General features: G+C 45.6%; 5 protein-coding genes and 1 pseudogene across 11 annotated transcripts; 5 read left to right on the forward strand and 1 right to left on the reverse strand.

The window, feature by feature from the left end:
- The first annotated feature begins 648 nt into the window (after nt 1-648).
- On the forward strand, nt 649-5,699 carry Atp6v0c (ATPase H+ transporting V0 subunit c). The gene is made up of 3 exons (XM_051181252.1): nt 649-890; nt 4,879-5,062; nt 5,153-5,699. Exons 1-3 carry the CDS (start codon nt 812-814, stop codon nt 5,355-5,357), a joined length of 468 nt encoding a protein of 155 aa, XP_051037209.1. The 5' UTR covers nt 649-811; the 3' UTR covers nt 5,358-5,699.
- A 343-nt stretch (nt 5,700-6,042) lies between these two features.
- On the forward strand, nt 6,043-15,215 carry Amdhd2 (amidohydrolase domain containing 2). Of its 3 annotated transcripts, XM_051181253.1 has the most exons (12): nt 6,043-6,162; nt 6,439-6,575; nt 6,654-6,793; nt 7,492-7,542; nt 12,108-12,162; nt 12,279-12,491; nt 12,569-12,657; nt 12,739-12,883; nt 12,954-13,061; nt 13,206-13,274; nt 14,125-14,226; nt 14,961-15,215. In XM_051181253.1, exons 1-12 carry the CDS (start codon nt 6,080-6,082, stop codon nt 15,047-15,049), a joined length of 1,281 nt encoding a protein of 426 aa, XP_051037210.1. In that variant the 5' UTR covers nt 6,043-6,079; the 3' UTR covers nt 15,050-15,215. The 3 variants fall into 3 exon arrangements, with proteins under 3 accessions (XP_051037210.1, XP_051037211.1, XP_051037212.1); XM_051181254.1 differs by lacking the exon at nt 7,492-7,542; XM_051181255.1 differs by lacking the exons at nt 6,043-6,162; nt 6,439-6,575; nt 6,654-6,793; nt 7,492-7,542 and adding an exon at nt 11,670-11,883.
- Nucleotides 15,216-20,143: 4,928 nt separating this feature from the next.
- Nucleotides 20,144-82,482, forward strand: Pdpk1 (3-phosphoinositide dependent protein kinase 1). 5 transcript variants are annotated; one of them, XM_051181258.1, is made up of 14 exons: nt 20,144-20,246; nt 55,395-55,664; nt 59,072-59,114; nt 59,337-59,474; nt 64,429-64,573; nt 65,204-65,301; nt 67,435-67,510; nt 71,097-71,165; nt 71,433-71,529; nt 73,049-73,222; nt 76,482-76,699; nt 80,532-80,589; nt 81,467-81,619; nt 81,950-82,482. In XM_051181258.1, the coding sequence occupies exons 2-14, from the start codon at nt 55,452-55,454 to the stop codon at nt 82,064-82,066; spliced, it is 1,599 nt and encodes a 532-aa protein (XP_051037215.1). In that variant the 5' UTR covers nt 20,144-20,246; nt 55,395-55,451; the 3' UTR covers nt 82,067-82,482. The 5 variants fall into 5 exon arrangements, with proteins under 5 accessions (XP_051037215.1, XP_051037213.1, XP_051037216.1 ...); XM_051181256.1 differs by lacking the exon at nt 20,144-20,246 and adding an exon at nt 28,191-28,350; XM_051181259.1 differs by lacking the exon at nt 20,144-20,246 and adding an exon at nt 28,705-28,853.
- A 5,016-nt stretch (nt 82,483-87,498) lies between these two features.
- Kctd5 (potassium channel tetramerization domain containing 5) lies at nt 87,499-113,300 on the forward strand. The gene is made up of 6 exons (XM_051181275.1): nt 87,499-87,879; nt 100,287-100,395; nt 101,860-101,951; nt 103,593-103,688; nt 105,488-105,613; nt 111,518-113,300. The coding sequence occupies exons 1-6, from the start codon at nt 87,514-87,516 to the stop codon at nt 111,545-111,547; spliced, it is 819 nt and encodes a 272-aa protein (XP_051037232.1). The 5' UTR covers nt 87,499-87,513; the 3' UTR covers nt 111,548-113,300.
- Nucleotides 113,301-113,785: 485 nt separating this feature from the next.
- Nucleotides 113,786-116,887, reverse strand: Prss27 (serine protease 27). Its single transcript, XM_051181267.1, has 4 exons — nt 116,729-116,887; nt 115,117-115,388; nt 114,645-114,814; nt 113,786-114,106 (listed from the first exon to the last, which is right to left on the reverse strand). Exons 1-4 carry the CDS (start codon nt 116,872-116,874, stop codon nt 113,813-113,815), a joined length of 882 nt encoding a protein of 293 aa, XP_051037224.1. The 5' UTR covers nt 116,875-116,887; the 3' UTR covers nt 113,786-113,812.
- A 9,085-nt stretch (nt 116,888-125,972) lies between these two features.
- On the forward strand, nt 125,973-126,771 carry LOC127219587 (60S ribosomal protein L7-like; annotated as a pseudogene).
- The last annotated feature ends 13,902 nt before the right edge of the window (nt 126,772-140,673 follow it).

Here is a 140,673-nt window from a genome sequence, read left to right on the forward strand (position 1 = left end):
GATTCCTTTTTTTTTTTTTTTTTTTTTTTTCAGGAATCAAAAGGAAGACAGTTGGCCTGGATCTGTAGGAGCCTGAGTGTGGAATGGAGGGAGGTGACAAGAGAACACCTAGGGTTGTTGCACTTTAAACCCGGCGGGGTGGGGCGTGGCATTTCTGGGGACTGGAAGGGAGAGCGAAGCCCCACACTAGGGATTTCTTCTGTTATGGGATTCTGTAGTGCCACTACTTTAACCTAGCTCTCCAGGCACAAGTGAAAACCTGAGCCCTATGCAGCAGAAGTGCCTAGGGTTCTTGAGCAGAAAACGCAAGAAATGTGTACCCGGGTCCTCGAACACCAGCGAGCGCCGCGCAGCCGCAGAAAAGGCGGACTAGCATAAGCTCCACCCTGTATGCTAATATGGCGAGCTACGGCCCCGCCCCGAGGACCGAAGGGCCCAACACGGTAGGGTCCAGGGAAATGTTGGCGCGGAGCAGCGAGCCAGAAAAGTCCTAGGCAAGGCCAAGCGTTGGATCCCGAGCCCACCGAGTTGGTGGCAAGTCCCAGACACTGTTCAAGGGCTGCCGGCGAGGCTGCAGCCTCGCTTCCCCACCAGCGCAAAGTGGTACAGCCCATAGGGGCGGAGCCCAGATCATGTGACGCGAGCGCGGCCGCCATCTTGCTCTGCGGTGCTGGTATTTAGAGCGCAGCGGCTGACTGGCGGGGTCGCCTTCGCATCAGCCGCCTCGGGGATTTTCGCTCGCTTGCCCGCTCGCTCTCTCGCCGTCCTACCCCCGCCGCCGGCTGAGCTTGCCCTATTCCCGCCTGCAGACATGGCTGACATCAAGAACAGCCCCGAATATGCTGCGTTTTTCGCTGTCGTAGGCGCTTCGTCCGCCATGATCTTCAGCGGTGAGCATCGCAGCAGGAGGAGCAGGAGGTGCCGAAGTGGTGCGGGGACTCGAGCCCGCTGCTCACTGGGGGCCGAACGTGACGTCACTCTGACGTCATCCCCAGCTATGTGGGTGTCGGATCTTGCGGGTGGGGGTCAGCCCCTTGGCGGCGGGGACAGTGGAATGTGTGGAGCACAGGGCTTGAGGACTTAATCTGGGTGCGGGTTCTATCAGCCTGCCAGCCGATCCTGGTTTGTGCGGGGGTGGGGAGGTGGTGTGGCTGCCATTTTAGCCCCGGGAAGTAGGAATGAGGGTGGGGTGGGGGCGCGGGGGGCGGTGCGCTATCCTGTGCCCTCTCCTGCGCCTGCTCCGCATCCCGCATCCTGCGGACAGGTGTGACATCACATCTTGAAAGGCGCCAGTCCGTAGGCTGCGGCGGGCCCAGTACCGGAGTCTCTGTCCCCACTAAGGTCCATAAGCCCCGCATTCATGGCGGCCCAGCAGCTGGGGGTCAGGTGGGTCTGTACCCTGGGTGAGGCAGGTGTTTCCGGTTGAGACTTGTCTCGGTTTCCCAATAGTTCTGTCATCGGTGTGGGTTGGTTGGGAAAACTGGGCTGAGGGGTTGGTCCTGGGAACCTGCAAGGACTCGGGTTAGAGACTATGAATTGGGATTGGTTTAGGAAGGAGCATTGGAGTGGATGCGTGCTGAAAATCTGTGCTTTGAGGTGGATGAGATGGTGGCCTTAGAGTGTTAGCATTTACGTGATTAGGTCTTTGATCTTCAGTCCTGGCCCCAATGAATGGATGAGTGAACAAATGACCTTCCTCTTTTAAGGGGGTGAGGGGCTGGAACTGGGAGATGCTTCCTTGCTCAGAAAGAAAAACCTGGCAAGGTTCTTGACGGCACCTTGCTTTTGAAGTTGGGCCTTGACAGTTCTACGGTGTCAAATTTAGTGAAAATTGGCCTTCCTGGGAGAAAAGGCTTTGGGCCAGACCCAAGAATGTGGGATTGAGGGAGGTAAGTCACAGCCCCAGGGACTGGTCTGGCCTGGTCTGGACCTCCTCTGGAAGGTCTGGCTTAAGTGACCTCACCCTGCCCCACCCTATCTGGCACATGGAGAGGCTGGCCCTCTGTGCAGGTACATGGAGAGTTTGAACTCCAAACAGTGTCTGTTGACTGTAAACGCCTACCTATAAAGTGCAGATTGGTGTGGGGGTTTGTCTGTTTTAGTGACCTCCCCTGCCCAGGCCTGTCAGGTGCTGCTAAGAGAGCCCTGCTCTCCCCACATCATTAGCTTAAGGGATCATTTGTGGTGGGAGATGTGGTCTAGACTTCTTTCCTCCTCTAAGACCATGCCTGTTCTTCCCACACTTTAGGGCTCCTTAGACAAGGTTACCAAGCATTCCTTCTGTTTTTTGCCCCAGAATATGTCCATAGGCTCCCCTATTTTGGTCACCTGTGGTTGCTTTTTGTGGTTGTCACTCATTCATACATTAATTCAGAAAATCTTCTTTGAGTTCTTACAGATATTGGGGGAACATCAGTGAACAAAACAATATCCCTGACCATATGGAGCTCATATTCTGACTATCCCGATGGCTTCTGCAACTCTGAATTTGTCCAGATTTCTTTTTCTGCACCCATTTTCTTAAACCTGTTCTATCAAGACCTTGCATGTGCCAAATCTGGCCAACAGGTGTCTCTGCACTATTGAAAACTGGGTATTGCTGGTCTAGGCTTTTCCTTCCTGACCCTAGCTTCTGGGGACTGAAACCTACATGCTGACAGTTGCATTCCTTCACACAAGCTTCTCACAGTCCTCTGGGAGTGAGCCTCTCACTTGGTCAGATGAATCACCTTTTAATTTTATTTTTTCTTCCCAAACTGGCTATTTTATAGCATGTCTTTGTCTTGACACTACCTAAAGAAATCTCTCCGGTCTCTGGTGTTGCTGCTAGGAAGACTCGAAGCTTACTTAGTCTCTTACGTAGAGACTGGCCCATGGGCCTCTCTTAGACATAACGAACCAAGTTTAAAGATCATTGTGTTTTAACTAAATTAGATCTGTACACATTTTGAGGCCTCTGTTCCCTGCTCACATTTTTTAGCTTCCCTTTTTTTCTTGTGACAAATATCCTGTTGGTTCTTTCTTCATCATGTTCTCCATGAAACTGCCAGTTGCTTCTTCTCTGTGACTTCCCCCTGTATGTCCTGGAAGTGCCTCCAGACACTGCTCTCTCTGCCCCATTGCATTGGTATTTGTCAGAAGGTCTCCCTTATGCAGCCTATCAAGCTTGACCTTCTAGATACCTGCTACCGTCTGGGCCTGGGCTAATTTTTATGTCCTGTTACCTTAGTCCCTGGTGGCGTCCCTGTTTCTCATCATCTCTCTTCTTACCACCCATCCTTCAGCCCCATGATCTACTTACTGTACTCTGGGAAGAACCAACTCAACTCCTTGCCTTTTTCAAAGACCCACCTCTAGGGGAGCAGAATGTATTGTGTTCAGTCCCTACCTTCACAGTACCACATGGCAACCTGTGTTCTCAACGTTTAGTGCCATGTCCTCAGGAGTGGGAGCCCTCGGGCCACTCACCTGCACTGTGATGAAGCTGAGCATGGACTTCGGCTTGCAATAGGGTCCTAGAAAATAATCTTGAAATGGATCCAGGACTTGAAACCTAAGGTGATGCAAGTCTTTGTCAGGTAGTGTCTGGGCATCCAAGGGTGCTAAAGAGGATACAAGTTGTGTGTCTAGTCCCTGACTCTTCCGGGTAATCTCATCTAAAACTATCTTGCTTCGTGCCTGAATGTGCTGGCAAGAATCTTGTTCTTAGCCTGGTTTTCCTTTGCTCTGCTGCTTACCTTGTCATCTCTCTATTCCATGATCCTTTTTCAGACCCTTCTCCCCTTGGTGTATGTAGCTTCCCTACTCCCTGTTCTCTTTCCTTATTGGATGTGTTAATGTGTTGAGTCACTGTCTTCTTTTTTTGGAGGTTGTCCTACAGCTAACTCTTGTACACCAGTCTGGTCTCGAACTCACAGAGATCCACCTGCCTCTGTTTCCCTAGTGCTGGGATTAAAGTCGTGCGCCACCACCACCCTGGCTGAGTCACTGTCCTGTCTTCTTGCTGTTCCCTGAGCTCTGAGGAGGCAGAGATCCCTTCTAACCTTTGCCCTACTCAGCACTGGGCACACAGGAGTATTTGTGGTCCAGTGAGATCAATGAATTATGTAGAGTGGCTGGGGTTGTTTGTGTCCTCTTTACCTCTGGCCTGTGTTTTCTGTGCATCAGGTTGTAGACTACTGTTTCCAGACTAGCCATGTCATGGGTGCCCTGGGCAGAGGCAGTTTGGAGGCTGCCTATGTCACCTGTATAAGTAGCTCAATAGTTCTTATAGGGTCTGGGAAACAAGAGGCAGAAATGAGAAAAAATAGAGTTCAAGACCTGGGCATAGGACGGGAAAAAGGAAGGCAGCATCTCCTGGGGGGGGGGGGGTTGGAGTCGGGGAACAGCTTCAGAAGGGACAGGTGACCCTACTGTTCTGTTTTGGAAGGCTTGAAGGCCCCACCGCAGGCAGAGACTGACTGACCCTGGGACTGGCCTCTAAGGCAGCTGAGAGAGAGTTCTGTGCTGGAAGTGCCTGGGATCCAGGGTGTGTGACAGATGCCCAGAGTCTCAAGCAAGGGTTTCTGTGGCCCATCTGTGTCTTTTCCATGTGACTGTTTTGCCAGAGGTCACAAGCTAGAGGAGTGCTGTGGAACAAAGGCTGGTTTCACAGCAAACCAGGAGCTCCCAATAACCACGAGAACTACTGCAGGCAGAAGTGGGGTGGGAGGCAAGGAGAAGTGTCTGCAGTGATGCTTAGTCTCTTGGGGGCTCTGCCTGGCCGCTGCCTTCAGTTCCTCTAGGGGGTGGCAACTTGGGGATCCTTTCCAGTGTGCAGAAAAACTCCCCGGGCAGCTTCCATGCTGTCCTGGACTCACTTCATCTCTCCCTCCACAGCCATGGGAGCTGCCTATGGCACAGCCAAGAGTGGCACGGGCATCGCTGCTATGTCGGTCATGAGGCCAGAGCTGATCATGAAGTCCATCATCCCAGTGGTGATGGCTGGGATCATCGCCATCTATGGCCTGGTGGTGGCAGTACTCATCGCTAACTCCCTGACTGATGGCATCACCCTCTACAGGTGAGCACAAGGCCTGTCCTGTCAGGTGAAGTATATCATTTTCCTGTGGATAAGCAGATTGCTGACAGCCTGTATATCTTCTCTTCCCAGGAGTTTTCTTCAGCTGGGTGCTGGCCTGAGTGTGGGGCTGAGTGGCCTGGCTGCTGGCTTTGCCATTGGCATCGTCGGGGATGCTGGTGTTCGGGGCACTGCCCAGCAGCCACGACTGTTCGTGGGCATGATCCTGATCCTCATCTTCGCGGAGGTGCTTGGCCTCTACGGTCTCATCGTAGCCCTAATTCTCTCCACAAAGTAGACCTTTTCCACCATCAATTCACAGGATAGGATGTAAAGGCCACCCCTCCTCATTCCAGAACGAACAGCCTGACACACATGCACGGGCAGCTGTCCCCTCAGTAGTTGGTCTTGTAAATGCGCAGTGTCCTAGTGCCCATTGTCTGTTGCCCCCGCCTGGCCCCTGCTGCCCCGTGCTGTGGACATCTGGGCCCACTCATCTCCCATCCAGGCCCCTGACCACTGAGGATGTCAGCCTCTGGCTACCCCACCCATCGCCCTAGAGTGCTCTGTGTATAAGGATGAATTAGAGTTGTCATTTTTCTCTTCACTGGATGTTTATTTATAAAAGATTTGAGCTATTCATGCGTCTATGGAGCAGCTCTGTCTCCCAACTATATAGTAATCATTAGTAAAGTGTTGCCTTGTGGGGTTCCTGTTGCTGAGACTCCTTGGATGGAGCCACCCTCCCCCAGCCCTGGACAGCCAGGGTAAAGGGTGGAGTGTGTGCTGGCTCCCAGCTGTGTCCAATAAAAGTTTTCAGACGTGACAAGCTTGTGTTCTGGCGGTTCTGTGGGAGGGCTGACTGTGTCACGTGGCCCTTGGTCACGTGTGATTGGTGGCCACGTGATAGCACAATCTGTTAAGAGTCACATGGTATGGCCCTTCCCTGCCTTCCGGTTACCGTTGGACTAGACGCTGGCCGTTTGTCCCCAAAGCTTGTTGGGTTCAGCACGACTCACGATGCGTAGAGGGCAGCGTGCGGCGGGGGCTCCAGTGCGCCAGTTCACCAACTGCCGCATCCTGCGCGGCGGCACGCTGCTCAGGTCTGGGCTGCGTGGTGAGGGGTTTGGCTTGGTGTAGGACTGGTGATACTGCAGTGTGGGGTGTAGGGATCGGGCGAATGTAAGGCCTAAGCATTAACATTGGCGGGGCTGGGTCGGGTGTGGAAACTCAAGAATGTGGAGGGCAGGACTATCCGGGTGTGTGGCTGGCGACCAAGTAGAATAGTGGGGGTGCAGGGACAAGCCGGGAGTGAGATAGAACTAGGGGTTGGTTCCAGGACCCGATGGTGACCCAAGTGCCGACTGCTCTGCCCTCAGGGAGGATCTATGGGTGCGCGGGGGCCGCATCCTGGACCCAGAGAAGCTGTTTTTTGAGGAGAGGCGCATGGCTGATGAGCAGCGGGACTGCGGAGGCTGCATCCTGGCGCCGGGCTTTATCGATGTGCAGATGAACGGTGCGGCCTGGCTTGGGCCAGGGAACCCAGGGGAGGAGCTCTGAGCATTGTGCTACCCCTTGTTTTCTGTGGCCACAGGTGGATTTGGTGTTGACTTCTCCAAGGCCACGAAGGACGTGGGTTCTGGGATTGCCCTAGTGGCCCAGAGGATCCTGGCCCACGGTGTCACCTCCTTCTGTCCCACCCTGGTCACTTCCCCACCAGAGATTTATCACAAGGTGAGATGAGGCTGCCCTGCCCCTGAGCAAAGGGACCCCTTTCCGCAGAGGTAGTAGCATTTCCTTCATCTGAATTGAGGCCTCACCTCTAGCCTCCCTCCACTTTGTTGTGAGGGAATCTTCCTCTCTGTTGTTCAGTTGTGCCCTGCCTGATCTCTGCAGCTGCCAGTGCAGTTGCCACTTTTTCTGTCACAATTCTCATCTGCCACACCCTCCCAATGCCCTGTTGGCAGCCTCTGGACCTCCTGAATTAAGGTTGCCTGGAATTCTGCCACAGCCATTGTCTCTAGTCAGGCTCTTCCTCCCTAACCTGCCTGTATTATGTGACTCACATGAAGAAGCAGTTCAGAAAGAGCTGCTCTTCCAATGTACCGGCAACAGCCCTGCTTCCCACCCCTTCCCCTTCTGTCTAGAAGCTATGTTGTCTTTGATCCGATTTTCATGTGAAGGCTTTCCCACAGGTTTCCCAGTTTTAACTCAGCTAGTTTAGGTTGTTGTCTTCAGCACCGGTTAAGAGCAGTTTGTGTGTATTCTACCCATTTATCCCTTAGTCCTGAACTTTTGCTTTAAATTGTGGTATTCTCTTATGCAATGTAATGCAATTGATGAGTTTAGTAAATTAACTCTGTTAACCACACTTGAATGGATTCTTTCTGTTCTGCTGTCAGTTGCCTCAGCCAATATTTCTTCCAGTACAGGATCCATTATGGGATCAGGAAGTGTGTGATTGCCTGTGGTTCTCTTTCTGGGTATGTAAACACATGTAGGATGTATGTAGGAAGCCATGGGTATTGATTGTGGGCTATGCCCTTGCTTCCATAGGCTTCGCTTTGGCCTCTTGACTTGCAACCCTTGGAAGACTTGGGACAACTTTACTCACTTCTGAGCCTCAATTCCTTTAAGCCTAGAGTGAGAACAATCAGTGGGTGCTTGACACATTTTAAGCATTCTTTGAATGTTAACTAGATATATCTTTCTGGAAGTTTCCCACAGCTTCCCCACCTCACCGTCAAATGGGCAACCTATTGTCCATAGGTACTTGGTTCTCTGTGCTGATCTCACAGACTCTGGGTATTGCCAGGGTAACCTTTCTAGGTGACAGGTATCAGGATGTACCCCCTTCACTACCACATTCCCCTCCCAGCAGTTGAGCTGCTTCTCTTCCCCCCAGGCACATTGCAGCAGCTCCAGGTATCCCCTCTCCCAAGCTCTTCCAGGAAGACCTTGTTCTGTTAGCACTGCCCCATGCTCCTTCACACCACTGAGCTTCCCCTCTTGCAACAAGTTTGACAGACATGGTGCAAGGCCATGGCTTTCCCTCAGTAGGAGTAGTGGCTGATATTCCTAAAGTTTTCTTTCTGGCACCTTACTGTGTCCATGGACCTTGGAAAACACTTAGAATGAAGGCCTTGGGAGGCAGGTAGGAAGTGATGGCAGAGCACAGTGGGCAGCTCTGAGTATAAAAACGTAACATCCCATTGTATTAGAAACCAGGAGACTCTACCATCAAACCTTTCCCCCTACTGTGTTCTCTGATTTCCTCCAGGGTCCCTTCTCAATGAGGGGCTTATCCACTTGTCCAGGTACTGCTCAGGATCCTGCATGAAGGTTCAGTTCATCAGAACTGCCCACTTTTTTCCTAAGGTTTTCTCTTCTAGCTGTGTTTCAAGACAGATCTGATGGCATTGTTTTTTGCTTCAAATCTGTTGGCTGCTGAAGGTCAGGCAACTGAGGGTCAGCAGTGTCTGCTGCCCTGCCCATGCCTTCACTCCCTTCCCCTCCAGCCTGGTTTATCCCGTCCTCTTTGCTGTGCACTCTTCACTTTGTCGTTCAAAGTGTCGTTCCTCTTCTAGGAAATAGTGACTGTGTGTACATCCACGTGCATTTATGCACTCCATGGAATGCAAGTGGCACTCTGTGCTCTCCTTCCGTCATGTGGACCCTGGGAACTGAACTCAGGTCATCAGGTGGCTTGGCAGCGAGTGCCTTTGCCCACTGAGCCATTTCACCCTTCCTTTTTTTGAGTCGAAGACTTAATATATCCTGATCAATTCACTTCATAGCTGAGACTGGGCCCACTATCCTGCCTAGCTTGCTTGTTCTTGAAGCTGCTGAGGCACCTGTGGGCGGCAGTGCTGCTGCTCTGATGGTTCATCACTTTCCATTATGTGTAGGTATGTGTGTCTGCACACAAGTACAGACGTGTGAGTGCAGGTGCCCTCAGAGCCTAAGGGCATCAGATTCCCCTGGAGCCGGAGTTACAGATGGTGTGAACCACCCCATGTAGGTACTGAGAACTGAACCCAGCCCTCTGCTGCAAAACAGTACATGCTCTTAATCACTGAGCCATCTCTCTAACCCTGCCTTTATTCTCTTTTGTTTGTTTTTGAGACAGAGTCTCTCTGGGTAGTCCTTGCTGTCCTGGAACCCACTATGTAGATCACAATAGCCTGGAACCCAGAAATCAGCTTGCTTCTGTCTCCTAGTGCTGGGATTAAAGGCATGCACCACTTGTAGCTATACCTTTATTCTCTTTATCCATGGTTTTGGTTAGAGGTGTTGTTAGAAAATTTGTGTTTGGGGCTGGCACAGGTTAACTACCTGTAATTCGAGTTCCAGGGGATTTGTTACTCCTTCTTGGTCTCTACAGGCACAGGGGTCATGCATGTAGCTTACAAACACATATGCAGGCACTCATAAAGGTATTTGTGGTGCTAAGGATTGGACCCGGGACATTGTACATGCTAAGCCAAGTGCTCTGCCAGTGTGCTACATCTCCCAGCCCAAAACTACTTGGATGTACACAGCTGCACATTTCCTGAGGGGTCTTGCTATATTATATACTGGTCTCAAACCCTTGGTCTCTGTTCTTGGACTCTCCATGTAGACCAGGTTGGCCTTGAACTCACAGAGATCCTGCCTTTCTCTGGCTGGGACTGAAGGAGTGTGACACCATGCCTGGCCTGTGTCTACTGTCTTTAGCCTCCTCATGTTGTAGCTAAGAAGTGATCTCCTGAGTATGGGACAACAGATAGACACTACTGCACATAGCTTCCCTTGAATGATAAGAGCAGTGCTGTGTCTCTGGTCCTGGCTGTTCTTGAACTCTCCATGTAGACCAGGTTGGCATTGAACTCACAGAGATCCTTCCTTTCTCTGGTTGGGACTGAAGGAGTGTGACACCATGCCTGGCCTGTGTCTACTGTCTTTAGACTCCTCATGTTGTAGCTAAGAAGTAGGAAGCCACCGACTTTATTCCTTGATCCTTTGTGGGGACTATTTTCCCTCTCTAGAGGCTCATAAGATGTCACCTGGATCTGACATCTCATGCTGTCATGCCTTGTCTATCCATTTTGCTGCCTACTAGACATAATGGGAAGTTCAGCTCAAAACTTTTTTTTTTAAAAGATTTATTTATTATGTACACAATGTTTGTGTGCCTGCATGCCTAAAGAGGGTGCCAGGTCTCATTTCAGATGATTGTAAGCCACCATATGGTTGCTGGGTATTGAACTCAGAACTTCTGGAAGAATAACCAGTGAGTGCTCTTAACCGCTGAGCCATGCTCCAGCTTAAGGCTTTCTAAACTTCTATTGAATTGTTTCCTTGGTGACTGTTTTCCCATTTCACTGTCACTCTATGGGAGGTCCACTTGTCTACTATTAGACTTTCCAGGTCTATTCTCATTTTTTCTCATCTTTCTTCTTGGCATGACTTTCTAGACGTTTCCTCAACTTCTATCTTGGAGTTCATTCCATGGGATTCTTGCATTCCTTTGAGTTTGGAAGAGCGAATGTTGCCCTCTGACATGCTGTTCTGGCTTCATTGGTATAAGGCCTCATTGTCCAAGGGTATCAATGCTGACTTTTTCCTGTGTCCTATATTGGCATCTTCTCTCTGCTGGCTTGGTCATCTTATTAGTGTTCCTTCCTCTGCTCCTTGAGGAACTCAGTGTGGGCTGTTAGTGGATGGCACTAGCAGGCCACAAGGAACACCTGCCCTTCGAGGGGAGCTTTGTGGGGTACCCCTGGGTGTGCAGTCCTCTAGGAAGAGTCTTGTTTTGTTTAGAGGGAACTATTATGAGAACCTTTAGGACATAAACTTCTCAATATTTGTATTCCAGCTTGCTTGCTCTACTGAAGCCCTGCACCAGTCCTGTCCTCAGCCCATTTCTCACAGCACCAGTGTCTGTGAGGTCTGAGGTTCCTGAGTCCTCTCCAACCGAGATATGTCCAGAGTCTACCTATTTGTTTCTCAGAATCTGCCCTTCTCTCATTCTTTGTCCTCAGATTTAAGTGTGGGTTTGGTTTGGTTAATTTGAGGCAGTGCATTATGTATTCTAGGTTAGCCTTGAACTTATGTAGCTGAGCCTGGCCTGCTTTCCTGCCTCTGCCTGCCAAGTCCTTGGGATTGTAGGTGTGTCCCATACCTAGTTTAATGGTCTCTTTTGGTTTTTTGTTTTGTTTTGTTTTTTCAAGACAGGGTTTCTCTGTAGCTTTGGAGCCTGTCCTGGAACTCCATCTGTAGACCAGGCTGGCCTCAAACTCACAGAGATCCTCCTGTTCCTGCCTCGCAAGTGCTGGAATTAAAGGTGTGAACTACCACCTCCTGGCAGTTTAAGGGTCTTTAATGTCCTTTATATGTATTGGGAAGGAGTAATTCTGAGGGAGGGTATCACTGTTTTGTCCAGGGACTTTTCATAGCTGAAGGGTCTGGAAAGAGGGTTATGGCTATACTTGGTTATCTCCAAGACCAAGTTAGTGCTGGTCACTCTTTCCTGAGGCTGTGAACTTCCTGATCAGAATGGGCTGGGCTGTGGTGCTGAGCCCTGTCCCCATGTGCACCAAGCTCCCCAACCTCCAGCCCTCTGCTTCTGCCCTGCCTTCCTCCTGCCACCCCCATCCCTGCTTCATTGTCCTACAGCTTAGGGAGCCTGCAGTCATTTTTTCAGGGCTTTGACCACTATGTCCTGGCTGTTTGGCAGAAGGCACTTTGAAGGCCAGAGCAGGTTGGAGCAGCCCTTGGTGCCTCCACCCCCACTCATGCTTCTGTGGCCTGGGGATGCTTTCATTCACCTCCTGGTCCTCAGGGTAGGTTATCAAGTATTCCTGTTGCCATTTCTTCCTGTTCCTGACCACTGGGGGGCCTTCATCCATCTCCCAGCACCAGTGGGAAGGACAGTGGGGCTGGGCTGGGCTGGGCTGGTGGGCCAGAGTCTCAAACCCTGACCTGAAGATCTGACCTTGGTTGAGCTGTGTGCTCTGGGTGCTGAGCTGGGGGCGGGGGCAGGATTTTAACAGCTGGTTCCCTTTAGGTCCTTCCTCAGATCCCTGTGAAGAGTGGAGGTCCCCATGGGGCGGGGGTCCTTGGTGAGTGGTTAACTTGTTTGAAAATGCCCAGTTGGGAAGGGGTCCAGGTTTGATGGACTGGGGTGGGACTGCTAGGTGGAAATGTCTACTAGAACCGCCCTTGTCCCTTCCCTCAGGGGTGCACTTGGAGGGCCCGTTCATCAGCAGGGAGAAGCGGGGTGCACACCCTGAGGCTTACCTCCGCTCCTTTGAAGACAATGCTTTTCATGATGTGCTGGCCACATATGGGGCCCTGGACAACGTCCGAATTGTGACACTTGCCCCTGAGTTAAACCGGAGCCATGAAGTGATCCAGGCGTTGACAGCCCAAGGCATCTGTGTGTCTCTAGGTGAGAGGCCACCTGTTGGGGTTGCCTGCTCAAGGCTCTCAGCTGCTGCAGAAGCTGATCTTAAGTCCCTCATGCAGGGCATTCAGTGGCTGACCTGGGGACTGCAGAAGTAGCAGTGCAAAATGGGGCCACCTTCATCACCCACCTCTTCAATGCCATGTTGCCTGTGAGTGTCACCCCTACTCCTGGGTGGAAGGGAACTCAGCGGATACTACTGTCACTCAGTTATTCCTTCTACCCTGCTTAGTTCCACCACCGTGACCCAGGCATAGTAGGGCTTCTCACCAGTGACCAGCTGCCCCCAGGCCACTGCATCTTCTATGGGATGATTGCTGATGGCATACACACTAACCCTGCAGCTCTACGAATTGCTCACCGGGCCCATCCCCAGGGTGAGTAGCTGAACAGAGTAGGACAAGTAGGATAATAGCTGGCCAGGTCCTGAACCACCTCCTTCCCTAGGGCTGGTGCTGGTCACTGATGCTGTCCCTGCTCTGGGCTTGGGCAATGGCCGCCATACTCTGGGACAGCAGGAGGTGGAGGTGAATGGGCTAATAGCCTGCATTGCAGGTGAGTGACTCCTGTACCAACATATGTATAGTCTCTTGGCTCCTTCCTTGAGTGGGGTGGAACTTGGGTATGCCCTTTTTGTCCATGGGGCCTTCTAGGCCCACAGAAACTCCCTCCTCCAATCCTGGCCTTTCTGATCTCAAGGCACCAAGACACTGTGTGGCAGCATAGCCCCCATGGATGTCTGCATCCGGCATTTCCTGCAAGCCACAGGTCAGTGGGCTGGTGTTCTTAGGTGTCTGAAGGCAGCGGCTATATCTGGGGAAAGCTAAAATGGAGGTAGGGAAATTGGAGTCTGTGCTGACAGCCTCTAACTACCTGTAAGCTGGGAGATGGAAAAATGTGACTTCTAGCAGATGGAAATGACCATGGTCACTCCCAAATAGAGTTCAGACTATGGAATGATAGTGAACAGTCAGTCACTAGAGCCAGGATGTGTGAAGCTGTGACCTCATGGAGGATCAGGGTCACATTGCTCACAGAAGGGCCTAGGCTTAGACCCATGGAATAATGGGAATCTGCAGGGGCATTATTCATGGGATGGAGTGAAAGTGACATTCTGGGGCTTGGGGCAGGTTCTGCTCCCAAATATCTGTCAGCATCTCAAGATTGTCATTCTGAATGTGTGCAATGTTAGAGCAAATAGGCTAGGGATGGCCTAGGACATAGGAGATAACTGTATCCTGGCAAGAAGTGATACAATAAAGTGAATGTAGTCACTGGGCCTCAGGTTAGGGTCCCTTTTGGCAGCTGGATCAGTGGGAGCCAGATTGGTGACATGGTGGGCTCAGGTATGACTTCTTTGCTCGAAGTAGGCAGGAGGGTCTATGACCATAAACAGTGAACACACTCTAATGCCCATGTCTAGTTGTTGAGAGGATAGGTTTCCTGTAGAGCTGGGATGATGAGTGGGCTGGGGAAGAGAGTTATGAGCAGTATCTCTCAAAGCTAGGGAAAATGAGGGTCCTTCCTAAGCTGTTGCAGAGTCCAAGGCCTTTCCTGAGGCTTTGGAGCTGCTTGTAGGAAGGACTGTGGATGCTCACCACAGTGTGTTCCTGAACAGGCTGTAGTGTGGAGTCGGCTCTGGAAGCTGCATCCCTCCACCCTGCCCAGTTGCTAGGGCTCGAGAAGACCAAGGGGAGCCTGGACTTTGGTGCTGATGCAGGTGAGGTCTCAAGGGGGTGGGGGTGGGGGTTCTTTGTTTTTTGTTTTCTTGGGGCAGGATTTCTCTGTGGCTTTGGAGGCTACTTTCAAACTCACAGAGATCCACCTGTTTTCTGCCTCCCGAGTGCTGGGATTAAAGGCGTGCACCACCAATCCACCAATGCCTGGCTTCAAGGGGTGGGTGGGGGGGTTCTTATCTGTCCCTGCTCCTTGGGGTCCATTCCCACCGTAGACTCTTTTTGTTCTTTTTTTTCTTTTTTACTGTAGACTTTTATTTTTTGTGTGTACCATAACTCACCTGTAGAGGTCAGAGGACAACTTGCAAGTGGCAAGCACTTTTCCCCACTCTGCTATCTCCTGGTTGGCCCTTTTGTATGCTTTTGTTTTAAGACAGGGTCTTATGTAGCCCTGGCTGGCCTGCAACCCACTGTGTAGATCAGGCTATCTTCAAATTCATGGTAATCTTCCTGACTCCGCCTCCTGAGTTCTAGGATTGTTGGCGTGTGCTGTCTATCACATTGGTTTCTGGCACCTGAGATCAGGCCAGGTCAGGGTTACAGGGATTATTTGTGCCCAGCTGATGAGTTGATGCTCTTGCTTCCAGCTCTTCCACCAGTCCCAATCATGTTTTTGGGCCTCAGTATTGCCACTGAGCTCAGTTGTGAAGGATGACTCCACACTAGGGGATATGGGTGGCCCTACTATGTTTCCTCTCATCTTTTGGTTCTGCCGCAGACTTTGTGGTGCTCGATGACACCCTCCATGTCCAGGCCACTTACATCTCGGGTGAACTGGTGTGGAAGGCAGAGGAAGCTGGGCCGTGACTTGAGGATCTTGGCTGGAGAGGACACTTGGCTCCAGCTGGACACTGACAGGCCAGGCAGTCCAGGGAGCTGGTCTCCAAGGGGCAAGCTGGAAGTCTTGTCCAAGGTCTCATATGGATCCTCATCACTGCACTGAAGAGGCATAAATACAGACACCAGGACTTGCCTTGTCTGAGTTGTGCTTTGAGCTATCTTACGTTCAGCAGGGCTGCTGGTGTCCATTGTTTCCCTGGGGCCTTCTGGGTTAGCTTGGGGCCAGGAAGGGTTGGGTATACCACATGAGACCTTCTCTGTAGGCCAGATCTGTTTTGAGGCCTGCAGATCTCCAGGAAGATGTTAGGGTTGGAAGTGAGTAGAATCATTTTGGGGGAAGTCACTGGGAGAGGCTGGACACAGTATGTGGATGGCTGACTCCAAGCTAGATGGGCAAAATGGAAGCCATAGCCCCAGGCTCTCTGCACAACATTCAGGAGAGTGTCCACATGTTGGTGTTGGGGCCTAGGGTTACTTAGCAATGAATGGAGGAATGGTTGCCTTAAGGGCCTCCGGTTTGAGCCTGGAACTCCACCTATTGCTCCCTGACCTGCTAGACCTGCCTAGCACCTTCTTGGATAATCAGAAATTCCATTCCCTGTGGTGTCTTCTTTCAAAGACCCCAAGGGCTGGCAGATATTCCTTCATTCCCATGTTTGGTGCCTGTGGCATACCCTGCCTGGTGCTGGTGGGCAGTTCTAGGCCTTATGGCTCTGTTTGCTCTGTTAGTCTTGGACAGGGCATACAAGAGTACCCTAGCCTGACTTCCTCCCACTTGGGGAATGTGGTTCATCAGGCTCCCTGGAAACATCACTGCACAGGCTTTGGGGATTCCTTTGACTTTAAGGATGGCTGTAATGTAGGAGTTAGTATATACCAGAGGTTGAAGGTCAAGTCTTAGAATGCCTCCACTTTGCATTGGGTCCTGGGGTAGGTGACTTCCCCTGTCATGTGATACATTATACCTTGGGATAGAGGGTTGCAAACATGTCACAGATCACTTGTATATAGGTCCCAAACAGTATATGGGAACTGTTTTCAGGCCAAGGTTTGAAAAATATTTAAAGAAAGAGAAAAAGAAAACTAGGCAAACAGAATAAAACACTCTTAGACCTTCTACTGTTTGAGAGCAAGAGCCTGGAGAGAACAGTTGGTAGGCAGGGGCATTGTCAACCCAAGAAAGCTATCATGAGGTTTCCCAGCCTCAGCTGAGGGAAAGGCAAGCAAGAGAGCCTGGATCTGCCCCATTGCCACACCCCTCCACTTAACAAAAGATAGGGAGAGCATGAGTCACATCAGGACGCACCAGCCCTTGGAAGCCTCCCTCTGATGGTGGAAGGTCTCACTCCCAAACTCTTCGTGAATGTTGACTCATTCCACCCATCTACCAGAAACCTCCTTTTTCAGATGAGGGAATCAGGTACTTGCTTACTGCTGCTGGACAGTCCTGAGGACCAGGACTCAGTGTGGAGGCTAAAGGTAATAGTAAAGAGCTAGTTTAACATGCATATAAGGTCCTGGGTTCCATTTCAGTACAGAACTTGCCCTGATCTGCCCAGATCAGCTTCACTGGATTGGTGCTGCTGCTCTGGGTAGACATCAAGGGGAACTCAGGAGTTAGCTGTTTGGGGCTACCCAGAAATATGATGGGAACTAGCACTGGGAAGGTTTTGAGGTGGAAGGAACATCCTCAACAGAAGACAGAGGCAAGCAGGCTTACATGTTATAGTATTCCTGGGAGCAGAGTCAGTGGCTCTGAAGCTGCTCTAGGGATTTGGATTATTAGACTTTTTTTTTTTTTTTTTTTTTTTTTTTTTTTAGGGGGGTGGTTTCAAGACAGGGTTTCTGTGTCCTGGAATTTGCTCTTTAGATGAGGCTGGCCTTGAACTCAGAGATCCTCCTGCTTTTGCTTGATTAAAGGGATACACACTACCACCTGCCTGGATTATTATTTTTATTAAAAAAACAGCTGGAGAGATAGATGGCTCAGTTTTTAAGAGCACTTACTATTTTTGCTGGAACCTGTGTTCAAGTCCAGCATCCACATCAGGTGGCTTGCAACTAAGTGACTAGCTTCAGGGGGAGACCGTGAGGGCACCTGCATATCCTCCACACAGACATGCACGTGTACATGTAATTAAAAATAGTAAAAACAAATCGTAAACTGGGTGGCAGTGGCACACCCCTTTAGTCCTAGCACTTGGGAAGCAGAGGCAAGAGGATCTCTGAGTTCAAGGCCTGACTGGTCTACAAAGCAAATTCCAGGATAGCTAGGACTGTTACACAGAGAAACCCTGTTTTGAAAAACTAAGTAAATAATAAAGGACAAAACAAATCTTACAAAATTATAAAATTGCTCAGCTTACATAGTTGTGCATGCTTGTAGTTTCCTGGAAGGTAGAGGCGGGAGGACCGGGAGGTCAAGGTTCTCCTCAACCATATATCAAGTTGGAGGCCAGCCTAGGTTGCAGAGGCAGAGGCAGGCAGATGGATCTCTGTGAGTTAGAGGCCAGCTTGGTCTACAAAGTGAGTTCCAGGATAGCCAGGGCTGTGTAGAGGGACCTTGTCTTAATATTTATTTATTTATTTATTTATTTATTTTGAGACAGGGTTTCTCTGTGTAGCTTTGGAGCTTGTCCTGGAACTCACTCTGTCCTGCCTCTGTCCCCGGCATGCTGGGATTAAAGGCATGTGCTACCACTGTCCAGCATTTTTAAAAATTCTATGTATGTTCACTCATGTGCATCCATGTGTCCAAGGCGGCCAGAAGAGAATGTCAGACCTCCTGGAGCACGGGATGGGTGCTGAAAACAGCACTCAGGTTCTTGAATACTCAGCCATCTCTCTGGTCCCTTAACTATTTAAAAGATTTATCTTTATGTATACATGTGTATGTATGTACGTTGTATGTAAGTATGTGCACATGAGTGCATGTGCCAGTGGAGGCTGGAAGCCTGGACCCTCCTGGGAGCTGTAGCTAGTGGTTGTGAGCTGCCTGGTATAGACGCTGGGAACTGAACTCTGGTCCTTTATTAAGAGCAGTGCTTTTAACCTCTGAGCCAGTTCTCCAGCCAACTTTACCAACCATTCTTTTATTTACTTAAGATTTTATTTGGTGGGTATGGGTGTTTCGCCTGCATTCATGTCTGTGCACCACCACATAAGTGCAGTACCCAGGAAGGAATTGGATCCCTTGGGGGGCTATTAGGTGCCATGTAGGTGATGGGAATTGAACCAGTACCCTCTGGGAGAATGGCCAGTGCTCTTAACCAACTGCAGCCCCACTTTAACCACTCTTGCGTGTGCAGTTCAGTAACTAAGTACCCTCATGTTGTTGCGCAGTCATCACCCCCATCATCTCAGGAACTATTACTTTCCAGACATAATCTGTTATTGCCATTAGTCTCCTACCACAACCACACTCTGCCCTGTCAATGGCTCCGAGCTGGAGGGCTAGTCACAGAGAGGTGTGCCGGTTACTTCAGTCTGGGACTTCTGGGGCACCGATGCCGCCCAGCTGTTAACAGTTGGTGCCGCATCAGGCATGCCTGTGGTATGGGTGTGGGCTGGGGGACAGCCACTCCCTGAGGTCAGCTGAGTCACGGTAGTGGTAAGGTGCTAAACAGGTTGGGAGCCAGTGCTCCTGAGACAGCTGGCTGGCGGAGGCGGACGCTTTTATCCAGTTTACCCGGGAGGCAAATGCTTGAGTACTGAGAAGCGCACGGGTGCCATCTGGCGGCTGGCGCTAGTCAGCAGCTTGAGGGACTCAGAGGATCTCGGTTTCGAGTCCCGAGCCTGACGATCCTTTTACCTCCGGTGTCGCGGCAAGAGCTAGTTTCAGAACTTCCTCCAAAGCCACAGAGAAACCCTGTCTCGAAACAAATGATCTCAAGGCCGATCTCAAGGCCGGCTGGTAATTCGTGGAGAGGGGTCGTCTGTGACAGAGATTACCCGCAGGTGTGGCATGTGACGGTAACCACCTGGGCAGGAACTAGGAGGTTGCAGAAAGTGGTTCAGCTCAGCCGGTGTGTGCTGCAGGGTGCTGCGGAGGCCACGCCCACGGCTGGGCCAATCGTAATGTTCTTCGCAGTCCAAGGCACCCAGCTGTAGGACGCTTGAAACCCTTGGACCCAGCTAAAGGAGCAAAAGTGGGCAGAATCCACACGTAGGCTCAGTCAGCACGCGTGCAGCATCGAGCACAACGTTCGGAACCACTGAATCCTTTCCTCTCCTTCAGTGTGTGTGTGTGTGTGGGGGGGGTGTCCCTTGGCTCGCCCTCTGAAGTGCCCCGGTGGCTTTTGTAAGGAGTACAGTGAAGGGCTTCAGCCCGACCAGTCTTTCCTCTATACCCGCTGCCAGGGTGGCACGCTTGTTTTACTGAGCCAGATTGCACTTTTCTTTTAGTAGTTCGGCAACTCTTTTGTCAAATTGAACACTCTAAGTGTAGTTTTCCATGGGACCCCTTGTCTGAGGAGAGGCAGCTAGCCTGGCCGGCAGACAGGTGCGTGGAGTTGCCCACGAGAGGTCTGCAGTCCACTATGGTAGCAGTAATTCAGCCCTACACAAGCTTTCAGACCTCTCAACTATGACTGTGGGGTCTGGTTTTGTTTTGTTTTGGGGGAGTGATGGTCAGGCACTCTTATATAGCACAGCCTATTCTCAAGCTTGCCATGTATGGGAGGCTGGCCTTGGACTCTTATCCTCCTGCTTCTGCCTCACAGAGTGTTAGGATTAAAGACATAGGCTGTCATGCTCAATCAGTTCCAGCAGCATCTTTGTGCAGGCTGGAGAAACCTGAGCCTAACCATTCATCCAGGACACTCCTGGGCTTCTAACTCCAAAACATCATGAGGTCATGTTTTGGGGGCAATATGTTACACAGTAGAAAGTACTTAACAGTCCAGATAGGATATGTTGATTGGTTTCTTGCCTGTGAACCCGTTTTCTTACACCATGAGGGCTAGTTGAAGAGAGACACCTACCAGCCCCTTCGAAGGTGATTCCCATTATCCTCTTGCCCTTCCATGACCTCATAATGTCACCCCAAGCCACAACATATCCAATTGGCTCAGGGATACTCTGCTTACACAAGAGAGTCAGGGCACAGAAGGGACAGTCAGCTCCTCTCCTTTACCTCGGGAACCAATGAATTGTATTAGAGCAGGTAAGACCACCTCCCTTCCTGTCCATTGTGTTGGGGTGGGCAGCCAGACTCTACCTACACAAATGTCTTGTCTTTGCAGAGGTAAGAGGAGCTACCTGGACAAGGGTGGCTTGGGTCTTGCCTGTTAGCTTCCAGGAACTGTCACCTGCTCAGTTGCCTTTAAAAGGTGTGTGTGTGTGTGTGTGTGTGTGTGTGTGTGTGTGTACCCTCACAGGCCAAAGGTATCAGACTTCCCTGGAGCTAGTTATAGGCAGTTGTGAGCAGCCTGGTGGGGGTACTTGTAGCAGGCTTTCTTTCACTGCCAGCCCCCCCCCATGATGACAAGGAGACTTACTGTAAATTTTAAATACTTGGCCTTAGCTTATACTTATAGCAGGAGGAAAAAATCCACTATTTCCTTCCTTGTGACAGGTGTTCACGCTGTGACCAAAGCTGGCCTTGAACTTGAGATCCTCCTTCTTTAGCCATCAGAATGCTAAATTAAAGGCGTGTGTCTCCACATCTTATTTTTGCCTCTATGAGAACAAACCTTGGACCTCATGCACTTTAGTCACTCTGCCACTGTCCTGCATCTCCCAGCAGCACACCTCACTTTAAATGGAGATTTAAACATTTTACATATACGTATGTGATGTGTATGCTGAAGCCTGTATGTGGTAGTTAGAGGACAACTTTTAGAAGTTCTTTTATCATATGGGTCCCAGGGATTGAACTGGTTATAAGGCTTTGTAGTATGTGTCTTTACCTGCTGAGCCATTGTTGGATTTTAAATTTTGTAATTTTTTTTCACTTTTATCAAGACAGGGTTTCTCTGTGTAACAGCCCTGCCTGTCCTGGAATTCATTCTGTAGACCAGGCTGACCTCAGACTAAGAGACCTGCCAGTCTCTGTCTTCTGAGTGCTGGGATTAAAAGTGTGCACCACCACTGCCTGGCAACTTTTTTATTCTTTAACTTGCTTCTTTCTTATTATTTTTTTTAAAAAAAATTGGTTGACTTTTTCAAAGACCAGGCTGCTCTGAACTCAACAATGATGCTTGCCTCTGCTTCCCTAGTGCTGGGGATTAAAAGCCTGCACCACCACACCTGGTTTAGCTTGCTTCTTGAACTTTACTTTTTTTCTGTTAGGACTTTGCTCTGTTCCTTGTAGTCAGTGCACACGATCTCCAGGATCAATAGAAGGTTGTTAGTATGTGTATGCATATGGAGGCCTGAAGTTGACATTGGGTGTCTTCCTTGGTGGCTCCCAAGTTTTATTGATGCAGGATCTCTCAAACAATAGGCTAGGCTAGCTAGCTGCTTGCCTCAAGAATCTCCAGTTGCTACCTGAGTGTTGAGTACTTGCCTCACTATTAAGTGGGTTCACAAGATCCAAATTCTAGTCCTCAGGCTTGTGTGACAAGGGCTGTATCCACTGAGTCATTTCATCCTCCCTGTTTTAGCTCTTTTTTATTTTTGTGGTACTGGGGATTAAACAGAGCCTCATACATAGTAGGCAAGCACTCAACCTTTGAACTACATTCCGAGCCCTCATCATTAATTCTCTAAAATTTATTTTTATGAACATTGGTTGGTGTTTCGCTTACACATATGTCTGTGTGAGGGTGTCAAATCCTTTGGAATTGAAGTTAAAGACAGTTGTGAGCTGCCATGTGGGTACTGGGAATTGAACCTGGGTCCTCCAGAAGTATAGCCAATGTTCTTAACTACTGAGCCATCTCTCCAGTCCCTCTCATTGTTATTTCACAATCCCCCAGCCAGGCATTGGTGGCACAGGCCTTTAATCACAGCACTTGGAAGGCAGAGGCAGGCAGATCTCTGGGAGTTTGAGGCCAGCCAAATCTACAGATCTAGTTCCAGAACAGACTCCAAAGCAATACAGAGAAATACTGTCTTGAAAAAACCAAACCACGAGGGCTGGAGAGATGGCTCAGAGGTTAAGAACACTGACTGCCCTTTCAGAGGACCTGAATTCAATTCCCAGCAACCATATGGTGGCTCACAACCATCTATCATGAGATCTGGTGTCCTCTTCTGGTGTGTAGGCAAATATGCAGACAGAACACTGTATATGTAATAAAAATAAGTAAAATAAAATTAAAAAAAGTGGTGATTGTGTTTAAGACTGCAGGTTATATTTAAAAAAAAAAAACCAAACCAAATGAAAAAACAAAACAAAAAAAAAAACAAAACAAAAACTAAAACAAAACAAACAAAAAACCAATCCCTTGTAACAAACAAGACATTGCTTTTTTAAAAAAATATGTTTTGATTTGTCTTTCTTTCCTTTCTTTTTTTCAAGACAGTATTTTCCCTTGTAGCCCTGGCTATCCTGGAACTAATTCTGAAGACCAGGCTGGCCTTGAACTCAGGGTTGGTGATTCTCCTGCCTCAGCCTCCTGAGTACTGGAATTACAGAAGTTAGTCACCATACCCAGCTCCATTTCATCAATTTTGATTTGTGTCAGTAGATATAAGATCAAACAGTGGGTCTGGAGAGATGGCTCAGCAATTTAAATTTAAAGCATTGTCTGCTCTTCTTCAGGACCAGGTTCAATTCCCAGCAGCCAATGACAACTTAAACCATCTTTAACTCTAGTTCCAGGGGATCTGATACTCTCTTCTGACCTTCTTGGGCACTCACACAAATAGTGCTCAGACACACATGCAGGCAAATTACCCATACACATAGATTTTAAAATGAAAAAAAAAAAAAAAAGATCAAATAGTTCTAAAAAGGCTGTGATAAAATCAGTAACCTCTCCATCTTCCTGCTTTTTATGTCCATCTTTCTTAATAGTATCTTTATATCCTGAGTCATCATTTGTGGTTATATATTGCTTTTGTGCTGAATACCCTACCACAGCTCCAGCCACATGTCAAGAGAGTCTGATGATTCAGGGTTGAGTCAGTATCTGTTCATGTCTGTAAATATCACACACAGCAGAAGAGGCACAAAAAAAAAAAAAAAAAAAAAAAAAAAAAAGCTTAACTGTGGTTCTGCTGTCTGCTGTCTTTCTTGTCTTTCTAGGAGAGTCTTTGGTTGTTCTGTACCTGTCTGTCTCCCCCCCCACCCAGCCACCCCCACCCCCGTAGTTTTTCACCTCTATGTCAGCTTCTCAATTCAACTTTCTATGTGTTGAGAACCTACCTTTGTAAGTATTTTTCTGGAGTATTCAGGAAGCCTGTGTACCATGGTCTGGGTGCTTCCTGCCCACAGCTCTGACCTTGGCTTTTCTCCATTTAAACTTTTACCTCCTCCTGATGCACTTCTGCAACTCCATTGACCTGATTTTCTTCCTTCCCCACAAGACTTACTATCCCCCCCTTTTTTGTATGTTTGTTTTCGAGATAGGATTTTTCCTCCTTTTAACAGCCCTGGCTGTCTTGGAACTTTCTTTGTAGACAGGCTGGCCTCCAACTCACAGAGATCTGCCTGTCTCTGCCTCCCAAGTGCTGGGATTAAAGGCGTTGTGTCATCACTGCCCGGCCACTTATTATCTCCTATTATGCTATAAAATTTGCTTATTGGGCTTGCTGTCTCTCTTCCTCCACTCCTGTATTAGTACCAGAAATCCACAGGAAAACTTTTTGTGTTTTGTTCACTGGTGGTAAAATTACCAAGCACAGTGCTTGGCACATGGGAGGCTCAATGATTGTTGAAAGGACAAATAGGACCTGGGACCTCCCTACACTCTATCCCTGTGTATCCTTTGTCTCTTCCATGCCTCTCATATATTCTTTCTTGGTTTGTCCCTTTATTTGCTTTTGGTGGAACACATTCTTCAGTAACTTTCTGAATGGAGTATGATCTCTCTCTCTCTCCCTCTCCCCCATGAGTCTATGTATATATCAATATTCAGTGGTTACTGTAGAGTCTGGTGAATTGTTTTATGGATAAAATGGTAGTGAATATTAGCCATCCATTTCACAAGGCTATAGAGGGACCTAAGAAAGATTAATGTATAAAATGGTCAGTATTCTCTCAAAATAAGCAAGACCCAAATAAAATTGAAAGGACTGGGAGGTAGTTGATCAGAGTTGGCTGAGTTGGGCACGAGAATTGGCTGGGTCTGGGTTTGAACCATTCATTCTGTGACCTAGCTCTGTAAAAGAGTGATCACTGCAGCTTGCCCCCACCCCTACCCCTATTTCCTAACATGGCTAGTACCTGCTGCTCACAGGGTCATTAAGTGTTGAAAGCTGACACTCTGCTCTGACTGTGTGGCAGAATAAACAATGCAGAATAGTGATGGCAAAGTCTTCAAAAGTGTATGCTGGCAAGAGCTCTGTTACCCCCCCCCCCCAACTTGTCTTTGTGTATTCTTAGGATGAGAGTGTAACCTGAAATGTCTATTGTGGAACATGGCAGGTGATTTAGCAGCAGTGAACTTCAGTTTGACCCACTAATTTCATAGGCTACAAATTTATACAAGAAAGCAAGTAAGGGTGTGCCTGGATTTTGGAGTAGGCCTGGTTCATGAGAACAAAACAAAACTGGAAACCATTTAACTATGTTAATAGAGATTTATCAATATGTGAATCTATAAACATCCCATCTGTAAATGGAATGTTCCTCCAATGGAGACCTCTCTGCAGCTGAGGTGTATGGCAACCAGGAGAGCCATACAGGATGCAGGGTGATAGTATTGAGTGCAAAAGGAAGGCTGGGCCAGGCCACACCAGCAAGGGTAGAATAAGACTTCTGAGCACTAGGGGTTATAGTCACCTGTTACTTTACATCAACTGTCCCCACTGTGTGTGTGTGTGTGTGTGTGTGTGTGTGTGTGTGTGTATGTCAGGGGACAGCCTCAGGTGTTGGTCCTTATCTTCCACCATGTTTGACATAGGGTTTCTTCCTTGTTTATTTTTAGTTTTTAAGTTTGAGACAGAGTCTTACTATGTAACCTTGGCTGGCTTGGAACTCACTGTAGAGAACAGGCTGGCCTGGAACTCACAGAAACTTATTCTAGGTCTGGAGAAATGGCAGAAGTTAAGAGCATGTATTGTTCTTGTTCTGAGCATCCACTTGTTAATCACAACCATTTTCAGTTCCAGGGGATTTGATAGTTTCTTCTGACCTCTTTGGGTACTAAGCACACATATGGTACATAAACAGGTATACATGAAAGAAAAACATACAACATAAAAATAAATAAATCTAATAAAAATTTAAGAAACTTATTGTGTGTTTATGATGAGGGGCATACTTGTATCATGGTACATTTGTGGAGTCAGTTATTACCTATCTTGACTTAGGTTGAGTTAAACTCAGGTCGTTAGGCTTGCACAACAATTATTTTACCTGCTGAGTTATATCAGGTCTGTTCAGGGTCTGGGATAACCTGCTCACATGCTTCCATGGATTCTGTTGTCACAGGAATACTGAGTTTACAGATGAGCTTAGTTGTGGCGGGCTTAACATGGACTCTGAGGATCCAAATTCAGGTGTTCATACCTTTAGAGCAAGTACTTTATCCACTGAACCATCTCTTGGCCTGTTTTTTTTTTTTTTTTTTTTTTTTTTTTTTTTTTTTTGAGACAGGTTTCAGCCTTGGCTATCCTGGAAGTCTATGTAGACCTGGCTGGCCTTGAACTCAAAGAGATCTGCCTGCCTCTGCCTTCCAAGTGCTGGGATCAGAGGCATGCACCACCACCATCTGGCCTGTTAGTAATTTTTAAGGCCTATAAATGTATGACAGACATGGAGAAAGGGTAGCTATGGGCTGTATATCTAGGGATTGGCATACAGGTCCTAGAATGTGGATGCCTAGGTCTCCATTATGGCACTTCAAACTGTAGAATTGCCACTCCTGTGCCTCAGTTTCCTCATGTGAAAATTGGGACAACAATATTAGGGATGCTCTAGAATAAATGAGATCTAAGATGAAAATTCCCCACTTACAGTCAATATGAAGTAGCTGTTAATGGTCATTACTGCTTGTTTAGTAATTCATTCTGCTTACATGGGATTATTAATTTATGCCAAGAATATTGGCTGTTCTATATCATCTAAAAATTTTTCAGACAAAAGTCTTGCTATATTGCTCATGTTGGCTTTGAACTCCTGGACTCAAATGATTCTCCTACCAGGTTAGAAGTCTCTACAAGTATACTCCACTTCATCTGACTTTAAACCATTTTTTTTGAGTGGGGCAAGTAGTAGTATAATTTTTAGAAACCTACTGAGTTTGGTTAGTGCTGTCTATGTGTGAATGTGTATGGTGTCATCCACTTGAGCAAGGACAACCTTCAATGGCCACACCCCAAAGAAAAAAGGCTCTTCCCCAGCAGCTATCAGTTAGTTGTCAAAAAACTACTCAGATAGGTTTGGGGCCTTGTGAGGTCGTCTCCTGTCTATATTGGTGTTGTGACTGGCTTGACCTTGTGCAGGTAACGACATCAGCTGTGACTTCATCAATGCCATGGGCACCCATGTTCAGGAAACAACATTTCTCAGCATTCTTCCCCCATTTTACAACTCAGACATTCTTTCCTTTTCTCTTTCTCAACGTTCCCAAAGCCTTATTTAGAAGGGGAATGACATAGATGCCCCTTTACTTTTGTTTGAGACAGGGTTTCTCTGAGTAGACCTGGCAGCCCTGGAATTCACTTTGTAGATCAGGCTTACCTCAAACTCAGAGATCCACCTGCCTCTGCCTCCTGAGTGCTGGGGTAAAAGGTGTGCACCACCACTGTCTGGCTCTAGATGTCCCATTTAAGGCTGAACATGCAGTTATTTTCAGCCGACTTCAAATGACTTTTAAAAATAAGGACAGATATCTGGAGGGGGTAGTACATGCCTGTAATCCAAGCAGTAGGGGAGCAAAGGGAGGAAATTGAAGGCAGGCCTGTTCTGCATAGTGAGGTCCAGGTTAGCCAGGGCTACACACTGAGACCTGCTCAAAACCACCACAAAACAAAGGTGGTAAGAGGTAGGGGTGTATTTGGACATCTTAATTTAGAGATAACCTAGCAGGTGTGAGGTCCTGAGTTCAATTCCCAAAACTGAAAAAATGGGCAAAGGTGGGAAGATGGCTCAGTAAAATGCCTGCTATGAAAATATGAAGTTCTGAATTTGGATCCTCAGTACTCATGTAAAAGCTGGAGATGGTGGGCATGTCTGTAATTTCATCCCCGGAAAAGCGGAGACAGGAGGATCCTGCACCTCACGGCGCCAGCCAGCCTAGAAGAATTAGCAAGCTCCAGATGGAGAATAGTATTGAAGACAGCAGCATTCACACACAAGCGGACATACACTATACACAAAGCACAAAAAGTTATATTTTTAAGTAAAGATTGTAAAATTTGTTTCATTTCATCACAATTAAAAAAAACAACGTTGTATTAGTGACAGGTAAAGCAGGGTGTGGTGGCTGAGACAGAAAGATTGCTGCGAGTATGAGGCCAGTCTGGAGTACATAGTGAGATCCTGTTGAGGGAAAATGAACTAAAAAGAATAAAAGCAAGCTCACAAAAACATCCGAAAAGCAAAAGGTCACCCACCAAAATCTAGGCACAGTTTCCGAGGCTGTCAGTGGCAGCACGGCTTGTTTTTTTGAATAATAGGATAGCCCAATCTCTCTCCCGGACCACTCGAGCTGTGAATCAAAGAAATTCAAGTAGTTCAGGCAGCGAGTTCAAACTCAGTCTTGTCGCTGCCCCAGGCGTGACCTTGGCCAGCTGGCCGCCAAGCCTCAGTTTACCTGACAGGGAACACGGATGACAGCTCGGCGCTCCAGACCGGCCCCTCCTCGCCGCCTTGGATTGGCTCGCTCGGTCTCCCTCTACAGGCGCTCCAGGACCCAACCCGGAAATGCGGCTCCCGGGCGGGGGCGGGGCACTCACGGCCGCGGCGAGTGATAGTGATACTGACCAATGGATACAGGCAGCGGCGACTGCGTCGCGGAAGTTCCACCCAGCGTCGCGCGGGGGCGGGGTGGCGCTGGGGGCGGCAGGCAGCGGGGCGGGCGCAGGATGAGGGCGGCCATTGCTGGGGCTCCGCCGCGGGGAGGAGGACGCTGAGGAGGCGCCGAGCAGCGCAACGCTGCGGGGGAGGCGCCCGCGCCGACGCGGGGCTCATGGCCAGGACCACCAGCCAGCTGGTGAGCGCGTGGCGGCTGTAGGGCGCGCCGGTCCGTTACCCGGGAGCGTGGCGGTCGCTCGGGTTCTGCTAGGCGAGGTGGGGCGGCCCGGTGCCGCGGGCCGGGCGGCGCCTCACCTGCGGCTGGCCGGCGAGCTGGACTACTGGCGCCGTTCGAGGGTGCTTCTTGGCTGCGGCGGGGAGCGCGGGCTCCGGCTCCGGCTGGCGGAGGCAGCGGGGGCGCTGACAGGGCGAAGAGGGCGGGGGAGGCCGGGAGGTGTCACCCAACCGGGCGGGGTGGAAGTGCCTGGAAAGTTTGTTTTCGGCTCCGCGCAGCCTGGAGCCGAGCCTCTGGGCTTACCTTGAGGTCTTGCCTGCGGAGGAGAAGCCTCCGGCCTTTACCTGAAGGATGGTCTCGGGACGCAGGAGATGTGAGTTTCTGCTTGTAACACCTGATGCTGGCGGCTCCTCTCCAGATTCTTGGTCAGCGGGCCATTTCGGTACTGTGTTTCTGCGCTCAGTGAGGTGGGAAGCCCTGGGAGGCCGGGCTTAGAGGCCCCAGTGAGGGCAGCCTAAGTTTGACAGGGAGGAGGGGTTGGGGGGGGAACCCCCAACCACTTGTTGGGTGAAATGTTACTGTTTTCTCTGTGTCAAAAGTATCTATAGTTGTCTTGCATTTTCTGTTAAGTTTTAGAGTTTTTAGGATCAAGGTAGATCAGCATGTCTACCTTGCATGATGTATGAAGTGGGTGATGAAATGATGTCAGATGCCTAGCAAAATTTGATTCAGAAGGCAGACCCCCTTGGGCTAGGGCTGGAGTTCAGTGGTGGTTTGCTTGCCTTGTACGTACAGAGAGAGCTCTTGGGTTCGATCCTTACCCCTACCTTCTTTGTGGGTGGGGTGGGGTCGAAGGGGGTTGTGGGTCTCTTTACTCAGGTGGACCCAAGAAACTCACTTGATGCATTATGGTGTAGGAGGCGGCTGTGCTTTTGAATGTTTTTGGAGGGTCATGAGCCTCTTTGAGAATCTGAAAGTGTGGGCTCCCTTTGAGAAGCATGCACAGCTGCTCTAAATTTTGTTGCTACTGGAGGCTCTTGAGCCGTCTGCAGCTCATCTGTGGACTTCCAAGTTATAAACTTCCATTGTGGAGATGGGTGGTAATTAATCCAAGTTCTAAAAGGAGGAGGACCTATTGAGAAAAATGGTGAAAGGCAAAAGGGTGTTGCGACACTTGTGTCTTTACCCCGGGGTGTTTGGGCTAGCACACAAAAAATGAAAAAAGTTGGAGTGACAGTATTGTGGATGCTATAAAGTGAACTTTTACACAGTGATGCTGTTGCAGTGTATAAGGTGCGTATTTGATGGGTGTCTATGTGAAGAGAAAAAGTGTTTTCTCACATGATCTTGGCACTTCCATGATGGGCATTTGATATATACAATTTTCTTCTCATCAGGCATTCTTTTCAGTGTTAAAAGCATTGAAATCTGTTGAGCAGGAGAGAATTACAGAGTCAACGATAGAATTCTCTGTAAATAAATGAGAAGAACTAGGTCTTGCATAATTGTCATCTAGAGCCTCCAACATGTGAGAATATGCCTTGTTTCCTGTTAGGAATGACAGTGTTGGCTCCTGTGATGGGTTTTAATCTGAGGACTGGAAGATGAACTTTAACCTGGCATGCTGACACTCTCAATTAACTTTCCTCAAAGCCTTTTCCCTTTACACTTGTAAAGCCAACAGTATGACCTGAGGCTGTGGAAATAGGACTAGCTCAGTCTGCTGTAAAGGTGGACCAGAGGTTTTAAGTACCATTTATTGAGTTCTTACTTCAAGGCAGATAATTTAGATTTGTACTTCATTCATATTGTGTTGTGAGGTAGATATTGTTCCCATTTTACAGGTGAGGAAACTAATAAGATAAGAGAGGTCAAGTTTCCCATTTTACAGGTGAGGAAACTAATAAGATAAGAGAGGTCAAGTTTCCCATTTTACAGGTGAGGAAACTAATAAGATAAGAGAGGTCAAGTACACAACTCATAAGTAACATTGGATTTGGACAGAAAATCCAGAGTCACTGTCAAGTGAGGGTCTCCCAGGGGCTCTGTGGGCAGCTTAGGGTGTGAGGAAGTCCTCAGTGCCACTGCCCAAGATGTCTTCCTGGAGCTTGAGCCTCCTAAGTATATTAATTGTGCCATGTTGGAGGAAGAGGAACATTATATTTCTTTGGGTAGATGACTGTGTTCTTTGAAATGGGACCTGGAGCCCATTTCAGTTGTATCCTGTCAGAAAACATCTGCTTAGAAGAAGCTGTGTGCTCTGCTGGGGTGAGGCTTAAAGCCTCTCCACACCCCTTTGGAAAAAGAGATGTGGTTTGGTCAGAGGGAATTGAGAATTTAAGGTGCTTTAGATTTCCCAAGGGTGCTGCATCTGTCAGGGAAATTTAGAAAGCATGCAAAAAAGTGGCTTCAGATTATAAAATTACCCACAATTTTTTTTTTTTTTTAAATTAAGGATCTCACTAAATAGTTGATAGTTGGCCTGGAGCTTGCTATGTAACCAGAGATTTACCTGCTTGTTTCCCTTGTGATGGGATTAAAGAGGTGTGCCACAATCAGACCTTGATCCCCCCCCCCCCCCCAGGGTTTGCCTGTGTAGCCTTAGCTGCTTTGTCTGCCTCTGCCTCCCCAAGTGCTGGGACTAACGGTGTGCACCATCACTTCTTGGCTGTTTTGTTTTTTTAAGATTTATTTATTATGTATACAGTGTTCTGTCTGCATATATGCCTGCAGGTCAGAGAGGGCACCATGTCTTGTTACAGATGATTGTGAGACATCATGTAGTCTGGGAATTGAACTCAGGACCTCTGAAAGACCAGCTAGTGTTCTTAACCCCTGAGCCATCTCTCTAGTTCCCCCTCCCCCCTTTTTAAAAACAGATTTATTTTTAGCTGAATGTGGTGACACACACTAGGGCTACACAGAAAATTCCTGTATCAAAAAATCAAAATTGTTTTTATTTTATGTGCAAGTGTACATGTCTGTATACACATCATGTGTGTGCAGTGCCCTTGGAGGCCAGAAGAGGGTGTCAGATCCTCTTGAAATATAGTTACAGATGATTGCTAGCCACCATATGTGTGCTGGGAACCTGACCCCTGTCCTCTGCAAGAGCAAAAAGTGCTCTTAATTGCAGAGCCGTCTCCAGCCCTCTCTGCCACATTTCTTTTGTGCTTAGTTGCTTTGCCTGTTTTGGAACAGGATGCATTTTTAACTCCGTTGATGACCCTGAAGGCAAGACAAAGTTCCCCATAAAAGATGGAACCAAGGGCTTGTTTTATGTTTCTTTCCAAAACAGGTGTGTGTGTGTGTGTGTGTGTGTGTGTGTGTGTGTGTGTAAATCCCATGTGTTTGTGGTTGTCCTCAAAGGCCAGGAGAGGGTCTTAGATCCCCTGGAGCTTGAGTTACAGGTGGTTATAAGCCACCTGATATAGATGCTAGGGAAAAGCAGGAAGTACTCTTAACCTCTGAGAACTTTTTAAAAAAATGTTTCTGACATGGATTTTATGAGGAGGATATTATCTAAGCTAGCAGCTGTCTGCAGAGATACAGGGCTGAAGGCAGGTCTGGGTCTAGGCTTCTTTCAGAACAGTTTTGGGGAAGAGGAATGGATGTCTCCTAGGTTTTCAGCCTTACCTGTACTTGAGCTGGAGTTGAGTGCTCCTCGGCAGCTGATTGACCCCGATAGGCTTGAGAGATGGCATGTAAATGACAAGCTGGAAGTGCTATAGAGATGAGGCTGTCTGAGGTCATCTGTTTGGAGAATAGTCCTCAGAATGTGTTTTTCCTCTTCTCAAGTAGTGTCTTTTGTGGAGTGGACAGGGGATCCCGTGTGGTTTTTTTTAGTTCTGTGAGGACAGCAAATCTTTGCAGAGGAACAGTGGTACAGAAATGACTCCCTCAGCAGGTGCAAGTGTGCCTGTCTGTGGGATGACAGGTGGCAATGGGGTATGTGGTGCAGTTGTTTTGAAGGCAGGTTCAAAGGGCAAGTCAATGGGGGAGGAAGTGTTGTGTGGAAACTGTAAGTTTGGGACATGTATCAGTCAGATCTTCTCAGTCATGCATTCTTCTGTGACTGGATCACATTGTTCACTTGTTTGGTGTGATGCCAGGCCTTTTTAAAGTTACTTGAATGTGGTGAACAGGTTGTATGTTATGTCTCCAGCTGTTAGATCAGAGGCAGTAAGCACTTTCTTAGAGTCATAGGGATGTGTTCTCTCTATAATGAGAAAGGACTGTTTGGGTTTTGCTTTGGTACCTGACTTTTGTTTGCATTTATATAGTCATAGAAAGTCTGTTTAGTTTTCTAGAACGTTAAAGTTGATTTTCTTTTCACTATAAGAAATTGCAAGTTGTTTTAAATGTGTTAAGAAAGATACTTAAAGAGCTGGAGAGATATTTCTGCAATTAAAAACACTGGCTGCTCTTCAGAGGACCTGGGTTCTATTCCTAGCACCCACATGGCAGCCCACAACCATCAGTTCTAGGGAGTCTAAAGTCTTTTTCTGGCCTTTTTGGGCAGCAGGTACACAAGTAGCTCATCAACTTACAAGTTGGCAAAACACTTAAAAAATGTTTTTTAATCTTTGTGGGGGGGGAGAAAGGAAGGCTGGGTGGTGGTGGTGCACATCTTTAGTCCTAGCACTTCAGGGAGGCAGAGGTCAGCCTGATCTACAGAGTGAGTTCCAGAATAGCCAGGGCTAAACACATACACACACAAAACAAACAAACAAAAAAAACCCAAAGTAAAAAAAAAAAAAAAAACAGAAAACAAAAACAAACAACAAAAAAAGGGATACTGAATTTGTCAGGTATGGTGGTTCATGCTTATAGTCCTAGCTACTTGGAAGGCTGAGTCAGGAGAATTCTTGATTCACAAGTTTAAGGAAAGCCTGGGCAACATAATGAGAGGGCCTGTCTTTTAAGAAACAAAAGCAGCTACTCAATTTGTTATAAAGAATTGGCTTTTAAAATATTTATTTATTTTTAAATATTTATTATCTATTGAGAAAGAATCTCATGTGCAGCCCTGGCTGGCCTGGAGCTTATTATATATCAGGCTGGCCTAGAACTCAGAGATTCACTCTGAATGATGAGATTTAAAGGTGTGCAATACCACACCTGATCCTTTCTTTCCCTTTTCCCTTTTAAAGATAGGATCTCATATAGTGGGCTGGCCTCAACATAGTATGTAGTTGAAGATGACCTTGAACTTGGTCCTTCTGCCTCTACTTTCCAAGTGCTAGGGTTACAGGTTTGTGCCTGCCTACATTGGGAAGGATTTGATTCCTTATCAAGGTGCCTGATTCAGGGTTGTGTTTTTAGGTTGCTGGATTATACAGAGGCCACAAAAGCTAGAAAAGCCAGTACTAAAGGTTCTGCTCACTACTGAACATGAATATGTGGTTTCTGCCTACAGTTTTGTCAAGAGGCCAGTTGAAGGTGGGCAAATGGTTTTTGTGTGGTCTGGTGATTTCTCTCATTTCACAGAGAGATCAGTACCCTCTGGTGCCAGTCTGTTTCAAGTCATTTTCATTCTGAAGGGAGTCATAGTACAGATCTTGTTTGAAAGTCTGTCTAGATGCCAAGGATGTTTCCTTTGGAGGTGTATGGAGAAACTACACCTGGTCTTCCCACTTCAGGGGCCTCAGATCTCAGCAGGTTTTGGTCAAAACGCACTCCTCCAGAAACGTAGCTTTTACAGTGAGATTAAAATCTTTTTCTTTAACTGTTTTTCTCTTTTGAAGTTTGAGTTTATTGCAGTAGGAAGGAGGTGTAGCTCTAGGTGGCTGTATAATGGATACTTTCAGAGAAGGCTGGTAATATTTTTCAGAGAAGATTCCCCGAGAGTCTCACCAAGTGCTTTGACCTGCAAAAGAAATGTGAGAAGGAACTGGATGCTGATGATACAAGCCTTTAATCCCAGCACTGGGAGACAGAGGCAGGCAGATCTCTGTGAGTTGAGATCAGACTGGTCTACAGAGTGAGTTCCAGGACAGCCAGGGCTATACAGAGAAACCCTATCTTGAAAAGAGAGAGATGGAAAGAAAATATGAGAAGGGGCTTGAACTGATTTTTAGTTTTTTTCTTGATGTTTATGGGAAACCTAAGTGACTATTTTATCTTCTGAACCTTGCTGTGGAACCTTAGTCCTAGGTGTGGCACCTGTGCACCTTTCTCTGGATTGGAGGGAGGCTGTAGTTTACTCAGGGTTGCTGTCCCTTGCATGTTATCATGCATGTGTTTGCCTACTGCCGCCTTTGTGTCCTTGTTGCCCTTTCCTTCTTGCTTCTCCCTTTCTTGGTTAAGGAACATATTCCAATGACTTGCTGGTTGGGCCCTCTCCTCCCCTCTCCTGGTTTGTCATTTTGTTTCTCCCAATGGCTGTGCCTCAGCGCCCCCCACCCCCATACCTGGGCAAATGTCCAGGATGTTTGTGGCTGCCAGGTTCTTAGTGGTCTCTGGTCTTTTTCATGTTCTTCCTCTTTGCTTGAAGAAATTCCCCTCTGTGGAAGGCCCCTCATGTACATTTCTCATGGCTTGTACAGCCTTGTCTGATCAGTCTGCTTCATGGTGGCTGCCCTTTTCCCCAAGCGTTGGTTCTATACCACATTTGTTCTATGTTCTGTGTCTGCTTCTCTAAGAGAAACTCTCTTGTATCCTTGGCTTTCAGCCTCTAGGTGACTCCTGTTCTTCTTTTCTCTCAGTCACTCCTCTTGATTTTTTTTTTTTTTCTTTTATCATTTCTCTAGAGTAATCTACCCTTGTACTTTGAGACAGAGTCACCTGGGGCTTTCCAATTAGATTGACTGGCAGCAAGACCCTGGATCCACATGTCAGTACTTCTTGAGTACTGAGATAACAAGGGACTCACCACCACACTCAGCTTTTTATGTGGATTCTGGGAATTGAACTCAGGTCCTTTGCATGACAAGCAGTTTACTGATTTATCTCCCCAGCCTCTCTCTTTCTCTTTTTTTTCCCCCTTTCCTTCTCCCATCCCTTTTCTTCCTTCTATCCCCCTCCTCATTCCCCTTCTTTTGGTTTTTTGGTTTTTTGAGACAGGGTTTCTCTGTGTAGCCCTGGATATCTTGGAACTTGCTCATAGAGTTCCTCAGCCTCCTGAGTGCTGGGATTAAAGGAGTGCGCCACTTACCGCGCCCAGCTCCCCTTTTGTGCATGTATAATGAATACATGTGTATTTACATTTGTATGTGTATATGTGCCTATGTGTGGAATGGGAGGTTTGCTTTTTTTTTGGGGGGGGCAAGAATGACTGGCCAGTGCTGAGATTATAGGAATACACTACTATGCCTGGCATTTTACTTGGTTGCCAGGGATCTGACTCATGTCATCGCCTCATATAACAGCACCTTACCCACCAAGCTATCTTCCCAGCTATCTACCATATTTTTTGTTTTTGTTTTTTGAGACAGGGTTTCTTTGCATAGCTTTGGCTGTCCTGGAACTCACTCTTATAGACCAGGCTGGCCTTGAACTCACAGAGATCTGCTTGCCTCTGCCACCTTCATGGGTGTGTTACCACCTCCTGCTGACTTTAGTTTTGAAGAGCAATGATCAATCAGGTACTGTTGGATGCCCACTGTTGGTATATGTGTCTTTATGATTAGGTTGGGGTTATGGGTCTTGAGAAGAATACATGGGATTAAGTATCATTTCCATTGTATTACATCAAGGGTGTGTTCTGTCAAAGTGATAAGTTAGGAGTTGAATTCTGGCACACATTAGTATTAGAGCATTACTGAAGATCATAAATGAAGAGAAATGGCATTTTAGCCTGTTTTTTCAAATTTCTCCATTGAAAAGAGATATGACTAGGTATTTGCATAACTGAAAGAACATTTGATTGTATTGAAATTTAAAAGTAATGTGATGGCAGGTGATACCTTGCACTGTCTGTACAGAGGGTTTGGGTTTTTTGTTCCTTGAATGTGGGAGGTTAGCATTGGGTCAGCTGCATCTGAACAGAGTTTTGGCTGCAGTGATATTAGGTACATGCCCTTGGTGGACAGTGCTTGAAAGCCCAACTCTGGGACTGAGAGAGATGTATGTTCTGCTTAGAACATCAATGCAAAATTTGCCCCCATATGGCTCTCATGATAGGTCAAGTCCATATCAGTCTTTGTAACTCCCTTCCTCAAAATAAGAGTGTCCTGGACCTGTAGAGCCACACCCCAAAGAACTAGATTTGAGTTAGATCTAGAACTAAATTCTGAGCCACCAGATGACATGGTGGTTTTAGTACCTTTCTGTCATCTTGATTGTTGGTTTTTTGTTTCTTTCCCCTATTCCCCAGGAATTTATCTGATCCTTGAAAAGTGTTTCAAAGCTGCTATTGTTTAATTAATTTGTATACTAAAGTGCTCCCTAGGAAGTTCTGACCATCAAATGTTAGATAAAAATCTAGATTAACTGGATTTACCACTGAGCAACAGTGTGATGAGCTGAAGCTACAGCCTTAGTAGGAGGTGTGGCTGGATCACTATCCTCACAACTGCATCTTCAGTTTTTATAGAAGAGCCATAGAGATGCCAGTGCACTCTCCATACTCCCATAGAAAGACCAGTTCCCTTAAAGCCCTTAGGATTGGTTTACCCTGTATCCCCTGAAGCTACTGTCCTTAACAGTATAGGGCTTGCTCTGTACTCTCCTACATTGGGCAGGGTCCAAAAGGTCTTTTTCCTGGGCTTGGCTTGGTTCTGATTTCCAGGGCAAGTTCTGTGGTAGCAAGAGGAGTAAATGGTCAGTGGGTGGGTGTAGTCACCTACAGAACTCCAGCTACATTCCCAGGATACTTGTGCTGTTGGTTGTTCTGATGGAAGGGTGGCAGTGGTGGTTGTGTCCTAGCACTTAAGTTTCAAAGCAGCCCACTTTAGTTCAGAGTTTTCTGCTGTGTGCCCATGCATGATGTGCAGTGAGTGGATGCTGAGAGCCCCATCATCCTAGGCAGGTGATGCCATATGTCAGAGCTAGCATTTTAACACTGGCTGTTGCATAGTACCATCACATGGACTTTTACTTTAGATACTGATGGGTATAGAACCACCTTGGGAGAATTGCTTGAGTCCTGGCTTTGTTCAAACCTTCCTTAGGAAGGCATCCAGATTCTAGACAAGTTGGAATCTTAGAAGCATGATAGCTTGCTCATTCCTGACCTAACTGCTGTTTTCTAACTTCCCATTGAATATGGGAAGTTAGCCATCTTATGTCTCCTCCGAGTGGACTATGGCTTATTCTGGACCCAGATAGAGAAAATGTATTGCTTCTTCTGTGCACCATTGCAGAAATCCATAGCATCTAATTGCATGTTTTTGTTTTTGTTTTTTTTTTTTTTCTATTATCAACTAATTTTGTTTGCTACGCTTTGACATTTTTCTTTCATGGGTTTTTCATTGATCCAAATTACAGTCTTTTACTGATTTTATGTATATAGCTGATTATTATCAGATACAGTTTTTAAAATGTATATCTAAATATAGATTTTATTTATGGATTCCTTTTACTCTTAGTTTAAAAAGAAAGAAAGCCAGCCCGTTTGCCTCATGGTCTAAGTTTTTGTTTTAGGGCTTAACTTATCCTGTGCAGATGCTGTTGGCATTAAGTACTTTGTCTGGATCAGAAGGGCAAGGGAGGGGTCTGGTGGATAGTTTAAAGTACTGGTCATGAACAAAGTGGACTCCATGCTCCTGGCCTGAAAAAAATCTTGGGTAAGAAACATTTCTGTTTAGGAGATGACTTGCTTGGTGTTTGTTTCTCGTGAGGCTGGCTAACTGCCAACTGTCCCATGGCCTGAAGAAAAAGGTCAACAGTCTGGTATTGCAGGTGGTTTATAACCGGAAAGAATGGTGTTCTGTCAGAAAGGTTCAGCCTTCTTGGAGCTGCTCTAGAGGGTCTGTTGGAAAGACCAAGTCCTCAAGGTGGACCCACTGGGTAGAGAGGGACATCCCAAGGAAGAGAGGGAAGGATAGTTTGGTTTGCCTGAGCAGAGACATGGCCAAGAGTGGATGAAGTTTCTAGTTGGAAGAACTGTTGTATGCAGGTTGGGAAGGCCAGGCAAACCTTACTGTTACTTAGCTTGTTTGCATAGAGACTTTATTTTCAGACTCACATCATTCAACAGTGTAAGCCAATGAAGTTGGTCATGTTAAGAAATGTATACTGGGGCTGGATGGTGGTGGTGCACGCCTTTAATCCCGGCACTCTGGAGGCAGAGGCAGGTGGATGTCTGAGGTTGAGGCCAGCCTGGTCCACAGAGTGAGTTCCAGGACAGCCATAGAGAAACCCTGTCTCTAAAGACCTCCCCCCCCACCACCAAAAAAAGAAAAATTATACTAAACCTTTTTTCTTTTTTAAGTATATTATTTCAGTATATTAGCCCAAAGCGTTTTCACTCTAAATTTGTATGAAGCTATCAAGATAGTTTCCACACAAGTCATTATTTTATGCATGTGTGTTTGATTCCCAGAATGGCATCTAAAGGTTGAGAGAACAGAATCCACAAAGTTATGCTCTGATCTCCACATGTATTCTTTGGCATGTCCACCCCTGCTGCACATACACCACATAAATAGAAATTAAAAATAAGTAGGGATGGGCATCGGAGTGCTTAATCTCAGCAGGGCGGCAGAGGCAGACAGATCTCTGTAGACTCAAGAGATATGGTTTATACATATCAAGTTCCAGGACAACCAGGGCTGCAAGAAACTGTCTCAAAAAAATAAGTGAGTAAACTTTATTTTGAAATACTTAAGAGTTATAATAAACACCTCCCACTCATCTTGCCTAATGTGGACACCTTTCCAGACCCCATTGTTAGCATAGGGCAGCACTACTGATGGAACTTAGGGCATATTTTGGATCCTAGGTTACCATATTGCATTTAGCTGTGATGTCTCCTCTACCTCTCTGATCCTGAGACTTTCCTTATTTTTCATGACTTTTTATTCTTTTTAGGAGAATATTGGTCAGGTATTTTATAGAATATCCTATAATTTGAATTTGCCTTCCTTTCTTCCTTCATTCCTTCCTTTCTTAATGTTTATGAGTATTTTGTATGCATGTATGTCTGCACACCAGAAGAAGGCATCAGATCCACTATAGACGGTTATAAGCTACCATGTTGTTGTTTGGAATTTAACTCAGGACCTCTAGAAGAACAACAGAGCAACCAGTTGTAGTGTGATGTTTTATTTTCTTGGCTTTGTGGGGGTATCACCCAGCTCCCAAATAAATCACACACGGAGGCTTATTCTTAGTTATAAGTGCCTGGTTTTAGCTTGGCTTGTTTCTTGCAAGGTCTTCTTAAATTATCCCATCTATTGTTGGTCTTAGGACTTTTGTCTTTCTCTGTTTCTGTATACCTTTTCTTTCCTTCTTACTCCGTGTCTTGGGGGGGGGGGTGTAGCTGGGTGGCTGACCCCTGAAGTCCTCCTCCCTCCTTTCTTGTTCCCAGATCTCCTTTCTCCCAAATTTCTCTTATAGTTCTCTCTGCCTGCCAGCCCAGCCTGTTCTTCTCTCCTGCCTCACTATTGGTCATTCAACTTTTTATTAAGATCATCAGGTGTTTTAGACAGGCACAGTAACTCAGCTTCATTGAGGTTAAACAAATGCAACATAAACAAACATTACATACCTTAAAATAGTATTCCCCAACATTTCCTGCTTTTTATCTAAAATGAAAAGTTTTAACTTTAACGTAGTAAGACTGTATGCAATAAGAACAATTATCAAATAAAAATCACATTCACAATGTACTGAATTCCAATTTATTTGTGTCTGATAAATTTAATAAAAATACTCCATAAACCAGTGCTGTTAAACACTGAGCCATCTTTCCAGCCCTTTGATATTTTCTTGTGATGGTCATAAGGGACCCTATGGTACTGAGATGCTGCCTGCATCCTGTTGGTGTTCATAATGTCCACATGATTGATGTTAGATGAAGTTCATTGTACTTTACTAAAATTAAACCTTTGGTCAATGATGCTTGCAGCATGTGTCACTTATTGTAGATATGTTTTATTTTGGAAGGGATCATTCTGCTTATCCAGTCAAGTCCTTCTAGATGAAGACACTGGGGATTTGGAGAGTTCCTGACTGGTGAAGGTTGGAGCTGGCCTGGAGTACAGACTCTCCAGACAGTATCTACAGGCTTAGACACTTCTAGGACACTATATAGTACAGAGACATACCAATAGTGCAATGAGTGTGAGCCCCTTGATAGGACTGGTTTCTCTAAAAAAAAAGTTTAAAGCCAGGCATGGTGGCATATACCTTTAATCCCAGCACTTGGGAGGCAGGTGTTTTCTTGAGTTCAAGGCCAGTCTGGTCTACAGTGAGTTCCAAGTCCCTGAGGCTGTGAAGAGAGGCCCTGTCTCAAAACAACCCCCCCAAAACCCCCAAAATTTAAAATTTAAGTTACATTTATTTGTGTACTTTTTTAATATTTTTGTTTTTCGAGACAGGGTTTCACTGTGTAGCTCTGGCTGTCCTGGATCTCACGGATTTGCCTCTGCCTCCCAAGTGCTGGGACTAAAGGCATGCATCGCCACCACCCAGCTTTGTTTACTTTATGTTAATATAAGCACATGTTTGGCACATTTCTTTCCTTCACCAAATGTATCCCAGGTTCAACTCAATTGAAAGGAAAGAAAGGGCTTTTACCTGCTGACTCATCTCACTAGACTGAGACTTTTTTTTAAAAATCAGGACCAGATCCTTGTCTCCTACTGCATTTGGAGATGGTACTTTGTTATCAGTTTACTTCTGCACACTTCAATTCTTGCTACTTTCTCAGCTGGGAGTCTGTATCCTGGCTTTTGTGATCATTGTGGTTAGTTTCATAACCTCCTCAAATTTGTTTCCAGGTAGAAGTGCAGTACTATTTATTGTATGACCTTTGCCTTGAGTCACATAAATCTGGGGGTGATTTGAAGCTTTTAATTTAAAAATATATTTTTAAAGACAGTTTTCTAATTACAGCAGGTTAACTTTGACTAGTCAGTATTGTAGTCCAAGTTGGTTGTGCTTAAGATCCTCCTTCTTTAGTCTCCTGAGTACATGTACCACTTAATTTTTGTTTCAGACTTTGATCTTTCTATGTTGTCCATGTTGACCTTAAAATCACAGTTGTGCTTCCTCAGCCTTTCAGTAGCTGGAATTATAGGCACATGCCACTATGTCCACCTTGGAAGATAGACATGTCAGAAAGCTGGAATTTTGGTTTGTTTGCCTCAGTCTGGTGCAGCAGTAGTTGGTTCTCAATCTTCCTAGTGCTTCGACCCTTTATTATAGTTCCTCAAGCTGTGGTGATCCCCAATCATACAGTTATTTTCATTGCTACTTCATAGCTGTAATTTTGCCAGTTATGAGTTGTAATGTAAATATATGGGACCCATGTGTAAGGGTCATTCAATCCTCAAATGGCTCATGATCCACAGGTTGAAACCCATAGCTTTTTCTCCACTTGGCATCAGTAGATGGTAAGACAGTAGAAATTAGGGGTTGGGATGCTGAATCAGTCAGGAAAGTGCCTACCACTCAAGCATGAGGACTTGAGTTCTGATCCCTAGCATCCATGTAAAAGCCAGGTAAGCATCTGTGCTAGTAAGGTGAAGATAGGCCAGTCCCTGTAGCTCACTGATTAGCCCACCCTCGGGGCTATGTACGTGTGTTCTATCTCCTCTCTCTTCCTTTTACTGCCCCCTGCCCCACATTCAGCACTGGAGGAAGGATCTTTTTGTATGACAAATACTGATATGTAAGAGTTCATCTCAGCATTTGACTTGGAGTCCTGGAGGCCAAGGTTCTTATAAGGAGTACACTGAAGCAGGAAACTGATTACAAGGTGCCAGGGTCAGAGCTCTAGTCTGAAAGGGAGGTCCTCTGTGCCTGCGGGCTCTGAAACATCATTCTAATTCTCAGACTAGAATATGGGGAAAGCATTTGTTGAATGAATTTAATTCCCAAGGAAAGATTCATGGTTAAGTGGTGTATATGATAACAGATTAGAAACACAGTAGCTCTTATATCAACTTTAATATGTTAAATTAATTTTAGCAAAGCAAAAGTAAGAACTTATTGTTGCTGGTTAAGAATAGAGTACACTTAGTAAAGCTTCTAATTGATATTTATTCTAAATTTTACCTGAGTTTTTGGCATTAAAATGGAATTTCTGTAAGTTTATGTATATGACTGCTTGCCTGTATGTGTGTATAGGTACCATGTGTGTACCTCCTGCATACAGAGGCCAGAAGTAGGCTTTGGATTCCCTGGAACTGATGTTGCAGATGATTATGAGCCACTAAGTCCATGCTGGGAATTGAGTGTGGGTTCTCAGCAAGAGCATGTGTTCTTAGTCACTGATCCTCTCCAGGCCTTGAAATGGAATTAGTCCATAGGTTGGATTATATTTAATTATCATGTTATTTCTAATATAGCTCTTGAAGTTACTGATTTCTTCTTACCCTATACATAATCTGCATTCTGAAGGTATTAGTTCATTCTATCTGTGCAAATGCTCCTTAGTGTTTAATCACTCATTCCAAAAGAAATTAATGAACAAATGAGTGAATGAATGAACATGGAGTCCAAAAGGCTTTAGGGACTTCTTGTGGTCTCATTGATATGTTTCTTTAGAAACTCAAGCCTGTCCCCCATCAAAACTTCTTGCCCACATCTTTTTCTTTCCAGAGCTTGTTGTCCTGGTTGCTGTTCCCCAGCTGTCAAGGTTAAGAGTTAACAGTCTGTCCTTCTCTCAGAAGTCATCACTGTTAACTCATTAGATTCTTATTGTGTACCAGATGTTGTTTTGTAATTTTTTTCTAAAAGTTGCATATGCATTTCTTTAAAATTCTCTTTATAGTGACACATAATTCATGAGAAAGAGCCTCATGATGTAATCCTTGGCTTAACTAGAACTTTCTATTTAGACCAAGCTGGTCTTGAACTCAAAGATCTTCCTGTCTCTGCCTCCTGTGACTGGGATTAAAGGTGTGGGCTATCATAGTGGACCTGATTGTGGTTTTGTTTGTTTGTTTGTTTGTTTTTTTTAATACCTAAGAACCATCTTGGACAGGAACATCACTGTTTAGCTGGCCTCCATCCATGGGTAGACCAGGCTGCCCCACCTCAACCTCTATCATTCTACTTTGTCCTTAGCTCCATTGCAAGGTCAGCTTGCTACCAGGTAATTAGGGACTGTGAATTTTTTTTTTTTTTTTTTAAATGTATGGCTCTACATTTAGCAAAAATAAGCTTCTGTGTACCTGGTTGTTAGTCTCCTGAGTGAAGCTATTGTCTGTAGCTTTGAAAGTCTCAAGATATCTGATGTTGGACTTGAGAAGGCAGAGATGAAATCTACCAGTTGTTTGTTTTCTTTTGCCTCAAATTTGTATTATAGTGTATTTGTTGATCAAATGTTACATTTAGCAGTTTTGAGCTGCTTAATAAATTGATGATTTCTTTTTCTTTTTTGATGATTTCTTAAATACCCAGTGACAGCAATATATTATGTTTTTCTGTTGAGTCTGTTTTGGGTGGACATGAGAATAGTTTGCCTACATGTATGTCTGTGTACTACATGTGTGTCTGGTTCCCTCAGGCCAGAAGAGAGCATTAGATTCCCTAGAACTAGAGTTAGATGGTGTGAGCCACCATGTGGGTGCTAGGAACCAAACCCCTGTGTCCTCTGGAAAAGCATCCATTGCTATTAACTGGTGAGCCATCTCTCCATCCCCCTGACCCTCTGTATTTTTATCTCTTTTAAGAATTAATATCTCTAGCTGGGCATTGGTGGCACACACCTTTAGTCCCAGCACTCGGGAGGCAGAGGTAGGTGGATCTCTGTGAGTTCAAGTCCAGCCTGGTCTACAGAGCAAGTTCCAGGACAGGCTCCAAAGCAATACAGAAAAACCATGTTTCGAAAAACAAAACAAAACAAAAAACCCAAAACCAAAACAAACAAAACAAAAAAACTGGAGAGATAGCTCAAAGGTTAAGAGCACTAACTGTTCTTCCAGAGGTCCTGAGTTCAATTCCCATCAACTATATGGTGGCCCACAACCATCTATAATGAGATCTGAAGCCCTCTTCTGCAGACAAACATGCAGACAGAACACTGTATATACAGTAAATAAATCTTTTTAAAAATTAATATCTCATCATTTTCCTGGGATTGTTTCTATTTAAATACATTTTTAAAATATTTATTTTGTATGTGTGTATTTACATCTTTAGTTGGTAATGTGAACCTGGGAGAGCAGGACCTAAAAATGAGGCAGACTAAAGTCCCATGCAATAGCCAACTTTATTCAGAGCATTAAACAATTTATATTCCAAGGGTTAAGAAGAGTCATTTGAGAAAAGTGTATAATCACAAGGAAAGCTGCATGTGGCAGAAACGTGTTTTCCAATAGGGGCATGATGTATAACAACACCTAGATAAACTCATTCTTGTCTGGAGGAGCAGGGAAACACATTCCAAGGACAATTCTAAGTTTTTTAAGAAACTGAGGTCACAAGACTCTTATTTTCTTGGAGTTTTCTCACAAGCACTCAGAATTCCCCTTGAATGATTCTGTTCTTGGACTATGTTCCAACAATGGTGGAAGTAAAAGGACAACTTGCAGGAGTCTGTTCTCTCTTTTTACCATGTGGGTTCTGGGGTTATCAAACTAAGGTCATCAGGTTTTTGATATGGCAAGTTCCTTTACCCACTGAGTTATCTTGCTGGCCTGGCCTAGAGTTTCTACTTCTGAGAGTGTGACTGTTGCGCGCGCACACACACACACACACACACACACACACACACACACACACACACACAAAATTGAAAGTACTCAGAAAGTGCTAAGCTTACAAATAAACTATTTTTACCAAGGCATAGTAAGTAGGAGACTCTAGGTGTGGAACTGCCACTCTAATGACTTGGCATATCATGGCTGTGGATCATCTGAGCTCATCACTGATATGAAATTGCCAGTGAGGCATGCTGAAGCTTCCATTTTTTTGGGGGGGGGTTAGAGTGGGTTAGGGGGTTGTGCAGAGCTTCTCTGTGTAGCCTTGGCTGTCCTGGAACTCACTCTGTAGACCAGGCTGGCCTAGAACTCAGAGATCTGTCTGCCTTTGAAGACATGCACCACCATGCCTGGTTGAAGCTTCCAGTCTTAATCATAAGTGAGAGTAACTAGGATTTAGGATACAGATGTGTCAGTTTGAAATAAGGTGTCTACATGACAGGTAGAGTTTTTAAGGTTTTTTTTTTTTTTAAGATTTATTTTTATGTGTATAAATGCTTTGCCTACATGCATATATGCTCATGTGCATGTCTGTTGGATTCCCTAGAACTGGGGTTACAGATCATTGTGAGCCACAGCATGAATGCTAGGAATCAAGTTGGGGTCCTCTGGAAAAGCAGCCAGCCCTGAAGTAGAGTTGTGTTTTGTTTGGTTGGATTGTTTTGATGAGATATTGCCATATACCCTTGGTTGGCCTGGAACTCTGTATGTGGCCCTGGTTCATCTGCTTCTGCCTCCTGAATGCTACGATTAGTCAGAGGTTTGTTGTTGTCTTTGAGATGCAGTTTTGCTGGGCATTGGTTGTGCATGCCTTTAATCCCAGCATGCAGGAGGTACAGGCAGGCAGATCTCTATGAGTTTGAGACCAGCCTGGTCTACAGAGCAAGTTCCAGGACAGGTTCCAAAGCAATACAGAAAAAATTCTGTCTTGAAAATTGAGAGAGAGAGAGAGAGAGAGAGAGAGAGAGAGAGAGTTTTACCCAAGCTGGACTTACTCAAATTCTTAGCAATCCTATTAAGTGCTAGAGTCATGAGTGTGTGTTACTATACCCAGACTTATTGAACTAAGAGAAGAGGCATGGTAGACTGGCTTTTTGTTTTAAATTTCTCCAGAAATTTAAATTTCAGAATCTTTGAAAATGTTTGCTTACCATTATTTTGGGTTACGGTGTGGGTAGCAAAGTGATGGGGCTGTGCCTCAAGGGGATGACTCATTCCCAGACCTGAAACATCTGGGTTCTTTGGCTGTGTGGCCTTGGTTAGAAGGTTAGAAGAGATAGCAGGGCCCTCCTTGGCATGTGGCCCTCTGGGCAGTGTGTATCTTATATCTTGCAGAGTAGCTTAATTCCATCAAGCTTTGTTCTTTCTAGTAACAGCTGTAGTACAATAAGCATGTAGACTTTACACTTTTTTAGTTTGTTTTTCGAGAGGGGGTTTCTCTGTATTGCTTTGGAACCTGTCCTGGAACTCACTTTGTACGTAGACCAGGCTGGCCTCACTCAGAGAGATTCACCTGCCTCTGTCTCCTGAGTGCTAGGATTACACTTTGAGGCATTTCATTTCACAATTGATGTTTTAAAAGGTAAGATTGTAACTATCATTGCCTTTAGTTACAAGTAAATTCAGACATTAAACCACAGTGATGGTTATAAGTTAGGTTGCAACCATATTGACCTTGTAAATATCACCCAACTGGGGAGAAGCCTTGCGAGGAGTTTGGCTAGTGAACTATAGCCAAGGCAGGAAGAAATTACAGAATTCATGTAAGCATTAGGTTGCTAAGAGATGATGTTCTCATGCTCATACAAGTAGCACTTCTGGGGCAGGGCATTGGTGGTGCACATGGTTTACAAAGGACAGCTAGGACTATTACACAGAGAAACCTGTCTCCAAAAACAAACAAACAAACAAATAAATAAATAAAATAAAAAAATAAAAAAGCAAAGCAAAAAACCTGAAGCCAGGATGGGAGGCTTATCTCAGGATCCAGAGTATTTTGTTCCTGTCCTTGCTGATGACTTCAGAAAGGTGTCAGCGGCAGAGCTATCAGTTTGTTATTTCTTCTGAAGTGCTAAATGTACCTTCAAAGAAAAGCTTATTTTTACTTTAAGCATTTTCTGTTTTGTTTTGTTTTTTTTTTTTTTTTTTCTTTTTCAGACATGGTTTTTACTATGTATCCCTGGCTGATTTGGAAATTGCTAAGTAGACCAGGCTGGCCTTGAACTTACACAGAGATCTGCTTGCTTCTGTCTCCCAACTAGTTTTAAACTAAAAGAAAGAAAAAAAAAAAAAAAATTAGGGGCTGGAGTTTTGGCTAATCAGTTTAAGAGACTCACTGGTTGCTCTTCCAGAGATCCTGTGTTTGGTTTCCAGAACCCACATTGCTGCTCACAACAGTTTGTAACTCTAGTTCCATTGGATTTGACCCCCTTTTCTGACCTTCACAAGCACTGCATACATATGGTATACAGGCATAAATGCAGGCAAAACACCCATATGCATAAAATTTTTGTAATTACAATTTTCTATTTTATGTATATGTGTATTTTCCCTGCATATATGTGTGTACCACATGTGTACCAAGGACCCTTAGAGGCCAGAAGATTCCCTGGAATTGAAGTTACAGACTGTTGTAAATTATCATGTGAATAACTGTAAATTGAACCAAGATCCTCTGGAAGAGCAGCCGTGCTCTTAACTACTGACTCTTATTTCCAGCCCCCTTTTGAGCTTTTCAGTGGCATTTTATTTTAGTTTTTAGTGATACTGTCAGGGATCTTAAAGGAAAGTACCAGCATTAAGTGTCTTGTGTTCACAGCTAGGAAAGACTTGAGTTAAAATCTTTCAATGATGAGCTCTGGAAAGTATATGGACAGTAAGTGGCTCAGCCAGAATTCTATTTATGTTTCTGACTGGTCTGGTCTGTATTCTGGAATGGCTTGCTGTACCATAGAGAAACAAGATGTTTTTCATAGCAATGAAGTACAAGTTCTTAGGTGTTTCTTCTCAGTTTTATCCTAACAGTTCACTCCACCAGTAATAAAATTTTAAATCAGAGAAATATTGGGCATAATCTTACAGAAAATGAAATGCCATAGACTGGCATTTGGAAACAGCATTGTCAATCAGTTACAGCCAAAATCTGCGCCAGGATCCCAAGAGGAGCTAGACCAGAAAGTGAGGAATGGTGCCTAGGTGGCACTTCCTTGGGCATGAGCCTGGATGTCTTGCTGAATTTACTGCTGGAGAATCACAGCTGAAAATGAGATGGCAGACAGTTGTTTGGCAGGAGGATTGTTCTTGTCCAGACATTTGGGCTTGTGGCATCTTTGCCAAGTGTGCTAAGGAAGTGGTAGTACTACCTCATCCTGAGCTAGTATACCTATTCTTTTCCTCTCTGCCTCTGGGATCCCTAACCCTGAGGTTTGTACCTCCTTCTGCTCTGAAAGGTGACCATACAGTACCTAGTTCCAGAGGAGCACTGAACCATTGAAAATCTGGGTATCATTGCCTCTGAGATCAGAGTAGGTTCTTAACAGGGATTGTTGCCTTTGGGATGTTTAATGGGGCCACTGCCTCTGTCCCCTAGGTGCCAGTAACACTTTCTCCCATGTGTGAGAACCCTAAATGTCCCTAGTGCTTGTCTGGTTTTGCCTTAATTGAGAGCCTCTGGGAGAGAATATTTGCCAGGGTTTCTCAGTTTTAACTTGTGTTAGTAGCATCTGTGTCCCTCTTAAAGGAATGGATTTCAGTTGTGGTCCTGTAACTGATAGCTCTTAGAATGGGCCCTTTGAGAGTCAGCCTTAAGATTGTATCTGTGTCTGGCCAGCCAATTGCTTGTAGACTAGACATGTATACTCTTCTTGGGAAAATACCTTTGGTGGCACATCTGAGCTAACCAGCTATTTTTGGGGTGAGGCTTGATGTCTTTTGCATTGGTCCATATTAAGAATACATCAGATGTTGTATTCCACAGTAAAAAATGGCAGCTCTGAAATGTCCTATCTGTAGGTTTCTCTCTCTGTTTTTTAATTTAACTCTTGGACACCCCCTCCCCCCAATAAACATTACCAGGAATAATAAACAGACAGTTCTGTCCTTCAGATGTCTGTTCTCATGCTCCTAACCTTTCATATTTGCTTTAGGTGATTTGGGTGTTTCCTGTGACACCTGCTGTTGCGTGTGTAGATGAGTATTAAAAAGGAAGTTGGCATGATTTGTGCCCATTGATTTCTCTTTTTTCCAAATCCATTCTGTCTGGTGTTTTGGAGTCTGCTGGAGTAGATTAAGCCCTGTCAGGTGAACCCTATGGTTCCTAGTGAGCCCCACTCTGGCTAGCAGCTTCCATAGAGACCAAGAGCCACTGGCCACACTGCTTTAGGTAGGTGGTTGGACAAGGGGTCAGTAGAACCAAGTTCAGATATAGACTCATCTTAGGACACCAGTGCTTTTTTTCTGAACTGCTGTCCTGGAGGCTTCTGTTGTAACCATGGAAACCACTCAGGTGGTAAAGAAAAAAAGGTTCTCTAGATATATGCCTAAAAACTATGAGCCCACATACCTGCTTCCAGTGGGCTCTCCAAGGGCCAAAACTGTAAAATGAGCAGTCAGGAAGCATGAGCTGAAGATAGCTTTTGGGCAAATGTTCCTGAGGACAATATAAACATTTATTGTTTGTGTCCTTCAAAGGATGTTTGTTATCAAGGTCATCTGTCTCAAAATAACCAGTTTGATAGGGACTGTCAATCTGCACAGTTATTGTGGCAGGCTCTTTGAAATTCCTCGATGTTCTTGCATGTCTCTCAGAACCTTGTGTTTCTTGGGTTCTGGCTACTATGAAGGAACAAAGTTGCCCCCTATTTGGGCTTCCTTGTGGGCTGGATTGTAATTCAGTGGTAGAGTACTTGTCTAGCATGTGTTTGGTCTTAAAAAAAAACTCCATTGGCTCCTTTCCTGGATTTTTGGGGTCAAGAATTGTGTTGGTACACAGATAGGTCCTGAGTCGTCAGCTTGTCACATCTATTATTTTTCTCCTCCATCCTTTTTTTTTTTTTTTTTTTTTTTTTTAAAGACAAGGTTTCTCTGTATCCCTGGAACTCACTCTGTAGATCAGGCTGGCCTTGCACTCACAGAGATCTCTGCCTGCCTCTGCTTCCCAAGTGCTGGGATTAAAAGAGTGTGCCACCACTACCTTTCTTAAGAATGTATTTCTTTTTCTGTTTCTTAAGAATTTATATCTTGGGTCAGTTGTGATGGCACACACCTTTAATCCCAGCACTTGGGAAGCAGAGACAGGTGGAACTCTCTGATTTTGAGGCCAGGTTGGTGTATATAGAAAATTCTGGAGAGATGGCTCAGAGATTAAAAGCACTGGGGTGCTCTTTCAGAGGTCCTGAGTTCAATTCCCAGCAGCCACATTGTGGTTCATAAACATCTGTAATGAGATCTGGTGCCCTCTTCTGGTGTGCAAGCATACAAGTAGAACACTGTGTACATAATAAATAAATAAAATCTTAAAAATTCCAGGCCAACCAGGACTACACAGACCTTGTCTCTCAAAAGAAAGAAAACTATGTCTTACCTGTGTGGTGGGTCACATCTGTAATCTCAGTAACTCAAGAGATGGAGGCTGTGAGATCTGAAGATCAAGGTCATCCTAGATCACATGAAATCCTATCTTATAACAACACCAAAAGTTTATGTTTGAGATTTTCCTTCCATAGCACACTGACTTTTTGTTGTTGTTGTTTTATTTATTTTTTGTTTTTGAGACTGGGTTTCTCTCTGTGTAGTTCTGGCTGTCCTGAAACTCACTCTGTAGGCCATACTAACATTAAACTCACAGAGCTCTGCCTATCTCTGCCTCCCAAGTACTGGAACTAAAGATGTGTGCTACCATGCCCAGCTTGCACACTGACTTTTTGAGACAGAATTTTGATATGTAGCCCTGGCTGGGCTGGAATTTGCTATGTAGACCAGGCTGATCACAGAAATATACCTATTTCTGCTTCCTGGGAACTGGGATTAAAGGTATATATCACCATACCTGGCTAAGTCTAGCTTGTTGAGCACATGAAATTTCACACAGAAAAACCTTACCTGTCTCCTTTTTCACCAGCACAGTGCTTGCAGCCATTAGACTCAAGTTATATTTAACTTGGTTTTTGTTGTTGTTCTATTGAAATGTGACATAAGTAATTTCCATAAGCTAATACCCTGTTTTTTTCACCCTTATCATTCTCTTCAATAGCATCTATTTTTTCAACCAGTTCTGCCTCCTCTTATACATATATTTCTGCCTCCTCTTATATATATATATTTCACTACACACACACACACACACACACACACACACACACACACGTACACACACACGTTGAGTAGAATGTGTTGTGTATACAGGCATTCTACCACTGAACCACTTTCCTAGCCTTTATTTTATTTAATTAGAAGTTATTTTAAAATTCCAGAAGGGGCCAGGCAATGGTGGTGCATGCCTTTAATCCTTTAATCCCAGTACTCAGGAGCTAGAGGCAGATAAATCTCTTGAGTTTGAGGCCAGCCTGGTCTACAAAGCAGTTTCAGGACAGCCAGGATTGTTAAACAGAAAAACCCTGTCTTAAAGCCCCACCCCCCAAAAAAATTTCCAGAAGCTTATAGATAGATATAATATAATCATAACCAGCTCCTCCAGTTGTGTAACCATGTTACTACACCTTATATATCTGTTTCTAAAGGCTACATAGTGTTCCACTAAGTGTGCATATCTTGGCTTACCTATTACCTTTGCCTTGAGCATCTAAGCAGGTCTCAGCTTTAGCTGAAATATCCAAAGTTACAGTAGTGCTGGGCATGGAACCAGTGCCTTGTACATTCTAGGCAAGTGTGTTACCATATAGCCATACCCCCTGTCCACTATATTTTTATTTTGTATTAGTTTATAAATATGCTCTTAACATAGTTACCTCATTTCCTTAGGTTGAATTTCTAAGATGGAAAGACTTTTCTAAGATGTTTAAGACTTTTTAAATTTTATTTTTATTTTTTTGTGTGCATACATAGTGTGTATAAGTGTGTATGTGTGAAGGTATATTTGTGCCATCCATGGTGTCCAAGAGGTAATAAAAGAACAACCTTAAGTACTAGTATTCATTTTTTACCTTGTTTGAGGCAGAGTTTCATTGTTTGCTACTGTGTTTCATACTTCAGGCTATCTGGTCCAAGGGCTTCTGGAGAATTTTTCTACCTCCCATCTCTCCATAGAAATGCTGAGATTACAGATGCATCACAGACAAAATGGTATGCATCTGGTTTTTACCTGGCTTTCAAGAATCTGGACTCAGATCATCAGGTTTGAATATTACAAGCTTTTACTCATTAAGCCAAGGACATCCCTTGTGTAAGGGTTTTTTTGTTTTTGTTTTTTTTTTTTTTGTTTGTTTTTTTTTTTTTTTTTGGTAGGGGTAATACATGGCTAGGATCGATGTGTTCCTTTTTATTGAATTTATTAAACTCCACATTTGCTGATGATTTTACTGAGACTTTGAACACTGCTCCACGCACAGAGAAATGAAAACTTAATTTCCGGCTGAGATTCTTAGACCCCTATTACAGTCAGGTGGTCATACTTCACTGGTAATGTGTTTGGTTAGCTCTTTCGTATTTTCATACTTTACCTAGCATGATGATGGGTTCAACAGATCCACCCAAAAGAAAAAGCTGTCTCATCCTGCCACGGAGCAGGTACAAGGTTACTGATGGTGGTTGCTTAGCTAGAACCCTTGGGAGTATGCTCCTGCTGTTTTGACCTTCTAAGGAGGCTGCTCTTAGGAGCCCAGGCTCACACACTGCATTGTGGGGGTAGCCAAGACACCATCCTGTGTTACCATCTGCTGCTCTCTTCTCTACCTTGGTATTTATCATGTTCAGGTCACAAGATGTTCTTTCTAGATTTGTTATGCTTTTTGTGATCTCAGGTTGAGCATCTCCTTTAACTCTTGGTAGCTGTTTTCTTTTGCTCATTCTTGGCTACTGTGTGCCTGCCTGTCCTACTGTGTGTTTTCAGAACCCTGGTTCTTTATGGTTCTGTATTTTTTTTCCTTCCTTGTTTATCTAGAAAGCAATCATCCTTGTCTGTCCTGATTATCTCATACACTGACATACTGCTTTGTTTACTAACAGCCATTCAGTCGACTTAGCCCATAGAGTTATATTGTTAGGCTTAAAAAAAAAAAAAAAAAAAAAAAAAAAGTCAACCTATCTTAGTGTATCATTGTGGACTCATGCCTTTTTCTGAAGCTCAGCTTATTCTTTCTGAGCAGACAGCTTTCAGTTTTTGATTGGGTCATGTGTGGTCAGAATAGGCAGGAAGTTTCAGGACCTGATTCGTAGAGTTGTGTACTTTTAAATTTTCTTTTGGGTAATGTTGGAAATTGAACGTAAGGCCTCATGAATGCCAGGTAAGCACTCAAGAACTGGGTTATCTATGTTTGCTGAAGTTCTTGATGAGGACTGTTAGAGACTAGCATGTAAGTAACTTTGATATGCTGAGTTCATTTTATGATGGTTGGGTGGGGTGTGTGATGTTTGTATGTACTTGGACAGTGTACACTCTACTCTTTTCTTCTCCTTCTCTTCTTGTTTGTTTCTTTGTTGTTGTTGTTTTTTTTTTTTTTGTTTTGTCTTTTTGTTTTTGTTTTTGTTTTGACGACCCGGGACTCTGTGTAGCCCTTGCTGCCCTGGAATTCTCTCTTTAGACCAGGCTGGCTTCAAACTCAGAGAGATCTGCCTGCCTCTGAAGCACTGGGATTAAAAGCTTGGGTCATCACTATGTAGCTCTACCTTTTTTCTTTTAGCTTTTAGTTTTTTATTTTTTAATTTTCTTACATTTTTAAAATAACAGAGTCTTACTGGCCTGGGACTTGACAGTTAGACTTAAACTGGCTGGACAGTTAGTGTCCCAGCAATTGCTTATCTCCACTTTCCCAATGCTGAGATTAAAGGTAGACTACCAGTTTTTGCTTTTGTTGATTTTTTTTGGGGGGGAGGGGCAGGGGGAGCTCGCTATTGAACCCAGGGCCTTATGCATGCTAGGTACCTGCTGTACTACTGAGCTATATCCCCAGTCCCCATTTATTTTTTATTTTAATTCTACAGATTGGATTTGGGTCCTATGCTTACAAATCAAATAGTTTACTGATTGAGCTATATCTTCCCCATCTTTTATAGTCAGGGTAGTGTCATTACTATGAGGATATACCAAGGACAGACCTGAAAAGAAGACTTTTATGGATGTGGGTACAATTTTTACATGCTGCAAGTTTAGCTATGAGTACTTAATCCCTTTCTCTGTGTTCCTCTTTTCCACTCCTACCCCACTCCTCCCTCCCTCCCTCCCTCCCTCTCTCTCTCTCTCTCTCTCTTTCTCTCTCTCTCTCTCTTTCTCTCTTTCTTTCTTTCTTGACAGGGTTTCACTCTGTAGCTTTGAAGCCTGTCCTGGAACTTGCTCTGTAGACCAGGCTGGTCTCAAACTCACAAGGACTCACCTGCCTCTGCCTCTCTAGTTCTGGGAACAAAGGCATGCACCGCCACCACCCAGCCCACACATCCTTTTTTGGGTTCATGATCTTGCTATGTAGCCAAGGCTGGCCCAGAGGCAAGCCATGGTTTTTCTGCATACTAGGGTTACAGGTGTTCACCACCACACCTTGCTTATGTTTCCATTTTTAACTGTGTATTTCCTCTCATCTTTCATATTTCTCTCTCATTGACTGTTCTAGCATAATTTTGTTAATGATTGCCAAAATGCTTTCCAAAAGCATTTTAACAGTAACATTAGTTTTGGGCACTAACCATAATTGTATGAGTATTCTTGCTTCATTATAAGTCCTGCCAGTATTGGGTATCTGTATAAAGTAAACACACTCCAGAATTGCATATGCACAATACTATGTCTGCTTACCTTAGCCTGGCCTTAGAGGTAGTTGGAGTAGTACTGAGGGAGATGTGAGGACATGCCTGGATGTGAGCAAGGGAGAGGAAGGGAAGGACTTTGGCTCCAGTGGACACCCAGAGTCAGATAGATGTGCTGTCCTGCCTTCCCCAGTACCATAATAAAGTGCTTGTACTTGGACTCATGTGCTCAGGACAAGAGAGCTGCTTGACTCTTACCATTTTCCTCTGTGTTTGCAGTATGATGCTGTTCCCATTCAGTCCAGTGTGGTGCTATGTTCCTGCCCATCCTCATCAATGGTGAGGTCCCAGACCGAGTCCAGCTCGGCCCCTGGCATTCCTAGTGGTGTTAACAGACAGGGACCCACCATGGATGGCACCACAGCTGAAGCCCGACCAAGTACCAAGCCCTTGCAGCAGCACCCTGCCCAGCTGCCACCACAACCTCGAAAGAAACGACCTGAAGACTTCAAGTTTGGGAAAATTCTTGGAGAGGGCTCTTTTTCGACAGTGAGTATGTGCCTCTACTGCTCTTGCTTTTTGAGCGCAGGGTTCTCTTCTCTTGGGATCACTGACTATTGAGAACACCTGACCAGGCATTGTTCTCCTGGTAGGTGGTTTCATGCCCTTATAGTTGTTTTCTGCTATGAGTGCCACTAGAATTTTGGAGGGAATGGACTCTTCCAGAAAACCACCCGAAGAAAGCATGGTTAAACTGGAGTTTTTTCTGTTTTGGCTTATACTTTTATTCCATATATTCAGGAGGCCGAGGCTGAGGAGTTTGAACCAGGAAATAACATATTGAATGCCTATCTTAAAAACAAACAAAAGCAGCTTTAAAATTACAATTAAGGCATGTCTGTTCTGTATTGTCTTGTCTTACTGGACAGGCCACCAGAAGCTTTTAGTTAGATTGAAAGTTAGTATCATTTGTTTGTTTATGGAGATCGGGTTTCTCTGTGTGTAACAACCCTGGTTGTCCTGGAACTCAGGCTAGCCTTAAACTCACAAAGATCTGCTTGTCTCTGCCTCCTGAGTGCTGGGATTAAAGGCTTGTGCCACCATCACCAGGCAAGCCTTAGTATCTTTTTTTGGAAACTTTTGGTTTGTTTGTTTTAGGACCTAAACTATGACACTAAGTATTTGCTGGAGAGTCCAGATTTATTTATTTATTTTGTAACTTCTAGGCCAAGTGGTTAATTCTGCAAGAGTGTTCACTCTCAATTCCAAATAGCCTCCAGTAAAACAGATTTCTGTGTTCCATCTCCAATCTGAAATAGACACTCCAGGGTAGTTGCAGAGGGGCCTAACTTTTAGAGAATTCCTAAACAGCCAGTCTTCTTGTACCTGACTTTGTGAAGAATGCATATGTGCAATTTGTTTTCTTCTTGTCTTTATTTTTTGAGACAAAGTCTCACTACCGAGCCCTAACTAGCCCAGAACTTCCTGTGTAGATAATGCTGGCCTTGAATTCAGAGATTTGCCTGCCTCTGCTTCCTGCGTGCATGCATTAAAGGTGAGTGCCATGATGACTGGGTGGATTCTTCTCTTACTCTCTCTTTATATTTATGAAAGATTCTAAAATACAAAGAACACTTATATTCTAAACATTTCATTTTGAACTAACGTTGACACTTAAAGTTTAAGGTTTAAATCTTATGTAGCAATTCTGAAGTAATTTTGTTTATAGAAGGATTGTGGCCTTATGAAAAAAGCCTTCAACCATGAAGATTGTTCCTGTGCCTCTGGAACTCACCACGCCTTGTAGGAAGAGGAAATTGCTTTGAGATCCCTGGGTTCTACACTCGACTACAGATGATATTCTAGTGAAGTTATTAATTTTTTCAGTTTACTCCTTTATACTCTTCTTCACAGGGATGGAAATTAGTTAGGTACCATCTTTCCAGAGTGGCAGTCATCCTTCTCATTCAGTGCCATTTTGAACTCATGCCATGAGGTAGCTGGGAAAGCACTGCAAGCAGGAGGCTGTTTCCTGGCTCTTTGAAACCTGTAGTCCTGGATCTCAAATGAGGTGTCACACTGATTCAGCTCTATTCTTGAAATAGCACTTAAATTAGATTTCCAGTATTTTAACCAGATTGAGTAGGATATTCACTTGGCAGAACCTGAAACTAGTGCGAGAGAGCAGAAAGGCCCCAAAGTACATGTCATATCCAAGATAGTAATGACATCACCCCTGGTGACATAGAGCAACATGTCCCATGCAGTTCTCTAGAAGGCTCTCTCTGTTTGTGGGAAACCTGCTTATGAAATTCCAGGTTTAGAAATCAGCTCACAAGCTGGGCATGATGGCACATGCCTTTGATCCTAGCACCAAGCAGGCTAAGACAGGTGGATCTCTATGAGTTCAAGGCCAGTCTGGTCTACATAGTGAGCTTCAGGCCAGCCAAGGATACTCAATGAAACCCTGCCCCCAACAAAAAAATACCCTCCTCAGAAAGGATTCCAATCAACCACAGTACTCTTCCAGCAGCTCCTCTTTCCCTTTTCATACATAGGAAGCTAAGCATGCATGCTCATAAATGAATGTGAATATATATATATATATATATATATATATATATATAGTCTCCATTCCCAAGGGGGAATACACACTGCTCCAGCCTGCTCCTCTCACCCTAGTGGCTGTGAGATATCATGTTCCCTTAAAAGCTTCTTTGAGACCTTTCTGCTTTAAATACATTCAGTTCTACCTTGTTCCTCCTGGTGGCCATGGGCATCTCGTTGTGCTTTTCCAGGCCAGTGTCTAGGGAGTTCTGTCACAGAATATGATTAACAACCAGGAGCCAGGTGACCCTGCCCTGTGACCTTCTAAAGGTTTTTCCAGCAGGCCCAGTGAATTCTTGGGGCATGTTTTATTTGCTCTTTGATTCTCTGTCTATCATTTCAGGTATCTAAAAAAGCACTAATTTGCATTTATCAGCTATTTTGGGGCTAAGTGTCTTTGGCAAAGCTGCCCCTTCAGACTCTAGCTAAACGTTGGGCCTGTCAGCTCCTTTCAGTCTGCCTCAGGTGTGCCCAGGGTTTACTGTAGTCTGCCACTGAAGCAAAGTCTCACAGGCAGAGATGTGCTCTATATAGAGAACGTTCTGTAAAGATGGTTTCTTCTGTGCTGTTTTAGTTTTTGGTACACAATACAGCCATAACTATGTTCATGCTATTAAATGAACTATATGACAGCAATTATTTGGAGCAACCTAAATCAAGGGCAGCTTTTTTCTTAGGTCTATATTGGAAGATCTCTCTCTCTCTCTCTCTCTCTCTCTCTCTCTCCTGCCTGCCTGCCTGCCCGCCCATCTTTTGTTGTTTTGTTTTTTAAGACAGGGTTTCTCTGTGTAGCCCTGGCTGTCTTGGAACTCTCCCTGTAGACCAGGCTGGCCTCAAACTCAAGAGCTCCACCTTCCACTGCCTCCTAAATGCTGGAATTAAAGGTGTGCGCCACCACCTGGTAAGACATATTCTTGAAGTTATTTTTTTCTGAAGAAATTTCCAGTACCCACTGTGGTGATATTTGGACTTGTCAGTCAATAAAATTCTTTTTTGTTTGTGATAGGGTGTGTTGAGACAGGCTCTTATTGTGTAACAGTTGCCTGGAGTTTGGAATCCTCCTGCCTCTGGCTTCCAAGTATTAAGATTATAGGTGTGTACATTAAAAACTCCGGGTAGCTAACTGATTATGAACTTTTGAAAATGATGGCACAATTACTGTTTATCATTTAATGTTTGTTATCATAGCATAAGCAGTGGCTTTCTGATATGTTTGTTAGTATAGGATCCAATGTAACTTTAAATGTAACTTCAAGTTGTGTGTATGGTCTGGGCAGCCTGTGCAGGATGACAGTGACTTACTAGATTTATCTCATTATTACACTGTGTTCCCCCCCCCCCCCAACCAGGTTGTTCTGGCCCGAGAACTGGCTACTTCCAGAGAATATGCTAGTAAGTACTAACTCCAGTGATCTGTGTATTGGGATTCAGGGGCAGTGCTACTTTTGTACATATGGCAGGCAGCCTGGGTAGTGGTAGGGCCTATGCTGATTTCGGTCTATGACAAATGTTAGTTAGTTTTCTAGACCATGAAAACTTAAGTGGGTGGTTTGGGGAAAGCTGCAGTTTATGTCAGTTACCTTTATAAATTTACTATTTTTTGCATTTTCTAAGTTAAAATTCTGGAGAAACGTCATATTATAAAAGAGAACAAAGTCCCATACGTAACTAGAGAGAGAGATGTGATGTCACGCCTGGATCACCCATTCTTTGTGAAACTTTACTTTACATTTCAAGACGACGAAAAGTTGTGTATCCTTTGCATGGTCAGTGCTGCCTGAAAACTACCTTGTGTTTTAGAATAGTGACTACATTGTTTGTTCCTTGAAAGGAAAGGACACAGCATGGATTCCCTGTGGGGACTGATATCCTTGGAGGCAACAGACAGTAGCACTTTGAAGGGGAAGCTGTCCCACAGTATTGATGTTTATCGATAAATAATGTACCTAATGGATTGTTATTTTAGCCATGGTTGCTGGACATTGATGCAGAAATGTCCCCTCTTTCCTCTAGCAAATGTTTTGGAATGTCTGTTAGGTATTATTGACTCCTGTTTTTGAAAAGTGAGGGCTTAAGATAAAAAAATGATTTTGGGTTTCCTCAAGTTCCTACAGTTGGCATCAACTTCTCCATACCTTCTTCCGACCTGAGGTACTGAGTTTGGTCAGAAGAACAACTTGACTGGGCATTTGAGAAGTCAGGAACCCAGAGTGCCATCCTTCTGTAGCTCTGTCTACTGCTGGGCTTGCTCAGCCTTTCCAATTCCTTAGAGCTGTTTAAATTGCCTTTCCAGCAGATTCACCTGTATGTATGTTTAACATTGTTGTCTACATTCCTCTTTTTCCTATGTTTTATTTACTTATTTATTGCTTTTTTGAGACAAGGTTTCTCTACATATCACTCACTGGCTGACTTAGGACTCACTATGTAGACAAGATTGCCCTCAAGCTCACCAAGATCCCTCTGCCTCTACCTCTGCCTCCCTAGTGCGGGGAGTAAAGGAATGCACCATCACACTCTCCATTTGCTTCCACTTTTAATGACATCCCTGGCTTCTTCTGCTAGATGCATCTACTTGTGCTCCTCCCCCCTCCTGCTTTCCATTTAGAAGTGCTTATTTACGGGGAGAGGGGCAAAATGCTGATATCTTCTTCATGGGATTGACTATGCTTTGAAAGAGCTTGTACATAGACTATTAAAAGCTATGCCACAGATGTTAAGATAGTAGGATAAGTTGGAAGGACAAGCATTGGTGTCTGGAGTGTGTGGGTCTTTGATCCTTCCTTGTAGATGTATGAGGGCAGAAGCATGTGGGGCTCTCAGTGGGCCAGGTTTCTGAGCTGTGAAGTTGTGGTACCAATTCTGAATTTTCTGTGTGGAGGGGTTGGCTCTGATTCTGGTGTCTGTGGTTCAGACTCCGGGAAAGCAAAATTAGATGTCTTCTGGTGTTTGCCTTCAGAGCCTGATCTACACTGTCATCTGTTACTGAGCCTAGAGAGGCTTGGCAGTGGCTAGATGGGAATAGGTTGTCATTTGATGTATGTACTGGTGCTTGTTTGAGGTCTCAGTGGGCCAGTGGGTGGCTGCTAGGAAAGCCTCCAAGGAGGTGAGTTGTCAGCTGGTTGGCCAGCTACTCAGAAGACTCTGGGAGCCTGGAGATCCAGAGGCCACAGATCACATAGGTTCTGATGAGGGGCTGCCTAGTTGCACAGCCTGGCAATCTAGTAAGTGGCCTGTCCCTGGCCAGAGGTTTAGTCAGTGAACAAGTTGTTGAGAGTTGGACAGGCAGTTTCTTGGGGGCAAAGTTTATGACAGAGGTGAAGCAGTCAGTAGAGATAGACCAAATAGTCTCTTTGTGGAGGACATGTTTAAAGAGGAAGGTCCAGTAGGTTCCAGGAGAACAGATATGTTGATGATGATGGTCTTTAGAGTAAGTAGAGCTTACTGTTTCCCACTATCATCCCTGATCCCCCACCTCTGCTGGCATTGTTTACACAGCAGTCATCAGTGGCTTCTTTATATTCATTAATTACATAGCTCTCTGAACCTACCTTAATTCCTCTTTTATGTTCCCTGTGCATGAAAGTCCATAGAAGTCCAAGTTCAGGTCTGAGCTTTTCTGCCGGTCCTCACAACAATGCTTTTTTTTGTTTTCTTTTGTCTTGAAGCTGTGTTACTAGTCAGCTGTGTGTCACTGCTACAAAATGCCTGGGGCAGGTAGTTCTTTGAAGGGAAGAGATTTGTTTAGTTCATAGTTCACAGGAGGCTGAGTGTCCAGATGGCATGCATGGTGCCTTATGGTATATAGTGGATGTGTGAAGGAAGGATCACATTTTAAGTCAGGAGGCAGAGTAAGTAAGTAGGTGTGGTTGGACTTGCTGGACTTGCTTCTTTTATGCAAATCTTTTTTTTTTTTTTTTTTTTGGAGACGGTTTCTTTGTGGAACTGGGATTAAAGGTGTATACCACCACCACCAGGCCGTGTCACACTTTTGAACAATTTCCAATTATCACTGAGTCTCAGGAGCCCAGTAAGCCAAAGAATGTTGCTGCTTAAAGATTCCCCCCCCCTCCAGTCCTACCACTTGGGAGACCAAGCCTCTAGTCGCATGCACCCTTGAGGAGACACCAAATCATATCAAGACAGTGAATAGCCAAGACAGAATTACACATGCTTGACTTCATCTTCTGTCAGGGTTACAGTGGTAGAATCATAGCTCGGAAGCCAGACCAGAGTGTCCTTGCTATGTGATTTCTAAATGAGACTGGCCATGTTGGTTCAAGTGGAAAGAACTCTAGGTCTTTGTCTAATGGCACATACTGTTCTTGGTCTAAGACCCAGAAGGTCACAACGGCTTGCTACCTCCCATGGGAATGAGATCCAGTAGCTTCTGCCTCACTGGTAATCAGTCCTCACTATAATTTGTGTTGAAGAAAAATGAAACTTTTTGCATGAAGAAATGCCCAGATATGACACTGTCCTTCATTTAGTCACAATTTCAAGTGAAGGAGAGGGACTAGTCCTTGTGTATTTTCTTTTTATTACCTTCAAGAGCATCTGGATGAACCCATACCCATTCAGGACATGTAAGATGAGGCAGAGGCTGGAGGCACCTCTGCCATAGACTGAAAACAGACAGATAAATTACACAAGAACTGTTGAGGGCTGGCTCTCCATCAGATTTAATGTAGGGACCTGGGAAAGTAAGTCCAGAGGCTTGGTCAAGCCTAAGTTTTCCCTGAGGTGTTGTAGTCCTGTCTAGATAGGAGCCAGTGAGGGAACCTTCCTCTTCACACACAGATGAAGACTAAAGAGTTCTCAGACGTAGGTGCTTTCTACCCCATCATCTTTAAACTCCTACCAGACCAATCTGCACTTGTTTGTCCTCGTGATGCCTCATTTGCAGCATGGAGTCAGGACTACAGGACTGGGTTCTAGTCCTGAGTGAATTGCTTAATCTCTCCCAGATTCCTCTTCTGCAAATTGCACACATTGGGTTCTTAGGTTCCCAGCTCTGTTAAGGCAGTTGGTTTGTGCCTGCTGTCCCAGGGGCTTACTCAGTCTGTGACAACTTTTGCTGCCCTGGAGCACTGACTATGGCCAAGTGGGTAGAGGATGGTCTTAGGACGCACACTAGATTGATGAACTCTAAAAGAACATTCTGGAATGGGGAAAGATAAATTGCAGAGAACCAACAGCCTGAGAAGTAATTCCATGCTATGTTTAAGATAGCTTGCTTTTGCTTCCCCCCTGAGCAGAGACCCACAGGTGTCTCTCTTACAGGAACCAGTGAAGGGTCAGATAAAGGCTAAAGCCAGAAAGAGAAGTTACTCCCTATTCCCTTTATCCCATGGCTGTGGTCTTATACCTGAGCTCCTAACTGGTGAGGCCCTGCTGCCAGCCTATGTCAGGCTAGAATTGGCTCCATGGTCTGCTGATGTAATAAATCCCCATTGACTACAAAGGATTTATTTCAGCTTAGAGTCCATATCATAGTCTGTCACTGAGGGAAGTCAGATCAACAAATCAGGGCAGGAATCTCCAGACAGGAGCTGTTGCAGAAGCCATGGAGGATTGCTGCTGACTGGTTTGCTTCCTATGACTTTTTCAGCCTGCTTTATTGTACATCCCAGGATCACCTTCCCAGGGATGGTACCATCTAACACCAATCACTATTAAGAAAATGCACTACAGTCTTACAGGCAAATCTTAAGAAGGCAGTTTCTTAATTGAGATTCTCTCTTCTCAGATGACTGACTTGTGTCACTTGACATGAAACTAGCCAAGACATGGCATCAGCCTCTTGTTTGAGGGAGCGGACAGGATACAGCTTGGCCTGAAGGTCTCTGTCAAGCTTTGAGTTGAGAGACATAGATGGTCAGAGATGGGCCTGGCCAGGAGCCTCTTTACCAGCTTTAGTTGTAGTCCATTCTCTTTTGGGTTTGTTTCTTTCCCCAGAGCCTCAGGCTCCTTCCTTGGTGGTTGGCAGGAGTGCCTTGGCAGACAAAAGCCAGAATGGAGCATTTGGACCCTTGTGTTCCAGGCTTCTAGGGAGGTGTGGTACCTGGAGATTTCCAGTAAGAAGCACAAATATTTAGAGTTTCAGGGGAAAACAGTCATTTGTAGCTGGGTTTTTTTTTTTTTTTTTGGTCCCCTTTGAAGAAAAAAGCATAAGCAGAACATATTGCAGCATAGGTGTGTATGTGGGGCGGGGGCCAAGGGGAGGGTATTTCTCATCTCCCCAGCAGGTATTTCTCAATTGGATCAAATGAATCAGAAAATTAAAACTGTTATAAAACATGTTGCTTTAATGCACAGGACTGTTAGCATAGCCCATGGAATGCAGCAAGTTCAGACAAGGGTCATAGTGGCAGTCTCTTGGGGTTCTGTTAGTACTCAGTCTTCAGAACTATGTTGTTAGTGCCTTGGCCATGGTCTGTTGGTCCAACAGCCACCTAGAGGCTTCCTTTCAGAGGCCTCTAAGGACTGTGTGTCTAGAAGAGCACCAGGGCTGAAAGGGACTATGTCATTTTCTTAGAAATTCTGTGCTGGCATCTGGTCTTGGAGCTGGGGCCTGGATCTGACCCGAAAAAGGGGAACTATCTTGGAGCATAGGTACCTTTAATATGCATTTAATGAAAGTAAAAAGTTCTTGTGGGGCTTTTAAGGTTAATTTTTCTGTTCTTCCTTAACCACAAATGTTCAGATTTTGGGCTTAGTTATGCCAAAAATGGAGAGTTACTCAAATACATCCGCAAAATCGGTTCATTTGATGAGACCTGTACCCGGTTTTACACAGCTGAGATCGTGTCTGCTTTAGAGTATTTGCACGGCAAGGGCATCATTCACAGGTAATGGACACTGCTCCAGATGGTGTGTACATCATAGCCCCTGTAATGATTAGGGGTGGGGACTCTGAGGCCATACCAGCCCTCTGAGGTCAGCATTGGCTAGCTTTATACAAGTTACAGTGTAGGTATTTCCAGGTGATGGCTCACTGAGAAACCTGAAAACAGGCTGGAAATGAAAGGATCCTGCACTTTGAAAGCTCATGTCTAGGTTGTCAGTTCAACTTGGATGAATTGTCTTCCTGTGACACTAAGCAGATCAGATATCTGGTGCTTTTGATTTTGTCAGTTGTAACTTGTATCTATTTAATTCTGGTCCCGTGCTTTATAAGTTCAATAAAATGTTACTAAAAGTGGTAGATGAAGCAGATAGGATCTCATGGAAGCCAGAGGTGTTAAGATGTTTGTAACAACTGTTTAAAGATAAAATTGTTATAGCTATAAAATAATTTTGGGATGTCTATATCCTATGCTGTTGCCACTGTTTGATGTGAACTTTGGGCTTGTATTCTAGGTTCTTAGTCTGTAAAGAAGGTTCATCACTTTATTGTGTTTCCATCCAAATGTACAGTATGTGATAATGCTCCTACTTTGTAAGCATTTCATTTCAAAGGTAAAATTCTGCTTTTACAGAGACCTTAAACCAGAAAACATTTTGTTAAATGAAGACATGCACATCCAGATCACAGATTTTGGAACAGCAAAAGTGCTATCCCCAGAGAGCAAGCAAGGTATGTTTGCTTGACTTTTCAGTAGAGCCCTTTTCTGGGCTTAAGGCTGAGAGCTACTTTGAGCAACATGTTACATTGTATGGTTATTATCACTAATTACAGAGATTCCTTTTGGCTCCTCAAAGTGTCATAGTGTGTGAAGTCTAGTAGCAAGGAAAGGACCAAAGATAGCTCTGCTAGTTCTTGCTCCATAAAACATAGGTCACTTGCGAGCTAGGGGTAGAGTTGGTGGCGTCTGTATATACTGTAGGTGGTGTCTTCAGAACACTCCATTGCCTTTCTCTCACCCATCCTTCTGTCTTCCCATCTGATGTATATAGCTGCCTGTGATGGCCCGTGCATCCTCAGGGAGATTCTAGGAAAATTATATGAGTAAGGGCTAATTTTGCCTATTATTACAAGTTATATTCAGAGTTAGTACATAGCCTTGGATCACATTGTGACACCTGTATTGTCAGGGTCCGTGGGATGGCTTGTTGCCCTTCTGTCACTGACATCCTCAGTGGATAGAAACTGCCCACTCAGGGTATAAAAAAAGAACAATTGGATTTCTGAGAACTCTGCCACAGCATTGAGTAGAGAGACAATAACCTACTGATGATGCTGTCTAGGGGAGGGAAAGCTGCCTGGTAGATTAGTAAATGCCCTTGATTCTGAAGTGCATGGGATTCTTCTGAGCTACCTGGCCCTTTTGCCAATACTTAGGGTCTCAGCAAGAGAGAGAAAGACCTTCATTAAGACTATTAGATGTGGTTGGCCACTGGCTTGGAGCACAGTTGTGTTAGTGGAAGGAAGAGTCTGATAAGCACTTTACAGTGTGTGATTTTATGGCTGTGGCTACTTTTTGGAAAAGAGCAGTGCAGTAGGCTTCTGACCTGTTTCCACAAACAGCAAACCAGAGAGGATTACAGCTGGGGATGAAATAGAGTTTAGATAATGAAACAAGTTCTGTTCACATGGTGCTGTAGGAGATGGCCTGCTGGTTTCCTTTCATGGAATCTTGCATTTCCTTCTATAGGCTGTTCCCATACATGTTCTTTGTCAGATTTTATCTGTTCTTTGCCTTTGTACAGTCCTCCTGTACTGACTGGTAACGTATCTACAGCATCCTTTGCAAACAGCAAACCTTACACCTTTGAGGAAAGATGCTTCCTCAGGTGGTGTAGTAGTGCCCTTGCTGCCCCTTCTGTCACTGCTGAAATGCCCTGATTCTTGCATCTTTAAAGACTCATGTCCATTGTCTATTTTAAAGTTGAATCAAATGGTCACCCCATCTCTTAACTCTTTCTTGTGGGGAGAATCTCTCTGTTTTCCCATCATGCCTGTGCTGATTTTTCCTGTCCAAAACCTGGAGCTAGGATGTCGCTTTGATCCTGAATCAAGTTTAAGAGCTGTGCTTTGGACATTTTTTGGTGTACATTTTCTTCAGAATCTGATAATTCAGCACAGGACTAACCTTACTGCTCTGTAGCCACTTTTAAAAAGCATAGAAATGTAGCCCAGCACTGTCTTCCATATGGAAGCTGAGTTCTCATGTTCCTCAGGGACCTGGAGTGAATGGGAGGTGGACCCCTTATATGGGTTCAGAACATCTGGTGTCTGCACTGTAGTTTGCAGATGAGTGTCTCATGGGTCAGAACTATAGGCAGTAGAATGTAGACACTCTCTGGGCTGGAAGCCTAAGTCTTTTTGCCCTGGTATCTTGAATACCCAAGCTAGTAGTGACTAAAAGAGGATGGTCCCTGATCTGCAGCTGTTTATATGTGCCTGCTGGGTGTTCAGTTTGTATTTAGGTGCCACAGGTCTAGTAATAAGCACCACAGACAAGGACCTCTGTCCTTACATTGCTTTTCTCTAGTGGCAAGATGATGGATGAATGTGGTGAGTACCTACAGTTGGGTGTTAGGTTGGAGGTGCTAGGTAGATAGGTTCTAGCAGGTATCCTTAGTAGGGTCCTTTAATTGCTCAATCTAGTTCAGGTGACCAGTTCAGTTGACAGTCAGCTCCCATCTGCTATAGTTAGTTAGATGTTGACACTCTGAGGAATACACAGGAGGACCAATGTGGTTGGGGGCTAAGGATTACATTTTTAAGTGTGACCTTTTCTTTTTTTCCCCCCTCTTCACTTCTTAGCTAGGGCCAACTCATTTGTAGGAACAGCACAGTATGTTTCTCCAGAGCTGCTCACGGAGAAGTCGGCGTGTAAGAGGTAACCTGTTTTTGATACAACTGCTCTTCTCTTCTCTCTGTGATATCTACTAGGTTTAGTCATGAGGAATTACTATTTGAAAGAGAAATTTTATTTAGGTCTTAAATAGCTACATAGAAGCTTGGTACAATGATACATCCCTTATAATCCCAAAGTATGAATTAGGGAGAATCATGAGTACAAATACAGTCAGGGATACATGGTGAAACCTTGCATGAAAACAAACAAAAATGGTTAGGCATGTTGTTGCACACCTTTAATCCTAATACTCAAGAGTCAGAGGCAGGTAGATTTCTGAATTCAAAGCCATCTTAGTCTGTATAGCAAGTTCCCAGACCAGCTGGGGGTTTCATAGTGAGAGCCAAAGAAGTTAGTCTTCTGTTTATTTTTTAATACATGTACTTTCCCTTTGATATGTGTGCATTCTACTTTTATAATTTATAATTCCTTGCTGGTTATTGCTTTTTGGGTAGAAGCTGATCATCTTCATTTAGGAAAGCTGTTCAATGGACAAGTGTGACTGTTATGCCACAGGATTATAGCAGGCTTGTGCCTGTTGTAGTGTCATGGGGTCTTTGGAGGTAGATAAAAGCCCTAGAGAGACAGAGGGAAGAAATTTCTAGCCCAGGGCATATAGTTCTGGGGTAGGCTTGGCAGTGATCATGGCATTGAGGTTGTTTGAGAGATGCAGCTGGATCTTAGTGGTGGCCTCAGTAATGAATATCAGAAGCATAGAGTGTGTAGAGTGATGTAGAGACTGGCATTGGAACATTTTTGTTTGTTCGTTTTAATGTATGTGGCTATTTTGCCTACCTGTATGTCTGTGTACCACGTGCATGGGTGGTATCCTTGGAGACTAGATGAGGATGTTAGATACCCTGGAACTGGAGTTATGGATTGTTGTAAACCACCATGTAGGTTCTGGGAATGGAACCTAGGTTCTCTGGAAGAGCAATCAGTGCTTTTAACCACTGAGCCATCTCTCCAGTACAGATTCATTTACTTATTTATCTATTTATTTATTTATTCAAAGGTCAGAGGTTAGAGAGTAAAGAAGGGCCATTCTGAAGGGAGACAATGGCCCGAGGCCATGCCAGTCAAAGACACTGTCTTTACAGACTGAAGAGCCACATTAGGATATGGATTTAAGGTTTGAAGAGCAGGTTCAGGAGACAGGCTCTATTTCTTGAAGCTATAACTAACTGGGTGCTTCTTGAAAAACTACTTTGTATCTGGTTTAACCCCAGCTGTCTGGCCTCTTGTGAGTTCTGAACATAGGTATCCTGCTTAAGCAGGTTGCAAAGGGGGTCACCTGTGTAAATGAATGTGGGAATCTGGTTAGGTAGCTCTGAGATTGACAGCTTTGGAAAACCTAGAGGTGTACCCAGGGGGACAAACAATGTCATCAGAATTTGAGTTCTTACCTTGAGCCAGACATTGTTCTAGGTCAGATCTTTTGGGTTGTTTGTTTGTTTGCTTTTTAGTGTATATAAGTATTTGCCTCTGTGTATATATGTTTACCATCTATGTGCTCAGTCCTTGCAAAAGGCCAGAGAAGGCATTAGAGCCCCTCAAATTGAAATTGCAATTTTGAGTTGCCATTGTAGGTACTGAGAACTGAACCTCTGTAAAGATAGCAAGTGCTCTTAACCATTGAGCCATCTATCCAGTCCCTGAAGCTTTTTACTGTTTCAGCTTGGGGTGGGATGTGTTGGCCTATAATGAATGAAGGCCAGGGATGTCACTTAGCATCCTGTAATGTGAAGAAGATGATCTGGCCAGTGTTAGCAGTGCCAAATGATGGGTGCTATTTTTTCAGTTTTCCAGTATATATTGTTGCTGAAAAACCAGCTTTTCTTACTGTCAGCTCTTCCTAATATCAGTGCCAGCACTGATAGGAAAAGAGCTCCAGGCTCTGGGGAGTCAGGTACATACATGTTTGCTCTATGTAGTTCATATTCTCCAGGATGTGTAAATGTGAGTGAAGGAAATTGTCTGAAATTAGAACAATGTTTTGAGGGAGCCATCACTTTGTCTCTTTTAATTTTGAATTTTAAATTTTGTGAAGTCACTAAAATATTGAGGGTCTTTTAAAATAGAGTTTTAAATGGAATGCCTATAAATTGTAGTGAACTATAGAAAATTGATCTCTATGTATGTTCCCAGATAGTTTGTGTTTTTCTCGTCATTTGGTGCATTTATGAATGTTGGAAGTTTTCACACGTGTGCAGTCATACAGTATATCCAGTATGAGTTCTCTTGGTTTCATGCTGATTAATAACCTGATTCATTAAAAGTATCTGCATATATCTTTTCCAACTAGCATTTTTTTGTTGTTGCATGAGATTATCATAATTTATTGAGCTATCCTGTTCATGGGTGGTGCTGATTTGCTTGTGTATGCCCTGGAGATGATACAGACACTTGGCTTCAGGGTTACCTTCTCGCTCTTCTGATAAAACAGAGCTGGGGCTCTGGAGTTCATGCTTCAAGGTTTAAGACTTGCCCCATCTGGTACTTTAGAAAGCCTTGATACACTGCTTCCAGAGCCAAAATGCAAATGACAGAATGCTGAGATAGTTTACAGAGAAGCTACCTAAGCCCTTACTGCTTGAGTTCCCACATTCTAGAGGGGACCCTGAGAGGTCTGAGTGGTTTGACCTTACCCTGCCCTTCTCTTGCTTCTATGTACCTACTTTGCTACTTGATTTTTGTTTGTTTCACTCCCTGTTTTACCTAGACAAAGCACTAAAGAAAACCAGGTGAATAAAATGATAAGCTAGGTGTTAGAGAGATGGCTCAGTGGTTAAGAGTACTGGTTGTTCTTCCAGAAGTCCCATGTTCAATTCTTAGCACCAACATGATGGCTCACAACCATTTATAACTCCATTCACAAGGGGTAAGAAGCCCTCTTCTGACCTCTCAGAAGAGCACTGCATATACATAGTGCACATACATACACACATACAGCCAAAACACTCATACACATAAAATAAAATATATTAAAAATAGTGAGGTGATCATGATAACATGTCTCTTACTTGTAGCAGTTGAGGTAGAAGCAAGCCAATCATGTATTGTGTACATCCTTTCGAGCCCCACATTCATCCGGTTTTTAAATCTTTTCTGAGGTGAGCCCAAGTCATGCCCAAAGAGAGCATTTGAATTAGTTATAGCAGTATCACCCTACAGTGACAAAGCTGTCTCTTCTAGCCCCGCTCCCTAGCACTAGGAGCTTCTCCCTCAGACTTCCTAAAGTTGCAACTAGTTAGCATTCTTCAACTCTCAGCTTACCTGAGGAGAACTGTGTTCTCTTCAGAACAAGACAAGGACATGTAGAAGTTATTAACCCTCAATAGACATCTCCAGGGGAGCTGAACAACTTGGTAGCTCTTCCATTTGACTCAGGTCACAGGGAGATGCTCAGAAAAGCAAATTCAAACTTCCCACATACCTTGTCTTAAGGGATAGGAATACATTGGAGGCTGAAGGTAGGGTGGTATAGACAGAGAGTGCAAAATGAACCTTTTTTTATCATTTAAATTATACCAATCCCATTTTTCTTTGTGTTTTCCCTACCTTAAAGTTCAGACCTTTGGGCTCTTGGATGTATAATCTATCAGCTTGTGGCAGGACTCCCACCGTTCAGAGCCGGGTAAGAGGGATTCTGTACATCTCAGGCTTCTGATCCTATCACAGCATACTCTACTGCCATCAGCTGCTGGGAGGTCTGGACAAAGGTTGTGTCCAGTGGGGAGGAACTTCTACCATAACTTAAGAATATGTGGTACCTGGGGACTTTAACAAGAGCTGGCCTGGGAGGTGAAGGTGACATTGGGTTGTTCTGTAAAGTGCACCTGGTATTAGAGATTTGAAAAACCCTTGCCTAAATAACAGCACTTTTTTATTTTTAAATTCACAGAAATGAATATCTTATATTTCAGAAGATCATTAAGCTAGAATATGATTTCCCAGAGAAATTCTTTCCTAAGGCAAGAGATCTTGTGGAAAAACTCTTGGTAAGTATTTTGGATTTTCTGTGGTGAGGAATCATCATAGCTACCTTCTGCTGTTGCACTCATGGGCATCCTTTTGAAAAATGTGCTTAAGGTAGACAGTGATTATAGATAGGTAAGTATTTTTTATCTCATCTCAGTACCTAATTCTTGACTTTAAAGAGGAAGTTACTGTATCATTTTGTGTGTGTTCATTAACATTGCATCACATTTTAAGTGATTGCCATTGAGTGACTGGGTTTATCCAAGTCAGTGCAGATGGCTGTAAATCTTGTTCAGTGACATCTGCCAAAGTCACTTTTAGAGTGTAAGCTACTTGTAAAGGTCAGCCTAGGTAACAAGGCAGAGAGAAACAGATTTACCCAAGAAAGAGCTGTCTGTCATTTTATGTTAAAAAAACCTTGGGGGGGGGGCGGTTTCAGCTTTGTTGCTTTGTACCCTGATCTCCTTTCCTCATATTTCTTTGGGAATCAGGTCCATGTCCTATATTCATGGGTAGGTTCAGGGTTGGCTCTTCCTAACCATCCTTCTGAGCTGTTTCCTTCATTTCCCTCATTACGGAGTGGGCTTGATTCAACCTTGCAGGCATAGGAGTAACTGTGCCACAGCCTTTAAGAGATATGATATTCCACCCAGTGAGAGCCTCATTGTTCATTTACTTTGTTCTTATAGGCAGAGTCTTGGCTGTTTAGCCCAGGTTATCCTAAAATGCTTGACAGCCTTCCTGCTCAACTTGAGTGCTAGGATTATAGTTATATATCACCACTCCTTGCTTGACTTTTCACAGTTATTATTTCTTATTTTTGTTCTTTTTTCTTTTTTAAAGTTTTTTATTTGTTTGTTTGGTTGTTTTTTGTTTTTTCCAGACCGGGTTTCTCTGTGTAATAGCCCTGGCTGTCCTAGAACTTGCTTTGTAGACAAGGCTGACCTTAATTCACAGAGATTTGTCTGCCTCTGCCTCCCAAGTGCTGGGATTAAAGGCATCCACCTGGCAGCATTTTTGTTTTCAATAAGTGAGCATTTTTTTTCTCTCCCATTTTTTGAACAACATTTTTATTCTTTGAAAATTTCAGACATTGTGTTTTCAACATATATACTCCCCAACTTTTTCCATTATCATCTTCCCATCCCTTCCTAGCTTTAGAATTACTTCTTCAAATCCAGTTTGTGCTGCCCAGATAGTTGTGGGAGTGGGGCTTGCCCTGTTGTGTGGTCAGCCTACCAGGGCTCACATCATTTTATAACATTTTTAGCTGTGTGCTTTAAAAAGATGCTTGCTGCCACCCTCTGACTTTTGAGGTTGAGATTTGTTTTACCTGTAGAAAGAAAAAGGCAGAGCCTTGGGTTGAGTAAGAATCTTGGTCAATTTTGGCTTTTTCTACTTTGGCATGGGCAGGGGTATGGACCACAGTGTCCGTACTCTTTCCAGAAGGTCTCAGGACTTGGAGACACTTGCACAAAATAAATAAACAAATACTTACATTTCAACCCTGACAGTGACATGTCTTGGCTATCATTTAAGGTTTTAGATGCCACAAAGCGTTTAGGCTGTGAAGAGATGGAAGGGTACGAGCCTCTCAAAGCTCATCCATTCTTTGAGTCCATCACATGGGAGAATCTGCACCAGCAGACACCTCCGAAGCTCACAGCTTACTTGCCAGCCATGTCAGAGGATGATGAAGACTGCTATGGCAACGTAAGCTGGCACCCATGGGGACTAGTTCAGGCAAAGAGAAATTTGCTTGCCATGCTGTATAAATATGATTCCTTGGAACTCTAATGTATGTGATTGCTGGTTAAAATGTATGAGTGAATATGGTGGATTTGATGGTGGTTAATACTTGTTTTGATAAGTAAATGATAACACATTTTGTGTAGGTGTTCTTATTTCTGATTCCTGCTCTTATTTTCTCAGCTGATGAACATTTACCTGTTTGGGGGATAGGGATGGGAGGGAGGCAAGGGATGTGGTCTGGACCTGTGGATGAGAGACCAGTGACCTGCCCTAATCCCTCATCTTTTGACACTGCGGCCCTGGAAGCTCATCATTGGCGGCTTTTGGCTCAGAGCCTTTCTGATTTTGTTTTGTTTTGTTTTGTTTTGTTTTTTTAATGTTCTGAAATGCTTATTTTTTCAAGAGACCCCGGGATGCTACTGATTTGAATTCCCAGGGATGTGGTTTGGGAGGGTAGACTCCAGTCCCTGTAGCTTGATGCTCAGCAGTAGGTACCTAGTGTTTCAGTGGTGCTGCCCTGTGGGGTTTGTGTGCAGTTGCTGTCACTGGCTTCAAAGCAGCTTGTCTCTGAAGAATTGACAGTAGACACAAGACCTTGAATAAACTTTGGTTTTAAAACTTTCTACATTGAAAAGTGGGAAACACCAGCAAAAGAGACAGAAATAAGTAATAGTGTCCCTCCACAATTTCAGTCTTGTTTTTTAAAAGATTTATTTATTTTATGTATATATGAGTGCTCCATCTGCATGTATACCCTTACACCAAAAAAGGAAATCAGATCCCACTATAGGCGGTTGTGATCCACCATGTGGGTGTTGGGAATTGAACTCAAGACCTCTGGAAGAGCAGCCAGTGCTCTTAACCTCTGAGCCATCTCTGTAGCCCCCACGGTTACAGTCTTATCCAGACTCTGCTTCCATTGTGACCACCATATTTAATTTTTCTTTTAACAGTTCGTTGATTCAAGTCAATTTTTTTTTCTCATTTCTGTTTTCTTGACTTATTCTAACTTCTGTTCAACTGACTGAGCAATTATGACATTTACCTGAAAGCCTTCAAAAACAGCCAAGCTTTGTGAATGTGGGTGTGTGTGGGTGATCTCAGCATTCAATAAGCTGAGGCAAGAAGACTAAAAGTTGGGGCTGGAGATACGGCTCACTGGTTAAGACGACTTTCTGTCCTTTCATAGATAGTGAGTTCGATTTTCAGCACCCACATATTGGCTCACAACTGTCTATAATTCCAGGCCCAAGGAATCTGGGAACATTAAGTGTAAACACACACACACACACACACACACACACACACACACACACACACACACTATATGTTAGGCACTGTCTCAGAATAAGACATACATACAAACAAAAAACCCCAAACAAAAGAGGATCTTCTAAACCTAAATTAAAAGTATTGTTATTTTTGCCTCTTAGAGATCAAGGAATTATCTGTCTTTTACTTGCTGTTTGGCATATCCCCATTTTCTCCCAAAATGCCCTTTGTGCCCAGACTTATAGGGAATGAAACTCAAGTGCATCTGTGCAGACAGTGGCCGGTTCTGCATATGTCCACTGCAGAGAAAGGCCTTGAGCCAGGAGTTCCTGCCCCTGCCCCTCTTGCTTCCAAAATGCTCTTGAGTGTTGTCCTTTTGGGTCATGTCATAGGGTGCTGGTGGAAACCTTGGTGTTGTCTTTATTAGAACTCTCATTCTTGCAGAAGTTAACCAGGATTGGCAGGCAGTCCTTCAGCCCATGGGCTCTGTCCCTTCCTATCACTCCCAAAGGCAGCTGATCTTTGAAAGGGCAGGATAGACTCCATTATCGTTGATCTTAGTAGCCAGGAGCTACATATATTTCTTCATGTATATTTTATGTGCATTTTAAATGCATCTCTGAAGGCCTGCTCTGCACTGTTGAGGAGAAGGAAGGCTTTTTTTTTTTTTTTTTTTTTTTTTTTTTTTTTTTAATGGAAAGTTTTGACTTCTGCCTGTATAATCTAGCTCTGAGTGGCAGCAACTTGATTTTATTGTGTGGCTGCTTAGCTCTACCAGGATGTTTTAAGGGCTTTGTAAGCATCTAGACAAAGTTCACCTTTAGATGGATGGGGTCTTGGGAATGCTGGGACAGAGGAAATCTGCTCTGCAGGTATTCCTTTTTCATAGATGGAGCATTTCAGTGATGTGGAGAGGTGGCTTTGTGCTGCTTTTAAATTCAGTGTTGACCAGAGGAATTTGACTGTGAAGCCACCTTACTGGCTCTGAAAGGTTTTGTGGGGACACCCCTCACCCCAGTAGAAGTATAGTAGTGATTTCTGTAAATTGATGCGGGAACACAATTTCTCTCACCTCTAGAACCTCTAGGAAGGGAAGTGGAGACAGTGCTAGGGTATGCATCTGCAGTCAGCAAGATGGAGCTGTGACTACTGTGGGGCTATGCAAGTGTATGTTCTGCAGAGTGCCACTGGGCAGCAGCAAGAAGGGGGGCATAGGACTTGTGGACTCTGCAGAGGGTAGGGTCTGACCTCTGTGGAATATAGTAGACAGGGCTCTCTTTCTGGAAATTCAGGGTATGGAAGGCAGGACTCACGAGTATGAGGCCTGCATCTAACATAACTGCTGCCCAGAGTGGCCATATTTACCTTTACCCATACTCAAAGATCTTTGGCCCTGTTGTTGCCTGGGAGTGTGCTAGAATGTGAGCTGCCCATTCTGCTTTCTGTGTCAATACTGGCTTGTATTTTTTTTCCCCCCTAGAATCATTTCTGAGATTAAAAAATATTTTAAAAAACAAATGTAAGCTAAATCAGACTATGCAATAGCTCTGAAACTTAAGATCCCAGGACTAAAAGAGAAGTTTGCCCAAACATTGAGTTCCTTGCCAGGCGGTAGCTGTTCTAGAGGTTCCTAACTTGGGGTACTGTGCTGGGTAAGGATCCCAGGTTTTTTCTCCCTGGAGATGAAGTATGTAGTGTAGCTCCTCTTTGACCTCTGCTCCTATCAGAAAAGGGGCAGGAAGGTCCAGTTTTGCCTTGGTTTAGTGGCCAAATGGCCATTGGAAGAGAATATGTCTATTTACAACAAAAAGGACAAGTGATTCATCTGGCTTTGAAGTACATGCGTAAGCTTACCAGGTTGTGAGTGGCTGTGGGGGCCAGGCAATGTGGGAGGCAATCTTTGACCTAACAGACAAATAAAGGTATGTCTCTCCCTTTTCCCTTGCAGTATGACAATCTCCTGAGTCAGTTTGGCTGCATGCAAGTGTCATCCTCCTCCTCTTCCCACTCATTGTCTGCGGTGGATTCCAGCCTGCCTCAGAGGTCAGGCAGCAACATAGAGCAGTACATCCATGATTTGGACACTAACTCATTTGAACTAGACTTACAGTTTTCAGAAGATGAGAAAAGATTGTTATTGGAAAAGCAAGCCAGTGGAAACCCTTGGTAAGAACTGTAGGCATCAGCACCCCATCTAGAAATAGAGGGTGCATGGGAGCAGAGAACAGACGTGGACTGGTTGCTTGTCCTTGTCTTACCTCTGCAGTGCTCTTCAGAGGAACAGGTTCCCAGAGGTTATTAGGGGACCTTAGCTGGGACTTGAATTACATTCTATTCTTATGTTTTTACATCTTATATATTGATTTTAAGACTCACATATGTGAAAACTGTATTTTGCATTTTCTTCAACTTCTCATTTTATTGAAGAATATTGTTTTATAGTTGTAAATTTTTACAACGTTCATCTAACCTGTTCCTGTTCTAATCTTGTTTTCCATCCAAGTCTACTTAGCTTCAGTATTTTTATACAGTGTGTGTCACAATTGATGCCTGGTTACCTTTATTTTCTTCTAGTATTTTTATGCTTTATGCTTTTACTTTAAGGTTTAATTCTCTTACAATTTTATACATACATACATACATACATACATACATACATACATATAATATATTTTGAGCATATCTTCTCCCATTATGCTGAGGCATTTTTTATGACAGAGGGATCTCACAGGAATGTATATTTGAGTGCAATGGGAGGAGGAAAATTGAGGACTTGTTATAAGGCAGGAGGGAGAACGCATAATAAGACTCAGGAGACTTTATGGAGAGGGAGGAAGAAACCTTAGTAGCTTTTCTAGTGATATGCAGATGACTAAGACTAGAATGTCTTACTGTCAAAACTCATTTTCTCTAGAAAAATTAAATATGGATTCTGCTCCTAGAAATTAACCTATAATAATTCTGGGGAATTTAAATTTGTTCCTTAACTCACTCAATCCTAAGGTATTATTACTATCAGGGATAGAAAAGAATTTTTTGTTTTTGCTTTATTTTGATCTCAATCTCTTTTTCTTTTTTGGGGGGTGGGGGAGGAGAGAGGGAGCAGGACAGGGTGTCTCTGTGTTGCTTTGGAGTCTGTCCTGGAACTAGCTCTATAGACTAACTGGCCTCAGACTCACAGAGATCCTCCTACTTCTGCCTCCCAAGTGCTAGGAATAAAGGTGTGTGCCACAGTGCCAGGTCAGTTTTTTTTTTTTTTTTTTTTTAAAGTGTTTCTAGTTATTAATCTCTTATTTGAAGTGTGGCTGGTAAATATTTTCTCCCATTCTGTAATCTAAGGAAGATTTTGGATCAAAACAATTTGAGCAGTCCTAGCTGCAGTTCCAAGCAGGAGCTTTGTGTGTATGCTGAGTCCCTAGCTGTCCTGCTTTCTATAGTCTCATGCAGGAGCTCTTCATCTCAGAGCCTGGCTAGAAGCACTGTCTTCAGGGTGTGCATGTTTCAGCTCTTCTCTGCCTAGGGCTGTGAGTGCTAATCAGAACAAGAGGATTACAGTATCTTGCCCACTTTCTTTGGGTTTGGGATTCTCTATCCTTTCCTCAAGATTTCAAGTCTGGAGCCAGGCAGTAGTGGTAGTACACACCTTTAGTCCCAGCACTCGGGAGGCAGAGACAGGAGGATAGTCTTGAGGTGTATATGGATAGTAGAGGAGAGAACCAGACTTTGGAGTTTTGCATTGCTGCCATTGTGAGTTGAACTACCAGTCTCTGTGTCTTCACCTCTCTAACATCAATGACAGAATTTGCCTGTTTTGGGAGAGCCACATTGCTATGTGTGAATGGGAAGCTACCCATGAACTGAGTAGTTAATTATCTGTGGCTCTACTTCAGCTGTAGTTCTAGCTATTAATCTTCCAGGGAGAAAGATGCATAAGGTGTGCCTGGGCCTCATAAAAAGTCAGTAGAGCTGGAGAGATGGTTCAGCAGTTAAGAGGACCAGGGTTTGATTCCCAGCACCCATATGGCAGCTCAGCAACTATCTGTGACTCTAGTTCCATCACCCCCTTTGGGCCTCTGCAGGCACAAACATACATTCAGGCAGCAAATTCATTACCACCCCCCCCAAGACAGGGCTTCTCTTTGTAACAGCTCTAGCTGTCCTGGAACTTGCTTTGTTGACCAGGCTGGCCTCAGACTCATAGAGATCCATCTTCCTCTGCCTCCCGAGTGCCGTGATTAAAGGTGTGTGCCACCATCACCCAGCCTATAAAAAGTCCAAATGAGTTGTTGAAGTAATGTTTTCAAAGTAGATAAGCAGAGTTGGGGGTATGACTCTGTGATAGAATATTTGCTTTAGATTCAACCCCCAGTACCATCATAAAGAAGAAAGAAAGAAAAAAAGAAAGAAAGAAGCAGGCAGATAAATAAGCACTGACTTGTTTGTTGCAAGTGGCTGATTAAGTAGTGGATTGTGGTGTTGCTGCTGTTAATGGAACTTTCTTGGCCTGTTTCTTGTACCTTTGAATCCTGGACTACATAGGCAAGTGACATTTCTTGAACAAGCACACATGTGCACACATGCTCCCCTGAAGATTTAGAGGATGTTGGGCTGTGAGTGCATTCTCTGTGTGCAGAGTCAGCAAAGGGCACACTGATGCATGGTTATAGGAGCATGTTTGCTTCCTTGGCTTCAGACCCTTTGCTTTCATGTTGTTTGTTCTCCCTCCAATAATTTAACTAGTTAGTCTGCCTTTTCTTTACTTGCGAGAGCTTATGTTAAACTATTACAGGGTCTGCTTGTTAGGTGGACTTTATGGCAGGTCCTGCAGTGTTACCTGCATATCTTTGTGCTTTGTACCTTCTATGTGGCAGTAGGCCTTCCTCACTAATGTGCTTTTCAGAACCAGCCTATTCCCCCTGTGTTTCAAGTTGGGTGTTTGGTTAGTAAATATCTATCAGACAATGTGTAGTTCACTCTTTTTTATGGGTCACTGTTCTGTCTTTGTTCAGAATCTTAGTTGTTTTCAAAGTCTACACAGTACCATTTTGAGACCATTTTGGTTAGGCAGTGTGCTTTGGAAGATAGTCTGGTTGGTTTTGTGTGAGTCAGGTAGTAGGGGGTAGAGGGTTCTGCTCATAAGTGCCCCAGGGAGGTATCAGAGTATCTACATGCTTGACTTAGACAAATTTCAGACAGAAAATGTAACTTTTTAATAGTAGAAGTGGCATCAGACAGGACATAGAGCTAACCTCAGGTAGGTGAAGTGCTTTTCTGGATACACAAAGTAATGGGTTCTATCATAGTAGCTCAAAAAAAAAAAAAAAAGTACCATGATAGATATTTAAAGGTAGCTTTATGGAGGCTGGAGAGATGAGATGATTCAGCAGTTAAGAACACTGACTGTTTCTCCAGAGGACCCTGCTTCAATTCTCAGCACCCACATGGCAGCTCACAACTGTCTGTAACACCAGTTCCAGGTAATCTGACACCTTCACACAGACACACATGCAGGCAAAAACACTGAAGTGCATAAAATTAAATTAAACAAAAAACAAAAGGTAGCTTTAACCCAATAAAATACCTTTAGATGTTAAGCCATCTTTGACTGTGAGGAGACAGAGGTGAAGCACACACACTCATGTAGTAAGTCAGACCAAGTTCTTTAAAAATGCTAACATTATTTATTGTTTGTGCATAAGGAAGTCAAAGGACACCTTGGAGGAGTTAGTTTTCTCCTTTCATGTGTTCCTGCCATAATATATGTGTAAAAGTAATAGGATAACTTATGGGAGTTAGTTTTTTCCTTCTACCATGTTGTTCCCAGGGACTGAACTTGGTCATTAGGTGCATCTGGGGTATCTCCTGGACCTAAAGAGAGGCTGAATTTTGGGGTGGGGGGCCAGACTTGACTGATAAAAAAAGTCTACAGAAGCCTCATGGAGTTTGTCCAAAGGACAGAGTTTGGAGAATTGCTGTCTCATTCTTTTTTCTTTTTTAGGCACCAGTTTGTAGAAAATAACCTAATATTAAAAATGGGTCCAGTGGATAAGCGAAAGGTGAGTCAAGTCCCTGTTGCTCCTATTCATCCTATGACTTCCTACTGCTTTTAGCTCAGATCAGTTCTTCATCCTGGAGTCCTGTCATGATTTGTTGGTATGATATTTTGGCATGATCTTTGGAGATCATATCTAGATTTTATAATTGGGAACACTCAGGATCTCAGGGAACAGTGGAGTTGTGTAGAAAACCAGCTTTATGCTCTGGCCACAAGGCATGCTTTCTCATGGCTTCACAAGGCCCATCTCACTAAGCTAAGGTTTCTGTCACATTAAGGAAGATGTATCATTTCTGAGAGCTAAGCAAGTAGTCCTTCATTAGAAAATTTGAAAATACAGTTGTCATTATGTTTGTTGTTTGTTTTTTGAGACAGGGTTTCTCTGTAGCCCTGGCTTTCCTGGAACTGTGTCTGTAGGCCAGGCTGGCCTTGAACTCACAGAGATCTGCCTGCCTCTGCCTCTTGAGTGCTGGGATTGAAGGTGTGGGCCACCACTGTCCTGCTGTTTATTACATTTTATGGGCAACAGATAGTGTAGAATATATTAGACTCAACTAACAAGGGCTTCCTAACACCCTTCCTGGCTGTGTATACTCTGGAAGAGAGAATCTCCATGGAGGTGTCCTGAGGCCTGGCCTACCAAGGATAGACTCTGTAGCTTAGAGAAACTGAGGGGCCAGGGGACTGATGGGCATATTGTGAGCTAAATAGCAGAGACCTGTGCTTATGCTTTCTTGATGTAAGATGGTGGCCCTAGGTTGAGGAGGTTTCTCAGGTGAATGGATAGGTAGCTGGCAGTCACTATTCCCTGAGCTACTTACAAGTTATTCCCATCTATTACTTGATCAAACAGTTTGTTTTTTATTTATTTGTACCAGGGTTTATTTGCAAGACGACGGCAGTTATTACTCACAGAAGGGCCACATTTATATTATGTTGATCCTGTCAACAAAGTCTTGAAAGGTGAAATTCCATGGTCACAAGAACTCCGACCAGAGGCCAAGAATTTTAAAACTTTCTTTGTCCACACGGTGAGTCTGTCCCTATAAGGCCTCTGATTTGCTTCTGCATTTCTGTTGGATGTGTCCCTTGCTTTGGCTAAGGAAGCATCTAGGGTCAGGCCAGCTTCCTGTGTCTCAGAGACCTGTATGAACAACTTAGGCCTGAATTGGGCCAGGAAATACTCTTCTTCATTATTGCCTTCTGTAGGTCACCTGCCCATGTACTTAGTTTCTACATTTATAGATTGAAGAAGCCCACTGTGCCCACAGGCTTTGAAAAGGTACTGGCAGCATTGACAGCAAGACAGGCTGGGTGGGTTCGGGACTCCCTGGAGGACATCAGATGCTCTGTCTTTGCAGCCTAACAGGACGTATTACCTGATGGATCCAAGCGGGAATGCTCACAAATGGTGCAGAAAGATCCAGGAGGTTTGGAGGCAGCGGTACCAGAGCCATCCAGATGCTGCTGTGCAGTGACGTGGCCTGCGGCCGGGCTGCCCATCGCTGCCAGGATACCTGCCCCAGCGCGGCTCGGCCGCCACCCAGGACGCTTCCAGACAACCTGCCAGCCATCTCAAGGAGAACATGGATGGTGGAAACCTTGCAGCTTTTTTATTTAAAAGAAAAGAAAAAAAAGAACCCAGCCACACAAAGAACAAAACAAATAACCAACAAACAGGAATTCAGGGTCGCTTTGCTTGCTCTCTGTGCTTTGTGGTGGCTTCCATGCACTGCTGTGGCCATGGAGACCCAGCTCCTTGCATGGTAGCCCAGCTTCTGCCCAGGCCAGTGGCCACATTTGGCATCACCAGCCCCTCCTAGCATCCAGAGGAACTGCATGCCTGCTTCTACCTTTCCCCACCTGATAAACACAGCTCCTGCTGTGACTGAGGGACCGGGTGTATCTGGTTCTCCTTCACCAGGGAGCCTCTTCACTCCTCTGCTGGGGTAGTCACCAGCTCACTGTGGGTACAGGGCTCTTACCTTGTGTGTGTACTCCCTTCCTGAGTCCCTTTTATGGACCTAGAGATGTGGTCAGGTGTTGTTTCCAGTAGCAGTACTTCTGTGGTTCCTGCTTTACAGTAGGCATGGTGAGAAGTATGCAGGCTGTTGTTGTTACAGACTGCCCTTATTGGGCTCTGCTCCATCATTCCACTTCCTAGAAGTTCATCCAGGGAATTAGACATCAAACCAAGCATGTGTCCAGGAGGGGTGCTGTCATAGCAGCACCTAGATAACACCAACTAGATCATTATCCAATACAGAATCCTGTCCTGAACCAGGGCAAGGTTGGCGATACCACAGAGAATCCAGCCTGGGCCACAGCTCTGTGTGGAGGAGTGGGATAGCAGGCCTTCCTGGGAGTTTCTGCAAAGGTTTAAATGTTTAGGTCACATGTCCACAAGGTAGGGGCCAAGAAAATCCCAGAGTGTATGCCAGTACCTGCGCAGCTTCACGTGTACCTGTTAGTGCTTTGTTTTTACATCTGTTGAAAGCCTGGTCACCTGGTACCATAAAGCATGGACCTTGCCTGGAAAGAATGTTACCATTGTCTGGCTCATAGGAACAGCCCACTTAAACCTGAGCTTGCCTGTGCTGGAATTCTTTGCCAGTATTGGGACATTTCTCTGATGCTTTGTTCTGTAATGCAGATGGCCTGGGATATTTTGGCACTCTTGCAGAATGCTCTGAGAGACTTGGTTGTACCTTTCTCTCTGACTAGGATGTCCCTAAAGGGTGGCCCTTGGTCCCCAGTAGGCATGTTGCCTTCATAGGCTGCTTACAGCAACACCTCCTCCCATGTCCCGAAGGCAGCAACAATTTTGCCTTTTTTTTTTTTTTTTTTTTTTTTTTTTTTTAACATTCACAAAGAAGCTCCAGAATGCCCACACAACAATTACCCCAGTTCTGTCCACAGTGAGCACTTGTGGGTCAGGCCACTCAAACTGAGAGGGGAAATATTCTGTTCTCAAATTTAAGTGAGTGGTTCTTTCTAACTGGAGTGGAGTGTAGATGAAAAGCTTGCCATCATGCTTTGGCAGGGATGCTGGATGGGAGCAGGGGTTTTCTTCAGACTTTGCTAGATTGTATAAGAGCTTCAGGTGACCAAGGAGCAGGTGTCAGGACCTCACCTGCCCCCAGCACCCAGGGAACAGATAGCCCAGCACACTGTCAGCCTATGAGTGAAAGTAGGCACTCTTTCTCCTGATTTTTGAAGAATCTGTGTTAGCTACACTTGACTGTCTCCTCCTTAGAGTCCTGTTGTTGCTCATGCCTTGTGGCTATTTCGCCCTCAAGAATGTCCTATACGCATTTGCATGTGTAAGAGTGGCTTCCTGGCTGTCACATGCATGCTGACACAGGGAAGGTATCTCTGAGGACACTTACTACAGGGGACCACATGGGGCAGAGGCATGGCTTGAATTAGAACACCTGGCTGGCTTATGGGAGAGTCCTCTGTTGTTTACTCCCCTGGAGAGCAACACTACCTCCTGGGCTTTACCAAGTGCCATCCTAACCTCCGAAATCAGGGTTTAGCTGAGTGGGTAGTGAGTGGCCATGATGACTGCCCTATGCTACAATAGCTGAGCTCTTCCCAGCTCACCTTTATCCTTACTGCCCCCTTTTCCTTGATTTTTTTTCTTCTCCTTAAAGATCCATGTACATTCTTTTCTTATCCTGATTTAGATAATTTTAATTTTTTTCTAGTCATCCTTAGAGCCATCACCCAGTGTGCAGGTGCCTTACACTGTAGGACAGGATGTAGGTGTCCATTTGTACAACACTCTGTGTGTGTGTGTGTGTGTGTGTGTGAGAGAGAGAGAGAGAGAGAGAGAGAGAGAGAGAGAGAGAGAGAGAGAGAGAGGAGAGAGAGAGGCAGAGGCAGAGGCAGAGGCAGAGACAGACAATAAATGGGAGATCTAGCTAAGGAGAGAAAGCTTTATTAGCTACAGAAGCCGTGTGTCCTAAGAATGACAAGAATGAATATGAACAGAAAGTTGAAGACTGTCCTCTGGCTTCTCTTACCTAGGACTGTACCTTACAGCCCATTGGCGTCACATGAAGCTGAGCTTGAATGGGTCATTTCCACCTGTTTTTCTGTACTCTGGTTGGGCAGTGGGCATCCCCATGTAGTTGAGTCTAGGTTCTCTAGAGAGTGGCACCGTAGCTCAGCTATCATTCTAAGCTCTATCCTAGTAGATGCAGAGATGCAGTAAAACCACTTTGAGAAAGATGGCTTGTATTAGGCTGGTAGAAACTTCACTTGCTGCAACCATCTTTGGGCCACCCTAGTGTTTATGCTTGAAGTAACCTTGGATATATTCAAGTGTGGCACAGGTTCCCAGTGCCATCAAGGCCCATCATTCAGAGACCACTGTGAGCATTTTAATGTAGATCCTGCTCTTCCCTCCCCAGCCTTTTTTTTTTTTTTTTCTTCTGTCATTGTTGTCCCAGTGCTGGGAATTGAATCAGGGCACTCAGGAGTGCTAAGCAAGTGCTCTACCACTGAGGTACATCCTTAGCCCTTGTTTGCTTATTAAATCAAACTGGGAGCGTACACATACATCATTTTGTATCCAGCCTTTTCACTTGACATTTTTTCCTTATACATTTCTCCATGAGCAGTTCTTCAGAAGTATGTTTTTTTTTTTTAATAATTATGGACTCAAATGGTTGTAAATTTATAAGTTATTTAACTATTTCCCTGTTGTAAAACATTCAGATGGTTTTGGGGTTTTCTGGGTTTTTTTTTTTTTGTTTTGCTATTTAAATAATGCTGTGGTGAATATAATTATCTGTTTTTGATTTTTACTCTGATTTTTTTCTCTCCTTCACATGCCTGCAAGTGGCATTTTTGGGGTCAAAAAATTTGTTCATTTCACAGCAGTTCCTCCTCCTTGCTCTGATATTTAAATGCTCCGAGTTCCAGTAACACCTTTCTCATGTCCTTCAGATTTTGAACACATCAGTTCCCGCTAAGCTGTGTATTCCCAAGAAAGTTTGACTATGACCGCTTTTTTTTTTAATGCTAAAATTTCATTACTGCAGATCCATTTGTGACAGATTTTTTTCCATAAGCCAGTTTGTTCATTTTCATTGCAAGAATCTGGTCATGCATGTTACTTCTCTTCCATCTTTGCTGCTATGGCTTCCAAGTGCTTGGTGATGTTTTCAGAATCTTGTACTTTGTGTCTACAATGGTACTCAATCTGCTTCTGCACAGTCAGCAGAGATAAAGTGTTAAACTGACCATGCCACATGCTTAATGCATTTGGGCCATTTTGGGATGAGTAGCAAAGCTCTGATTGAAAAAGAAACCATGTAGATGATTGGGTTTTATAAAAGTTTAGTTGTGTCCTTGCTCCATTCTTCCTCAGGTTAGCAGTTCAGGACAACACAGTGGCCAGGCTTTTTCATTACAGAGGATGGGTGTCCCAGCTGATGTTGATGTAAACCTTCCTGTGTGCTGCAGGTAATTATGGTCTTCTAATACAGCCCACCTAACCAAATTGGGTTGTATCTTTATTTGTGTTGGGTGGGGCCTGTTGATTCTATCTGGAAATATACAGCAGAATATTTCTGGGCACCACATTCAGTGTTATTCAACTCTACCAGAGCCTAGGGCTCAAGAAATCAACTGTCTGCTTTCTGATGCCTCAAGGCTTCTCCCTACTGCTCCATAGACCCAAGGTGCTCATATCTGAGACTTGGGAGGTTGTAGCAACTCTGAGTGAGGATACTGTGTTCCAAGAGATGCTGCTGTTCACTTTTTCCATTTTGCAAAACCCAACATAAGCTGACTCCAGTGGGTGTAGCACCTCTTAGATAGAATGCATGAAAGGACCCTGGCAGATTAGACAGGGTTGGAACCACTCTCAGAGCCTCTGGAGATAACTGGCTTCTGGCCTAATACCTAGGGTTATAAATCAGAATAGAATGCTTGTGTAAAAGTGGCCTAGGAAGATGTCAAAGCATCTTTGCAGTGATGAGCAAATGAATTAACCGATGTGAATGCCTGAAACTCCCCTGTAATTCTTTACTTCCATATGAAGAATTCAAACTGTACAGATGGTTTTACAAAAGGCAGATTTTTCCTTTCTCATGTAGTCCACCCTAGTTTAATCATCTGGGTTAATGGCTACAAGTCATCGTGCAGGTGAAAGCCTCCATTATGACCACCGATTCATTGGACATTGGCAAATTAAAATTTTACAGTATTTAGAGCTGCTGCGGCTGTTCCTTAGCCACGTACAGTAGGATGAATCAATAGTCTATTGCTGTCATTCAGGTTGGTGGCAGTCAGTTAGAACATGTGTAATATTCTCTACCTGGTCTGTAGCTGTAACTGTGATGTACAGGCAAAGCAAAAATTAAAAATACTTATGAAAACAGATAATGCAATGATACTAGGATATACACTTTTGTATTTTTATTCTTATATAAGGTTATTTGCTGACTATTGTCGGCCTCTAGTTCAGTCTGTTATTTAAATTCTAATATATGAATTATTTGGATTGAATTCATGTTTGGGGCCACGTTGTTGTATGTATTGATGTACAGCCTTGAATGTGAATAATTATTGTAAACTATATTTTACAACTTTTCTCCTGGCTTTATTATATAAATTTTCTATTTGGTCATGGTTTAATCATATAATTTAATGAAAAAAATCTTCCTCTTTTTTTCAAATATCTGTGCTTTAGATGTAATTACCAGATGATGGATTTCCCTCGTATGCTCGGTAGTCTTGTAATAAAAGCATGTAGAGTGTATGCTTTCGTCATCCTGGCTCCTCTTTGGGCCAGGGCCTGGGCTGGGGTGGGGCTGGAAACCAGGATCCCTGTGAGAACCCGAGGCTCGCTCTGGCCGGAAGCGGTTGTCGCCGGCCTGTTTTTCGAGCCGGAACTTCCGCCTTGCTCATCATGCCTGGGCGGGCACTTTACTGGGGTGGACCCATGGGCGGGACAACTCGTAGAACTACATTAAAGAACGGACGCTTCCGGCGAAGGGGCACTGTGGCGGGGCTTGTTGGGATCATGGCGGAGAATCACTGCGAGCTGCTGTCGCCCGCTCCGAGCGGCCTCGGGGCGGGGCTGGGGGGCGGCCTGTGCCGCCGCTGTAGCGCTGGGCTCGGCGCCCTGGCACACCGCTCCAGTGGCGTGTCCAAGTGGGTCCGGCTCAACGTCGGTGGCACCTACTTCCTCACCACCCGGCAGACGCTGTGCCGGGACCCGAAGTCTTTCCTGTACCGCTTGTGCCAGGCGGACCCCGACCTAGACTCAGACAAGGTGAGGACCTCGTGGGTCAGCGGGGGCCGGCCGTCCTGGTCGCCACCCGCGGCATACTCCTCTCCACACCGAGGGCGCTCAGCGGAGCGGGCACTGAGCCCAGCGTCCTGGGCCGGAGGGAGGATGGCACTCTCCTGCCCATCCACCTAACAACCCCTCTGGTTAACAGTGCCTCTCTCCCTCGCCTTGCCTTTCATGCTTTTCGGTCGAGAAGGTCCTGGCTTTACTGTGGCTCTAGTTTCTTCTCCCTAGGTTCTTTTGCTCAGGGTGTGTGAACAGCATCGCCCCAGCTAGCTTTGGAACCTGAGAACCCTTTGCATTCATCTGGTCTTTTCACATTCCAGACGTTTAAATTAACGTAGGCCATGAGGGTTGACACAGTGGCTGCCTTTTTCCCAGTGACTTGCAGAGTTTGTGCTCCATCCTTCTTGTCCATAATATGAACAGGCTGTGAAGCTATTACAAGGTACCTCCTGAGTAAGAATGTACAAAGGTGTCGTTTTACTTCTAATATATGAATTATTTGTATTGAATTCATGTTCGGGGCCAGATGTCGAAAAATCTTAAGACTTGTCTAAGAGACACCAGATGTAGAATCCTTTTGATCAGCTTTGCAAACTTGGTTTCCCCACCGCCTTTGCAAAAGGGTAGGAATTTCCAGGTTAGTTTGTAGTTTATCTTACATTTAATTAAATAGTAGTACTGTTAAAACCTGGGATAATAGAAAATATTTCGATTACAAGAGTTGCGTAGCATAGTGCATAACTCATATCTCAGAACTGCAGTATTGAAATTTAGAAAAAAAATAGTTTTCTTCTTTTTCTCCATAGGCCTTATACTAACTTTGTGAGTTTTCTGGTTGAGCCTACATGACAGCACTTGACTTTGTCCCTTGCCAGCCTGAAAGTTGTTGCTTAGGAGGCTTTCCCGAATGATTGGGAGCCCATTTCACTTCAAAAGAACTAAAAGAACACCTTCTCAGAGTGGTCTGGCATTAATACAGGAAATAAAAATTCTTGAATTACTGCAAAATAACCAAGAAATTGGGGTTTGAGATAATAGTATGTTAGTCCCTCACAACCCTTCTCCTGAAGTGTCCCCATTTCTGAATTGACCAAATCTCTTTTTTTTGTTAGAGAACTAACCTTCCAGAAAATGAAGAAACTGTCCAGGATAGAAATAAGCTTTTGTCAGATGGGTTTTCTTTTTATAGTGAAGGGTGTATGTTTTGTTGTTGATTTTTCAAACAATGAGGGTTTATAACCATTCTTGTTTTTCTACTCAAGCATCTCTGTCTTGTTTGTTACATCAGGTTTTAAATTGGCCTTATCCATTGGCTCTAGTGTCTGCCTAATTTTAGCCCTGGAACAGTGGATTTAGAATTGTTTCACTTTAGCATAGTTAAAGTCAAATACATTTCTTCATCTTAACTGCCTCTTAAGATTACTTTATAGATTAACCTTTATTGGGCTGTCGAGATGGCACCTGCTGCCAAGGCTGACGGTTTGAGTTAAGTCTCTGGGACCCACATGGTGGAAATAAAAAACTGACTCTTGAAAGTTGTACTTTGAACCAGGCGGTGGTGACACATGCCTTTAATCTCAGAACTGGGGAGGCAGAGGCAAGTAGAGCTGAATTTGAGGCCAGCCTGGTCTCCAGAGTGAGTTCCAAGACAGTCAGGGCTACACAAGAGAAACCCTGTCTCAAATTAACCCTCAAAAAGAAAAGAGGCTGAAGAGATGGCTCAGTCATTAGAAGCAAGGGCTGCTCTTCCAGAGGACCCAGGTTCAATTCCCAGCACCCCAATGGCAACAATTGTCTATAACTCTAGTTTTAAGGGATCTGACACCCTTATATGCAAGCAAAACACCAATGCACATAAAATAAAGTTATTAAAAATTTTTAAGGTTGTATTCTGACCTCCAAGTGTACATTATGGTACTTGGGTGCCCCCACACATACACACATACATAAATAAGTAGATGTAACTGTGTGTGTGTGTGTGTGTGTGTGTGTGTTTGTGTGTGTGTGTGTGTGTGTGTTTACTGCAATGGGAGATTCTCTTACCAGGTTATGTTTTAGTTGATTTTTTTAAAATTTATTATTCCAGAGATAGTTGGCCCGGTGGTTAAGAACATTCATTGCTCTTACAGAGGATCCAAATTGGGTCCTAGAACACCTCTTGGTGGCTCATAACCATCCGTAACTCCAGTTCTAGGGAGTCCATCACCCTCTTTTGACCCCTTTGTATACCAGGCATGTGTGTGGTGCATGCAAAATACTCATACACATAATGTAAAATAAATATAAAGTTAGTTTCAAATTACATTTGACTTCTAAATTATAAAGCCACAATTCGGAACATAAAAATAATATAAAACTACCAGGCATGAGAGAAAGTAACTGTATCCCAGCATTTTGGGAGGTAGAGGTAGAAGGACTAGGAGTTTGAGGTCATCCTTGGCTACATAATGAGTGTGAGGCCAGCCTATGCTACTAGGACCCTATCTTCAGAAAAATATAGTGGATACAATATTGGTACCATGGTTGACATGGTTTTAGTCATAGGTTGCTAGAAAGAGTAATTCTCACTCATATTAGTCATGTTACTAGAGTATTCAAATAAAAAAAATCTATAAATGTTCTTTGTTCTCTGTACCACCCGCCCCCCCCCAACACACCAAGTTCTGATGAAAGAGTATCCCAAGAGGTTCCACCTTAATTAAATCCAAAGGAGGAGGTTAGAAGGGAAGGGGTGTTAACAGATGGAGGCCATTAATTACATGATGGAAGATAAACAGGATGTTGATTCACATGGAAAGATCTCAAAGCTCTGACCTCATAGTTAAGATCAAGGAAAGGATACCTGGCAAATGCTCCTGGAGTTGAACTTTTAACAGGGATCTGCTGGAAGATTCCCTTTCTGGTATTTGGTGTATATTGAATGCTTAACTTTGCAGAATATGATGCCAAGATGGGACTTAGGTGAAGAAATCTAAGGGAAGAAGTTCCCAAGAAACCTTTCAGAAACCTTCTGGGTTTCACATATTATGGGAAAATACCAAAGGCAGGCTGTTGTTTGGGGTGTCAGGGCTATGAGTAAACTACAGGGAAGTAAGTATCTTCCAAAGCCGTTGACAGATTGCTAGCGGTAGTAGAGAATGTAGACACAAGGCTTGCTTGACTGTCCTTTCAGCTTCATATTCAGTCTTCTGGGCTGTACCTGTCCTCAAAACCCAGGGTAGGGCTTAACTACCCACCAAGCCTTATATCCTTAGACCTTTGACCTCTTATTTCAGGGGCCAACTCTGAGCCCACTGCTGCCATGAAAGTTCTTTTTCTAGACAGTCTGAGTGAGTGAATTCTCACTTCCTCTTGGGACATCCTCCAGTGGGACTATGGTTGTGCTGTGCATTTGAACATCTGCTGTTGTGTGTCATTTTTTTCTCCAGTGTTGTCTTTGGGGGCAGGCCAGGCATGAAATTTGTAAGCTGCCCATGGGAAGTGCTTTGCAAAGGCTTGATGTTTGATGCATTTTGATTATGTTTCTGCATCCCATGTTATGTTGAAAACATAGTTGGTGTTTGTAGCTCAACTGGCCTGATTTAGTGTGATGATGCTTCAGGAGGAAAAGGGAAACGGCAAATACTGTACTGGTTGGAAGCTATCCCGAATTAGAGTGTTCTGTCTCTGACTGAGCCAGATCTAGAGAAAATAACTACTCACACATGAACTTCTTGCCCTTGGAACGGTCACTGTCCCAGCTTTGAGGTTGTAAGTATAGTTTACCACCAGGTGGGTCTTTGGAAATAATGTTTACCAGGCATCTATAGTTCTCTGTATCCGCTTTGGGTACAGTTGGTGTTAATGAGTTTTAGGGTTGGAACAATATAAAAAGAATTTTAAGCCATGGCCAAGAGATGGGATGTAGGAGGGAGAACCATCTTTGAATTAGTTGCTTGGTAAGAGAAATGGGGATTACTTAGGGTATAAATGGTAGATTTTGTTCAGTGAAACTAAATCAGAGAAACTAGCCAGCAGCATCCTGTGCACTGGGCAGAGTTGCATTGGCCATAGCCTGTGAGTGGGCATCTAACGCATGGATGTGTTTTACTTCTATAGTGTGCTAAGGATGTGGCTCTTAGTGTGTTTTTGGCCTGGATGGTGCATCCTGGTGTTGCACCCTCTTTGCAATAGGTGCTTGCCCTCACTAAGTTTGGTCACCTCTGTCAGTGTGCTTCATTCAGGTCAAGAGGACTTATCATCAAGTGAGGAGTTGGATCTTTCCGAGAAGAGCTTATCTCAGGGTATTCTCTGAGGCAGCAGGGAGGTGGCTGGCAGGTATAAAGCCATTCTTCCTCTGTCTACTACTAGTATAGTTCAGTTGTGCTTGTCCAGCATGATAGTGCCTGGCTTTGGTTTTGCACAGGGGTCAGAAAACTGGCCACCTGCCAGCTTTCCCAAATCACATATTCTTGGAGCTGTTCATTCCCCTGTGGATGGGGTATGGGTGCTTTGGCTCTGAAAACAATAAGGCCAAGGTACTTACTAACCAGCCCTTCTCGGAGAGTTTGTGCCTTCTGGTCCCAGAAGCAGAGGCTTAGGGGTGGGTGTTATCTACTGCTTCTCAGGCATCAATGCAGTCCCTTTTCAGAGCTCTGTCTGCACTTTGCTTACTCAGTGATTCTCTCCTCTGCAGACTCTGGGCTACTAGCCAATGGGAGGGTCTGTTCAGGTGCAGGTTGCCTCTCATTAGGCCTTGATAGGGGCAGCTTGAATTTAGCTTGCGGTGGGAAGGAGCAGAGTTGCCTGGTTAGGCACTGCGTTTTCTTATATGGTGCTTGTGCTTGATGCCTTTAAGCTTAGGAAATACAGCTATGGAGCTTAGGTGCCGCACCCAGTACCCATGGAGATGGCTTTGAGGTAACCCACAAAACATCTTAGGGTAGGATGTGCCTCAGCATTTCCACTGCCCTTGTTATGGTGGGTTCTTGCTTCCTTAGCAGTTGGGCTCTACACTTTTTGTTCTAGTTTTGCAAATCAGGCCTGGGTAGCCAGCTCCTCACTGTCTGTGGGCTGAGGTAGAGTTTTCCAAGCAGATGAGGAAAGATAAATGGCACTGGGTGGTGGATAATCTTTAATGAAGGAAAGAAGAAGAGAAGCCTATCGGGTAGGTAAAGAAGTATTATGCTGTTTACCATATGGCCGGCCACATGTGAGGCGGGTAGGGGCCACGTTGAAGTTGATGGGATTTTAGTAGCTGTGGAGATAACCTGAGGGGATTTCCTAGGTGAGGTGAACCTCTGGTTGGGCTGTCCTGGCCAAAATGCCCTGGATTGCCAACCTATTAGCCAGAATGGAGAGGCTGGGGCTTGGGCCTTGAAGACTATGTAGTCCAGATCCTTCTCAGTGCTTATACTTCCTGTTTCCCTTTTCTCCTGTCTAGCTGATGATGGCAGTAGTGTGTTAAATACACACTCTGTCAGAAAGGAGGCAGTATGTACTGGAGATTGCAGGGGGTGGGTCTTCCTGTGTCCAGTGTACCTAGGGGGGAACCACCTGAGAAAACCTGGGGGATGGATGGATGACACCTTCTGTCGGGATGCAGACGTTTATGGTAGTTTTCATTTACACAGGTGGTGGGCTCTGGTGCAGTTGGGAAGGCTCTCCCTAGAAAGACTCCTGTCTACTAAATCAATAGGACACTACATGGAACTCAGCCCAAGGAACCTGCCCTAGGTTAATTCTAAGTATGCTGTTTCCATGAGAAGACTCAGGAGTCCAGTTCACAAATCTCAAAGCTTTACTAGTGTCCTCAATTCTAGTTTCCAACTAGGAGTAGGAGTAAAGAATTTGCCATCTGTGGCAGGGACACTTTACTCAAATTATGATTCTGAGAGCTGGGGGGGGGGGCGGTGGTCAAGGCCACACTAAGGGTCACAGTGTGGGTGGCTCAGCCTTCCTAAACTCCAGTGCACTGCAGGGAGAGGCTGGGGTGTGTGGGGAGGGGCTGGGAATCAGGAGTCTGGAGTCTGTCCTCTACAAATCTGTGTGAGGTCTCTGAGCCTCAGTATCCTCATTGCAGTTGGTGATATCTAAGATCTCTTTTGGATCAAAGATGTGACAAACATGTATAAAGCAAAGTTAGAAAGTAGAAATAAAGGTTTATATATGGATATGTCACTAGAAATGGGTAATTTCAGAGTAAAATCTTAGTGTTTGTAATTAGGTTGATTGTGTGTGTTGGTACACACAAAATTCAAATCATTTGTCTTTTAGTGAGTTCAGTTGATAGTCTTCCAGATTTAGTTCACAAAACTCTACTCTTGATTCTAATTTTCTTCTAATGGCTGTGCCTTTCCCTTTCCATTGGGATAGGTGCAGGTGAGGAAGACTCAAGGGGCTACCCCAGACCTTCGTGACACTCTACTGCTGCATCTTCTAACTCAGGGCCTTGCCTGAGGCATAGTGATTTTGACCCTTGTCTGCTTGCTATTTCCAGAATCATGAGGTTGTGTTAGGGTCATGCCCTAGAGGACAGCAACAGCACGGGACTGTGTTATGATTAGATGACTAATGTCCAGTCTGTTACTAGGTCTTTCCCCTCCAGAGACACGGCTTGAGAAAAGTTTGTTTCTGGAGGTTGTCTCCCACTTCTTTGAAAATAGATTTCTGGAGTTAGGCCTCCTGGAAGCATGTTTGACTTGGGCCTGGCCTAGCCTTTACCCATTTGCTTCTCTGGGGAAGATGTCCTTGGGCATCTACCCTGGCCAGGTCAGGGCAACCACCTTAGAGACTTGAAAGTTGCCCTGCCTGGCTCAGTGGCCAGTAGCTCAGGTTCAGGGTTTCTTCCTGCTGCAGTTTGGGGCTCAGCCTCCACATTATGCCCACTCAGTGCCAACTTGGGCATCAGCAACCTGTCTCACATATGTGGACTGGTGGCGTGTATGTGTGGGGGAGTTGGCTTTCATGCAATGTTCAGAGCTAAGACCGGTGATCCCTTTTTTATGCCTTTGGAGAGAAATGTACATATTTCCAGCCAGAGCTGCCACAAGTAGGTCAGACATAGATTCACTGAGAAGTGGGGGAGGAAGGGTTGGTAGAGACAAATGATTGTTGAGAAAGCAATGCTTATGTGGACAAATAAAACCTTCCCGACATACCAACACAGCACAGGCTCTTCCCTAAATCATGATTGGCTGCTCTTTGAATCTCCTGGGTTTCAGACGTGGTTTCTTTCTACATCTTGAGTGCTCTTGGCATAGGTGACACTACTGGCCCTGCTTCAATTGGCCCCACTTACTGTAGTCAGTATCTTGATAGTTCTCTTGGGGGCTTGATATGGAGGTGCACGGTTTTAATCACAGTGCTCAGGAAGCAGAGACAGGTGGATCTCAGTGAATTCAAAATTCAAAGGCCAGCTAAGTCTGTATAATAAAAGAGTGCCTCAAAAAAAGAAGGGGAAAAAAACAGTCATGTTACTGATTTAATGAGTGAACTGAGGCTTTATTCAGATTTTTTGTTTGTTTTGGTTTTGGTGTTGATTTTCAAAGCCAGGGTTTCTCTATGTAACAGTCCTGGGTATCCTGGACTTTGTAGACCAGACTGGCCTCAGAGATCCACTTACCTCTGCCTAACAAGTGCTGGAATTAAAGGTATGAGCCACCATGCCTGGCTTGGATTTGGACTTGTGTTTCCTGGTGTTCTCAGGATGGAGGCCCTGAGCTGCATTACCAACACCAGGACATGTGCTGGAGGCTCATTCTTGTCAGTCTTCCAAACACCCTTGCAAGCATGACTACAGCCTGGAATGCTCCCATAGTGGGCCCTAAGCAGCACTGCCATGTGTGTCATGTTGGAAATATGTGGGATATAGGGCTTGGCCTTGGCCCTTGCTATGGAGTTGAGATCTCCGACAGGCGGCTCCTAAAGAATTTTGTGAGTGGTACTCATACTCCACTACCTCTTTCTCCAGACTCTGGCTTCTGTGGCTGCCCAGGCAGCTGATGTGCTTTAAGGAAGCAGCCACCAGTAGAAACTGGCCAGAGAGCTGTGAGGTGATGCATAGAGGGGATGACCTCCACTTTCCCTTGATTCCTGTGAGTGTCTTAAGTGTGAGCCTAGACTTTGAAGTTTTAGAGAGAATATGAATATTTTAAAGAGACTGGAATTTTCTTTTTCTCCCCCAAGACAGGGTTTCTCTATGCAACAGTCCTGACTGTCCTGGAATTTTGCTTTGTAAACCAGGCTGGCCTTGAACTCACAAGAGATCTGCCTGCTTCTGCCTCCTGAGTGCTGGAGACTGAACTTTTAAAGTTTGCATTTTTAAAGACTGGGACTTTCAAATATATTTTCTATTGTGATACTGATATTAATAACATTTTGGGGACAACAAGAAAGGAAAGGTTATGGCTTAACGGTGATGTGTTTGTATGTCAAGTTGATAGCTAGTCAGTTGTGCTTATTAATTTTGTGTCAGCTTGCCACAATCTAGAACCATTTGGGAAGAGAGAACCTCAACCAAGAAAATACCTCCACCAGATTGGCCTGTGGGCCAGCCTGTGGTTCGTTTCTTAATCATGAGTGATGCTGGAGAGCTCAGTTCACTATGTGGTGCCATTCCTGATCTGGTGGTCCAGGTGCTAGGAGGAGGTGAGCAAGCCATGGAGAGCAAGCAAGTAAGCAGCACTCCTCCATAGCCTCTGCATCAGTTCTTGCTTCCAGGTTCCTGTCCAGCTTGAGTTTCTCTTCTGACTTCCTTCAATGATGGACTACAGTGTGGAAGTATAACTGAAATAAACCCTTTCCTTCCCAAGTTGCTTTTGGTCATAGTGTTTTATAACAGAAATAGAAACCCAGCTAAGACAAGAAATTCACTCTACCACCTCTGGACATAGCCCAGTGACAGTCACTGCCCTGCCTGGTGCTACGCTTTGCTCCCCAGCTTGTTGGGCCATTACTGTTCCTGGGTTTGTATGGAAGTCTCTGTTTTCATTTCCAAGGTGTTCTGTCCTGCCATTCTCAGCTCATGCTACCTTCCTTGGATGGCCAGGAGTCACATATAAAGCTATTTATGTGTTCAAATTCTGTTATTCATCCTGCCCTCTACTGACCTGGCTCATCAAAATTTTTGAACTATTTTGATCCTGTTTTTCTGGAAATCTCCACATCTAAAGTGCTTCTTTACTGGATGCAGATGGTGGTTCCCCACAAAGTACATATCCTGCCCTTTGTGGCTGGGTTTTTAGCAAACAGGACATTGGGCTCCAAACAAGAACACTGCCTAGAATAGTCAGAGGCTGTAAGAAGGTTCCACGGGCTGGGTGGTGGTAGCCCAGTACTCAGGAGGCAGAGGCAGGCAGATCTCTATGAGTTCAAGGCCAACCTGGTCTCCAGAGCAAGTTCCAGGACAGCTAGGACTACACTTAAAAGGTTCCTTGGGCTGCTGTTCCCATGTTATCACTTCTGAAGCTTATAGTTAAGTCTTTAGTTTGTGGTGAGACCTCAGCTCTAAGACAGGGAGAGACACTGGGCTGAGTACAGCCCTTTGCTGTTAGACATTAACATTGTGGCCAGGATCTCAATTCAAGTACTCTGAGGAGGTGTTGTTCTCATTGATCATTTGCCTGCAAGAGGCCACAGTTCAGGTGTAGTTTGTTTGTTTTTCCAAGACTGTTTTCTCTGGCTGTCCTGGAACTCGATTCATAGACCAGGCTGGCTGGCATTGAACTCACAGAGAGCCACCTACCTCTGCCTCCCAAGCACTGGGATTAAAGGTGTGCACCACCATGGTCTGGCTGGGTATATTTTGGGCAGTTCTTTCAAAGCATTTGTCAAAAAGCTGCCTCCCACAGGGCATGTTCAGTGAAAGCCAGCCACACCCAGCACATGAGCTAAGGCTCAGTACCCTTCATGGTTTTCAGGCTGGCCAAATGCCAATACCAGCACACCCAGTGCTAATGGCTCCTCTGATCTGCCACAGAGACCCATGCCCTCACCCTTCAGGACTTGTGACACCTAGGTCACTTTCATGTAGTCTTGTGGCACTTGTCATTCTGGAAGTCTCCAAGAGGCTCCTGAGTGAGAGCACTCAATAAACAACTTCCTCCTACGAGTCCCTTCCCTTCCTTTCACCCTTAATACTCTGGAGAAGTTTTAGGCTTCTTGTTGCCAGGGAAGGGCCCTGATGCCATGACCATCATGACAAGAGAGTCCCCCAAGAGTATTTAGGGTAAGGATGAGCATGTCCCCTTCTGATCTTTTTTCCTTGACCTATTAGTAGTCTGCCAAGGGGGCATTGAGCCATGAACATTCCTGAGCATGGCGATGTGGAAATGTCACACTCCAGGGGCACTTCTGCATGGACAGAGGGGGGACACTTGTGGTAGTACCATTTCTTTTTCCAGACGTCAGTCTGCTTGTGGCCCTCTGTAATGTGGGAATAACTGCCACTGTCGTCCTTGATTTCTTGGCTTTGCTTGGATGACTGGGCTCCAGAAGACTGAGACTGGAAGGCAAGGCCCCAGGTGGCCTTAAGGAGTAAAGGCTGGGTGACAGAATGGAGAGCTCTGGGGCAATTTGCCCTGTATGTTGTCCTTAGATGCAGTGATAAGGATGAAGTTGAAAGGGCTAGAGAGCTAGACATTCATGTTGGGTGGAACAGAGACCACAGAAAGAGAAATGAGTTTAGCGTTAGCAACTATCTCACAGACCTTAGTGATCAATGACAACCACAGCTCAGGTTTCTCCCATCGATCCAAGAAAAGCAAGCTTTTAATCACCCTGTGCCTGTAGGTGTTGGGAAGAACCCTTGAAACCACCAGTTTTTATTGACCCAAATACACAAATGGATGTCTGTGAAGACAGCTTCTGAAGGCTCACTGCTTTGTGACTGGGTCCACTAAGCTCTGCTACTCATGGCCAGATAGCATCCTAGGCCCCATGCTGTCTTTAGGGTGTAGATTGGTAGGCTGTTCCCACTGGGTAGCAAGGACAGCAGTTTTCAATGGTCTGCACCTACAGAAACCTCATGGGAACCATGTTCTGGTGAGGGAAGCCTGTGTGCACTATTGATTTGTGGAGTCATCTTCTTTACCTGGTACTTGGCATGGCCTTGCTCATTGGAAAGTTGGGGTGGTGGCTTCACCTCAGCAGGGACCTTGGTACCTACTACATCCCTTGGGCTACTGTCCCAGATCGCTGTAGAAGTATCAGGCTCACCCTTTATCAGCTTGTGTGGGTCCACACCAGAAGGTCTGCATCCCTGTTGGACTTGGCAACCCCCAAATTACATGCAGCCAATCTGGCAGGTCTGGAGTAGGGTGTGACAGAAACTTACTGACCCACACCCTGGTTTGGGGGTGTGTCCTTGTAGCTTTTGTGCATCGCCCTCTCTGGTAGCCCCTAATGCTACACCTCCTCTGACCCCTGCCAGGCCCGTGGCTATCACAGTAGGTCTGCATGGTGAGATATCATGTGGAGCTAAATGTGCTCCACGCTGGAGGAGGAGGATGTCCTCCGTGGAGATAGCTCTGGTGAGCATGTGAGGGTATCAGTCCTGAAGGGACCTACTGCCCTGTCAGAGTCAGCAGGTGGGTGTATAGGTTCAGGTTCCACAAACCACTGACCACAGAGGAAAGGTTTCCTTAGCGATCATAGTCACTGGGAAAGCCCAGGGGCTATGGATCTGCAGGAAATGAAGGTACCCTGTGTGGTCATTTCAGCATTAGCACTGACCAGGCTTTATTTGTCTATAGGAAACTCCTGACAGTCAGCTTCAGGGCTCAGCTGTGGAGGGTGCTTTCTTTGGTCAGTGTACTGCCACTTGATTCCCAGGTCTTAGGTTTCTGTTCCATGATGCCCTGGAACAAGGAGAGTTGGCTGCCAAGGCCTGAGTCTCCAGAGTCTTAAGAGTTGAGCCATGGAGCAAGGTGTGGTGGTGCAACTCTGTAATCCCAGCACTTAGAAGGCTGAGGCAGGAGAATTATGAGTTCAAGGTATCCTATCCTATGATGGGGGATTGATTTGTGGGTATCAAACCTGATTTTCTCAGAGTCTTTTGGAGCTGGAGCAATACCTGGTTGGCTTGGATCATTAGACAAAGGAAGGTAGTCTTGACATTGAGACCTGTGTTATATCAAAATGGAGGCAGACAGACTCAGAATGCTCTGAAGTTCCCTGAGACAGGTGCATGAGCAACTGTGGAACCTGCACTGCTAGTGCTTTTGAATATTTTTGAATATGGTCTGCCCTTAATCAGACTGCAAAACTGCTGGTTTTTGGATTTTGAGACAGGGTTTCTCTGTAGCTTTGGGGCTGTCCTGGAACTAACTCTTGTAGACCAGGATGATCTCAAACTAGAACTGCTGGTTTCTACACAAGAACTGACAGCATTTTATTCTTTGTAGGATGAAACAGGTGCCTATTTAATCGACAGAGATCCCACCTACTTTGGACCTGTACTGAACTACTTGAGACATGGAAAGCTAGTTATTAACAAAGACCTCGCAGAGGAAGGTAAGGTGTTCATTTTCAACAGACACATGAACTCTGTACTGGGTTGTTTGTTCCCTGTGCTGCTTGGTTCCTTGAAGTTGCAGGTGCCTCAGGCCAGAAGGACTGCATTGCTGAAAACCTAAGCTATGCATCAAGTGGCCAAAGGCCATGCTACAGCCTGTTTCAGGTGTCTTAGGGGTGCAGTGTGGGTGGCTCTTCCAGGTCTTACAGCTGCTTTGGCTTCTGCAGTGTGAGGCTGTGTCTTGTGGATACTATTATAACAAAAGTTCTGGGACGTGGGCCATGGAACCTCTCACTGCTCTCCTTCCAGATCAATTCCAGGATCCAGTCATTTGCATAGTCTCCTCATTGGCCATCATGCTTTATCTTGCCTGGTTACAGAGTACAGGATACATAGCACCAGGCTATCTTGTCTTGTCTCAGAAAAGGTAGGGCCTTTTCAAGAAGGCCCTAGACCTTCCTAAAGCTGCGACTCTTTAATATAGTTTTTCATGTTATGGTGGGCCCCCCAACAATAAAATTATTTTCATTAATTCATAACTCTAATTTTGCTACTATTATGAATCATAATGTAAGTATCTGATATGCAACCTCTGTGGGGGTGGAGACCTATAGGTTGAGAATTGCTGTCCTCACATCAGTTGTATTATAGGACTGCTTTTTGAAGCTCCTATTATGTATCTCCTTTCTTTAGGGTCTCATTAAGTTCCTGATAACTGTTATTGTGTAGATTGTTATATGGACATCTAATTCTGCTCTGGAGTTATGAGAGCCCTGCTTGTTACCTGACAGCCTTGCATACTTCATTCCCCACACTCTGCCCTTCCCAGGTTTCCCATGTTATCATGTCATATGTTGTCTTGAGCTGTTCTGGTCTGCTTTGGCTACCCTTGAGTAGTAGGACAGTTAAAGAGATAAGGCAAGCCTGTGCAGAGAGGAAACCTGAAAGTAGCGCTCTTGAATTCTAGTTTTAAGCTTCTGGGAAGTTTGAGTCTCAAGTGTGGGGCATTAGATAACAGGCTATGGGGAAATCTTTGGAGCCAGAAGTGACTCCAGTCAGTTCTACTCTTCATTTGAGCAGGGGGAAATGGTCTGTGTAACTGTGGGACACATGCAAGAGTCTATGGCTTCCACACTGTTCCCAACAGGAAGAGCCAGTAGCACAGTCAGGCAGCTTCCAGGCAGCAGAGAACAAATGCCAGTTATCTCCCAGTGCCTGTGAGCCAAGAGCAGCTGTTGTGCCTCCACATGTCACCTGTAGTGACAGTGCCATAAGTATGTTAGTAAACTGACCTTCATTTTTAGTCCTCTGCTGAGTGCTGAGAACTGAGAGAGGTCTGTGAGGATGTTGTGACAAGCTGGGCATAAGGACTTCCGGCTAGAGATAGCATGGGTGCAGGGATGAAGTACTTGTTTGCTTTAGTCTGATCTAATAGAAGTCACAGTAATTTACCTCTATTTCAGGAGTGTTGGAAGAAGCAGAATTTTACAATATCACCTCACTAATAAAACTTGTAAAGGATAAAATCAGAGAACGAGACAGCAAAACATCACAGGTGAGATGGGGGTGAGGGGTCACAAGCAGGTTTGGCTTCTCTGTGTGTGGCCTTGGACCAGAACTGTTTATTCTCATCCCAGTGCCCCAGGCCTCGCTCTCTTTTTCCTCATCTGCCATGAAGGGTCCATATGCCTTTGCTTGGTCCCTTGCCAGTGAGTCCACTGCGATCAGTAGACACAGGCACTTGTGTGGAAGTTGTGTGATAAATGCATGGAGGAGAGGGAGGTCTTGTGAGGGTAGTGGGATGCTGGCGAGCAGAGACTCTCCGATGGGAGAGTATCCAGACCTAGTCTGCAAGTACAAAGGCCTGTGGCCAGCATGACAGAGAAGAGAGCACTGATGAGCTGGGAGGTAGGTGGCACAGATACTGGGGATCTGTGCAGTCATTAGGATGAGTTGGGCTTCCTGGGTCCCTTGCTTCCTCCCACTAAGTGTGTGTGTTGTGAGTGCTGTGAGAGGTAGGCAGTGGCCCCACCTTCTCCAAGGAAAGCCTCAGTAGCTTTCAGCAATGTCTTATCAGCAAGCTAGCTCTGCATTTGAGATTGGTTACACCCTCACCCAGCTCACAAAGTGAATGCTGGCAGCACCCTGACTTAGACTACGTAGAACCCTCTCACTGCCTCGCTCCTGTGTTGAGCCTTTCTGGTGGGCTGCTCCTGGGCACTTTGCCACTGCACACCTTCACACTGTGGCACTCTGGCTCACTTATGGCTGAGAGGAAACAAACGCTCGCCTGGCCAAGCTTTCTGCCCTCCACTAAGCCCACTTGCTGGCAGGGAGGGATCTGAGGAGGAGGCTTCTCATCATCATGGCATTAGAAAGGTCCTGAAGGTTCCTATCCCTCTCACTCTGCCTCTTTCCCCTTTATCCCAGTTCCACTCAAGACCATATGATCTGCACTCCTTCGGTCTCTGTCTGCATTGTGGAGGTAGATGAGATCCTCCTGGCAGGGCCTGGCCTCACAGAAGCGTAGCAGCCATTGCCATTGGATATCTCGGTGGTGAGGCACTTTGGATACGGCCAGTGTGTGGCTGTTACCCATGTGCCGCTAGCATGAAACACAACTCAAGCAACAGTAGCTTCAGATCTTTATGTCCTATACATATTGGTGGCTCTGGAAGGGCAAGCTTGTCCCCATCCCACACCCAAGACCAAAGTCTACCTGGAACTGCCCAGGGAGTTTCTGTTAGGCAGGAAAGGTTAAGCAATAGATTGTATAGCCCTTCATGGAACATATAAAGGTTTTCTGGCCAGGTGTGGTGGCACACACCTTTAATCCCAGCACTTGGGAGGCAGAGGCAGGCGGATCTACCAGGCCAGCCTGCTTCACAGAGCAAGTTCCAAGACAGCCAGGGCCACACAGAGAAACCTTGTCTTGAAAAACAAAAACAAAAAGGTTTTCTATGTGTTCATATCTAGTCACAGGTGCTCTGAGGATTTCAGATTTGAAATTTAGAAGTAGAAATATTTTTGAAGGTGATTAGGAAAAGCTGGGATAGCAGCTGTTGAGGCTGCTGTGCATTGGATGTGTTCAAGGTTGCTTTGAATATTGACTGACTGACCTGTGGTGGTATGAGGGTAAGGTTACTTGGGTGCATGGTAGGTGGGGCCTTAACTCTTGGTGTGTTTATCCTTGTAGATGCCAGTGAAGCATGTGTACCGTGTCCTGCAGTGCCAGGAGGAAGAGCTTACACAGATGGTATCCACCATGTCAGACGGCTGGAAGTTTGAGCAGGTGATGAATGAGGGCCCATGGGAGTCTCAGATCATAGGGACCATTCCCTAGTCCTTATCCTCCCACTCTCTTTGTGGCGGTTTCTAATGCAAGCCCCTCCCTTGAGGATGTTCTGTGCTATGTCCAGCACTTCTTTCATGTGTGGAGCTCACCTCCCAAGTGCTTCCTGCACCACCCCTCTCCCCCTCACACACACACCAAGTGCTGGCTTGGTCTCTGTCCTTCTAGGGGTCTGCAGGTCTTATGGACTGTGTGTGTGTGTGTCTTGTGCCCAAACCCTGTTAGAATCACATCAAAGGGTTGGACAGGAGCAGATGTCACCATGGCAGAGCCTGCCCATCATGTGCCTGGCCTGTGGCCCAAGAAAGACTGTACACTGGAAAGTAGCTGTCACAGTTTCTAGATCTGTGAACTGGGTTACCTCATTTGGAGCCAAGCGCCTTTTGCTCTGTTGTCTTGTGACTTGGCTGGGGGAGTCTCCTCCCATAGCCAGCTTGAAGACTTTGTCCTTGGCTGTCCTCGGTGATCCTAGACTCAGCACAGGCGCACCTCTTCCCCCTCCTTTCTGACCTTTGTGCAATCACCCTGGGGACCTCCATACTGAAGGTTCTTTCTGGTGAAACCCACAGAGCCTGACTCATGCTGGCTAGGAAGGAACATTGCTTCCCTGAGGCAAGACTAATACTAGATTGACAAGCTTTCAGAGAACCAAGGTGAGGCCCAGTCCCTTTGAGTGGTCGGTCCAACCTAGGGTCACCCAGGGGTCAGTGATTAGGTCATACTATGGCTGCCTTGTGTGGATTCAGAGTCTCTTGAGAAATGTGGGTTTATGTGTTCTCCTCCGAGGGACCAGCCACAACTACCTGATCCAGGCCAGCACCTGTGCCATCGGTCTTACCTTGTGGGGCCCCTCCTTGCTGGGGAGTAGTAGCTTGCTCATGCACCTACCTCTGTTTCTGATATGTAGATACATGAGCAGGGACCACAGTACCTAGTGGCCTTTGAGCCACTACTGCTTACTCACTGTGCCATTCGCACCCTTGCTATGGCTACAGTGTTTTCCCTTGAGTTATTTTTGTGTTTAAAAGAACAAAAGTGCTTGATGTCTGTTCACTTTTGTCTCAGTCTCATAGATGGAATAATGATCCATTATGGCCTAAGTGCCATACATGGTGACCTGGAGGCTTATGATGCATGTTAGAACAAGCAAGGGTGTGCAGAAGTACAAGACATCACCTTCAGTGTCTGTCAGTGTCAAGCTAGGCTCTCACTTCGTGCTCCAACTTTTAGAGTTGTTGGCCTCTGTTCTGTTTTCCTGAACTCCCTAGTATAGCCCTCAGGTTCTTTGCCCTAAGTTGGTACTAGAGTTAGTCTGTAAAGGCCCTACTCAGCCCAGGAGGGTTTCTGGCTGCCATCAGAGACAAGGGAAGCCAGCACAAATGGTGCTTGTGCATAAACTCTGGCCTTGGCTCTCATTCACTTGCCTTAACCTTTGTACCACTACCTCTCCTCCCTCCACAGGGTAGCTAGTCATCCCCTAGGGTCCAGCTGGAACACCAAGAGAAGCTCCAATCTGCAGAGAGAGCCTGTTCCAGCACGTTGTGCAATTACGTAGGGGTGCAGGTGTGGGCTCCTACAGTGTGCTAGGAATTAGCTTTCTGATAGTTCTATGGAAAATCCTCCTGGGTAAAGCTAGCTCTGGTGTCCCTGAGCTTCCACACTCTGTGCCATGGTCTTCCTCATAGGGGGCAGATACACCCGAGCCACTGCCCACTGTCACAGGCAATGTCTCCTTTCAGCTGGTCAGCATTGGCTCCTCCTACAACTATGGAAATGAAGACCAGGCTGAGTTCCTCTGTGTGGTTTCCAAGGAGCTGCACAACACCCCGTATGGCACACCTAGTGAGCCGAGTGAGAAAGCCAAGGTGAGTGCCAGCAGGATGCTCCCAGTCCCTGGGGCAGACACTGTGGACTGGCTTTTTCCTTCTTTTTGCCTCATTGAGTTTTGCTATTTTCTCTAGACTCTTAATTGTTGGGTTTCTTGGTGGCTAGAGATCTTCATATGAAGCATACAAAGCAACCTGGTGTGTCAGCATGGAGGCGCTTTTGCAGCATGTGTTTCCACAGCCACCAGACAGGGTTGTCCCTAGAAGTATGTGGACCTCAGGCCTGATCAGTTGGGCCTCAGGACTGTGGCTGCCTACTGAGGAGACAGCCTCAGGCGTCAGGGGACATCTTAGGACACAGGTAGAGGGCGGCGCCCCTGAGCTCGGGTTTTTAGCGCAGCAGCTGACTCGGCTGTACACAGTTGGTCTCTCACATTTGGTTTAGTGTGGCCTTCAGTCCTACCGTAGAGGGCACTGGGTTTTCCGTCTCCCAGGGAAAGCAGCCTGCCTCTTTTATATTGCCTTCAAGTGATCAACTTTTGTGACCTTTTTTTCCCTGAATGCCTTATGGCTGGGACTTAGGCAGACAGATGAACATGTCTCTTTAGTGTACTTTGTTCACCTGGACTGGATGATTCCTGGGTCTTGGGGCCATTTTGTGGTGGCTTATAGAGCCTTGCAACCAGCTCAGGGGAGCCAGGGCCTTGCTTAGGCTGAGTCTAAGGTCATAGTGATTCTGGTAAGGCCCAGGGCAATGCTGGGCTGGGAGACGGGGTGCTTATGACTTTGGGTGAAAAGAATCCAGTCATGGTGGGCTTTAGTCAGGGACTTGATGACAACCTGGCCCTTAGTCAGTGGCCCCTGGGTGTCTTCTGTCTCCCTAGAGCTTCCCATTCAGCCTTTCCTGGTCTTTAGGGTGAGGACTTAAGAGCTGAGGGGCAGAGTTCCTCAGAGTATCTCCAAGAAGCCACACTAGCTGGGCCTCAAAGGTGCTCTAACATTACCCCACATTGTGATGTGACGGGGTCTTTGCCATTGGCTGATGTATTATACCTGCACAACCCCCTGGGTTCTTGTCCATAGCTTCTGTGTGTTCACAAGAGGTGAGGCAGGAGACAGCTCCTCTGCCACTGCTGCCCCAACCACAGGATGGCATGAGTTATGCAAGGCCTCAGGTTGGAGGAGGCCAGAGTCCCAAAACCCAACCAGGGCAGACTTCCCCCTGGATGTCTTAGATGTAGCAGGCATCCCCTACCTTCAAGAACTTCTAACCCAAAATCAGAAGGACATTCTGTCTTTGAGCAATGACAGGATTCTCTCATACATTTAATTTTAGAAGCTCTCCCCTCTAAACTTATGATTTTCATAATGAAGCTCACCAGAGTTCATCTTTCTCCAGCAGACCCATCTTCCTCTATGGCTTTACAGCTGCCAAAAGGACTCAATCTATATTGTGAGGAGGCTTTAGGCATGGGCCCAAGTCCCGTTGCAATTGAAAATGTGTCCCCATACCTGGCTCTGGGCCTTTAATCCCAGCACTCAGGAGACAGAGGCAGGCAGAGTTCTGAGTTCGAGGTCAGCCTGCTCTACAGACCTAGTTCTAGGACAACCAGCACTACACAGAGAAATCTTGTCTTGAAAAACCAAAGCAAACAAACAACTCCCCCGCCCCACACCCAAAAAAAAAAAAAAAAAAACCAACCAAACAAAACCCACCTGGCTATGACGTAAAGCAGCCAGTACAGTTTCTGAACGTACTTGACAGCAGCAGGGTCCCTAGTCCCCCAAGCCATGGGAACCATGGGAGTCTGATCTAGAAAACAGGCATTTGGAAACGCCCTGTACCCCTGCCACCCTTCTGAGAGCAGTGGATCCCCTTGAGACTTGTGTCCTCTGTGGTCAGCAGCCACCATGTCCACACTGAACCCTGTCCACAGTGTCCCCTGAGCATCTGGTAGCCACACTGCCATAGTCTTTTCCTGTTTCAAGTGGGAATGGTAGGAATAAGGACTATTAGGGATGAGACTGTGGCTTGTGTGAGGAGTTAAGCCCACTGTACGTGAGCGGAGCAAGCCCTAGGTGGACACCCTGCCTTCCTTAGCCACTCTGATCTGAGATCTAGCCCTGGTTAAGAATGCAGCAAGAGTGATTGGGCTTAGGGGCTCCTTTTGTCTCAGAGAAGTACACCTACCAGAGGAGATTTCTGGGGCCAAGAGCAGGAGAAACCTCTGTAATCAGGTAGTCCTCCCCCTGTACGACAGAGTATCACCTGTGATGGGAACCCTTCTGGATCTGTGGGTCCAGTGTGACTCTGAGATGCCCTCTACAGGCATGAGTTATTGAAGGGCTGATCAACATCTGTCCCCTGGCTGATCGATCTCAGCCCCTTTGACCAAGGCCCCCCTCTGTCATGCAGTGGGCCATTGATGGAGCCAGGTGCATGGTTCTCTTAAGTCAGTTTCCAGGAGCCAGGACCACAACAAAAGCCCTTTAGACAGGTCTAGGTCCTTGGCCTGCTTGGGAGCTGTGAGGGCAGGTGTCTGCGGCATGTGAAGGACTATACAATTCAGCCAGACCTAGGGTTCCCCCAGGTTTTCCTCCTGGGTGATAGGGTTAGTTCTCCTCCAGGCCTGCATTGCTCAAGCTGGGCTGACAGCTGCCTTCCTTATTTCCTGCTGTTCACACCAGAGCGACGAAGAGGAGACAAGGCACCAAGGCAGTGGCTCAGATTAAATGTAAATGTCATGGTGAGCTCTGTTGCCCTTTAGGTAGACCCAACGCCATAGTCTCCTTGCCCCATGACCCTAGTGACTTTTGCCTCAACCCCTCCTCTGCTTCTGTACATCCTGTAGTTGATGGGGACTTTGATAGTTGTGCCTCTGTATCTGCAATAGAGCTCTCTGTAGTAGTGACAGGGGACTGTTGCTTGAATGCTAGGTGCTGCTCTGTTATAGTGTCCCCCTGTGGATGCCATGTGCGAGATTGGGACTTTGTGTCCTGTGAGGCTGTGGGTGTGGACACAGGAGTGTCCCTGGGGCTGAGCAGTGAGTGCTCACTCAGTCCTACCTTCTTGGCAGTCACAGGGTCATAGCCTCACATACAACAGATATCAGAGCCCATGGGTCTTGTTCTCATCTCAGGTACTCAGGGTTGCATTCTCCATGCATCCTTCTTCCCTAGGGTTGAATAGGCCCGAAGCTCCACACCCTCCTCCATCCAGGCCCTCTTAGCCTATTCTTACCGTCTACATCTTGAAGGCCAGACCTGGGCTTAAACCCTGTGTGCCCTGTCACCTACGCAGGGCTTACCTGTTGGCTCCTATACAGGAGCAAGAGCAGTCCTAGAACACGAGTGTTGCCCAAGAGGAGCGTTGCTTCTTGATAGTGGAGCTGCAGGCCGGGAACCCTCACTGGTGCCCTGAGAGCAGCTCAGTGCACAGGGAATATGGGGAGGCACCTGGCCAGCAGGCATCTGGGCTGGTATTTTGGAAGCAATGAGTATCCAGCAATGAGTGTTCTCAGCCCTGAAACTAAGAATGGTGTTTTCCATCTGGAGTTGTACCTTATCTTTTTTCTTTTTGAGGCAGGATTTCATTATGTATGTATGTTCTGACTGGCCTGGAATTCACCATGAAGACCAGGCTGGTCTTGAACTTAAAGAGATCTACGTGCCTCTGCCTCTGCCTCTGCCTCCTGAATGCTGGGACTAAAGGCATGTGCCGCCCTACCAGGCCATCTGGAGTTGGACCTTTAAGTCATTGTGCAAATGTGTATGTCACATCTATAGGTTTTGTCTCTTGACACTCAACATACTTCTGATCTAGCTCTTCAAGAAAATTCCCCATGAAGCAGTCATGGTGATACTGTGATCCCAATACCTAGGATTAGGAGGCTGAGGCAAGAGGATTCCGAGTACCAGAAACCCTTCCTCAAAACAAATGGAACAAGAAGCCAGTGGAGTGGCTCAGTGGGTAAAGTCACTTGCCTTGCAAGCCTATGACTCCCCAGAACCCATATAAGGATGAGGCTAATTCCTGAAAGCTGTCTGACCTCCACATGCTGTGGCATGTGGATATACATATACACTAATAATCATAATAACAAAATAAATATTTAAACTTTCTTTTAAAAAGAAAGAGAGCCAGGTGTGGTGACACACACTTTTAATACTAGCACTTGGAGCCAGAGGCAAGTAGCTCTATGAGAGTTTCAGGCCAGCCAGGGCTACACAGTGAGACCCTGTCTACAGATAAATACATTTAAAAAGTAAAAGGAAACATGAAATTTAAGAGATGGGGTCTGGCTTTGTTGTCCATGCTGGTTGGTCCCAAACTCCTAGGTTAGTATCCTCCTGAGTTAGCTTCCTCAGCAGCTGGGACTCTAGGTACGTATCATCACACCTGACTGAAGGCATAATAATTTAAGCTGTAATGAGATAAAATTTCCTTTCCTCTGTTCACATTTCAGTGTCTGAAATAGGTATATGGTTTATGTTTCAGCCCCTCAGTTGTAACATCCCTTTGCAGGGGTTCTGCAGCCACTGGGATAGTAGATTCAACTGTGACCTGCTTGGGTGTGAGCAGGTACTCAACCTAAGGCATGGTGGGACTCTGCCAGAAGCTCAGGGGAGCCATACATGCCTTCGGGTGGTTGGCGAAGAAGGTTACCAGGAGGTGCCCAGGCTTCAGAGGTTTTGAAAGTACCCTGGAGTAAGGAGAGGCACCTTTCAGTGGCCCCAGACTTCTTGAGAATCTTTAGGGAATGGCTTGTGGGAACAAAATAGTGGTGCCCACAAGGTGAACGTGGAGTAAGTACCAGCTTCCAGAGATCACAGGACAAGGCACATGCCCTGGCCTCCCTGTAAAAGGAGGGAGCATGTGTAGGGTAGTCTCACACTATCCGAGACAGTGCTGCCTAGCCTCAGTGTGTAAGATGGTGGTCTTGCTGTTATAGGTCCTGGTGAAGCTTGGCCCCTTCAGGGTTTCACATTGTTCTCGACGGTCACTCCCATGACCACTTCTGCCAACTATACCCTCACCTATGCTGGCCCTGCTCTGCTCTGCTCTGCTCAGGGCTGATGGTGGTTAAGACGTTGGCTCCCCAGTAAGAGGGTGGCATCTAGAATCACCTCCAGATGTCCTGGAGAATTCAGAAATTGCCCACCATGTGGAGCTTGCCATTGTCAAACTAGGGAACAGCACTATCTCATAGGCCTATGGAGCTTCCCCTTGAGGTGCTAGGGTGGCGATTTCAGCCTCCCCCAGCTCTTAGTGGGCTGGTCTAGGGGTAGGCATGGTGTTTAGGGTGCTGGTGCATATGCAGGAGCAGCTTAAGAAAACTTGGTCTTTTCTTGAGCCCTTCCTCATAGCTTGGCAGAGCCAGCTGGTCCTACTGCACCAGCCCAGTAGGGCTGCTCACCATGGCAGTCTATGCCAGAAGGCTCTGAAGCCTTCTGATGGAGTCATACCCTGTCTTAGCCCTAGAGGCTACTGGAGGCTCGTTTTATGGGTTTGGTTCAGCAGCATGTGCCCAAGCCCAGCATGTTTTGAAGGCCTCCAGAATCTTCCATTCAACTGGATAGACAGCTGACCACAGTGTTCTATGAGTGAGCACCCTGTTTTTCAGCCAGTGGGAGCAGCAGATGAGGCAGCAGGTACTGCAGGTGAGTGAGCAGACTGAATGAGGAAGGGATCCACAGCATGATCTTGCTTGGAAGGTTTTCTGAAGTCAGGCAGAGGGGTGACCAGTGAAGGGGTGCAGTTCTTCTCATGAATGGATGGGGTGTGGAGGTTGATCTACTGGACATGAGGCGATCTGGAGCTGTACAGTCTCCTGTTAGCTAGCTGAGGTCCTGGCCTGAAGTTGAGTGATTCTTTGAACTCTGCTTTCTGAACAGGGCCTTGGTCAGAGCCTACATCCTCACTCTGCATTTCATATTTTTCAGATTTTGCAAGAACGGGGCTCAAGGATGTGAGGAATACTGACAGCTGAAGAAATGATTTTCTTTTCCCCAAGATAAAGTGAACCGCCATGTGCAGAAAGCATGGCTGTGAGAAGAAACCTGCTTTTGATCATTTCTCTAGAGATCTGGGTGTGGATCCTTTTTTGCCTCAGATGTGGGTGGCGAGAGACAGCCCAGCTGTCAAGCCAGTCGTCTCCACAGGGAGGCAGCTAGGGCTGGGCTGTCAGTTTCTGTGGTCTCACTCTTCTTTCCGAGTGCTCCGTGGGACTGAGGCAGGATGCTGCTGACCAGCCACGCATTCCTGAAGATGATTTGAAGGACAAGGTCCTTGGTGCTACACACAGTCTGCAACAAGCAGCCTGGGCCTTGCCAGGAGGGAGGGGCAGCTGCCGCAACTCCTGTCCAATGCACTGCGGCTTAGGGCATGGGTACCTGCTCATCACTGGTTGAGTACCAGGCCCTCATCCTTGGGTCAGGGAGGCCACTAGGCCTCCAGGCATGATTGGTTGATTTCTCTTGACCTCTGCTGAGGCTCCTGACAAAGGCAGCCTCCACATTATCACTACTTCTGGGCACCTCCCCTGGACTACACCCCTTCAGAGCCAGGCTCTTAAAATGTCCTGTCAACTTGGCCCAGGATCATCAAGGCTTCTCAATTTGTATTTCCAGGCAAGAGGACTTTGTATCCCTTTTTAAAAGTGTGGATAGACCACCCGGTGTTTATACTCTTTAGAAATGCCTAAAAGTGTTGCTACATTTTGGATTGATCTGTTAAATCATTTAAGGGAGGTAGATGTTTTGCCTCATATGCCCCACCTGTGGGCTCATGGGGGAGCTGGCGCCTACCAGTGCCTTTGTTGTGCCTGGGATGGAGGCTAGGGCAGGAGGCCTGTCCACCTGGTTTCTGGAGCTGACACTCCAGGTCATGTTGAACATTCAGGATGTTTACAGCGCAAACATGTCTCCTTCTCACTGGCTCTCATTTTCTTGTATAACTATGCAGTTCTTCTCTTGCATTTCTGGAGTGTTTGAGACTGCACAACCTGCATGGGCTCTGTTCACCTGACATGACATTGGAGCTGCTAAGGTTCCTGCAGAGGCTACGCCTGCTGGCTTTGGAACAGACCTTTCTCAGCTGGTTAGGGGATGTAGCAGGCCACATACTTGGCCCAAGCAAGCAAGCTCTGTGCTTCTTGACCCCTGGCTTCCCAAGGGAGCTGTGCAAACTGACTGCCAAGGCTGCCTGTGTGCAGGTCAGAGCCTCTAACACTGTTTCAAATGCTTCCAGAAACTTCTTGCCTAGGCCCTTTTCCTTCTCCTCTGCCAATAACTGATAAATCAAGTTCTCCAGCATCTAGGACTGACCTCGTCTTTTCCTAAGGTCTGTTGTTTGTTGTTAAATGTTTGGTTTAAATGATTCATAAAAACCTTTCTATTGGGTTGATTGGGCCTCAGCAGCCCTTGGGTCAGTGGCTCTGCTGTTGGCCATGGGAAATACTCTGGGGAGTGGCTGGACACTTAGCATTGTTTGATTTGCGACCTTGACAGTAGATAGGCTTGTGGGTTTTTTTTTTTTTTTTTTTTTTTTTGTTTTGTTTTGTTTTGTTTTTGTTTTTTAATTTAATGATATTAAAAACTTAATTCACTAAAATTCTAAGGGGATATTTATACTTTTATACTTTTTTAGGTATCCGTATTTTATCAGCTTACTGTTTAATGCCTAAGTTTCCCCTGAAAATAGTAAATAAAATTGTGTATTTATGAATGCGTTCAGCAAATTACTGTCTTGAAGTGTGGAGAAGTGCTGTCCCTCCTGAGTGCATCCTGGTAGACCTGAATGCTGTGTTCTTACTTCTAGAAAACAACCTCTTCCCTGGTTCCCTGTTGCTTATGTTGTGATATGGGGCTCCTGTAGAGCACTCAGATATCTGGACCATCTGTGATTAGCCTTGGAACATGGGTCAGGGTTGGGGGTCTAGATTCTGCTCTCAGAGGTCTCTTAATGCTGACCTGCCTCACAGCCTAGTACATGGCATGTCTGAGCAGACTAGAAAAGCAGGCAAATCACAATGGCCTCTCACCAGGAGCCAAGCCCTCTAATTCTTCCCAATTCGGAGCTTGTCAGCCCCTAGAGCCCTGCAGTGATCCCCACATAGGCCATGGCCCGCTTTTTTCTGGAAGTGGACATAAATAAAAGTAACGAGCATGTAGGGTGGGGAAACGAGCTATTTACAAATGTACAGTGGGTAGGGCTTTATCTGCCTGGCCTGGGCAGGCTCAGAGGATGGTAAGCAGTGATACCAGGACCAGCATGACTGCATGGGCCACCAGGCAGGGGGCAGAGTTTCCCAAGTGCTGCCAGCCTCCAGGGTCTCTTTGCTGCCGCTGGCTGCTGCCCTTGCCCTGAAACTTCAGTTCTGGAATGATTCGATGGATCCATTTATGATGAGAAGCAACACGGATGTAGACACCAGGGCGGTTCCTGCGGGCACAGCCCTCTCCCCAGCTGATCACACCAGCCTGCACCCATGACTGATCCACAAGACACACCAAGGGGCCTCCAGAGTCACCCTGTGGGGAAGCAGAGGGCCATCAGAACCCACCCTGAGCCCACTAAGGCCCTGGGTGCATTCATAGACTCATCACAAAGTCCCTCCCAGTGCCTAGCCGTTGGTCCTCTCATGGACGAGCCTGCACGTTGCTGTAATGTTCCCGCTTGCCTGTCTGTGGCATACACCCAGTGTGTTGTGTATTAAAAATGCAGCTTTTGTGGCCTCGGTTCAGATCCAAGACTTGGTCAGCTCATTTTGGCTAATGGAACCACAGCCTACCCTTGACCTGAGCTAAGTTCTCTCTAGTTCAGTGATTCTCAGCCTGTGGGTGGTGACCACTTTGGGGGTTGAACAACTGTTCCACAGGGGTTGCCTGAGACCACCCTGCATATCAGATATTTACATTACAATTCATAAAAGTAGCATAATTATAGCTATGAAATAGCAATGAAAAATTTGTGGTTGGGGGTCACCGCAACATGAGGAACTGTATTAAAGGGTTACAGCATTAGGGTGGTTGAGAACCGTTGTTGTAGAGGCTTGGCCATAAACCCTACCTTACAGGCATCCTTCTTGCCCTCTGCAAAGCCTGCACAGAGCATGTCATCCTTGATGGTTTTGAGCTGGAAGTCAGAATCAGCATCCCTGCTATACAGCAGGTTGCACCTGGGTGTGTCAATAATGGGCACAGCAAGTTTCTGCAGGATCCGTGGGTTGGGCAGTCGGTCTGGGGAGGGAAAGCAAGCCTGCAGCTCAGTGGACAGTTTTAACCAGGATCTTGAGGTTCTGGGCTCTCAAGAACCACAACTGGCTCCATCCTTCCGCAGGTTTCATTAGAACTTCATGGGACTGTTTCTCTCCTCATAAGCACCAGGCCTGCTTGTCTCCCTCTTCCATCTCACATGTGCACAGCAGTTCCTCCTACAGCACCTGCTTCACCCATGTGACTAGAGATCACATATACCAGGAAAGCTGCCCTGTCCTTTCTTAAGCCATATGCCCTTCCCTCCCCTAGTTCAGTACCCTCACCTTGTTCACTGGGGCTGCCCCAGCCAGTGACCCAGCAGTTCATGCCCGACTCAAAGACGATGGAGGGGTCAGGCAGACACACAGGAAGGATGTAGTTGGTGAAGGTCACAGGCACCTGTAGCTCGACCAGAGCCACGTCGGCACTGGAGGCCATGCCTTGGTACTGGGGGTTGCTTTCCACCCGCTTCACAGGGACATATAAGGCATGTGGTCCTGGCTGCTGCAGCTGCAGTGCACCCAGAAGGACTTGGTATATAGATATGTTGGAAGTGCTGACGGAAAGAGCAGAGCTGCTGTGAGCACCTTACTCTGTGAGGAAAAAGGAGCCACAGGGGTAGGTGGTTCTGGTCCATGGCAGTATTGGACGCCTCTCTTTACACTCTCAACAATGTCATCTTCATGCTAAAGGCTGTAGAAACTGAAAGTCACCCACTTTTAATTCTCCACTATCCCTGGCTACTAGGTGATCTTGGGTAAGTGACCTAACAAGTTCTCTGTGATTCAGTTTCCTCATTTGTAAGATGGGAACACTATTGAAAAGCCTGCTGTGGGACTTGAGAGATGGCTCAGTGGTTAAGAGCACTGGCTGCTCTTCCAGAGGTCCTGAGTTCAATTCCCAGCAACCACATGGTGGCTCACAACCACCTGTAATGAGACCTGGTGGCCTCTTCTGGTGTGCAGGTGTACATGCAGGCAGAACACTATACTAAATAAATAAATCTTAAGAAAGAAAGGAAGAAAAGGAAAGCCCATTGTAACACACACAGTGTATAGTGAGGCCAAGCCCTGCCCCTGGCCTGGGAAGATCCACCTCTGAGCTTGAGTTTCTAAGTGAAACGTGGGTAAAAGTGCTTTCTACAGGTCTAAAAACCTGAGGTGAAAGGAGAAAACCCAAAAGTTGTCTTCTGACCTCCCCATGCACACCATGACAGATGTGCCCCCCAGCACCAACACACAATAAATAAAGGGGAAAAAGAATTGTTTGGGGACCCTGAAATCCTAGGGTAAGTATTTCACTTGGAGGTGTGAGTTGGGAGGTGATCTTAAATGAGGTGAAGAAGACAAACATTCTGTTCCAAATCTTGGGCTTATCTGATACTCAAGATCCAGAATTTGAGGTAGGGGGAACACAGGAAGAGGTGTGTGTTGGGTGCCTGCAACATTTCTAGGGGCAGGACCACAGATGTCACTGGCAGAACAGCTGGTGGAGCTAGAGCTGCAGCAATGGTTGGAGCTTAAAGGCCTAGGCTTGGACCTAATGGAAAGTTTTAAATTGTTTTATTTATGTATATGGATGTTTTGACTGCACGTGTGTAAATGCACCATGTCCAAGCCTGAAGCTAGAAGAGGGTGTTGGATCTTTTGAAACTTGGAAGTGTAGACAGTTGTGGGGAGTTGACCCTTGGTCCTCTGTAAGAACAACCAGTGCTTTTAACGCCTGGACTATCTCTGCAGTTCCCTAAAGGAAAAGTCTGGAACACTGGATGTTATTGGACAAGGGGGTGGGGTGGGGTGGGGGCTGACGCCAGTGCTGTCTGTGGTGCTGAACCACTGTGCACAGGCTGCCTTGTGCCAGCCACTGGTGAGAAACGGAAGCAGTAGGGTCACTTACTTGGAGAAGCAGTGTGCAGCAGTAAGAACCCATGTTGGTGCGATGAGACTTCCCCCACAGAAGTGGGTCCCGTTGCGCTGGATGCTAACCTGCCAGGGCCATTCACCTGCTAAGGCATCCTCCCCGCCTACCATGCGGTTGAACATCCTTGGGTGCCCACAGGCTGGGGGAACAGGGAATCATTCTGAGGGAGGGGCCTGGTTCCATGGCTTCACCTCTATCCCAAACCCCACACGCTGGCTCTTACTTTTCTGTCAATTTTCAGGCCTTTATGGCCCCTGGGCTTCTCAGAATATTGGCAGATATAGGCCAACACTTTCTACTTCTGTCTTATGACAAGGTGTCAAGACCTAACTTGGGGGTCAGGAAGGCTGAAATGACATGGAAAATTTCCATCCCAGAGAGAGACACAGGGATCCCTGAAGGATGGTTGGCTGTCTTGTTTTCACAGGGCTGGTGGGCCAGGGGACAGCCATGCAGCAGGGAAGGTGTCCTGGTACTTACCTCTGATGCTTCCACCATGTCCTACTTTGCTGATCACATGGTAGATCTCTTCTTCCTCTGTCACGTGGAAGTTCTGCTCAGCCACTTCTGGCTGGCTTTTGCACTGTCCTATGTGTCTCTCCTATTCTTGTCCTTCCCTCCACCCCTCCCTCTCTCCTCTCTCGTCTCTCTGTGAGAGAGATCCCACTCACCTCTCAGAGTACTGGCCCCTTCAGTCCCTGGAAGTGAGAAAAGACAATTATGAGGCAACTTTGCTGAGCCAAGACCAGTTCCTCTCTGCTTCTGCCTCATGAGAGAGTCCCTGTCCACTGAGGACAGGGAGGACAACCAGTAAAGCTAGCACTGTGGCCAGATGGGTTGACCTCCCTGCTTGGGTCAGGTTGGCACTCTCCTTGTCCACACAGGGATCTCTCCCTCCGCCCTGCACCTCTGTTCTTGCCTTGCAGTATGGAATGAGGGCAGTGCATGGACCTCACATTCTAGAGCTGAGGGGTCTACTTCCTTCTCTTTACCCACTAATGGCTCAGCTCTGGATGACAGGAAACCCTGGAGGTCACTTCCACACATCCATCAGGGCCTCCTTGAAGTCTTTCAGAATAAGTTAGTCTCCTTCAACTTCTCCCCAAGCCCAACTGAGGTTCAGACACCCAATGCCACTCTCTGCTCTCAAGAGGGTAGAGTTGGCCTAGCAGTGGCGAGGGATCAATCTCCCAAGACACTATTTTACCAAGGATTGAATCCTCTTGCTAACCATGATCCTCTACTGAACCACCATCAAGGTGAGAGACAGTAGGGAAGAGGATAAGGCAGGTCTGAGGGCACTGGGAATGTGGTCCATCACCCACACCTACTCATCCTTTCACCAAAACCCCATTAATTCCATTCCAGACTCAGGTTCGAGCCCAGGCACCCCAGACCTTTGTAGCTGTACTCTCCTAGTTACTGCTCCCTTAGGTAGGTTTGTCAGAATTGGGTGGGGTCTCAGCAGAGTCAGACCCTCCACATTGACGGTCACATTTTCTCTGAGGATCCAGAGGGAAGGATGTGCTCTCAATGCTTAACTTGTGGCCCTGAAAATAGGGTAGAGTGCAGCTGTGTTTTAGTTGTGGATGTGGTTAGCTTGTTACAAGCTAGAATCACCTGGGAACAGGGAGTCTCGATAAAAAGATTGTCTACTTTGGGTTGGCCAGTAGGTGTATCAGTGGATGATTGTCTTAATAAGTTAATTGATGTGGGAGACCTAGCTCACTGTGGGTGGCACCATTCCCTATGTGCAGGGGTTGGTTAGTCCTGAAATGTACAAGAGTGAAGAAACTGAGCTAAACACAAGAGAGTATGCATGCATCCAGGATTTGACTCTGGATGTGATCAGCGGTTTCAAGTTCCTGTTGCCCTGAAATGATGGATTATCACCTGAAATAGTAAACTAAAAGAAACCCTTTATCCTCTAAGTTGCTTTTTGCCATGATATTTTATCACAGTGCCAGAGATGTAACCAGAACATAGAGGAACTGGAGATAGCTACTACCCAGTATAGGGCCAGATTTTTCTCAGAGAAGATAAAGGCACGTGTGAGGGTCATGGGAAATAGGAACTGAGCTCTGGACTTCCGGCTTGTGAACTTGTTTTCCCAAGGTGCCACTTTACATTGCAAATGCATAGGGTGTAGTGACCCATAGCTGTTACCCCAGCATGACCCCCTCAAGAGGTTGAGCCAGGAGGATTGAGTGGAGTTTAAGGCCGGACTGAGCTACACAATGACTACCTGGTCAGTTGCAGCTATCAGTGTTGTCTCAAAATAAAATGGCTCAGCAGTTGAGAACACTTAGTGTTCTTGCCGAAGACCTGGGTTCAGTCCCCAGCCTCAACATGGTGACTCAGCTGTCTGTAATTCCAGTTCCAATGAATCCAACACACTTTCCTGACCTCCACTGACATTATGTGCATATGGTGCGCATGCAAGTAAAATAAAAAGTAAAATAAAAATATAAATAAACAAATAGATAAAGGGCTGGAGAGATGGCTCATTGGATAAGAGCATTTGCCATTTTTTTTTTTTTTTATAGAGGATCTCAGTTCAGTTCCCAGCACCCAGGGGATCCAATAACCCCTTCTGGTCTCCACCAGTAACTGCCTACACACACACACACACACACACACACACACACACACACACACACACGGGTTGGAGAGCGAGAGAGAGAGCGAGAGAGAGAGAGAGAGAGAGAGAGAGAGAGAGAGAGAGAGAGAGAAAATGAAGCCAGGCAGTGGTGGCACACGCCTTTAATCCCAGCACTCAGGAGGCAGAGGCAGGCAGATCTCTGTGAGTTCAAGACTAGCCTGATCTACAGAGAGTTCCAGGACAGCCAAAGCTAAACAGAGAAGCCTTGTCTTGAAAAACCAAAATAAATGAAATAAAATGCAAATGTGACCAGAGAGACACCCTCCCAGCATCTTATTAGAACTCAGCTGGACCTGATCTCCAGGCCTGAAGAGTCAGCTTGCGATGCTGCCTAGCCTGGCTGCCCTCTGTCCTCAAGAGCACAAACGCACTGCCAGCCCCCTCCCCAGTCCCCTTATCACCCTCGGAGAAGCTTGCAGTTTCCCTCCTGCCAGTCTGCTAACCTGTAACTCACTGTCTGTGACGCAGCCTAGTCCTTTCAGGCTGAGGCTCCTAGGCTACAAGTCCTAGTGTGGGCTGAGGTCCACTCCAGTGCTGACTCTCTAGCAGAAGCTTTCCCTGCTTGCTTTTATTATCTGTCTTGGGAGACTCCCTTGCTCCTCTGAGCTCCCTGTCCTTTACCAGGGGATTGATCGCACCCAGAACTCAGGCCCTGGAGATCTGTGAAGGCAGAGCACGCCTCTAGAGTATACAAACGGGAGGGATAGCAGACACCCTGTCAGTGGTAGATGGTGGCCAGGATGTTGGTCCCTTATGCTTATGGCAGTGACTGAGGTCTAAGAAATTAGGCAAGGCCAGCCAGAGGAATATAGGGGTCACCTTGGGCTGAAGTGAGCAAGTCACCCTGGGGTCCAGCTGCAGGTTACAGCTGTTTCTGAGCCAAAGGCAGACTGCTGTTTGTACTTTGGCAATGACCTCGATTGATCCACCCACGGGAGCCACTACAGTGTCACACCCAGTGGAAATGGGCTTACAGTGCTATTGTCCTTGCTGCCAGAGAGCATGGACAGAAACATTCAATGACATTGGGGGAGGCAGGGGCATCCCTACAGAGATGCCCACTAATGTCCTCCTACCCCTTGAGCCCTGGCTGAGACATGCTCTGAGGTAACTTGGCCTGTCCCAGGAAGGTGAACTGAGGACAGGGAAGTCTGGTGGCTGCTGAGCTGGCCCATCTGGCCTAGGAATGTGGGAGAATTTCCCTGGTAGAGAGGAGCCCGCCCCACAGGAAAGGACCTACCAGGCAGAGCACCTGGCTAGAACCTACTGACCCCTGCTCAGGATGGACAGGCTACTTACTGCTTCTGCCTCTGTAGGCAGGGGCTGGGACCCTCTGCAGCTGCAGCTCTTGTCCCTAGCTCTCTGTGGAGCCAAGGCCAGACTCTGAAGGCTCCTAGTTCACATAAGCCCAATGACATTGGAAGCCTGTAGGTTCAAATCCTAGAGTCATGGGGGCTTTGTCTCTTCATCTGTAGAATGGGAAGATGTCTAGGGGAGCCCCAGTCTCAGAGCATGACACACCGAGAGCCCAGGAAGATAGGGGTGTGGCTCTAGCCCAAGCCACTATCTTGGGTTCCTTGAGAGGCCTTGAGGGGCCATGACCACATGCTCTGTCAGACCTTCCCACAGGCCCCCAGCCAGGTCCCCCTCTTGTATATTCTCTGGGAACCCTGTCACTGAAGGAGAAGATTCCTTTCATAGGCAGGCCCAGGGTTTGCAGGGGTGGGGTGGGGGCTCAGTTGGAGCTCAGAGCAGCAAGAGGGACCCCTCCAGAGAGGTGGCAGAGGGACTGCCTGCCCTTGGCTGCAACTCACCAGATCTTAGCAGCAGTGGTAGCAGCAGCAGGGCAGGGATGTGGGTCCGCCTCATGTTCTCTGGCTTGGTGGTTGGTGAGCCCTGCTCAGCGGTGGCAGGAGCTCTCCCTAGTGCTATGGAGGTGCAGGCTCCATGAAGCGAGGTTTTATGTTGGAGGTGAGTGTCAGCTTGGCTATGCCACCCAACCTGTCAACCCTGCCTGCCCAGTGCCTCTTCAGGAGGAAGGAGGTGCCAGAACTCCAACTCCATGACCCGGCCCTGAACCCCAGGGTCCAGACCCCTTCCTCTGCATAGTTCAGGAACTTGGCATCAAGATATCCCTCCCCTTTAGGAGCTGACCACAAAAGTCCCAGTGTTGGCTGCCTCTTTCGATGACCATGGGGTCCACCTAAGCTGGCAATCTACTCCATCCAGAGGCCTTCCATTTCATTCATTCGTTCGCTCATTTGATACCTGTTGAGCACCTACTTTTTATCTGACATCAGTGACCTAAGGCTCGGGTTTATACCATGATGGTTGAGCATAAACATTGACATTGAAGAACCAAGGTCAGGTTGCTTGTTCAACCAAGGAAGGGAGATCTCAACTGGCCCCTGCACTCCCTGCCCACGCTCAGGGACCACACACACCCATCTGCGGTTTGACTCAGGGCTTAGGACACCCCCTCATCCCCCCCCCCAAGCCTGGATGTGCCCCTTCTGGGTGTGACAAAAACTTCTGGGAAGGCAGTATAGTGACTGGCAGGGTGGCTGTCCGGTTCCTGCCCTGGGTGCGCCCGCCGGGCTCCGGGACATCAGGCCGCGGCGGAAGTGTCCCTGGGCGGAAGTTATTTGGGGCATGAGACTGACATCAGACCTAGCTGGACTTCAGGTTCTGGAGGCCACTCCCTCCTGGCCACGGACTGAGTGCAGGACCAGATCCTGAATGTCTCACAGCAGATCCTGCCAGGCCAGAGAAAGGCGCTGGACAGCGGGTGTTGAGCCCTGCCTCAGTTTCCCCGCCGGTGAAGAGAGTGTGCAGCTTTGCAACCTGTTGGTGTGAGTCAGGGGAGGTCGGACAGTCAACAGGGCAGCGCGGGGTCACAGAGTGCTGTAGCCTCTGTCTCCGGGCTTGCTGTGCAGTGCTGCCCTCTGGTGGCCATCGCCACTCCTGCGCTGCCTTTGTCCACTCTGCTTTTCCAGAGCACCTGTTCCCTAAAGGTGTTGGCCTAAACATCCAAGGCATCCCCAGAGGCTGCCACCCTCTCTACAGCTCCTATACAACCAGGTCCTCTCAGGCATAGGGCTCCTCTGATACTAGAAGACCAAGATGTGGAAGAGAGGACTCTGGACTCACATATCCGTTAGTTAGTTCGTTCGTTCGCTCGTTCATTCGTTCGTTCATTCATTCATTCTTTTTATTCGTTTTCATTTTGAGACAGGCTGGGCTAGAACTCATTGTGTAGACCAAGATAGCCTAAAATTCATGGAGATCCACATGCTTCTGCCTCCTGAGTGCTTGGATTAAAGGAGTTATTTGTTCGTCCTTTTCAGCGTTGTTCATGAAGTATTGGTTAAGAGGCATGCAGATGCCGAATAGCTTTAGGAACAGAGAGCAGAGGCAAATAAATGGCTCACCCTGAAGCACGGACATGGCAGGGAGGCACTTAAGTTTGAGGGGAGAATTCTGATTATAAATTGTATAAAGTGTTTCAAAGCAACAAATGTCCAGTGATTGATTAATTCACCCTCTGTGAGGCAGTCTCTGACCCTTTGAAGCTAAGGGCTTCCTCTTGGACCCTTTCTAGTTTTTCCTCTGCTTCTTCTCTTTTCAAAAAGCAATTACTTTACATACAACACTGCCTTGAAGTGGGTGGGTCCAGAGGAAGCTGAGCTCTTGAGAAGACGTGGACCCTTCCCATTGTCAGTGAGTCAGTCCCCTGGCTGCACTTGAGTGGCCTTGGACTGGACATCCTGCACCCGAGGCTAAGAGTGAAGTGCCAATCAAATCTCTCCTAACATTTAGGGTTCTTTGGTGCATTTTGACTTTTATGTCATTACATTTATTAGTTTAGTGTGTGTTCAAGAAGGTAGGTGTGTGTGTGTGTGTGTGTGTGTGTGTTGTGGGGGGAGAGGATAGGCAGCCAGAGGACAACTTGCAAAAATCAACCTGCTTCTTCCATCACATGCGTTCCAGGGACAGAACCCAGGGCCATGGGGGTTGGCAGAGAGCACCAACCTGAGAGCACCCTCCAAGATTAGAAGGCATGGTAGCTATCCCAAAATAAAAGAGCTATGGACCACAAGTTAAAAACACAAAACCTGTTACAAATAGAAAGGCAAACAATAAGGAAAGTCAGTGTAGGGAATTATGGTTGGATAATGACACTATTGTTACTCAAAGTGCTCAAGAAATTAGTCAGAAAACAAAACAAACAAAACCCACTGAATCCTAAAGTTACAACAGGTAAAGGATATAGACAAGGTGACAAAGAGGAAACTAATTTGGCTAACACGTGTGCTGGGAAATGTTCTCCTTAACAATTAAATGAATGCAAATCAAAGCCATGGCAAAGAGACCTCAGTTGTCACTTACAGGTTAGCAAATCCTGGAAGAATGCTGTTAGGCAAGGCTACAGGGAAGTGGGTCAGAGGGTGAGCATGGGACTGGACTTAGGGAATTGTTTTTTATCTTGAGAAAAGGTTATGTTATATAGCCCAAACTAGCCTTGAACTCACTTTGTATCTCAGGCTCTAAAAACAGATTTTGACTAAAGAGACTACATTTGCAAAGCTAAACCTGCCTGAAATTCTAGCAGTCAGGATGCAGGAAAAAAAAAAAAAAAAAAGGTTTGCGCTTCATAGTGAGACTTGCCTTGACCCTGAAGCAAACAAAACAAAAATTTTATTTTGTTTTAAATACAAACTTTGAGAGGCTGGAGAGATGGCTCAGCAGTTAAGAGCCCTGGCTGCTCTTCCAGAGGACCTGCATTCTATTCCCAGCAACCGCATGGTGGCTCACAACCATCTATAGTGGGATCTGATGCCCTCTTCTGGCACAAAGTTGATAGAGCACTCATATACATAAAATAAATAAATCTTTAAAAAAATTACAACCTCTAAATTAGATTTACAAAAATGGTATTTCTATGCAGAGTGCATAAATATGGAAAATACTTGTGATATAAGGGATATGGAAAGCAGAGAGGCAGGAATGCAGCTGGTTGGCAGAGTCCTTGGTCAGCATATCTAAAGCTCTGGCATAGATCTGGCATAGACCAGGTTTGATGCTGCTAGCCTGTAATCCTATCGCTGGGGAGGCAGAAGCAGGAGGACTAGACATTCAAGATAATTCTAATTTACACATGGAGCTCAAGGCCAGCCTTGGGTATCTGAAACCCTATCTCCCAAACAAAAGAAAACTGGGTGTGGAGGACCACATCTTTAATCCCAGCAAACAAGTCCAAGACTTGAAAATTGAAATGGGGTCAATAAAGAAAACAAAAAACGGAGGGAATTCTGGAAATGGAAAATATGGGTAAATGAACAGGAACTACAGACGCAAGCATAATCAACAGAATGCAAGAGATGGAAGAGAGAATCTCAGGCATTGGAGATACAATAGAGAAAATAGATTCTTTGGTTCAAGAAAACATTAAAGCCAGCAAAGTCATAACACAAAACAACCAGGAAATCTGGGACACCATGCAAAGGCCAAACCTAAGAATAATGGGGGCAGAAGAAGGAGAATAATGCCAACTCAAAGGCACAGAATATGTTCAACTTTCCCAACCTAAAGAAGGAAAAGCTTACAGAACACCAAATAGACTGGACGAAAAAAAGTCCGTTTGCCACATAATAAGCAAAATATAAAATATACAGAATAAAGAAAGAATATATGAGTTGCAAAGAAAAAAGGTCAAGTAACCTATAAAGGGAGACCCATCAGAATAACACTTGACTTCTCAAGGGAGACTCTCAAAGCCAGAAGGTCCTGGACAGACACTATGAAGACTCTAAGAAACCATGGATGCCAACCCAGACTACTATACCTTGTAAAACTTTCAATCATCATAGATGCAGAAAACAAGATATTCCATGACAGAACCAAATTTAAACAATACCTATCCACAAATTCAGCCCTACATAAAACACTAGAAAGAAAACTCCAGCCCAGGAAAGCACAGGCCATAGATAATCCCACACCAGCAAATCCTACAAAAGGGAAAAACACACCACCACAAAAAAAAATAATAATAATAATAACAGGAATGAACAATCACTGGTCATTGATATTCCTTGATATCAATTGACTCAACTCTCTTATAAAAATACACAGGCTAACAGAATGGATATGAAAACAGGATCCATCCTTCTGCTGCATACAAGAAACCCATTTCAACTTCAAAGACAGACATTACCTCAGAGTAAAGTATGGTAGAATATTATTTTAAGGTGTGTGACTTTTGTTTATGCTGCATTTGTTAAACTCTGTGAAGTTGTGTTACTTTGCCTTTGTAAATCACCTGATGGTCTAATAAAGAGCTGAGCGGCCAATAGTGAGGCAGGAGCAAGGGTAGGGGAGCCTGGCAGACAGAGTATAAATAAAAGGAGAAACTAGGAGGCTGAGTAACTGGAGAACAAGGAGATGAGGACATCAGGGGTCAGCGACCCTGCCACACAGCCAGACAGGAGTAAGAAGGAAAGTAAGAAACACAGAAGAAAGCTCTCTCTCCTCCCCCCCCCCCCCCCCCCCCGACTGGAAGGAGCCATGGAGGCTGCGCCGGAGAAGAAAAAGAAGGTACCTGCTGTGCCAGAGACCCTTAAGAAAAAGCGAAGGAATTTCGCGGAGCTGAAGGTGAAGCGCTTCCGGAAAAAGTTTGCACTGAAGACGCTCCGGAAGGCACGGAGGAAGCTCATCTATGAAAAGGCAAAGCATTATCACAAGGAATACAGGCAGATGTACCGGACGGAGATTCGCATGGCTAGGATGGCAAGGAAAGCCGGAAACTTCTACGTGCCTGCAGAACCCAAGCTGGCATTCGTCATCCGAATCCGAGGTATCAATGGTGTGAGCCCAAAAGTCCGCAAGGTGTTGCAGCTGCTCCGTCTTCGTCAGATCTTCAATGGCACTTTTGTTAAGGTCAACAAGGCTTCGATTAACATGCTGAGCATCGTGGAACCATACATTGCATGGGGGTAACCCAACCTGAAGTCAGTAAACGAGCTCATCTACAAGCGTGGCTATGGCAAAATCAATAAGAAGAGATGCCTTGGCGGACAATTCCTTGATTGCTCGATCTCTTGGTAAGTACCGCATTATCTGCATGGAGGATCTGATCCATGAGATCTACACAGTGGGGAAACGCTTCAAGGAAGCCAACAACTTCCTGTGGCCTTTCAACTGTCTTCTCCACGGGGCGGGATGAAGAAAAAGACCACTCACTTTGTGGAAGGTGGCGATGCTGGCAACAGGGAAGACCAGATAAACAGGCTTATTAGACGGATGAACTAAGGTGCCTGTGGTATTTTTGTAATCTGGTCAGTTAATAAACAGTCACAGCTTGGCAAAAAAAAAAAAAAAAAAAAAAAAAAAAAAAAGAAACACAGAAGAAAAATAAAAGCCCAGAGAGAAAAGGTAGACAGGATAATTTAAGATAAGAAAAGCTGGCTAGAAACAAGCCAATTTAAGGCCAGGCACTCATAACTAAGAATAAGCTTCCATGTGTGATTTACATGGGAACTGGGTGGTATCCCCTCTAAGCCAAAAGAGGAAAACATTATGCAATAGTAAAAGGTTGGGAAAAGACTTTCCAATCAAATGGATCTAAGAAGCAAGCTGGTATAGCTATTCTAATATATAACAAAATAGACTTCAAACTAAAGGTAATCAAAAGAGATGATGAAGGACATTTCATATTCATTACAGAAAAAAATCTATAAAGTCTTAGTCCTGAACATATATATGCCCCAAATACAAGGGCACTCACATTTGTAAAAGAAACATTACTAAACCTTAAATTGCACATCAAATACACTACCAAAAAATTAAAGATTTCCTAGAATTCAATGAGAATGAGTGTACAACATATCCAAACTTATGAGACACTATGAAGCAGTGCAAAGAGGAAAGTTCATAGTATTAAACGCCTACATAAAGAAGTTGGAGAAATCCCACACTAGCAAAGTAACAGAACACCTGAAAGCGCTAGAACAAAAAGCAGCAAACTCGTCCAGGGGGAGCAGATGACAGGAAACAATCAAACTGAGAGCGGAAATCAACAAAAATAAAAACAAAGAAAGCAAGAATCAATGAAACAAAGAATTGGGTTTTTTTTTTTTTTTTTTTTTTTTTGAGAAAACCAACAAGATAGACAAATCAAAAGGCAAGGAGAGAATATCCAAATTAACAAAATCAGAAATGAAAAGGGAGACATAACAACAGACACTGTGATTGAAATCTGGAGACTCATCTGAATAGATATCACATGCCATAATTAAATCAAGACCAGATAAGAATTTAAATAGACCTATACCCCTAAAGAAATAGATGCAGTCATAAAAAGTCTACCAACCAGATAATGCCCAAGACCAGATGGCTTCCGCACAGAATTCTACCAGAATTTCAAATAACTAACTCCAATACTCCTCAGATTGTCCCACACAATAAAACAGAGGAACATTGCCAAACCCTTTTTATGAGGCTACAGTAACCCTGATACCCAAACCACACAAAGATACAAGAAAGAGAACTACAGAGCAATCTCGCACACAAACATTGATACAACTGTGGTTGGAATGTAAAATGAAATTTAAAAGATTAAATTATAAAAAAGTAAAAAGAAAAAAAGAAAGAAAAAAATAGATGTGTATCACCTGACCCCCCCAAAAAATTAATTTCATAATAGTGGTGGTAGCAAAGGCACCTTAAAAGAAAGGCTACACTGTATCTGGCCAGGGTTAGCAGTTCTGAAGTCACATGACTCCCTTTTAAGAGCAAGTGACAGGAACCCAAACTGGACTTGTGTGGTCATGGCGGGGGGGGGGGGGGGGGATCCTGGGCCTTCCTGTGGTACTCCAGCTGAAGGAAAACCTGCAGGACAGACACAGGGGCAATGCCTATCTCTGGGGTGCTTGCAAGGAGTCTGAAATGACCCCCGCAGTTGGGAATATGGGAATCCCAGTTTAGAGGGCCAAAGCTCTTCCACCCCATTGTTGTGGACAAGCCCAAGACAGGAATCCCTGACTCTTCTCACTCCCGTGCTGGGATTGGCCCACATGGCCACAGGGCAGGAGTTCTTAGAGGGACAGAGAGGAGGGTGCCGGGATGTGAAAAGCAGCTACACCACTCACAGGCGTGTATGAGGCTGTTTCATTCATGAACTCCCCACAACTTGGCCACCCTCTACACACTATTCTGGAAAGTCACTGAACTTGGAAAGGCAGTCTCCAACCAAAGGAACGAGCCACGTAAGCAGAAGAGGATGGCTGTAGAAAACTGGGAGCAGAAGGTTCCCACTATGACGGCAAAGGGGGATTTCGGAAGAGCAAAGTGCTGGACTCTGAGGGTGAGAGTCATGGCTGGGACACTGATTTAGGGGTTCCTGGCCTCAAGGACTGGCCCCGGCACTGCCTTTTAAACCTGGTCAGACTACAAAGCATGTGCTCCAGCGCAGCAAGGCTTCAGCTGAGGAAGACCTGAGATGCAAGGCAAGGAATCCAAATCACCAGGGAAGGTAAATGGGATCCAGTGGTGAGAGCAGCACCTAGAGAGAACGCAATGGAAGAGCTCACAGAGGAATGCAGCATAGACAAGTGCAAAGCGGGCTGGGATCCCAGAGCTGCTCTAAGTCCTGTATGTGTAGCTTGCTTCAGATAAGTACTGACTGAAATATCTTTCCCCTTCCCTTCCCTTCCCCGACAAAGTCACATCAAAACAAATCCCTACATATAATTCCCATTCCAGATCACTTTTCTGTTCAAGCCCCCACAGACAGTTGTCCACAGAGATGTCTTACATTGATCTAACTTTAAATTGGAGAAGGGAGTCTTACCTGTCATGGCAGGGTCCCCCTATACATAGTCTAGCCTGGCTTCAAACTCTGGTCCCAGTCTCTCTAGTGCTAGGATTATAGAGTCAGACATCTTTACCCATACTGGACTTAGATTCTTTTCTGGCCAGAACACAGAAGGAAGGTGGGAGAAACAAATCAGAGTTTGAGAGTTCCAAACCCCTGGGGCTCAAGTGCACCCTCCGCTTCACTGAGGACCCAGCCTCAGCCTTTCACAGAGTCATCTCATCTCAGCTTCCCTGGGGAACCTTCAATCCAGGGCGTCACAGACCCAGATCTTTGCCTTCTTTGCAGCCTCCTCTTCCTCCTTCCCCATTTCCTCCTCCTCTTCCTTCTGCTTCTCTTCTTTATTATTTCTAGTCTTCTGTGGATGGGACGCAGGGCCTTGAACATGGTAGCTAAGCAATCTGAGTTACATCCCTAGCCTTGGCCTCCTCTTTTTTAAAAAATAATAATTTTTAATTTTTAATGGCCTCCTCTTTTTTAACAAATACATTTATTATCAAACACATAGTATTTGCTTATCATCTTCTGTTGGCACTTCCAGGGCCATGGGCTATGGCTCACCCTCACCCCTGCAGCCCTTTCCCAGCCTCCCTAGGTCTCCCTAGCACATCACACACCCCCCTTTGTTTTTGGTTTTTCGAGACAGGATTTCTCTGAGGCTTTGGAGGCTGTCCTGGAACTAGATCTTGTAGATGGTCTTGAACTCACAGAGATCCCCTGCCTCTGCCTCCCGAGTGCTGGGACTAAAGGCGTAAGCCACCACTTTCCGGCAATGGCCCTTCCCTTTATAGTAGGCATCTTGTACAACTGCTCTGACATCTGGCCACAACTTGCTCCTCTCTGCTAAGTTCCTCTCTGTTAGTTAGATTCTCAGCTTTTGTCCTGGTTACTTTATGTCAACTTGACACAAGGTAGAGCAGTGGTTCTCAACCTTGCTAATGCTGAGATCTTCATGTTGCAGTGACACCCCCCAACCATAAAATTATTTTTGTTGGGAGGGAGAGGGAGGTAGGAGAAAGAGGAGGGGAGAAGGTGAGGGGGGAGGAGAACATGAGGGATCAGGAAGGTCGAGTTGGGGGAAGAACAGAGAAGGAGAGCAAGGAAAGAGATACTTTAATAGATGGAGCCATTATGGGCTTAACAAGAAATCTGGCACTAGGGAAATCTCACAGACCCCAGTCTGACAGCTGGGGAACCAGCCTAGGACTGAACCAGGCACCCTGAATGTGGGTGTCAGTTGGGGGGCTTGGACAGTCTAAGGGGCCTCTGGCAGTGGAACCGGTATTTATCCCTAGTGCACGAATGGACTTTGGGAGCTAATTCCCCATGGAAGGGTACTGTCTCAGCCTAGATACACGGGTGAGGGCCTAGGTCCTGCCCCAAATGATGTGACAGACTTTGATGATCCCCATGAGAGGCCTCATCCTCCCTGAGGAGTGGATGGGAGGTGGGATGGGGGGGTTGGTGAGGGGGAACAGGAGGGTGTGAGGGAGAGGGAATTGGGATTGGTATGTAAAATGATAGTTTTTAATTTAAATAAAAATTATTTTTGTTGCTACTCCATAACTGTAATTTTGTCACTGTTGTGACCCATAATGTAAGTTTCTGATATATGGGATGGTCTTAGGAAACCCCTCTGAAAGGGTTGTTTTAATTCCCAAATGGGAAAAACCTATAGGTTGAGAACAATTAAGCTAGAGTCATGCTAAGAATAGGGATGATCAATTATTAAAAAAAAAAAAAAGATTAGCCTATAAGTAAGTCTGTGGGGCATTTTCTTGATTACTGAGGGATGTGGGAGGGCCCACCATTGTGCGTGGTGCCTTTCCTGGGCAGGTGGTCCTGGGGTGCAATAGGAAAGCAGGCTGAGCAAGCAAGGGGTGGGGCCAGCCAGTAAGCAGCACTCCTCCATGGACTCTGCATCACTCCTGCCTCTACGTTCCTGCCCTGCCTGAGTTCTGCTCAGAGCTCTGTAGAGTATTGTGTGGGAGCTTTGGAAGATAGCAATATTTTGAGAAATGCAGGTAATGGGGGCCTGGCTTGTGAAGTTTCAGAGGGAAATTTGAGAGTCACTTAAAGATTATTGGGCTATTCAATATTTTGAATTACAGATATGTGGTTCTGGTCAGCGCCAGCTGAAGAATCAGCCACAATAAACAAGAGATTAGAACCACTATGAGAAACATTTGCTTTGCTAGGGAAATGAATGCTGGTCGGCTGAGTTTGAGGAACCAGTCTCCTGGGAAGTGTGTCCTCAGGGTTGACACAGAAGCTATGGTCTCATGGGGGTCAAGGCTGCATCTCATGTTGCAGCCAAATTTGGTGATGTGTGAGTCTCCCAGGTGATGCTGGCTTGAGGGCATGAAGGGCTCATGGAGATCAGCTGAGGCTTGGGACAGTGTGGCAGGGCTGCCCGGGCAGAGGTGCAACCTGTGCTGTGAGTATTCACCAGAGAAGACTGCTTCACATGAGTTTAGGCCAATAGAAAGTCTTTATTAGCTAGCCAGTGACTACCCTGGGTTTGGGATCCCAGGTAGTATTGAGTCTTTCTCAGTGTGAAATTTTAAGCAAGCAAGCAAACAAACAAAGAAACAAACAAAAAAGAAAGAAAGAAAGAAACAAACAAACAAACAAACAAAAAAACCAAACCAAACCAAACAAAATAAACCAAAACATGTTCTGGACTTGCATACTGCAGTTAACAAGACCAGTTAGCCAGAAGTGGAGCTTCAAAAGCAAAAAAGCAAGATGAACACATTTAGAGACTTCCCCAGAATTATGAACTCTGATGTGTTATGTCTTTTAGTTTTGGCAAGTGGTACTGTCTATGCACCTAGTTTTACAGCCTGAATTACACTTCCATCATGGTGTCATTTGTGCTAAGGTCTGGGGGCCTACTAAGGTTCTGGGACCCTGTTACACCTAAGTTGCAGTAGGATATTCCAGAATGTTGGAGATGCCAGTACCATGGGAGGACCACTAAGGGCACCAGCAGCAGCAGCAGCAGCAGCAGCAGCAGCAGCTGTGGGGTGGAGGGGGTGGAGTTAGTCTGAGCCTAGAAAGCAAGCTTTGTGCTGCTGAGGGCGGAGCCAGACAAGTAACCGAAGCCCTTGCAGGAGCCAAGAAAATGAAGAGTGAATCCCAGACACTGGACAGAGTTGTTTATGCTATTAGACTTTGAATCTGTTTTTGCTCCGATTGTAACATTGCCCTGGCTCTTCTCTCCTGAAATGAGAAACTATTTAACTGATCTTTTTACAGTAGCTCACAGATGAGAGACTTTGACCTTCTAAAGACTTAATTTTTAGAGAGACTTTGGATTTTGGGGGGCGGGGCAGGGACGGGAGGTCAGGGACTCACTATGTAATTCTTCCTGACCTAGAACTCTGTAGATCAGGCGGGCCTCAAAAGCAGAGATCTGCCTCCCTAGTGCTGGGATTAAGGGTGTGTCCACCATGCCCTATGAGACTTTGGGTTTTTAAAAAAACTTGGGATATGGTTTTTTGTTTGTTTGTTTGTCTTTTAAGTTTTTATTTATTATGTATACAGTGTTCTGCCTGCATGTCTGCTTACATGCCAGAAGAGGGCACCGGATATCATTACAAATGGTTGCTGGGAATTGAACCCAGGACCTCTGGAAGAGCAGCCATAACTGCTGAACCATCTCTCCAGCCCAAAACTTAAGATATTTTTTTTTAAAAAAAAACTAGGTTTTTTTAAGTATTGAAAATTTAAAGACCATGAAACAAAGTTATATGTACTGTGACTATATTATGATATTAATCTGATATTTTGGGGATAAAGGAAAGGCTACTATTAAATAGTGTATTAGTGTATCAGGTTGACAAGGGACAGTTGTACTAGCTAGTTTTATGTCAGTTTGACAGAAGTTATAGTCCTTTGAGAGGAGGGACTCTCAATTGAAAGAAAAATTCTGCCATATGATTTACCTGCAGGCATTTTCTCGATGACCAGTTGGTATGGGAGGCGCAGCCTACTGTGGGTGGTGCCATTCCTGAGCAGGTGGCCTTAGACTGCTAGGAGAAAGCAGCCTGACAAGCCAGGGAATCAAGCAGGTAATCAGCACTCCTCCTTGGCCTCTGCATCAGTTCCTGCCTCCAGATTTCTGGTCTGTTTGAGTTCCTGCTCTAATGTCCTTCGAAGATGCACTGTGATGTAGAAACATAAGCTAAGATAAACCTCCCCTGCCCAAGTTTTGGTCATGGTGATTTATTGCAGCAATAGTAACCCTAACTCAGATAGCTGCCTTCTCAGGGTTAACTCATGCTTGTTGTTCTAGAAAGCCTTCATGGTTTACAAGCTAATGTCATGTCTTCCTGTGGGTTCCTCTGGAGCTCCCTGTGCCTGTCTCCCCACAGCTTACAACCCAGTCGTTCTGTGCAGCCATTGTGATTTCTACCTTTTTCTTTTGTCGGACAGAGAGCCCTGATGGCAGATCCTGAGAGTCCAAGCATTGAACCCTTCACCAACGTTTCCCATGTCAGCCCTTGGGCTGAAGTTGTTGGGCTGAATCTGAGTCAGCACTTCTCCATTTGTTAGAGTTAGATGGAGTTCTTGGAATCACTGCTCTGTAAGGAGTAAGGTTTTCCCTCCAGCTGCTGGTCTTGTCCCGCTGCCATGCCAGCCCCAATTAACACACAGAGACTCTGTATTTGATATAATGCTGTTGGCCAGGTACTAGTTTCTTATCGGCTAGTTCTGTCTTAAGTATTAACCCATTTCTGTTGATCTATGTATTTCCACGTGGTCTCATCTTACTGGGGAATGGGGCAGGTGTCTCATCTCCCCAGTCTCTCCATCTTGACTCCTCCTTACTACTTCCTCTTTCCTCCTTGTCTCCTAGTCCTGCCTATCTTGCTTTCCTATTTGACAACAGTGCTTTATTCATTAACCAGTATGAGAAACATATTTACAGAAAGACATCTCCCATCACTGCTCTGAAGTGACCAGACTTAAGAATAAGATGAAACCAGATGCCACGTCCACCTGTGGTGCATTTATATGTCACGCGTTCCTTGTTTTGCCTAAAGCTCTACACTTACCTAGGCTTTCTGTATTTGCATCTGCTATCTCAGGGATTCCTCCCTCCTCTCATGAGTAAACACTTGACTCAGATAATAACCTTCTGCAGGCACCCTTGTTACCTGCAGCTTTCAGGGAAGCTGAACCCTTGTTTTGCTTTTTTCTCTCATCAACCAGCTTTTTTCCTCTTCAGGTACAGTACGCAGAGTCTCCAATCCTCTGCCATGGTCTCCACACACCAGCAGACAAGCTGGTGACACCATAGGAGGAAAGAAGTGTAGGAGAGGGAACTAGAGAGGCATAGGCAGAGTTTCTGTCCCACTTGGTCCCACAGCCATTTAGCCCCAAATAAACATACAGAGACATATTATTTACAATTGCTTGGCTCAGGTTTCTTATTGGCTAACTCTCTCTTAATTATTAACCCATAACTAACTACTGATGTATGCATTTCTACATGGCCTTACCTCACCGGAGAATGCCAGCGCCCTATCTTCCCGGTAGCTACACGGCATGCCCGTGGCAGCTCTCTCTGTCCTCTTCCCAGCATTCTCCTAGTCTGGTCACCCACCTATACCTCCTGCCTGGCTACTTGGTAATCAGCGTTTTATTAAACCAATGAGAGGAACATATGTTCACAGCATGCAGGACCTCCCCATCAGAGAGGTAAGGGCAGATGGAGGCACACACAGGTCTCTGTCCTTCCTCTCTACCCCTGGTCTGCCTATGACAACACAGCACAACCACTGGGCACTATTGTTTCCACTAACTGCCGCCTGGTATCTGGTACAGGTCCTAGTGTTCAGGGCTCACAGAGCGCCAGCCCTGGTTCACTGCAAATGCAGTGCTCCCAGAGTCTCTAACATGGGAGGAGGAAGGACATGCCTCTAGCCAAAGCCTCTGTAACACATGACGGTGATGATGATGATGATGGCCCTGATCCCGCCACCACCCCTGGCTCCTCTCCACTATTGATCTGGAACTGATCTCCTCACCGTCTTTTGTCCTCAATCATACCCCCGCCTTCACATTCTCTTCCCCTCTACTTGAAAACATCCTTGTCTCCCCAAAACTCACTGCCTTTCTTTTTTCCTGAGTCAGAGTCTTACTCTGTACTTCATGTTGTCCTAGAACACAGACTGGCCTCAAACTCACAGCAATCAGCCTACCTCAGTCTCCCAAGGGGTTAGGGGCATGAAGTCCCCACACCAGGCTTCTAAATAAATATAGGAAATTCAGATATTTTATTTATGTGCTGGGTGTTTTGCCACATATGCATGTCTACTCACCACCTGCACAAGGAAGCCAGAAGATTTCCTGGGGCTTACAGGTAGTTGTGAGTGGTCATGTGGGTGGTCTGGAAGAGCAATCATTTCTCTTAACCACCAAGATTTCTCTCCAGCCTCCTAATTCAATATTTAATAAACACACATGCAATTATATTTGCAGTAGTAAGGATGGATCCCAGAATTCCCTGCAGGCTCTAGGCAAGTGCTCTACTTGTGAGCTGTACCTTAACCCCCAAAATGAATAGGGTTGTGTGTGTATGTGTGTGTGTTGGGAGTTAAACTCAGAGCATTGAGTATGCTAGGCTAATGCTCCCAAAATATCTTTAATATCCATTTTTGCAAAATTCACGAGAATTACAAGCATCAGCTTTAGAGGCTCCACTATGCATATGGTGGATTCATATGGGCCGTCGAGACCTGAGGATCTGCATCTAGCCGCTAGGGGGCAACAGACACAGAGATTCGTAGCTGGAAACCGAGAAGAGATGGCAGGTAGGGTCTTAGTCCTGCCTTCCGGGCTCACGAACCGGTGGCAGGGATCCCTGTACGTCCAAAGGCTGTTTGTGGCCCCATTCGCAGACTGGTCATCAGGCTAAGCATTTTGCTAAGCACCCCTGGCATCTGAATAAGCCCCAACAGCCACTATAACGCAGCCGGCTTCCTCTATTGTTGGAAGTTGGCCCACAAACCTTCCAGGCATCAGGTGAGTGACCGACCGTACTTCCTCCTGTCTGGGCATCCGCAGACACTAATTGGCTGGAGTTAATTAACTGCCAGTCTCTTGGTTTATATTTTCGCCTAGCTGGATTATTGAGGAGGCCCTGGGAGGAGCACTTCCCCTGAGTCACCCTGGAGGACAGCACCTGGGCCACACAGCACAGGGCATTCATTGCACAGCATAGGACATTGCTCAGCTTAGGGCGGGGGGGGGGTGTTAGAAGAGAAAGCCCGGGTTCTTCTGGAGCTCCCACCATCGTATGACCTTGGGCAGAGTGTTTAACTTGCTGGGCCAATGTCTCATCAATAGACATGCCTCTTCCTTGATGTCCAAGCTGTGGTTAGTCTCTATCTCCTTGTCAGGTAATTAGCTTCCAGAAAATACTACTACACAACCAACTGGTATAGCAGTAGTGTTTGTCAGCCTGTCTTGGAAGAATCCTAAAATGCAGACAGAGAGGGCAGAAATGAGGTACTGAGGTTTGGGGGGGGGGTCTACTTTAAGGTGGGTCCTTTTCTGCAAGACCTCGTGAGATTTGGGTAGGATCCTGTTAATACGTGATTAAACTCTAGTAGTTCAAAATTTCTTTAGTGTGTCGTGGTAGGAGGATCTTGGGAAAATCTTGTGATTCAGTGGATTATCCTAACCTCAATAGTAAGGTTATTTACAAAGTGTTTCCTGGAATAGTTAAGTCCAATATGTGCACAGTATTTTGATTCACCTAGTGAGAGTTGGAATTCATTGGTTTATTTATTCTTCTTTTGTAAATATTTATTTATTATGTATACAGTATTCTGCCTGCATGTGTACCTGCACCAAATCTCATTATAGATAGTTGTGAGCCATTGTGTGGTTGCTGGGAATAGAACTCAGGACCTCTAGGAGTACAGCCAGTGCCCTTAACCTCTGAGCCATCTCTCCAGCCCTTGTTCTTTTAACAATCTTGTGTAGCCCATGTTAGCCTCAACCCTGTTATGTAGTCCAGGGTGGTGGTTAGAATGAGAATGGCACCCACAGACATATATTTAGTCCCTGGTTGATGAAACTGTTTTTGTGGATTTGGGGAAGAATTAGGAGGTGTTACCTTGCTGGAGGAGGTGTGTCACTGCGGGTAGCTGTGAGGTTCAAGAGCCAATATCATTCCAAGTTAGCTCTCTCAACCCCAGTGGTTATTTCAAGATGTGAGCTGTCAGCTTCTGCTCCAGCACCATGCCTGCCTGCCTGCTGCCATGCTCCCTGCCATGATGGTCATGGACTCTAACCCTCTGAAACTGTAAGCCTCAAATAAAGGCTTTCTTTTATAAGTTGCTTTGGTCATGGTGTCTTATCACAGCAATAGAAAAGTGATTAAGCCCCAGTTCATGCTTGAACTCCTCATCCTCCTTCACTTCCCTAATGCAGGAATACAGGTATTTGTCACCATGCTCAGCTATGTTATTTATTGCAGTTATGGGAATACTAGGGCTGGACTCTGTTGTTTGTACCCGGAGACATCCTGTTAGTTATCCCTGTTTTACGTAGGGTCATATTGCTGGGGTGGGGAAGGAGAAGTAAGGGCATACACAGAGAGGGCTAATATTTTGTCAAGTCTTTCTGATTATAAGAACAAAGAAGGGTTGAGGTAAAGGTCTGAGACTCAAACTTACTTCTGATTGGAGTTGTCCTTCTGTAAATATGTTTCTCTTATTGGTTGATGAATAAAAGACCGTTTGGCCAAAAGCCAGTAGAGGCAGGAAGATAGACAGGACTAGGAGACAAGGAGAATTCTGGGAAAGTAGGCAGAGAAGCACTATGAGAAGACGCCATGCAGGAACCGGGAGGATAGGATGCTCCAGGCATTTTCCAGTAAGATAAGGCCATGAAGAAATACATAGATTAGTAGTTATGGGTTAGTAATTAAGACAGAGCTGTCTAGTAAGAAAGCCCTAGCCATCAGCCAACAGTTTTATAATTAATATAAGTCTTTGTGTATTTGGGGCTCAAGGGTGGTGGAACCTGGCCAGACAAGAAAATTTGGCAACATACTTCTGTGTTGAAGCAATGAATAAGCTGCTATTAAATGTCTTCCAAGCACAGTGTGTTCACCTGCAAAATGAAACACAAAATGTATGATCAGGACTTCATTGTCCCCTTTGTAGGGGATATGTACTTTAAAAATAGAAACACTACAAGCCTGTCAAGATCTTAAAAAGTCCTGTGACATTTGAGTCCTGGCCTTCCTACTAGGAAGCTGTGTGAGCTGGGGCCAGCTCCTTCCTGAGCTCCTGCCCTCATGTGCACAGTGGGGAAGGCGGCGCCTTGGACATGGGTAATAGAGTAAAGTGGAGGAGCCATATTGTGCATAGCTGCTGCAGTTGTTTTGAACAAAGTTCCAGAATATTCTGGGGGTACTTCAGTTCTGGAAATCATGGGACCAAAGGAGGCAACTTTGGGAAGTCTTGGAGTTATTAAAATTGAGATGAAACAAGAAATCAGAAAAACTGGCCACTCTCCAAGTCCAGGATGCCTGGGACCCCTCTAAGTTACTTCTTGGACTCAGTATTTAGCAAGCAGTTCTTTTTTTATTATTATAATTATTCATTATTGGCTATTCGAGACAGGGTTTCTCTGTGTAACAGATCTGTCTTGGAACTAGCTCTGCAGACCAGGCTGGTCTTGAACTCAAAGATATCTATCCTCCTGCCTCTGCCTCCTGAGTGCAGCTGGGACTAAAGGCCAGAGCCACCACAGCCCACCTAGCAAGTAGTTCTTTACAGGCCTGGATGTTGTGGAAGATGTGTTACATTTGAAGATGTGTTACATTTGTTTATGCTGTGGAACATTTGCTTTAATGACACAAAGATGTGTTGCATTCATTTATGTTGCATTTGTTTAACTCTGTGAAGCTATTTACTTTGGCTTTTTAAAACACCAGATGGGTCTAATAAAGAGGATAGGCCGGGTGGCAAGCAGAGAGAATAAACAGAAAGAGATATATGGGAGGAAAAGATCAAGGAGCAAGAGAACAAGGAGAGAATGATGCTAGAGGCCAGCCACCAAGCCACATAGCCAGCCAAAGAGTAAGAGTGAAAGTAAGAGAAAGGTAAAAACTCAGAGACAAAAGATAAACGGGTTAATTTAAGCTAAAAAAAAAAAGCTGGCTAGAAATAAGTCAAGTGGGCATTTATAAGAAAGAATAAGCCTCTGTGAGATTTATTTGAGTGTTGGGTGGCAGGTCCCCCAAAAGAGTAAAAATAATAAACTACACCTGGGGCTATCAGAACAGGTCTGCAGGAGACACTGGAAGTCCACTGTCTGAGTAGGTATCAATTGTGTGTCTATTTAGTACCTAGTTAGTTAGTTTGAGACAGAGTTTCACTATGTAACCCTGGCTGGCTTAGAACTCACAGAATTCTATATGCTTGTCTCTGCCTCTCAAGTGCTGGGATTTTAAGGCTTCACTACACACAGCAGCTACATTCACTCCACTACATACATGCACTGCAAGTATTTTGCCTGGACGTGTGTATGCAAACTTCCTGTACGTCAGTGCCCAGGGCAATCAAAAGAGGACTTTTGGACCCCTGGAACTGTAGTGACAGATGATTGTGAGCCACCATGAAGGTGTCAGGAATTAAACCTGGGTTCTCTGCAAGAGCAACAAGTACTCTTAACTGCTGAGCCATCTCTCTCAGCCCCTGGAAGTGGCTGTCGACCAATTCACAGTTGACATCCAATTTGGTCCCTTTAGAACAATGGCTGAGCATTGCTGTTCTTGGAAGACACGGGGCTCCAAGAGTGAGGCAAGTTCAGGTTGTCTGTGCAGAGCAGGCATGGCTGAGGAACTGACTCATCTGAGGGGCCTGTCTGGGCAGTTCCAGGCCTGGCCCCCTCCCTTCTCACCACAGGCCTGTGACCAAATCACTAGCCACCAAAAAATGACTTCTTGTCTCAAGCACAATAAAACCAGACTGTTCTATTCTTTTGTTGTATTTGTTTTTCAAGACAGAGTTTCTCTATGTATCTCTGGTTGTCCTGGAACTCTGTGTATCTCAGGCTGGCCTCAAATTCAGAGATCCACCTACCTCTGCCTCCCAAGTGGTGGGATTAAAGGTGTGCACCATCACTGTCTGACTAAAAGACAGACTTTTCAAATCTCATGAAGATATGAGAGAAAATCTCTCTCTCTCTCTCTCTCTCTCTCTCTCTCTCTCTCTGTCTCTCTCTCTCTCTCTGTCTCTCTGTGTGTGGTAAAGAAATGGAAGTGGTATGATGACACATAAGTATAATTCCAGAACTTGTGAGGTGGAGGCAGGAGGATCTCAAGCTTGGTGCCAACCTGGGACACACAATGATGTC

The sequence above is a fragment of the Phodopus roborovskii genome, unplaced genomic scaffold (genome assembly GCF_943737965.1).
Source record: "Phodopus roborovskii unplaced genomic scaffold, PHOROB, whole genome shotgun sequence".
NCBI classification, from domain to species: domain Eukaryota; kingdom Metazoa; phylum Chordata; class Mammalia; order Rodentia; family Cricetidae; genus Phodopus; species Phodopus roborovskii.

What these genes read in the sequence shown, in the direction of transcription:
- Kctd5 (XM_051181275.1), top strand. Translation starts at nt 87,514, where the DNA reads ATGCCTGGGCGGGCACTTTACTGGGGTGGACCCATGGGCGGGACAACT. An exon ending in CAAAGACCTCGCAGAGGAAG is followed by an intron (nt 100,396 to 101,859) that starts GTAAGGTGTTCA and finishes CCTCTATTTCAG; the next exon opens with GAGTGTTGGAAGAAGCAGAA. An exon ending in ACGGCTGGAAGTTTGAGCAG is followed by an intron (nt 103,689 to 105,487) that starts GTGATGAATGAG and finishes GTCTCCTTTCAG; the next exon opens with CTGGTCAGCATTGGCTCCTC.
- Prss27 (XM_051181267.1), bottom strand. Translation starts at nt 116,874, where the DNA reads ATGTTCAACCGCATGGTAGGCGGGGAGGATGCCTTAGCAGGTGAATGG. An exon ending in GCTGCACACTGCTTCTCCAA is followed by an intron (nt 115,389 to 116,728) that starts GTAAGTGACCCT and finishes TCTTTCCGTCAG; the next exon opens with CACTTCCAACATATCTATAT. An exon ending in GCAAGAAGGATGCCTGTAAG is followed by an intron (nt 114,107 to 114,644) that starts GTAGGGTTTATG and finishes GCTTCCCCACAG; the next exon opens with GGTGACTCTGGAGGCCCCTT.
- Amdhd2 (XM_051181253.1), top strand. Translation starts at nt 6,080, where the DNA reads ATGCGTAGAGGGCAGCGTGCGGCGGGGGCTCCAGTGCGCCAGTTCACC. An exon ending in CCATGGGGCGGGGGTCCTTG is followed by an intron (nt 12,163 to 12,278) that starts GTGAGTGGTTAA and finishes CCCTTCCCTCAG; the next exon opens with GGGTGCACTTGGAGGGCCCG. An exon ending in GCATTTCCTGCAAGCCACAG is followed by an intron (nt 13,275 to 14,124) that starts GTCAGTGGGCTG and finishes GTTCCTGAACAG; the next exon opens with GCTGTAGTGTGGAGTCGGCT.
- Pdpk1 (XM_051181256.1), top strand. Translation starts at nt 28,327, where the DNA reads ATGGCCAGGACCACCAGCCAGCTG. An exon ending in TCAAGACGACGAAAAGTTGT is followed by an intron (nt 59,475 to 64,428) that starts GTATCCTTTGCA and finishes ACAAATGTTCAG; the next exon opens with ATTTTGGGCTTAGTTATGCC. An exon ending in GGCAAGGGCATCATTCACAG is followed by an intron (nt 64,574 to 65,203) that starts GTAATGGACACT and finishes CTGCTTTTACAG; the next exon opens with AGACCTTAAACCAGAAAACA.
- Atp6v0c (XM_051181252.1), top strand. Translation starts at nt 812, where the DNA reads ATGGCTGACATCAAGAACAGCCCCGAATATGCTGCGTTTTTCGCTGTC. An exon ending in GTCCGCCATGATCTTCAGCG is followed by an intron (nt 891 to 4,878) that starts GTGAGCATCGCA and finishes CTCCCTCCACAG; the next exon opens with CCATGGGAGCTGCCTATGGC. An exon ending in GATGGCATCACCCTCTACAG is followed by an intron (nt 5,063 to 5,152) that starts GTGAGCACAAGG and finishes TTCTCTTCCCAG; the next exon opens with GAGTTTTCTTCAGCTGGGTG.